The sequence below is a fragment of the Crinia signifera genome, chromosome 3 (assembly GCF_055691185.1).
Source record: "Crinia signifera chromosome 3, ASM5569118v1, whole genome shotgun sequence".
Lineage (NCBI taxonomy): Eukaryota > Metazoa > Chordata > Amphibia > Anura > Myobatrachidae > Crinia > Crinia signifera.
The window spans coordinates 250816275-250960453 of NC_139219.1; the positions used below are offsets into that span (position 1 = coordinate 250816275).

General features: G+C 43.3%; 2 protein-coding genes across 2 annotated transcripts; both read right to left on the reverse strand.

Annotated features, from left to right (window-relative positions):
- Positions 1 to 20746: 20746 nt before the first annotated feature.
- On the reverse strand, positions 20747 to 70408 carry OTOL1 (otolin 1). The gene is made up of 4 exons (XM_083177840.1): positions 69977 to 70408; positions 39842 to 39931; positions 36420 to 36491; positions 20747 to 21987 (listed from the first exon to the last, which is right to left on the reverse strand). Exons 1-4 carry the CDS (start codon positions 70365 to 70367, stop codon positions 21086 to 21088), a joined length of 1455 nt encoding a protein of 484 aa, XP_083033966.1. The 5' UTR covers positions 70368 to 70408; the 3' UTR covers positions 20747 to 21085.
- A 37930-nt stretch (positions 70409 to 108338) lies between these two features.
- On the reverse strand, positions 108339 to 113516 carry LOC146062698 (uncharacterized). The gene is made up of 3 exons (XM_083174754.1): positions 113424 to 113516; positions 111760 to 112347; positions 108339 to 110141 (listed from the first exon to the last, which is right to left on the reverse strand). Exons 1-3 carry the CDS (start codon positions 113479 to 113481, stop codon positions 109276 to 109278), a joined length of 1512 nt encoding a protein of 503 aa, XP_083030880.1. The 5' UTR covers positions 113482 to 113516; the 3' UTR covers positions 108339 to 109275.
- Positions 113517 to 144179: the final 30663 nt, after the last annotated feature.

The window sequence follows — 144179 nt, forward strand, 5'->3', positions numbered from 1 at the left end:
CTTTTAGCATCCTTTGTACTTTCTTTACTGCCACAATTCTCAGCTTTTGTACTTTTGTACAACTACAGTTTACTTGGTTCATTATGGTACCATTAAGCAACAAAATGAAACATCAATCTCAATCTTTGAGGTGCCTCTTGGGTGCTACAGCATATCCAAGGCCATTAATTATAGCTTGAGTGAGATCTAAAGCCATCAACATCCACAAATGGGATTGCTCTCATCTGCAAGAGCCAAAATAACTTAACCTGGTTAGGGGTCAATTTGTACTTAACATTTTACGATTGTTGTACTGTAAGTCATCCAAGAGTTTCCTCCTGGCACTGTTTATGACTCCCCACACTTCTTCTTTCTGTGTCATCTAGATTGGGTGTAAATATGACTGATGTTAATGTTCATATATTCTCTGTAAAGTGCCGCGGAATACCTGTTCATATAAATTATAAATAAATAAATCAAATATTTTGACCCCAGAGCAAAGGTCAATTTTTTATTTACATACTGTAGATTTTAGATCACGTTTATTGTCCTTGACACAGCAAACAAGACATAAACCTAAGGAAAGACAGATCTAGGGTTTATGTCCTAAGCCTTGGAGAGAGATAAAGTGGATGGAGATACAGTAAAGTATCGGTATACCCATGTGGAGACCAGTTTTACAAAGGATTATAACTGATGGGAAGTTCTGGCTGCGGAGCAGTGGCAGTCCAATATATGAGACAGAGAGCTGCCAGAACCCAATAGAGTACACACAATAAGATCACTCACATGAGATCTGTCTTGGTGAGCAAATATTGTGCCTATAAAGACAAAGGTGCATCAGATCGAATGTATTATATATATATATCCCATCAATTTTAAGTTTATTGTTCAATGTCTGTCCAATTATTCATGTGGTATATATTTCACTCTAATGGTTTTTAATCAATATAATTAAACATTATATTTTTTTATTGAAAATCCTCTTTCTTTAGTGCGCCAGAAAAAGACAATCTTTCCCTTCTTTTTTGTTCTTTAAATTGTGAGAAGAAGCTGAATGTGAGCTACTCAAATCCAATTTTAAATGCTTTATTCCATGAAAATACAAGCAATGTGCAGGTCTGCTCGAGGTAATATCAGATATTGCAGATCAACTGCTCCAATCAGACGTTTATTGTACATCCGTATAAAAGCAAACGCTACAATGGGCCTGATTCAGGCCTGTTCGCTAGGCTGCGTATGTTCCTAGCCTAGCAAACAGGTAATCGCCGTACAACCTTACACTTACACATCCCCCTGCATGCGGCGCACAGGTGAAAAATCATTCAATGGTCATGAATATCGAATGATTTTTTTTCCCAATTCACAGATGAAATTCAGTCTGTACTGATGCCGTCCCCTGCCCGCCCTTTACAATGCGTTCACACGGGTGGTTTGCACATGTCCCTATTCGCACATGCGCAGACCCCCACCATCAAAAACGGGGCCGAATTCGGGGCCGACCGACGGGTCTGAATCGGGCCCAATGTCTCTTATTTCACTTACTGCATGCATTTTTGATTGCACAAAACATTAATCTTTATGTAAGTAATACCTCTCATATTAGAGGAAGCTGATATTTAGGTGTAGCTGATAATTGCAGACACCCATATGCTCTTTAACTTGCCCACACAGACTATAAAATAGTATTTCAAGTAAATATATACCATAATTATATTATTTACTAGAGTGCACTTTAATTCCTGCACTTTAACCCCATCCTGCAAGGTAACATGGCAGCCATTACCAAGCACTGCACTTTTAACACGGTTCCCCTTCATGTATGCACTACACTACACTACACTACACTTACAGTATGTTATGTGGAATTAACCCATTTTTCCAGACATCTGCAACTCAGATTTTCATACAGTAACTTGGTTAAACTTACATTTCTAAAACTGTAGCACTTTTATTAGCAGTAAATAAATCTTATTTATTGGCAGTAAATTATTTCGGTATTTCCTCATCTTTGCAGTCACATTAGCCGCTTTCAGAATAGCACCATTGTCCACTCGTAGGCTTGGTTCACTCACCACGTTTTGGGCTCGGTGTCTCACTTCGCTCACTACAACTTTACTAAAGGTAATAGATGGTGGCATGGACACGAGGGTGGCGTGGACCCAGGGTGGTGGGGGTTACGCTACGTAAGTTCTGTAGCTTAAGCTGTGGCCGCAAAGATGAGTAAGTACCATTATTTCTAAATATTGCTAACTATGTAATACATGAAAATGCACAGTTCCCGATGGGGTAACCGCAGCATTTTAATGAACTAATTGTGAGTTAGCATATATTGGGCGAGATCAGTGGCGGTTTTTACCTATGGGCTGCAGGGCTGCAGCCCCCTTCCAGGTAAAATCCACCACTGTAGTGAAGCCAGATGCAGTCTGTGAGACTGCACTGGCTTCACTGTGACTGGCAGTGACTTCCTATTGGAAGTCTGACCTGCCAGTCACAATAGCAGTCCCATTGGGAGGTGTTCCCTCCCTCCGGGAAGCCTTTCTGCAGGCTGCCGTGCGGATTCGTCGTTTGCGCATGTGCAGTACCTATATCGATACTGCGCACGCACTGGTCCCGGTGCCTGTCATATGTATAGTACAGGCGCCGGGACCATTATTACTTCTATGAGCTGCTGCCGAAGCATCCCCTAGAAGCTGGCCATATGCGCAGTACAGTAATGGGGAGTGTTCTTATCACTTAAAATTTATTACATCTACAGTATTTATTAACCCTATCCATGACAGTGAGCGAGATACCTATTTAAAAATCAGGCAGACATGCTGTTTTTCCATTTTAAAAATAAACATCAGTGATGAGGATCTACAGTTTGCACAAAATGGTACATTTAAAGGATACTTGATATTTTTGAACGTTTAATCACCCACCACAAACTGAATGGTTAAAAAAGTTAATATTTACATTTACCAATTAAGGCACGTATACAGTGGCGCCTCCCTGCCAAAAAAGTTTCTGGCGCCCAAATACATTAATTAAATTTTTTACCTATATGCTCATTGCCGGGGTTTCCATGCTCATTACCATGGGTTGCAGGCACTGTACGCACTGAGCTCCCCTGACAGAGAGAGGGGGGGAAATATGGTCAAAGTGGGGGGAGAGATGAAGGGCAAGGAGAGGGGAACAGATGATGGTCAGGGGGAGAGGGGGATAGATGCTATGCAGGGAGAGGATGATAGATGCTGGGCAGGGAGAGGGTGGTACATATGTGTGGAGAGAGAGTGGTGCAGATATGGGCAGAGGGTGGAGAGGAGACAGATGCTGGGAAGGTGGGGACAGGTGCTGGACAGAGAAGGATTGGGGGACAGATAATGGGCAGGAAGAGGGGGAAAGATCCTGGGCAGAGAGGGATGGGGGGCAGATAATGGGCAGTGAGAGGGGGACAGATGCTGGGCAGGGAGAGAGGAGGAGCATAAAAGTGCTGGCTGCCTATGGGTCTGCTAATAGTTTTATGCAAGATCCCCACCGCAATAAATAAACTGTGCAAGTGTCACACGGATTCACCAGGCTAATCCTCCTTGCTCTTAATTGAATTCCCCGGGAAGTGTTCAGAATCCTGGCATTCAACATACCAATGCTGGCATCCCGGCACCAGAATCTTAACATTAATTAGGATGCCGACTACCGGGATACCGAACGTAGGTATACTGGGGCGGGTTAGAGTCAGGTTGAGGAAGAGGGTGTTATGTTTAGGCACTAGGGGTGCACTAAGGGTTAGCCTGTGGGTGGGGAAGGTTAGGGGTGGCTGAAGGGGCGGAAAATTTAAGTTAGGGTGCAGGGAGGGAGGGTTAGGTTTAGGTGGTGAGGTACAGGGTTTAGAGTTAGGCAGTATTTGGGAGGGTTAGGACTAGACACATAGAAGGGGGCACTTAGGTTTAGGATGCAGGGCGGGGTGGGGGTATTAGGGTTAGGCAGCAGGTACAGGGGTTAGGGGAAGAATTAGGCTGTGGGGACAGGATTCCCTCCTTTGGGATACTGGTGTCGGTATTCTGACCACCGGCATCCCAACTCCCGGCCATCTGTATGTATCCTGAATTCCGCCCATAGTCTAAACATATTCTAAGCAAAATGACACCCCACACCTGCAAAGTTTTTATATGTAACACAGACACATATAATGTGTGATAGATTGATAGATAGATAGATAGATAGATAGATATATAGATAGATAGATAGATAGATAGATAGATAGATAGATAGATAGATGGATGGATGGATGGATAGATAGATAGATAGATAGATAGATAGATAGATAGATAGATAGATAGATAGATAGATAGATAGATAGATAGATAGATAGATAAGCCCTCCCCTCCCCCAATACACTTACCTGATTAATAAAAAGGTGGTGTTGGCATGCAGCAGGGTCTTCTGCTCTCTGGAGTATCTTCACCCCTGACCTCTGTGTCTCTCATCCCAGTCTCAGGCTCCTGGGGTTCATCAAAACTTCATCCTTCAGGCTGAGGCTTCAGCTAGATCCTCTGGCCAGCACAGAGCAATCCTCCTTTAGGCCCCGCCCCCTTTTCCTCTCTCTATCCGGCTCTAGTGTTTCTTTGAAACTTTGGCTGCTGATTGGAGGACGGTGGTCATCTTTTTGTAGCCCTATGGGGGCAGCCATTTTTTGTTAGCTCCGGCTACAGCAGCTACAGGAGCAGCAGGACCAGCCTCTGCCTAACAGGCAGCAGCCACGATCGTGAGTGGGGGGGGAGGTTTTTTTTTTGGACTGACATACACACTGTCACACTCACTTAGTGTGCCGGCACCCGGCGCCCACGCAGCCCCCGCTCCTCCAAGCGGCAGCGCATCTAGGCCACTGCACGTATATGATTTTAAGTGAGACTCTTTTGATACGGATAAGCTTTCTTGGTCTTTGGAAATAAATAGCTTCAAAAGTGTAAAGATTTTCAGTGACATTATTGTAAAATAACAGTCGAAAGCGAATACTATAACTCCTAGGTGATGCAGTCCACTCATTTGAATTTTTGTGACAAGATTGAATGGATGACAAAAAGTGAGTTGATAATTCTACCTGCAATTCAGAGGTAGTTCCAGTGATCCAAACACGCAGCTCCTGTAAGTGTTACTATTGAGACGAGAAATCAATCATGATAAAACTCTCCCAGAAACAATCATTCTGAAGTAACAATTATGCTAACGCTTGTAGCAGATGGTTCACAATTTCTATCACATATCATGCTGTAAAATAAAATAAACCAAGGGTAAGCACGATAAGGTTGGTGACAGCTAAAGCTTGAGAATATATACGGAATGGCATGCGGCTGGGTGAGGCAGGGGATGCAGAGCCTTTCCTGTCATACTAACATATATGCCGGAGTTATGAGTTTATAAAGTATGTCAAAAATACTGTACATAGAATATATTTTAAAAAATCTTATTTTTTATTATTCTTATAATTTTTATAGTCAAAAAAGTAAAAAGTCTATGGCAGGTGAGGCAGTGCCTCACCTGGCTACCTTTTCTGAACATCTCTTATCAACACTCACTGAATCTCCAGCAGTGTATACTGCTGCACAGGTGTATCATGCCGACATGTACCCCAGGGCTCATATATTGTGTGCAAATCTGGCTCTGGTACTTGCCAGGGACTCCTCAGCCAGGTATTGCAGTATAGGATGATTATAAGGGAAGTAACAATAGGATTTTGGGTTGTGTATGGTACTACAATACTTAATAACTAGAAGTCCAGGCATAAGTGCAGTGGACTAATGCTGGGGAGATCTAACAGCACCAGTGGCGTAGCTTGGTTTGGGGCGCCCCCCGCCGTTAATGGGGGGCCGCCTCCCACCCCCTCCCCGCCCCGCCGGCCTCCCCACCCCGGCCGCCGGTGGCTTACCTGTCTGCGTCCCGGCTCCCCTCATGGCTTCAATTAATAATTCTATGCAGACGGACCACGATAAAATGGCCACCCCCATACCGCAGACAGTTTCAGAGAACAGTCTGCTTTATGGGGCGGCCATTTTATCGTGGTCCGTCTCCATAGAATTGTTTGAAGCCAGGAGGGGAGCCGGGACGTGCAGACAGGTAAGCCTGCGGGGGATGGGGGGTGGGGGCATTACTATAGCACCGCAGCCCCCCGGCGACCCCACATGCACAGAGGGTATCCAGGCTTTAGATCTACAGTGCTAGGTAGACAATAAAATCAACAGTGAAGAGGTTGATATGGTAAAAAAGGTTGATATGGTCAAAAGGTCAGCATGGTCAGAAGATCGACAGGCAAAAGGTCGACACGAAAAAGGTTGTTATGAGTTTTTTAAGGTAAAAAAAAGCTTGACATGAGTTTTTCATGATTTTTCTTTGCAAAAAACTGAATTGTTCATACTTTACCATCAACGTGGGAATAGAATTAGATGAGCATGGCGAGCACAGTGAGCCATGTGAGGGGATGCAGTACACTTATAGGGTGTTCATGTTGAACTATGTGACAATAGACACCCAAAAAAATGAACAAATTGGGCGAAATGTAATAGGGTGTGATTTTTTTGAAATGTGCGATTTTTGGTAAAAAAAAAAGTCAGAAAACGCACGTTTTACAAAAATTGCACATGTAATAGGGTGCGATTTTCGGTAAGACAAAACGCACTTTTTGCCGCGAATTCGCACATTTTGAAATGGTGATTTTTTAGTCACACTTCAATTTGCATCCAGATGTTTTCCCATTATAAAGTACACAACTCGCAAATGTAATAGGGTGCGATTTTTGGTTATGCTCAGGATGGGGGACCCCACGCCGTTTTTCTTCTGTTACACAAAATCGCGTGCCTGAAAATGCGCACATTTTCAAGTCTAAAAATCGCCCGAAATTGCACCATATCGCACTTTTTTGCCGCAAATTTGCATCTCATTACATATGCAAATTCGCAGCAAAAAATTAGATTTCTAAAGGTGATTTTTGAACATGTCCAAAATTCGCACCCTATTTAATTTCCTTTTTAGTTACCTTTGTTAACCCCCAAAAAAAACATGAAAACTTATATTCGTCAACATTTTGATGTTGAACTTTGACCATGTTGATCTTTTGACTGCCAAACTTTTGTCCCTGTTGACCATTAGTTGTTGACATTTTGACCTAGCCACTGTAGAGCTAAAATAACTAACCAGCGACCCATGTGTATGGTGGTCCTGCATATAAAGAGTATACATATAATTTCCCCATTACATAAATTTAAATTGTACCTTTCATAAGGTAGATATGTTAATGATCAAATGTTACACAGCCAGAATGTCATCACAAAATTCCTTAATTAAGCCCTTTTCCTAATACTACTAATATTTTCTCCCAAACAATAAACAGATGTGCATGGGCGTGTTTTACCCCTCTGTAGTGGTGGCAAGCATTGGAGAGTGGGCCAAATGGGCCAAATGCAAAAGGGTGTGAGAATCAGAAAATGAGAGATGTTGGGAGAGTTTTCCCATTTTTTATAAAGTAACTGATTGCCGCTTTAAAAAAACATGAGAAAACTCTCCCAAAATCTCTTACTTTCTGATTAAAACTCCCTATTACGTTTGGCCCCATATACATCAAGTATTGAGTCCTACACTTTCATCACGTATTTCACCCAAGAAATAATTGTGTTGTGAATTGTACAGTATATCTGGGTTAGTTGTAAGAGGTCTAATAATAATAATCCCCAAAGTTTAACACCTAACACCAACACTGGCAGCTATGGAAATAAACATGGGGAAGACAATGCAAGATTTTGGTAATACAGTAACTGTTACATCATAATCTAATTATTGCTATTGCTACAGTATTTTACTGAATATATAGTTATAGTATTGTTTTGTTTTGTTTTTGTAGAATCTGCACCTAACGTAGTTCCAGTTCTGGCTTCCAGGGCTGTACACACTAGACAGAAAAGGTACGTGTCTGGTTGTCAGCCAGTATCTGTGAGAATTGGGGGCCTGATTCAATTGTGGGCTTTAATGGTGTAGCAGCTGAGATAGCTGTGTCTATTATATTATATTCTATAGCTACACTATAATAGCCAAATTGTGTACTGTAACAATGCCATTGCTCATAATATTATCTGCTATATTCACAATTGCCATAGTGGACATTATCTTATAAATCTAATATAGCACTACTGATGAATAATGTTCTATACCAGTCTGAATACTAAAATGAGGATACTGGTACACCCAGCATGATGAGGATGAAACAGAGCCCAATACAGGTTAAAGTTTAAGCTTCTCTGTTACGCTATTGGTTAATTGTGCAGAGAGCAGCGGAGCCAGGGAGGAGGTGAATGGATGCCTATGTGCAGCACCCATTCACCTCATGGATGGGGGGGGGGGGGGGCTAGTGGTGCACGGTTCTGGTGGCCCAGCAGCTTACCTTGGTGCTGGGCTTGCCCCCAGCACGGTGATCGGCAGTCCCGGTGGGGTGATCAGCAGTCCCGGCACTTGGAGATAAGGTCATCTCCAAGCGCCACCACAGTTTACACTGCAGTGTAAATGGTAAAAATCCCAGATACATCCTGGATTGGAACCGTGTTCCAAATACGGAGTCAGATCCAGTATTTTGGTGTAAAAGGGTATACCATACACATTTTTACATTTCTGTGCTATGAAATTGTATTGTAAGTTCTGTTGTCCCTTAATTTGAAAGGCCATACTCCCTTACAGATTACATTGTAGTGGGAATACTTCTGTCTTCAGTGCTTGCAGTAAAACATTTTCCCTTCTGCTCAGAATCCATTTTTGTGTGTAATCTGTACCCCGGAGATGAATGGTGTTTATTTTGTCAGGTTTAGGCAGAAATTAGTTACACTGCTTTAGAAATCAGTGGAATGATGAAGTGAAGTTCAGCTTACCAGAAGACAGGAATGTTGAGATGGAATGTTTTAGCATCAGTAGGTGTTTGCTACTATAGCAATGTGTTTTTGTTTTTTTTCTACTTTACAGTCCGCTGGCTGTCAGATAAGAATGTGTATAATAGAGTTTAGCTCAGAAATACAAGTCACTGAAATAAATACCCATGATGAGACTGGCTATCAAGCTGAAGCATTTCATAGATAAGACATTTGGAAACAACAATGACATATTCAATTTGTATTCTGGAGAGAGGCACAAAAGTGTTTTACAATTGTATAATATGTTCCAGTCGCTGAAGTGGTATGAAAACAAAATATTAGTTATTTCTAGACTGTCGCAGATACTGCTAACAAGGCAGCCTAGGACATTTACAAGTGACATTCACAAGTCAGACTCTGTAGTTAAGGGAGACTGAGATTCTGCCTGGGGCTATAAATTAAACAGTAACGATTTGAATTAATATAGTTCCTACTGTATGTAGCTCATTTTACTCAACCTCAAATCAAACATCTGAATACATAATGCCATAGGCCTCTCTCTACTGGGTGTAGATTGTGCGTTGCACATGGTCCACACTGCATACCTTGAACTTAAGTTTGATTACAGAGTTGGGGCAGTGTTCTCGAAAAGGTTGGTTTTCAACTGGCAGATCCAGATACTTGACTCAAAGGAGAAGCTGCCTCCATATTTGTCCCCTAATAACATAGACAAAACTATGCAGATCCAGTTATTCAGTGATTTTGCAATATAGAAAGTTGTCGTAAGGAAAATAGTGCAGATCTATGATGACCATAGTCAAATCATATTCTCAGGATACTGTTTTTTCATCAGTACTTATCTTAGTGAGCATAATAAGATTATGATGTCAGTAGTTATTCATTACCAACAGGCATAGGCAGATTCACTATACTGCGTTTTCACCAGTCCTTAACAACATCTAATTCAGTTCTTCACAGACATGCCTTAGTGCAGGGCTGGGCAACACCGGCCCTCCAGATGTTAATGAACTACACATTCCAGGATGCTTTGCATTAGTTTTGCTATGTGGCCATGCTAAAACTGATGCAAGGCATGCTGGGATGTATAGTTCATCAACATCTGGAGGGACAGTGTTGCCCAGCCCTGCCTTAGTGTGTGTTTGTCCCCTTCCCCCAGTTGTGTATGTGAATTTTTATTTTATTTAACTTAAACAATATTTATTAAGCTTGCCAGCCCCCCACAGGCCAGGAGTGGTAGAGTGGTAGTAGTGGTGGAGCAGCAAGTGCATTGCAGTGGGCCATGACAAAGAGGATATATTCTTGCTGAAGGAGAAGGAAGTGAAGTAAAAGCAAGAAAGCATCCCCTCATCTCTTCCCCTTGGCATCACCCATTGACTCTGCCATCCATAGCTTCCCTAGTGTCACCCACTGCCTCTCCCTTTCTTAAGCAAAGCAGTGTGAGATTGTGGTGTGAGATTGTGGTGAGGAGCTGAGAAGTGATGTTTGCAGGAAGAAGGGACAGGAGGGTGAAGAGAGGACTGTCACTCTGAAGCCAGAAGCCTACTTGGTCTGCTGATGTGAGTGAGTGAGGACTGAGGGGGCAAAGGTTGTCATGAGCTGGGATTGGGTGAGAAGGTTGGCATAAGGGAAGTGGATGAGGAAGCGTGATGAAAATGAGGGCACAAAGTGTAGCTATGGCATTCCCTTTGAGGCCATGCCCCGTCTTGAAAGTCCACATTCTTGTTTCTAGGCTATACCTGCTTTCCAAAGTAAACTAATGCCCCTCTCTTACCTGTCATGGTGACCTCCCTGTCCCTTTTGTTTGAATCCACCTTTGCCAACAGATGCAGACATTTCCATTCAGTTTGTTGTAGACCATTTGGGTATTATGCAGCAGTTTTTCCTAAATGTTTAACATGACTACAGCATACAGCATATGAATATCCTTACAAAGAAGGGTTGAGATTACCTGAAGGATAAAAAAGGGGCAGACTAGATGGGCCAAATGGTTCTTATCTGCCGTCAATTTCTATGTTTCTATGTTTCTCCCTCACCAGGGCACTTATGTTTTTTTATAGCAGTGAAATCAATGACTGGAAAGGCACTGACTAGTATCTGAGTCAGATTTACACACACATATAAAATCTGTTGGTGAGTATTAACTATAAAAATTATTAGAAGAACACAAAGATGATATTTATAAGTTCTAAGCATCTTCTTTGTATTATTCTAATTATTTTTGTACTCAAAACTCTGAAATGTACTTGAGTTTGACAGGTAAGGCTCTGCTCCCCCATCTACCCTGACTGCATGTTACTGGTTTATAGATTACCCTATCTTAGCTTTGTAACAAAATTATTATTAATGGTCATTTTAAAAATTATCTCTGGTTTCACATAGGATCATTTCCTTGGATGTGGCCTCAGAGGTGACCCTTTCCAATGAGAAATATTGCAACAATGAATCATGTCCTTATTTACAACAGCTTTAGATTAGACAATGAATCATTTCAAGTCCATCCTAAAGCATCAACTGTTCTGTTGTCCCCATGAGATTTCAGCACTGCATCTTTTATCTGGAGTACTTGGAATTTGTCATATCCAATCCTCACTGGTCCTTCTGTCTTTAGTGTTTCACAAAACCCAACTTTACCCATAATCTTTCCATGTTAAAACCTATACACAAAAAGGAACTAAATGACTTATTTATGTATGGCATTTCTTAACACATCACTGGTTTAATTGACAAGCTTTACTGTGAGTGACTCATTTATCCTGTATTTGTAACACATCATTTTGAAAAACACAGACACTATATAAATCTCTGCCTCTGTGGAAGTTTTGTACAGTATTACGTTATAGCAAAATAATTCTCTTTTTGTATGTCATTATAACGTAAAGTGGTAAAGGTGTAACGGAATAGGACGGTGGCTCCCAAACTGCGCGCCGTGGCACCCTGGCGCCCTTGTAGGGTTGCCCTGCATTTGTGGTCCAGGCCCAATTCAAAGTATTTGTGCTCACTGTAATAGGTAAAATAAGTGCTGGTGGCTTCCAATCATAAAATCTTGTAACTCATCACATAACTGAACCTAAGGATGAAATATAAACCTAATTTACTTTAAAAAAAAAGTTCAGAATTTCTTAATAAGAAAGGGGTGCCATGAAAAAATGTTTAATATTTTAGGGTGTCTTGATTCAAAAAAGATTGGGAACCATCAAGTTCGCTGATGATACGACATTGGTAGGTCTCATCAGCGAGAATGATGAAACAGCTTACAGAGAAGAGATACAATCTCTTGCTGCTTGGTGCTGTGATAATAACTTGTTACTCAATATCAGCAAAACAAAAGAGATTATTGTTGATTTTAGAAGGAAGAAAAGTAAACAGGTTGTCCCTATTCAGATAGATGGGATGGAGGTTGAAAGGGTTCCGTGTTTTAAATTTCTAGGCACATTAATTTCGGAGGACCTTTCTTGGTCAACGAATGCAAAGAGTTTAGTGAAGAAGGCCCACAAACGCCTTTTCTTCTTAAGGGTGTTAAAAAGACATCAGTTGTCATCAAGTATTCTGGTGAATATTTATCGATGTGCCATAGAGAGTATTCTGACCAACTGTGTTACATTATGGTACGGAAATTGCACAGTCGCGGAGCGCAAGATGCTTCAGAGGGTTGTTAAAACGGCCCAGTGGATTGTAGGGACCTTACTTCCAACTGTGGAATCTATTCAGCGGAAACGCTGTAAGCGCCGGGCAAATAATATTATAAAGGATTTGACTCACCCAGCGCAGGGTCTATTCACACTTCTGCCTTCTGGTAGGCGTTTCAGGTTTTTTTAAAATAGGACAAGCAGACTGAGGAATAGTTTTTTTCCTACAGCAGTTATAGCTTTAAATTCTAGGTAGTGTTTGTGTTGATCGTATTATTATTTTTTTTTTTATGTACTGTGATTAAGTTTGTCGCCGCCATACATTGATTTACGGAAGATGTTAAAACTTAATTTTGTTGCCCTATCGTGGGGTAATGATTATAAAGTGAATCTCATCTCATCTCGAACCACTGGGCTAGGTTGAGATTAACCCTTTGAGGTCCGCACCAAAAAAAAAGGAAACATTTTTTTTTTCATTTTTTAGTCAATGAGGATAATATTAATAACAATCAACAGTTTTTTTTTAAATGAGACCCCACAGTTTTTGAGATATAGGCCTCTACCAAACGGTTGAGAAATCCGTTTATAGTAAACTTTTTTTTGGTGCGGACCTCAAAGGGTTAAATGAACCCCTTGATGAATGGAAGTACTTTTTACATGGTAAATAAATGAAAAATAGAAAGTGAGAGATTTTGTATGAGTTTTCATGTTTCTATAAAGCACCAATTATGTACACAGCAAAATGACCGTGGTTTTGCAATGTAAATGATTGTCACAAAAAAAAAATCAGAGAACTCTCACACCGTGCCAGAGCTGGGGAATGGCCAGCGTTTTATGGACGTCCCCATGAAAATGATTGGTGTTCCCCTGGGGACGCAGGCGGGCCAATCCCTGCTTGGGGTGGGACGTCTTCATCCAAGCCCTCGTAAATAAAATGAAGCATAGACTGACTTTTATTTGCAAACGGGGGAACAATCGTTTGATGGTTGCTGACCATAGAATGAATTTTTTCCCCGTACACTCACATGCAAATGGATGTATGATATGTTCTGTCGGGGATCTGGATCCGGAGCTGGAGCCCCGGCAGAAGAGGGAGTCCTCAGTCAGCCCTGCAATGTTGGGGGAAGCTGTTTTGTGCTGCTGACGCCAGGCACCTGGAGCTGAAGACACAGCACCAGTGAAAGGGATCCCTCAGCCAGCCGAGCTGTGATGCCGGGGAGCAATTAGCCAGCCGGACTGCGATCCCGGGGAGAGGGAGGTTTGAACTGCCGGTAACATTGGTGTAGACCCAGCACGAGATGGGAGCCCTGTGATGCCTGGGATAAACAGTTTTACGCTGCTGATGCCGGGGATCAGAAGCTGAAAACCCGACACCCAGAGATGGGAGCCCTGTGCTGCTAGATTTACATGTCCTGCTATTTGGACTGTGGACAGAGCCTTCCTGTCCTCTACCACCAGGGCTATTTTTCAGCAGGCTCCAGCAGGAACTGAGGCCCTTATTCTAGTTCACTCTTTCTGACAAAATATTTCTTAGATGGACAAAACCATGTGCACTGCAGGTGAGGCAGGTGTTACTTTTGCAGAGATAATTAGATTTGGGTGGGGTTTAACACCTGCCTCACCTGCAGTGCACATGGTTTTGTCCATCTAGGAAATATTTTGTCAGAAAGAGTGAACTAGAATAAGGGCCTCAGTTCCAGCTGGAGCCTGCTGAAAAATAGCCCTGTCTACCACCCCCTCTCATCATCTACCCCCCTCTCTCATCCTCTACTCCCCTCCTACCCTCTTCTCACACTCTCATCCTCTACCCCCCCCTTGTCCTTTACCCTCCCTCTTCCTTTACTCCCTTGCCCCCCCTCATCCTCTACCTGCCTCATCCTTAACCCTGTGCACCTTCCCCCTCTCATCTTCTACCCCCCTCCTGACACTCTCTGTCACTCCCTGACAACCTCTCTTCCCCCTTTCTCTCCTTGGCACCCTCTCTCACTCCCTGTCTCTTCCTGGCTCACTCTCTCTCCCCCTTTCTCTCCCTGGCGCCATCTCTCACTCCGTCTCTACCCCTTTCTCTCCCTGGCACCCTCTTTTACTCTCTATCTCTCCCCCTTTCTATCCCTTCACCCTATTTCTCCCCCTCTCTCCTCCTTTCTCTCCCTGACACCCTCTCTCACTCCCTCTCTCTTCCCTTTCTCTACCTGGCACCCTCTCTCACTCCTTGTCTCTCCCTGGGAACCTCTCTCAATCCATGTCTCTCCCTTTTTCTGTCTGACACTCACTCTTCCTCTTCTTTCTCTCTCTCTCTCTCCATCATTCTCTCTCACAGCACAGTGAGAGATATCCTTGTGGCTATTCATATCAAGGGGATGCTAAGTCCTAACTTGAGGATTTCTGTTTGCATGCCAGGAAAGATGTATGCAGAGATATGAAAAAAACTATCTCACTAATGCTGCTTTGTGCCCTAGTGCAGTGTAAACAGCATTGCACAGGGCACATTAGTCAGAGAATGTCAGTACTTGTGAATAAACATCCGTGAGTACCGTCATTCTCTGACACAGGGCCGTTTCTAGACAATTTAGCTCCCAGGGCGAAGAAAAAAAATGTGCCCCCCCCCCCCCCCCCCAACCAAATACATTACATGGCACTGGCGCTCGCCAAAATAGGGGGTGTGGCTTAATTTTAAAAAGGGTGTGGCTTCATATAAGGGCATGGTCTAGCAGGAAAACAATTACCTTGCATCACACATTTGCATCCTGCATGACCAGACATTGGTTACCGCAGGAATTGTCATTGTCCTCCCGCACTTAAGTTGGCCGGCTGAAGGCCACACAGTGACTTAGTACGTATCACAGATCAAGGCCGAACAATGACAGGCTACTTAAATCATTATACACTATTTATCCGTGATGACAATTACACATTACGCCGCACACCGTGATGACAATTACACATTATGTCACACACCGTGATGACAATTACACATTATGTCGCACACACCGTGATGACAATTACACATTATGTCGCACACCGTGATGCCCATTAGACCCCACACCGTAATGGCTATTACAAATTATGCCACGCGCGCCGCTGACGCACAACTGTTGCCGTTTACTAATATGCCCCCACAGTGCCAGATATGCCCCCACAGCGCCACACATATATGCCCCCACAGTGCCAAATATGCCCCCACAGTGCCAGAGGGAAAGGGGGGACATGATAGAAACTTTCAAATATATCAAGGGCTTTAACAAGGTACAGGTGGGAGACATTCTTCACAGGAAGAGGAGCAACAGAACACGAGGACATGCACTGAAACTAGAGGGAGGAAGATTCAGGGGAAATGCGAGGAAGAATTTTTTCACAGAAAGAGTAGTAGATAAGTGGAATAGCCTCCCAACAGAGGTGGTAGACGCAAATACAGTAGTACAATTTAAACATGCTTGGGATAAGCATATTGATATCCTTACAAAAAAATAAGGATCAAATATGGTTTGAGGTAACATGCTTAAAAAAAGGGGCAGACTAGATGGGCCAAGTGGTTCTTATCTGCCATCAAATTCTATGTTTCTATGTTTCTATGTTTCTATATGCCCCCACAGCGCCAAAAATATATACCCCCACAGTGCCACACATATACCCCCACAGTGCCACACATATGCCCCCACAGTGCCACAGATATATGCCCCCACAGTGCCAGATATGCCCCCACAGCGCCACATATGCCCCCACAGCGCCACATATGTCCCCACAGCGCCACATATGCCCCCACAGCACCACATATGCCCCCACAGTGCCACACTTATGCCCCCACAGTGCCAAACATACAGTATGCCCCCACAGTGCCAAATATGCCCCCACAGTGCCACAGATATATGCCCCCACAGTGCCAAATATGCCCCCACAGTGTCAAATATGCCCCCACAGTGCCATAGAAATATGCCCCCACAGTGCCAAACTCACTGTGTCTGTGTCTCCCCCTGTGCCATCGCCTCTGCCTCTGCTGCTGCTTCCTTGGGGAGGGGAGCGGAGTGCATCGCGCTTCTTTCTTTCCCCTTCACTGTGTAGCGTGTACCTGTTCTGAGCCGTCGCCCATCAGCCATTCATACCCCGTGGGCTGGCTCCTTATTGGCTGCCAGCCCGCGAGCTCTGATAGGCTGACAGCCCAGTGACACAGTGAGCGAGGGGGAAGGAGAGACGCGCGATGCGTTCCCCTCCCCTCCCTCTGCTTGTTGTGTGTGGACGCCGGAGAGGAGGCTGCGGCGGCCGCGGCGTTGGGGGAGTTGCAGGGCGCCCCGGCTGTTAAACAGAGGCGGACAAGCCGTGCGGTGCCCCGGGCTGCTGCACGGCTTGTCCGCCTCTAGAAACGGCCCTGCTCTGACATAACAGCATGTTGGTTTGACTAGCCATGGGAGCTCCCTCCTTGCGCTATTCATAGTGGGCTGAATTAAATTGACCCCCCCAAAAGGCATTGTAGTGGCAATGGTGAATAGCGAATGTATGCTGCTTCTAAATCCAACTTGAATCAGGCCCCAAGTTTCCCTGTTTTGTTCTGTCAATGTCAATACCTGAGTAAGTGGGCCCGCAATTAGTGTACCACTTTGCTTGCCATGCTCAGCACACTTTAGTTACCATCAAGACCATGGTATGCAAATGCACAGAAAGGCAGCTGCTTATACGCCAAACATCGGTCCCCATGCGAACAAACGGTTTATGCGAATGGACTAGAATAACCCCCATTGTCAGGTGTCAGGATCATTTTTGCTGCACAGCACTAGACCTTTCCACTGGGCACAGTATGTGCTTCTGACCAGGGCAACTACTATTGATGCAAAGTTGTTAGTATAAACTTAGTGTAGAAGATATGTTATTTCTCAAGCTGCATAATACATTAATGTAAACCATAAATACAGTTCCTTCAAATTTGTCAAGAAATGTGAATTTAATGAATACAGAGGAACAAATAATAATGCAATCTATGTGATATTAAGATCTGATAGTATTGGTCTCTGTTGTTCACTGTGATCTACTCAATAAAAGCGTTTTATAAAAATAAAGTAGTTCCAATTTTGCATATTCTGCACCCAGTGTTAACAGAAATCATGGTGCATAAGATACAGTGCATGAATAACTGTTTTTACATGATACAGCATGAACTAAAAAGTGTAATACAGTATCTGGCAAAGTGATAAAGTGGTGATCACTGGCATAACTAGGGCTCCGCAGCCCAAGTGGTGGAAGGGGGGAGCAGGCTCCATAGGGGCACAGGGTTCCCGGCACTGTAACCTGCTGGAACCGGGGGGACGGATACAGGGGGAGGCGAGGTGGTACCTTGTTAGCGTGAAGTGCTTGAGCCTACAGTAGTTCAGACCTGATCGTAGGCCAAATTTGTTCTCTAAATGGGCAAACCCCTGCGCACTGCAGGTAATATGTGCATAGAGAGTTAGATTTGGGTGAGTTATTTTGTTCGTGTGCAGGGTAAATACTGACTGATTTATTTTTACACTGCAATTTAGATTTCAGTTTGAACACACTCCACTCAAATCTAACTCTGTCTGCACATTTGGCCCACCTGCAGTGCAACATGCTTTTGCCCTTTTTGAGAACACATTTGTCCTGCGATCATGTCTGCAGGACTTGCAGGGGTGCCCTGGATTTGTGGTCCATGACCAATTCAAATTATTATTATTAAATTGTCCATAAACAGAATGAATCATGTCCATTACCACATAACTGACTCTAGGGAGGAGATTAAAAAACACAATCTACTTAATTTAAGATTTTTTCTGATTTTCTCAATGAGAAACTTTTGGCCTAGGGGTGCCGTGAAAAAAATTCTGATACTAAGGGGTACCGTGATTCAAAAAAGCTACACAGACAGACTTCCGACCCATCACTGATGCGATGTCACCTGCACCAGAAATTAGGTAAAAAAATTCTGTTTTTTATTATAATACCTTGGTCTTAATTTTTCCATGTCAGCTTATTAACTTGTAATTAAGAATCACAGATAGTAATATACATCTCTATGGGCCAGATTCTCTAAGCTTCAAAAGTGATAAAATGGAGAGTGATATTAGTCAACAGCCAGCCTACCAGATCCTTTCTGACATTTTTCAAACACAGGGGCAGATTTATTAAGCTTGGAGAAGAGATAAACTGGAGATAAAGCGGAGAAAAAGTAAAGGGGGAGATTCTCTAAGAATCGCGGCTCAGCTCCGCCCCCCTTCGCCGCCCATCGCAGACATAATTATCGCATATGTTCTAACATATGCGATAATTATGGCAAAGGACAGCTCTTGCGTTAAGAGCTGTCCTTTGCGATAGAGTCAGCAGGTCCCATGGGGACCTGGCGGCTCTCCCCTCCCTCTCTTACCCGGCGCTGCTGCTGCTGCGCCCGGCTCTCCTCCTCCCTGCACCCGGAAGAGGATCAGTGCAGGGAGGAGGTCACAGGTCCGGGCAGCACAGCTCTGTGCTGCCCGGACACAGGTGAGAGGGGAGGGGGACAATGCAGGGCGGCGGGGGTGCATGCGGGACGGCAGAGGGTTGCGGTAGAAGCCCATTGGCTTCTATGGGGCATCGCCAGATATTTCTGGTGATGCCCCCTGCCGCGGTAACCCGGCGGGGAATGCTTAAAGCATCCCAAAATGTGGTAAAAACCCCGATAATGGTCTTTTTACCGCATTTTTAGCTTAGAGAATCTCCCCCAAAAGGAGATAAAGCACCAGCCAATCAGCTGTGTTTGAAAAAGACAGTTGTAAGTTGATTGGCTGGTGCTTTATCTCCTTTTACCTTTTCCCCGCTTTATCTCCAGTTTATCTCTTCTCCAAGCTTAATAAATCTGCCCCACAGTCTGTGACATGGCAGGTAGGAGCTGATTGGCTGGCTGTTTATCACTCTCCATTTTATCACTTTTGAAGCTTAGAGAATCTGGCCCTATTTCTGGTTCTGTTCTTCTTTGAGGATTGACTACTAGATATGCTTCCACAGGCATATTGTCTACCCAGGGCTGCCATTATAATAATAATAATAATAATAATAATCATTTTTTTATTTATATAGTGCTCTTTCTCCAATAGGACTCAAGGCGCTTAACAGATAGAATAAATGTAATACAGTACAGAAACAATGAAGTACAGAAAAGCTTTTCATAAACAGTACTTAAGGGACTGAAGGAAATGCTTGAGTAAATAGGAAAGTCTTGAGTCTGTTTTTGAAGCATTCTAGAGTGGGAGTCTCTTGAACTGTGCAGGGAAGTGAGTTCCATAAAGTCGGAGCTGAATGGCTAAAAGCTCGACCCCCAGATAAATTACGGGAGATCCTAGGTACTGCTAAAAGTCCTTCATCTACAGATGGCAGTAATCGGGTGGGACAGTATGGAATCAGAAGCTGCTTCAGGTACCTTGGGCCTTGGTCATGTAGGGCTTTGAAACTCAGTAGATTGATCTTGAAAATGATTTGCCATTTTATTGGCAACCAGTGAAGGGAGTAGAGCATGTGAGTAATGTGGCTAGAATGGGGCTGTTAGTTAACAGCCTGGCAGCTGTGTTTTGTACCAGCTGTAATCGGTGCAGTTCTTTTGCTGGTAGACCAAGGTAAAGGGCATTGCAGTAATCCAAACGATATGATACAATTGCATGTATGACTTTTGGCAGATTTTCAGATGGGATTAAGTGTTTGATTCTGACTATGTTCCTCAGATGAAAGAATGAGGATTTGATTGTGGCTGACATCTGATGTTTAAGTGTCAATCTAGTACCACTCCAAGATTCCGCACATGATCAGAGTTTTGTAATTCTGTACCCCCAAGTGTCAGTCCACTTGGGTGGCTGTGCTGCAGTCTTGTCCTTTGATGCTGAGGTCTAATCATAAGAACCTCTGTTTTATCAGGATTCAGTCTCAGCCAACTGGCCCTCATCCATTCCTGGAGCTCAGCTAGACAGCCATTTAGGGTTGCTATTGGGTTTTCAGGGCCCGGAGCAAAGGACAAGTACAGCTTTGTGTCATCTGCGTAGTAGTGGTAGACAAGGCTATGGCGCCTAATTATTTCCCCCAGTGGGGAGGGGCTGATGGTATCTACCTGCTGCTGTATACTTAAATCTTTATATATTTCATAATTTTTTTTTTCATGTTTATAAGCGCCTGGAACTCAGGTGCTGTATTATGAAACATGGAAATGTTAATTTATTGTGTGGCATTGTAAAAGTTATTAGTATTGATTATTATCAGTAACAAAAGACAGTGTACTCACTATTCCTCCAAAATATTTATTGTTAAGATTGATTTTGTATATTAAATAGAACTGAGCAATCCTTGAGAATATATTAAAATCTATACATTTGTTAGATTCACCACTTAAATAGTTGTTATCAAATATTCAGCACATATACAGTAGTTGTGTCATATACGTGATTATTATGAGCTTAGTGATTAGTAGTTTTGGATGTTCATATCCTGAGTTTGATGGTGTGATATTTATTATGGTCTTATTAGAAGATACTGGATATTCATTAATCAGTGTCCACTTTAACAATAATCTAATGCCATATTTAATACAACTTAACTAAAATATAGTAACAAAACACTGTAGATTTTTCATGGTTATACTGATTGTGTTTCAACTGTTTCGTCTGGATATAATAGAAATCCTGTAAATATGCTATCATCTTCATTGCTAACATAAATACCATTCCAGTCCCTTGAAACCTCCATCCAAACCATGTCCCCAGCATTTAATTTCAAAACCAGCATTGCTGAAGTCTGGTCTATCTCTTGGCCGTACAGGGTTTCACGACTTTTAAATATCTTCTTATTTTGGGCAATAATACTTATGCGAGCTGGACGTCCTCTGACTGTCACATGAAATGCAAACACATAGGTTCCTGCAATTGTACAGTTAAACTTCCCTGTTGTCGGGTTGTAGTCTTCTTGTTCATTGTACACTAATCGGTCAAACTTTATGGGAGTATTAGGAGCAGGAAATGGTTTTGATAGACCCACTGAAAAGGCTGATTTTATGGGTTTGGGATTTTCCCCTTTAGATCCTTTAAGACCCCTAGAACCTTTTTTCCCAGGAATACCTCTTATTCCTTTTATGCCAAAATTGCCTTTTGGTCCAATTGGACCTATTAATCCAGGTAACCCAATCTCACCCTTATCTCCTTTAAGTCCTGTTTCTCCCTTCTCTCCACGATCTCCATCCAAACCATTTATACCATTCAGTCCTGCATCTCCCTTAATGCCCTTATCTCCCTTTAACCCTCTCTCTCCAGTTTCTCCTTGATCTCCTTTTTCTCCAATATCTCCATAATTTCCTTTGTCTCCTAAATCTCCCTTTTCTCCTTTGTCTCCTTTCTCCCCATCCATACCTATTAAACCTTGCTCCCCTCTTTCACCTCTGTCCCCCTTTGTGCCATTTTCACATATATCGCCTTTGTTTCCTTTCTGTCCTTTTATACCAGCAAGTCCAAGATTTCCTTTTTCACCTTTTGGTCCAATCTCACCTGTAAGAGTAAAAATCATGGGTTGTTTATTAACGGAACATGACATTTTGTGTTTAAAAATCAAGTTCTTTAGTTTTTATTGGATTTATGACATCACTTTTACCCTTTCGAGTTATCTGTAATCTTTTGGAATAAATCAATTTTTATAACTTAGAATATAATATTTTCTATACATTTTTTTCCATAATTAGTGTTGTGTTAAAAACTTAGGGCCTTATTCTGGTTCACTCTTAGAGGCAAATTCCTTATCCAATGGACAAAACCATGTGCACTGCAGGTGGGGAAGATATAACATGTGCAGAGAGAATTAGATTTGGGTGGGGTTTTACTTCAAAGTGAGATCTATATTGCAGTGTAGAAATAAAGCAATCAGTATTTTCCCTGCACAGAAACAAAAGAACTCACCCAAATCTATTTCTCTATGCACATTTTACATCTGCCCCACCTGCAGTGCACATGGTTTTGTCCATTGGAGAGGGAATTTGCCTTTAAGAGTGAACCAGAATAAGGCCAAAAAGCCTAAAGTATCCCACATTACATTCTAAATAATAAAAAATAAAATCCCAAACTGCCTTCAAGGTTTTGCACCTCATGAAACTATAATGGTGATTATCACAGAAGCATATCTTCTTTATATGCCTAACTTCATATGCACCAGTCCCGAAAATTAAATGGCCATTCTTGGTACAACAGAGAAATCTTATTGTGATAGTTGTCAAAATCTCAGAGATTTCAGGGACATTTTGCTGCTAAGCAGGTGAGTCGAAGCACATCATGAGCAGCACTGTCTAGATCAGCTCTTCTCAAAATGTGTGTCGCAAATGCTTAATGAAGAGGTTCTCAAACACAGCCACCCCAGTAATCCAGAACGTCCATGTCTGGCCACAAGTAACTTAATAGTAACTAATTTAGTTTAATTTAATGATCTATGTTGAGCAATGGAAATGCTTAAAACCTCATTTAAGAACTTCTGGCTTAAGTTGAACGTCCATGTCTTTTGACCACACATGACAGTGGGGTCAAAAGAAAAAAAACAGGTACTGTAGAGCCCTGCAGAGTGGGCTCTGGTCATTTAGCTCAACAAGTGAAGAAGAGTGTGCTTGTAACTGTGCTCTAGGCCAGTGGTTCTCAACCTCAGTCCTCAAGTACCCCCAACAGTGCAGGTTTTCCACATCACCTGACAGGTGCACAGGTGCATGCATTATTCACTGACACATTTTAAAGATCATAGGTGGAGCTAATTATATCACCTGTGATTCTGTGTGGAGACCTGCAAAACCTGAACTGGGGTACTTGAGGACCGAGGTTGAGAACCACTGCTCTAGGCCAGTGGTTCTCAACCTCGGTCCTTAGGGACCCCCAACAGTGCACATTTTCCAGGTCACCTCACAGATACACAGGTGCACTAATTACTCACTGGCACATTTTAAAAGATCACAAGTGGAGCTAATTATTTCACCTGGAAAATGTGCACTGTTGGGGTTCGCTGAGGACCAAGGTTGAGAAACACTGCTCTAGGCCACACTCTGCCATTCAGCAGAGCAAGATGAGAAGAGTAAACCTGCCCCTCTGTTCTTGGACATGATCTGGCCAATCAGCAGAGCTAGGGGAGGAGAGTGTTCTTTCCAGCTCTTCCCTGCTCCAATGGTTACTGTGCAGGTTTATAATAACAAAGGGGCAGTTTTATTAAGAGTGGTGAAATGATAATGATAGGCCAAAGATAATGCTCAAGCCAATCAAACTTGGTGTTTTGAGCGGCTTTCAGCTCAAAGTCGACCAGTGTGTAGAGGCCTTTACACTCTCCTGCAATTCCATATGCCACACTAGTCGTGTTGTGCAACGCGCCGACATGCTGATCCCACTGACATAGGTTGGATAGATAATCATGGCTACATATGTATTGTGGAAAACGTATTTGCACCTCAAACGCCATTGGCGTATTACGGTCGGCCTTTACGCAATACTCAGGCGCAGTCGCGTCTTATTAGCATAAATTCACGGACAAGGACGGACGTAATGCATTAATGGCTAAATCATAGTGATATTCCTTTTTGTATGTACATTTGTGTATTCCCCAAAGTATTGGAATATGATCGTCCATACTTTATATGTAGAAATGTTGTAATTGCCGCCACAGACGCAAGGTCAGTATGGTGATTGTAAAGTGATCACAATACATGACCTTAGATATATTTTGACTGTGTAATGTAGTGAATCATTATGTGGGACACCAAGGACAAATCAATTCAAAACAGGTTCTTGCCTCATGGCCAGAAACAAAGGAAGATATCCCTGTGGACAGGAGGGCCAATAAAGAGAGGCCCAGTCTCTTTGTTTTGGCCAATGCCAACCAAGATTGACTTCCCCGCCCCCTTACCTGCCCCCAAAACTATACTAGATGTTTCTCAGTCTTTCTCTGATCTCCCACTCTCACCAAGAAGATGTGATCCAAGGAGGACGCTTTTCCCCTGTCTCTGTGGCGGTAATTGTATCCATGTGTGTATGCTGGTGTTAGGATGGTGTTGGGCCTACGTTCATTTGCATGTATAGTTATTATAGTTTATAACCTGTGTATAGTCTAAACAGTATTGTGTAAGTACCATGTAAATATCTGTTACCCTTTTTGGACCATTTTCCCATATAATATACTATCTGTGATCTTAAATATAACCGTGTGTCTATGTGCATCATTTCTTTATACTTATTATGGCATCTCAGATGCGAAAGACAGGTTTATTATTATAAGTGTGGATAGCGATTATCGCTGAAAGATAACCGTCAGTAACCAGAAAGTTTATATTGTGTGGTATTTTTCAATATATATATTCTTAGGAGATTAGTCGTATTAGCGAGTGATTCACACGTATAGTCACATGTGGGGCCGCATAGCCATGCAGTATAGATTTATTTCTGGAGAAGCATATAGTAATGTATATGGGTTTATTACCTTATCAAGTCAGTGAACAGGTTCAACATGTGGGATACATTGTACAATGGATAGGAGAGCATCTATTCATATGCTAATGTTGTTTACAGCCCTCCAAAGTGTCTGTAAATAGGAGAGCATTTGCCTAACTCTGAGTTAGGTAAATGCTTATATCACTATGGTAACCTTGTTGCTAAGGGTAACGGTTTATATGTATTATAAAGGTAACAAATATAGTGTAACAATTAAGTTAGTCACCGGTTTGTTATTGTATCGGTTTTCACAATTGGCGCCCAACGTGGGGCCTACAATCTTTAAAACTGGCACAGCGATACGGAGTGCATCTCATAATGCCGGAGTCACTTTTAACGCGTGAGAGTGTACCCTGAGTATTAATTGAGAGGCGTCCGAGCTGTATCGGTTTGAAAGTTGCTAGGAGTTAGGCCCAAAGACGGTGAAATTGTTATACTGTATTTAAATAATTTTTTTTTTTCTCTCAAATCATTGTGTATTGTGCATAAAGACTGTTTTGGAGTGCTGAAATTCTGTTTGCCACAAATGAGGGATTTTTGGTGTTTGATTGTCTAGATTGAGATTGAGAAACTCTGTGTTGATAACAGAGCAATTTAGCTGTGTGCTGTAAACTGACCCACAGGTTTCCTTCCCCCGCGCTGCTGCATTCCATAAGATAAAGCATTATAGCAGCAGCAGCAAGGAGGGGGAGAAGGAGGAGGGGCAGAAGCAGGAGGGGGTTTGAATGGGTTTGTTAAACTGTATTAGCCAGAAATGTACAAAGTTTTTTTTTTTTGTATACACGAGGTGATAAAGGTATGGAGTTATAAAGTGTGATTGTATTGTTATAAAATTGTAAGCTGTGATGCAATTGCATTACTGATGTATGCATGTGAGTCCAGTGAAATCACACTCAAACTGTATGCTAGCACGTTTATTTTTGACTGAGTATACAGTGTGAGAGTGGACAATCAGGACACATGCTAGATGCCATTTCACATGCGATCGTGTTTATGTAATCTACATTGGGACACAGACGCATGTGCGAATGAGTATGCAGCGTAATTGCGTGCGTGACGCAAGAACGTCTAAGTGCGCAATAGCGTCTGTATAGAGCATGGTACAATTAAACAAAGGTGCGCGTATCTTATGCGTGGCACCACCGAGTGCACCCAGGCGCATTTGCTTCCGAGTGAACGCGCTTGCCACAGACGCACTTGCGCTTACTTGAACACGTGCGTCCGGGCCTGCGCCCATTATGTGGAAGCATTAGCGATCCGTTTCCTTTACAAAATATATTACCAATGATACAAATACTTATTGATAATGTATTTTAGATTAATACAATCACAATTTATTCGATTTTACATTGTTATTGCATTTGATAAAACAATTCAAACACCTTTTAAGATAATATTTTGAATTTTAAGGGAATATGTCCTGGAGCAGTATTCGGGGACAGAACTACCATGATGGGAATATTTTCTGTACAGAAAAATAAGTCTGCTTGTGTGAACCAGTGAGTGTATTGAGTGAATGCCGGTCGTAGAACGCCGATCAGAGGCAGCGACTGAAGCATAATCATAGAACGCCGATCAGAGGCAATGGTTATGAAAGTCTATTAAATCAAAGCAGCAAACAAGTCTGTTTTATTTAACAAAGGCGGTGGAGGTTACTGTGGAATCAGTGCTGATCAGCGTAACCTGCTGTACTACTGTAGGGAATTGCTGAACACCTCAGCTATTAGGTAGTTAAAGACCGCCGACCAGAGGCATTAACTAGGTTGAGGTTGTTTGGTGGTTACCACAGGCAGTGCGGAGAGCGAATTGCTCGCTGTAAGGGGCAATAGTTTTGTGGGGGACCTCAGAACCCCACCGATCCTCTTGGCAGGAGAGGTAGCGTTCTCTTGGAGAAGGATCGTCTGTGTGAAAGTGAAAGGTTAGGTCCAACCGGCAGTGCGGTAAAGAAACCGGTTGGAATTGACCATAGGACATAAGGTATCCAGGGATAAGTGACAGAAAGGTTAGGTCCAACCGGCAGTGCGGTAAAGAAACCGGTTGGAATAGACCAAAGTGTTAAGAGGGGCGTGAGTTACATGCCCAAAGAATCTCCTGGATACATTATTAAACAGAAATATGGCATATGATGTGTCATACCTGAATGAATGGGTCAAGCTGACCAAAGAGTGTGAGGTAAAGTTCCCTGATACTGGTAGTTTTGGTCCTGAAGTTCTGCTCACAGTGAAAGATAAAATTTGTCAAATTTCATTCAAAAAGGAAAAGTTGAAGCAAAATGATTATGTAAATTTGTGGCAAACAGAAGTTCAAATACAAAGTCATAAGAATTGTTTAATGAACGTGGGCCCAACTAGCTTGGGAAGTACAGCTGCACACACACCCCATGTTATATTACCAAGGGGGCAATTACCGCCACAGGAGAACCTAAAATAAATGTACCATCTGAAAATGTTATTAACTTGTACCTTGTTTTAAATCCCACTTAAGGATCCTGAAAGTGAAGCCAATATAATGCTGACCTCAGCCGCCTCCTACCCGATAAATGTGTGCCAGAGACAATCCCAGTAAAGGAGGAATTATAAGAACTTCCAGTTAGAGGAGACGGCTGACGCCAGTAATCTACAAGGAGGGGCAGGTAAGTATGACACACCAGACACCACAGAGACAACCATGTTAGAAAACCAAGAAATTACTTGTGTACGCCCACCTTGCACCCATCATGCCCCTTATGGAAAGCCAGACACGGATGGGGTGATTCCAGTAAGGCAGGTGGGTATACATTGCCCTCTGACAAGGACAGACTTAATGTTTTGATCCGAGAGTTCCCTGACCCAAGACAAAAACGGCCTGTCAAAAGTTTATCAGAGATTTAGGAAAATTCACATAGACTCACAAATAAGGATTGGAGTATCATATTGGGAGCCTGTCTTTCCCCATACATTGGCCAGGTGGGGGAAAATAGGATTTTAAATGGTGTTGACAATCAGGAAAATATACGATTAATTAATCTTCAATTGAGCAAGTATTTTCCTTGTACTACTGAGTACAACAAAATCTTTAGCATTCAGCAAAAGAATACTGAATTTCCTGGTGAATATTTTGACAGGTCATTGACAGACAGTTCGAGATGCATAGTTACCCCTGACCGAAACAATTGAATCCCATAGGGAGATGGTTGTTTCTGTGGTTATAGAAGGACTAAAAGAACCACTTAGGACTAGAGTGCAATCCTCTTTTCCCGAGTGGAGAGACATGACAATAGACGTCCTTAGGGAGGCTGCCACTGACCAATAGACTAATGACCCTTACCATCCGTGCTCATAGTAACGGACCAACCAGACCCCAGCATACTGAACAACAAAATAAGACAACCCCAGAATGCTTCAAATACAAACAGTAAGGACATTACCATAGAAATTGTAATATGGAAGGAAGGTCTTATACCAGTCACAAAATAGTCGCAAACCCAGCAACAAACCCATGTCTCATTAGACAGTTGGTGATATTACCAAGAATGAATCCCATGTTTCTCTGGTTTTGCATTTTCAATGCAGGAATTAAGTGAGTCAGACAGACCAAGACAGGTTCCACATGAAAAGGAACCTGGTGTTGTATTTTTAAGAATTCGAAGCAAGTCAGAACTCCTGCTTTGGGTATGCCTGACCACAGGGACCATGTGATTTGCACTGCAAATAACTTGCTGGGTGTGCGACCAAAGTAGTGATGTAGAAACCTGGTGATGCCAGCTGACCCAATGTCGTACTGCAGTGAACAATTCAACCCAATTTCTCAAGCACTTCCTACTTGTCTACCCAGTGTAGTTGCCATAGCACTACCGGTAAACAAGACTGAGGATGTGTTGTTGAGGTGTGTTTTGGCTCTTTTTGCTCCCCATACAGTCTGGACACTCCCAAAATTCTGCCTAAACATCAGCCAAGTTCACTGAATGGAACTTGCATTGAAAATTATAAATATTACCAGTAATATTGTAAACCCAGCAACACTCTTATCAGGTGTGCCCTCTAAGGCACAGAGGGGGGAGTTGATGCTGAGGTTGCTGGAATGGTAGAATTTAGTGAGAGCCTAGACGAACATGATGGCGTGAAGTGTTTGAATCGGACCTTTGCAGCATATCCCCAAAGGGTGGTAACAACCCATTGGAAGAGGTAGAGATGAGTAATTTTTTTTTTCTTCCCACTGATGGCAGCTGCCACAGAGACACCGAAATGGGGGAATTGTGCACTGGCTATACCGTAATAGATGGAGAAGGTATAGTAGAGACTGGGTCCCCTTGGACCATCTCACTCAGCAACAGTGGCTTAATTAGTGCCACTGATCAAGATGCGTGAGCTGGCTGAGGGAAAAGCAGTCAATACCTATGCCAACTCTAAGTACGTTTGTTGGGGTAACACAAGAGATTTGGAGCCCTATGGCGCCTCAGAGATCTTGTGACAGTAGCTGACACTCCAGTGGCGCAAGCATTGTATATATGAGGACTACTGACAGCCGCACAGCTGCCGGACGGAGTGGCTGTTATCAAGTGTAAAGCAAACACCTTTGATAAGGATTCAGTGTCACTTGATGATAGCCATGCTGGCGGGACAGCTGGGTGAGCCACGCGCTCTGCGTATAATGTTTTTGTTCCCCCTGTAAATGTCTGTGTCTTTATATAGAGGTGCAAGATTTGTGTTCCCTGCAGGAGAAAGCAGTCTGGAAGCCAAAGGGATGTGGACAGGAATGGAAAGATGGACAAGGAAAACCAGTGACTCCCAGAGCATGCCACACTGTCATGGCAGAGATAGCCTATGGCTTGACTTGTCTTGGTAGGGAAGGTATGTGATAACTGGTCAAAACTTACTGGTGGGCCCCAGAGTTCGGTCCACAGGCAGGTAAGACGGCAATGTCATGCCTTACTTGTCTGAGGAAAGACACTGGAGAGGCTGTTCCCACAGAGCCATCTCCACATTCCTCCTCCAGAGGATTCTTTGCAGGTAATACAAATTGACTTTGTACAGTCCACTCTAGAACTGTTTAGGAATTTATTTTTGTTCTCTTAGTATGTGTTGATGTATTTGTTTAGAGATATGGTATCCTAAAATTACACACTGTATATGAAAAGTCTTCCAAGTCATGTGTAAGCTCCTAGGGATTGATGGTAAACTCTATACTCCTTGCGGATCCCATTGAGCAAAGTTATGGTTGAAAAAAGGGTTTGCTATGGCCTAAGGCATTGCCGATTGTGCTGTATAGTATCAGAACCACTCTCATAACTCCACTTAACTTGTCTTCCCCCTCCTCCCTTCGAAATATTGCTCAGAAGACATCCACATTATGGCTAAAGTGTGATAATAAAGTGACTGTTTATATCTTATGAAGGAGAACCAACAAGTTACAATGCAGCAGAGAAAGTTATCAGTGTTGACATCCTAATTGCCTGTAAAGGACTGTGATTGTCTGGAGCCAGGGGACTTTTGTTGTGATCTGAAATTTGTTTGCCCAAGTTGTTTGATAGATCGGTGATAAGGACCAAGCCAAGTATTATTATTCAGCACCACAGCAGTAAAGGTTGCAGAAAAGGAAGCTTGGATCCATCCGTCCCGTTGTAAAAAGGTCAATGTCCCGGAAGTGGTTGATGCTAGAAGCGACGAGAAAGAAGTATCGCTAGAAGCTCTTGCTCCGGGGAGACTGAGAGACGACTAAAACCGACATATCCAAAAAGGCAAAGGAAAGACTACCCTGATTATCCCCTGGCCAGACGAAGAAAGAAGCAACAGGCAGAAGATGAAAACTTTACTTTGTTCTTGTGTTTTTCCCATCTCTTTTCTCCCCAAGGTGTTGCCGCTACCAAAGGGTGGATAAGGAGAGGCGGAGTTCTGACAATGACGTTTATTTTTATCTGTGACAAGCAAGCATTTAAAGGTGTTTTTGTGAATCCAAACGAATGGTGTTATTTAGGTGGAGCGATGACCCTTACACATGACTCATTGGTAAAATTCTCAAAGAAATGACTGTCCCCCGCTCTCTCAAGAAATTCTCTACATCATCCTGGAAAATTGTTTTTTTTATGATACCCATCAATGTTTCTTCCATCATCTTCTATAGGTCATATGAAGTTATATGTTGTTCACCCTATTACACCCTGCGGCAAGGTTATACAAACACACGATCAATGCAGGAACACCACACTTACACACACACGTCCCCAAATGTATCATTCCAGTCAGGCGTGTCTGGGCTGTGACCCTCTAACTGTTGCAGGGCCATGGTTTGGACATGCCGACAGTAAGTAAATGTACTCCCCCCATTTATTATTAATCTTGGATTAGCCATAGCGCAAAAATGATACATCCCCTCTTACTGCACATACACACACGATCCACGCTTCACAAACCTTTCATCAATGAAAATTTGTATGAAAAATGTACATTTTTATGAAATATGGAAATTAATGCGAAATTATGAATTATTAATTGTGTAGTGTGATAGTTTTATTTGACTATCAAAGGGTGGACTGTGGAAAACGTATTTGCACCTCAAACGCCATTGGCGTATTACGGTCGGCCTTTACGCAATACTCAGGCGCAGTCGCGTCTTATTAGCATAAATTCACGGACAAGGACGGACGTAATGCATTAATGGCTAAATCATAGTGATATTCCTTTTTGTATGTACATTTGTGTATTCCCCAAAGTATTGGAATATGATCGTCCATACTTTATATGTAGAAATGTTGTAATTGCCGCCACAGACGCAAGGTCAGTATGGTGATTGTAAAGTGATCACAATACATGACCTTAGATATATTTTGACTGTGTAATGTAGTGAATCATTATGTGGGACACCAAGGACAAATCAATTCAAAACAGGTTCTTGCCTCATGGCCAGAAACAAAGGAAGATATCCCTGTGGACAGGAGGGCCAATAAAGAGAGGCCCAGTCTCTTTGTTTTGGCCAATGCCAACCAAGATTGACTTCCCCGCCCCCTTACCTGCCCCCAAAACTATACTTGATGTTTCTCAGTCTTTCTCTGATCTCCCACTCTCACCAAGAAGATGTGATCCAAGGAGGACGCTTTTCCCCTGTCTCTGTGGCGGTAATTGTATCCATGTGTGTATGCTGGTGTTAGGATGGTGTTGGGCCTACGTTCATTTGCATGTATAGTTATTATAGTTTATAACCTGAGTATAGTCTAAACAGTATTGTGTAAGTACCATGTAAATATCTGTTACCCTTTTTGGACCATTTTCCCATATAATATACTATCTGTGATCTTAAATATAACCGTGTGTCTATGTGCATCATTTCTTTATACTTATAATGGCATCTCAGATGCGAAAGAAAGGTTTATTATTATAAGTGTGGATAGCGATTATCGCTGAAAGATAACCGTCAGTAACCAGAAAGTTTATATTGTGTGGTATTTTTCAATATATATATTCTTAGGAGATTAGTCGTATTAGCGAGTGATTCACACGTATAGTCACATGTGGGGCCGCATAGACATGCAGTATAGATTTATTTCTGGAGAAGCATATAGTAATGTATATGGGTTTATTTCTTATCAAGCCAGTGAACAGGTTCAACATGTGGGATACATTGTACAATGGATAGGAGAGCATCTATTCATATGCTAATGTGGTTTACAGCCCTCCAAAGTGTCTGTAAATAGGAGAGCATTTGCCTAACTCTGAGTTAGGTAAATGCTTATATCACTATGGTAACCTTGTTGCTAAGGGTAACGGTTTATATGTATTATAAAGGTAACAAATATAGTGTAACAATTAAGTTAGTCACCGGTTTGTTATTGTATCGGTTTTCACAGTATATGGATGTCATTCTTCAAGAATAACATGAACTTTTCCTTTGCTTATTGATAAATGCCACACACAGGCACTCTTCTAGTAGTCAGTTGGGAGAAAAATACTTTATGAGGGATAAGTAAGGGGTTGACACATGGAGAATGATTAATAGATAGGAATCTTTCTTTTAATGTAATTCAACATTCAAAGCTGTATACAAATCACAATGGATCTTGCCATTTAAAAAATCTGTGGCCACTGCATCGTAGCACTTATGCACACCCATTCCATATATGCAAGTGTTGCATATTATAGTAACCAGTGTAGTCGCAATAAGAAGTTTTGTTGCATTACATTTTAAATAAGAAGTATATTCAGGCAATGCTTGGTGCAAACAAAATCACAGGACACTTGGTGTGCCAAGTACAGTTTTTGTCTCTACTGCAGCAACAATATATGAGGATATATATGTCAAATTAATTATTGCATTGCACTGGTACAGATGGAGCACCTCTCAGCCAGCGCCGGGGCTCGCCAGATTGCCCCTGCTGGCGAGATGGTGCACCATCGGACTGGGACCCGCGAGCATCCCACACGCACGTGCATCCAAGTTACCGGGCAGTGGGGGACATGAACCCATCTCCCTGAAGCAGAAGTTACGGGGGAGCGGGGAGGTGGGGACAAGCGTCTGGGACTGGCAGCAAGGTGGTGGGGACCAGTGGGGAGCTCCATTTGAAGGGAATGCGTGCACATCCCCTTCCAGCGGCTGGTGGTGGCTGGCGGTTGGCTCTCTGATCGTCAGCCCCCGGCTGGATGAAGAGCGCTCCATCTGTACCTGTCAATAAAAAGGATATACAGATGTAGCCACACTCATCCATTGCGTCAGTACGCCTAGGCAAGGGGTTTGGCACACCACTATTGTAGTGCGCTCAGACGACTGAGGTGCGTTGACTCACGCCATACAATATGCATGCAATAAACATCGCCACCGCTGGGTGGATAATGCTCCACTAATCCATCAGTGGATTGATTTACAGTACAGTACAGATGGAGCCACGCCATTCACTGGGAATTGGAAGCTCTTGCATGTTGCTATCAGCAGGTGTCGTATGCTAGTTGATAAGTGTTCTGGAGACCCGTGTTCGATTCTTAGAGTGAGATTTTTTTTTGTTGGCTTTTTTTCGGAAACATTTACAAAAGTTATATTTAATATTACTATGCACACACAAATAAACCTGTTTCTTTTAAAACCTTTCCATGCATCTCAATGCATCTCAATGCACATGATCAACAGCATAATGTTTAATGTGCTGTGTAGTACTGCCAGGCCGACTGAATGCTGTATCAGCCCTTCCATTACATTCATGCCAACCTCCATCTCTGTGAAAAGAGCAGTCCCCCAGGGAAGGGGTCCGTGTTAACTAGCTGTATGTCAAATATACTGTCTTGGCTTACTGGACTCTACTGTACACTGTGTGCATCCAAGTGTACACTGTGACAACTGTAGTTTTACTGCGCAGAATACTGTGCACACAAATCTAGAATGGGATCACTCTTTACATAGACTCATGAGCACAGTTCGCTATAACCATTTTGTTCGTTGCTCGAGTATGACCTACTCATACTGTTTGACATACCTGCTGCTGCGTAAATCTGTGTTCAACCAGTGTAGCGTAATGAGATGCAAATTACCCACATCTCAATCTGATCAAGCATCGGTGAAATGTGCTGGAACATCTGATCCAAGCCAATGAGGACAAACGTCACAATTTACAGAACTTAAAGGAACTTCAGAGATCTTGTGGAGACCATGCCTCGATAAGCCAGAGTTATTATGGTAACACAAGGAGGACCTTTACAATATTATAATGGTGGTTTTATGGCTGGTTGGTGTATGTTATGTATGAACTGTACTCACCAGCAATAGAATGGAAAAAGAGTACATTTGTAAGAACCATAGCTCCTGTAAAGAGTATTTGTACACACTATACAGAATTTAGAAAATAGACAATTTGATGATACCAAACAATCATAAAATTGTGATGTCAACAAAGCACCATAACCGTATGTTGTATGTAGTTAAGGCAGCTCTGATTACAAATACACAGAGCAGGTCACAGTGCCATATGTAAAATAAGTGATGTTGCATAGTATTAACATGTGTTATATGGTCATTAGGTCGACACCATTAGGTCGACATGCTGAAAGGTCAACATGGGTCTAGGCCGACAGGTCATTAGGTCGACACAAGCATTAGGTCGACATGGTCAAGGTCGACAGTCAAAACGTCGACATGGGGGTTTTCACCTTTTTTTATGAGCCGACGTGCCAACAGGCGGTATTTCATGCCCTCCCATTCACTACAGAGTGGTGGGAGAATAAAACAGTGTGCAAAGTGTAGTGAGGTAACGTGTCTGAACCATGGCGAGCGCAGTGAGCCATGCGTGGGAACACAGTGCTACGTTTCAGTGCCCATGTCGACTGTGTTGACATTCGGGTTAAAAAACAGTGAAAATCCCAATGTCAACATTTTGACTGTCGACCTTGCACATGTCGACCTGATGCTTGTGTCTATCTAATGACCTGTCGGCCTATACACATGTCGACCTATACACATGTCGACCTTTCAGCGTGTCAACCTAATGGTGTCAACCCAATGCTTGTTTACCTTCTTGTCGTAGACCTAATTATCCATACCCAGTGATGTCATGACCTATAATCACTTAGCAGTAAAGCTGTGTACACACAGGGCGATAGGGGCTGAAATCGCTTGAAATATGGTCGCAGGCGACCATATTGCCAGTGATGGGAGTGTGCCCCGGCGATAAATTATCGCCGGGTGCGCGCTCCCTTTTTCAGCCCCGTTCTAATTGCTGGTCGCAGGAGCTTGCTCCTGCGACCAGCTGATTACCTCTGCGGCACCGCCGGCAGAGGTTCCCTTTCATCAGCGACCATCTCTGGTCGCTGATGAAAAGGAGAAACTGAACAATATATTGCTCAGCAATGTATTGCTAGCAATATATTGCTGAGCAATATACAGTATATCCCCCGTGTGTACCGGGCTTTAGGTGATGCCTTCAGTAGTTATCAGGAACATATATGTACTACATGACACAAGCCACACTATCCGGTAGGTTACAGTATGTGGATTTTCTTGCAGAACTCTCTCCAAGCAACATCATATAATAATAAATTATTCAATGTTCCCAAATTATTATACTACATCTACCAGTGAAGCATATGCATTAAGTGTGCCAGGTTCCTCCAGCGAAGGAATCTACAAATTTTGCAATGCTACAGTAATTAAAATGTATTTAAATACCACTGTAGTAACATCTATGTTTCCATAATTGCTATACAGTTATCAAGAACACATCTCACATTCAGAGGGAACTAGAGTAACAAATTGTTAAAGGCTTTCCCTTGGCACAAAATGGGTTAAATCAATTATTTAAACAGCATTCTTTAAGCAGAAGCACATGTTTGCTCTCCAGTCACACAGGCAGGTTTCAATGTATGCCTGTCTGCTACCTGCAGTATGTATCTGACAGATCTCTCAGGGCATTGTTTCTCCTTCAACAGAATCAATTTGAACAGAGGTCACTGGAGCAGTTTCATTACAAGGGAGGTAGAATGAGAAAGAGACAAGCATAACTGTGCATCATTCATTATCATTACCTGCTTCTCCTGGCCTTCCCGGGATTCCGGCAATCCCACTGGCTCCATGTTCACCGTGCTCCCCTTTCTCACCTACATATAAACATCTACATTAACATTAGCACTCATTATGGAAGGATAGTCCCCAAACACAAAACAATGGGAAATCAATGTGCTTATGTCATTTTTTTTTTTAAATCAGTTATTTTGAAGAAAACAATAGGAACGCAAGACCGGAAAAGTGAGATGAGTTTATTGGGTTCTTCATGCTGCTATTGTATGTATCAGAGGCGTACCTAGATATTTGTGGGACCGTAGGAAAAGTTTGTAAGGGCAACTGATGGTGATAAATGTATGTAAAACATATTACTTAGACAGCAAAGATGGGCCCCCTTCAGCTCTGGGCCCCATAGCAGCTGCACCCCTTGCACCTATGGTAGTTACGCCCTTGGCATGTATCAAAGTGTTTCTTCTACTATTTTAGTTCTACCCTGTTAAAGAAAATAACATGTTTTGTTTCTACACTGGCATAACCCAATGGGAACCTACTGGCCTCCCACATTTCCCATTTTTCTCTTCAAGTTGTTTATCCTAATTGGTAGGTGGTTGAAGGGGGGGGGGGGGGTATTCCCCTGCGGCACATAAGACAGGAACTGCAAATAGAATGAAACTTCTATTTAATGTTTTGTGCCACAAATATTCTAATCTAATCCTTACTAAGGCAGGACCTTCCTGTTTGTTTGCATGTCCATCATTGATGGACAATGATTTTCCACCAATGGTAGCTTGTTGGAGACCAAAAGTGGTAGACACGACGATGGACAACCCTTGACTTTAGGATGTGCTTCAATAAATTGCCATTTAAAGGTAAGAATGAGTTGATGCTTTGTCCATCACAGGTGTGATCATGCCCACTTACTGTATGAAGTGGTTAGATTCTATTGTGCCTGTCACCCCAGTTGGAAGCTCTCATATATTAGGAGGTCTGCATGATGTGTTACAGTTGCTGCCTGGACCCATGTGAAGACTATTCTACAACAGACTACAAGAGTGCTTGCATTTGCCGTCTTGTAGTCTGTAAATACAACTACTGGTAAAATGTATATTCGTAGAAGAGATTTGGGCAGAGACTGCATTGTTGCTTATAGAATTTGTCTACATTTAGCTCATAATCAGTAATTATTCTTATCGTAAAGCAAATCTATCTCTGCCTCTTTTTTAGATCTAGAGAATAGTTTATACTTGTAATCCTTGGATGAAAAATAAATGTAAAACAATTCAAGAAAAATGTAAGTCACTAACAAGATTTATAATGCTTCACCTACACACTTTTTCCTCAAGGCACACGATACAGGCAAAGGTGGAGTTTTATTTAATACAGCGCTTTTTCTATGAAAAAGGTGTTGGTAGTAGCACAGAGTAGTAGCACGTTAATTACCAGGAGAGTAATGAGAATTTAAATAAAAGCAACATTTTTATATTTATATGTAAACATATCATGCACTCATTACACGTAAAATGGCACCACATGATTTAAAAGTAGAGTTATGTTGACTCGGTGTTTAGATAACACCTTTAATAGGTTCATAAACAAATATTGTCACTGTGTCCATTCCTATATTGCTTCCATATAAGACCATCCAGTCAAAGATACTGTAGACGTTATCTGTATAGCAGGTCAACATACCTCTACTTTTAACTCATTAAGGGATGGCACCGACCACTGGGTGTTTGGCTGGGGAGAGAGGCTACTGCAGCAGGAGTTCATCCACTCTCTTCACAACCGCTCTGTGCAATACGAAGGGGGAGCCCCTTCCTATCAGCACCACTGCTCAGGTGCATGTGCTCCAAATGAAATAATTAGGTCCACCTGCGGTTCTTTTAAAATGAGTCAGGGTGCAATGAGTAACAAATGTGTTGACTGACCAGCGCTCAATCACTAAAACTGTTACCCCAGAAGAGCGCCACTATCACTTCAACTGTCAGGGTACAATGAGTGTATCATAAAGAGTAGCCAGTCAGCTGATTGCGGTACTCATTCTGTAACCCCAGTCATCTGATCTTCTGCGAACTGAGATGCTGTGACGTTCTACTCAGCATCTAAGTATACAGCGATGATCAGATGCTGTGTTCACAGCACAGGAGCCCAGCAATCAGAGGAGCACAGGGGTAATCAGTAGCACGGCCATAGTCTCAGGGGGAGAGATTCACAGGGACAGAGCTTTCTCACCAGCTCTGTCCTGACTTGTGATATTTGGTATGCTCTTGCACTGTATTCAAATATCGCTTTGTGTATTTATCACATCATATAGATATGCCGCAAAATCTTAAGCATGCAACACTTGTGTCAGGGCTCGGGTCTCTGGTGTTCCCGGCTGTGGCAGCAGTGGGCCAGTGGTGGATGCTGGGTACTGGGACACGGAAGGCTTTAGGCTAGGACAGTTCAGAGAAGTAACACTGACACTGCAGGCACAGCTAGGTGGGGGGAGTTGATGAGACTCTGGTCAGAGGTCTAACACCACCGACGGTTTTCACCAGGGACACCCGCAAGGAGGTTTGGACTCCGCTGCGTTCGGTGGCGAGGTCACAGCCCTCTGGCCTGAGTTCCCCACAGCTAACTGGCCAGTCACAGGAGATGGAAAGTGACTAATGACAGTGAGCTTGGAACTTGGAGTGTGGAACCTTGGTCTGCACTGGCCTGGTAGACCAATGAGTAGCCTGGAAGCCGACACGGAGCGTTGACGGCCTGGGAGCTGGCACGAAGTGTTGACGGCCTGGGAGCCGGAGGAAGTGTTGACAACCTGGGAGTTGACATGGTACTGTAGACGGCCTGGGAGCCAGAGGGAAGTCGATGGCCTGGGAGCCGGAGAAGTCTTGATGACCTGGGAGTCGACAGGAGCTTGTTGATGACCTGGGAGTTGACACGGGAGTTGACAGCCTGGGAGCCAACACGGCTGTTGACAACCTTGGAGTCGACACGGGAGTTGGCGGCTTGGGAGCCAACACTGGGAATACAGGAACTGCAGAGTTTACACCTGAGTCGACTTGGGAGTCACAGATGGTATGGCCCTTTAAGGCAAGACACACCAGCGAGTGGATAAGGAACGCGGGTGCATGCGTAGATGTGAACGCACACTGCGGTTTCTGACAACCTGGGGGGGGGGGGTTCATCATTTTAAGCACATTCAATGAAAAAAAACTTTTGTGCCGCAAAGCTGATATTTTTTGTTGTTGTTGTTGTTGTTGGGCCATATACTTTAGCAAAAGTAAAAGATTTGACATTAATGACTTTGAATTTGCATGACAGAAACACTGGAACTCTGTACATGTAAGTGGAATGGCTCGCTGTAAAGCTGCTTTGTCATGTATCATTTTTCCTATTTTTTATTTCTTACTGCTATAAACACTAGAACTGAAATCAATACACAGTCAATCATACACACCTTTGTCCCCTTTGTATCCTTTTGGACCTGGGAGACCAGTTGTTCCATGTGGGCCTGGCAAACCAATGTCCCCAGTATCTCCTTTGGGACCTGTAAAATGAATGTGTTAAATACTGTATATTTTTCAAAGTGCAATTTATTTTCTTGACACCATCAATGCAATCAAGTACCAGTCTGGGTTAACATTAACATAGTGGTTTTCAATGATAGAAAATCCTTTGACATCTCACCACCTCTATTAATGTTATTTGGTATTTAAGAATGGAATCGATATGTATAGTAAAAATCACGTACATGAAACAAATGCTAATCACCTTCAAGGTTAGCTTGAAAGCAAGTTCACTTTTTATTCAAGCCAGTGCTTTTATAGGAAAAATAACTACTAATTTACTAGATGGGTCACCTTTATGTCAGAGCAAACTATTGTTCCTTATCCTTGTGACTTATCTGTATTTTGTCATTTCAACCAATTAGTGTTGTTAATTATAACCCAAACAATAGACCCCAGTTGTAAAAACGTTAATCTTATACTCTGTAATGTAAAATACATTTTTTTAAATGTATTTCCCTTATGCTGTTGATCACAGGTGTTGTCAGAACCTTGTGGGCCCCGTAGCAGAATTTTCAAGGGGCTCCTGTTTCAGTGCTTCTAGAGAGACACATTTCCGCAGCAGTTGTTGATTGTATGCCCCGTAGTACAGGTGGAGTCGCACTCATCTATGCTGCCTATGGCGTTTGTCCCAACAACTCTCCACAGTGCGCCTAGTCACATGGCGGCACAAAAAGTCTCACAGACAAGGCGTATGGCTTTACAGGTGAGTGCAATTCCAGCGATCATCCACTGCGCATGCGTCAGATGTCTAATTCAATACTATAATGAAAGAATCTGTATTGCTTGAAGTTTCTATTGAAATGCACTATAGCAGCGGAAATACTTTACTGTATTGTACAGAATGTTAAACAGACATTTTTCTCATAAAATACTATTGCATAGACGTGCATCTCATTGCACTATCTCTATTTACAGTTCCCTAGTTCATTTTATGAACGATAGTAGTGCCTAGTTAATATTATGCCCTATAATGGAAACCTAGTTCATGTTATGTCACATTGGCCCTTATTCTGATCGGTGCGGCCGGATCCGAATATGCGGCCAGGACCGTGCGTGCGAAACCCCGCCTTCCATACGGATCGCCAACTCCGTCCGTACGCGGTAAGAAGCTGGCCGAACGGACCGCACGTGTATTTTTCATGGAATACGCCTCCTCCATCTCAGGGAACCTCCCCCATCATTCGATGGTCGCAGACCATCGAATGCAGGACTGAGTGGTCCACCAGCTCCCGCAACCTCAGACCACACGGACATTTTTCCGTGCAAAAGCAGGGATCTGGGTGGGCAGCTGACATCCGGCAATGTCATATGTCCGCCCCCTACACGTGCGTCACGGCCGCATTACCATACGTACGCCCAGCGTTTGCATGGGAACGCCCATGAAACGCGGGGCGTATGCATATGGTAATGAGCCCAAATAGCCCTTCACGCCCCTCTCCACCCCCTGTTCGGAGTGTTCACATTTCATGCGGGATTTGACCGTACGCTCCGCTCGCACATGCGCAGAGACGCCTCTGCACATGCGCAGACACAAAACATCGGCGGCACAAACGCACGCGGATATTACCGCACCAACCAGAATAAGGGCCATTGTAGGGCTGGTAGTTAACATTATTTAAGGGCCCAATTCAGACCTGATCACTGGGCTGCGAGTGATCGCCCAGACAGGGGCGTAACTATAGCACTGCAGCCCCCGCCACCGCGGGGGGGGGGCGCTGTGCATGTGGGGGCGCCGGGGGCTGCGGTGCTATAGTTACCCCCCCCAATCCCCCGCAGACTTACGTATCTTGCTGGTCCCGGCGGCTCCGTTCTTCTGATGAGGACCACAACAAAATGGCCGCCCCCATATAGCAAACAGTTCTCTGAAACTGTCTGCTGTACGGGGGCGGCCATTTTGTGGTGGTCCTCAGCAGATGAACGGACGGAGCCGCCGGGACCAGCGCGATAGGTAAGACTGCGGGAGAGGGGGAGGGGGTTAGCATAGGCGGCGGGGCGGCGAGGCGGGGGGGGGGTGCTCGACGGGGCAGCGGCGGGGGGTGGGTATGGGCGCCCCCCCCCTAACGGCGGGGGGCGCCCAAAACTTAGCTACGCCACTGCGCCCAGATATCAGGTTGAGTGAAATTCCACCCATGCAAACAGGAGGAGTCCATTTGTAATCACACACCATCTAATGTATTCCCCCTGTATCTGCTCAGTTCACAATCTCACTAAGAGTAATGCTGCTTTCACATTGCCTAAATGTTTGAGACCCGGTATTTTTAAAACGGTATTTAAAACGGTATATTACAGTTTTAAACCCCTTTCACACTGCATATAAATACCAGGTCTCAAGCAGGTTTGCAGTGTGAAAGCCGGACAGACAGTAGCTATAAGACAGAGTAGAGCATATGAAATGAGCCGCTAATTACATAAGAACATATGTAATGAGCGGTGTGCATATGAATGATCTGCTCATTACATATGTGCATATGTAATGAGCGGCTCATTACATATGCTCTGCGCTCTCATAGCTACTGCCTGAGTCCTATATACCGGTTCAGAGCCGTTCGCACTGCATAAAAATGGCTCTGAACCGTGTAGGACTCTGCTTTTTACCCGTTTGCAAATACTGGTTATTTGTAACCGTAATTGCAGACTGGTGCTTTCACACTGCAGATCTAACCATTTTAAAAGGCTAAAAAATTGGCAATATACCGGTTAAGAGCTGCAGTGTGAAAGGGGTATAAGCTTAGTTTGAAACTCATCATCATCATCATCTTCCCAACTGCAAGTGTCCTATGCGTGGCCAGTGGTGTAGCTAGGTGCCACGGTGCATGCAGCAAGGGCATATCCCCCCCCCCCCGGTTTGCGCAGAGAAAAGGGGATGCGGCCTAACATTATAGCACACACCGTAATACCCATTGCACATTATAACGAACTTTGTAATACCCATTACCCATTTATGTGTAATAAAGCCACATGTCGTAATGCCAATTACACATAAGGCCACACATGATACCTATTACATACTATAAAACAAACCGTAATGCCCATTACATACTATTTAACAAACCGTAATGCCCATTACACATTTGACACATAAGTGCCACTTACCTATATGCTCATTGCTAGGAATTTCATGCTCGATGCTAGGGGCTTCATGCTCGATGCCAAGGGGCTTCATACTCGATGCCAAGGTGTTTTCATACTCGATGCCAAGGGGGACTGAAATTGCTTATTGCCAAGGGGGACTGAAATAGCTTGTTGCCGAGGGGTACTGAAATTTCTCATTGCCAAGGGAGACTGAAATTGCTCATTGCCAAGGGGGGCTGAAATAGCTTGTTGCCAAGGGGGACTGAAATTGCTCGTTGCCAAGGGGGATTGAAATAGCTCATTGCCGATGGGGGGCTGAAATAGCTCACTCACAAGGGGGAATGCAGCCCGCTCCCCCGCCCGCCCAGCTCTCCCGCTGTGCCCAGCTGAGCCATTGTCCACTGTTATTTTCAATTCTCAAGTCTCCCGCTGGACCGCTAGCCAATAGGCACTCGCAGTCCAGCATCCAATGCTGTTTCTGATTGGATGCTGGACCACAAGCGCCTATTGGCTAGAGGTCCAGCGGGAGACTTTAAATGAAAATAGTGGCAGACTCCAGCCGGGCACAGTGGGGAGTGGGCAAGCTGGGGACAGGGAGGAGCGGGGGATCAAGGGTGCGGACAAGCAGGGTGGGTGAGCCGGTGGCAGAGCTTGAGGTGCACGGCTCCGGCGCCCTGTAATATTTCGGGGCCTGGAGTTTGTGCTCAGCCGGCTCCACCCTCGCTACGCCCCTGTGCTTGGTACACATGATGTGCCTTGAAGCAGTATATTTCCACTTATGTCCATATTTGTAAATCCTGCTGTTCCGTAAAAAAAAAAGCTCACTGAACTTTGCCTATGCGAGCCTAAATACACCTTTAGGCAGGGCCGGATTTGTGCCTAGGCCCGTGAGGCACCGGCCTCAGGGCAGCACCAATTAAGGGCGGCAGGCAGGCTGACATTCTGTTAAATAGGAGCATGGCAGAGCGGGTGGGCAGCGGCGAGTGACAAACGCTGCCGCCCCAGACATGAATTATCATATGTCGGCGGCAGCGCCGCTCGTGACCCGCCGCTGCCCACCCACATTACATCACCGCTTAGTGGCTGGGTCCGATGGTCCCCCTCCGCGTCCAGAAATGGCTCAGGCTCACTGCTGCCGGCTCCCGCCCATTGGCTACTCTACACACACACAGTCTATTGGCTGCTGTGTATCCAGCAGCTGAGCGGCGCACAGATCCTCCCTGTGCTCAGTCAGTCACAGTGTGTGAGCCGGAGAGAGACTGATGGAGACACTGTGCCAATCACTGTACTAATAAGTGCCTCCCTCCGGGTCCTCCGTACAGTGAGCAGTCCAGAGTGCTTAAAAAAATATTAAGGTGGGCTACAGTTACATTTTTATGAAATATATAAATAACAATGTATATACATATATGATTACATTAAAATAGGGGGGGGGGCACAAAAATGTTGTGCCTAGGGGCGGCCTGACCCCTAAATTCGCCCATGCCTTTAGGTTGGCTTGATTTACAAGACAAGACAAAAACGTAAGTATAAAGAAAATCACAATAACCTGTTGGGTTTTCTTGAAAATATTTGATAGCTCTTACAGAGCTAAATTTGTCTATTTCCATATGTGCATTATAAAGACTAAACATAAATTTGGAATTAATTATTCCACAGAACTGTTACATTTCACTGACTCACTAGTTTTTAATTAAAAGGGACATTTTATCTTCCAATTTACAGAATATTATACAAAATTCCTCTTGTTGTCACTTAATTCAAAGACTAATCCTTAGATAAATACACTGATCTGATGCATTGTATCTCCTGTATCATTTCTTATGCAGTCATACCTGTATTAATATTTATGAAATGTATCAAATGGAACACTTCTAGATGAAAAAGTGAGTTAGCACCATTCAGAAGACAGATCTACAGTATTAAGGCAATGATGCAAGTGCAATTTTCAAAGGGATTTGCTCACAGTGGTTGATTCTGAGTCAGATGCAATACCTATATTGTGCAAGTGGTCAATGTGTTATAACTGTGTGTGCATCTAAGCCGCTCGTACATCACAAGTCGCAAGATTAATTGAAAGGCACAGTCTCAGAATGTATTAGAGATGTTTTGGGAATTTCTACGCGGTGACTAGGAGATGGATATTAAGATGTATTGGCATGTCATGGGAGTGTTGCAGTCGTAGTTGCGAACTCGGATGCTTAATCATTTATATTAGGTTCAAAAAAGACGTCCATCAAGGTCAACTTTTAATTACCAGTTATATATCCCTGAATGTTCTTATTCAATATATATTTGTCTAACCTTAATTTATATGTAGTTATCGTATCTGCCGACACCACCTCATCTGGAAGAGAGTTCCATAATTTAACTACTCTGACTGTAAAAAGCCCTTCCGTGTACTGAACCTTCTCTCCTCCAGTCTAAGTGCATGCCCAAGTGTCCTAGAATCTGATTTTGGAGTAAATGAGCAGGTCTCCTGATCTCAATATCATTGAGCCACTCTGGGAAGATCTCAAACGTGCAGTTCATGCAAGACAGCCCAAGAGTTTACAGGAACTGTAAAGAAGAATGGGCAGCTTTACCATCTGAGAAAATAAAGAGCCTCATCCACAACTACCACAAAAGACTTCCAGCTGTCATTGATGTTAAAGGGGGTAATGCACTGCATTAAGAACTGGGGTATGTAAACTTTTGATCAGGGTCATTTGGGTAGTGTCTGTTTTCATTATGATTTAAAAAGAGTAAACACAATTGACAATAAATGGCTTCACCCAACCACTAACCATGAGTGAAAGAAAAGTTTGTGAGTTTTATATATATATATATATATATATATATATATATATATATATATATATATATATATAGTGCACGATAGGCTGGCACACTCCCCTCCTGTTGCATCCGCCCGGGTGGCTGCAATTGTAGTAACATATATATTGACGAAAGAGCCGCACAGCACGGGACTTATTCTCTGCTTACAATAAATCAATAGGCAGAAGCCAGCTGTCTTGCAACGTTTCGGGAAATTTTATTATCTCGTCCTCAGGCTAGGTAACACATATGTGTTACCTAGCCTGAGGACGGGATAATAAAATTTCCCGAAACGTTGCAAGACAGCTGGCTTCTGCCTATTGATTTATTGTAAGCAGAGAATAAGTCCCGTGCTGTGCGGCTCTTTCGTCAATATATATATATATATATATATATATATATATATATATGCATTTTTCAATGATAAACATTTGGCCTAGGGAGTGCTGTGGAAACAATTCTGATACTGTAGACTGCCATGATTCAGAAAAATTAGGATCCACTGGTCTATGGGATCTATACATTAAGGCATGGAGATAGAGAGAGAGAGAGAGGAGGGAGAGAGAGAGAGAGAGAGAGAGAGAGAGAGAGAGATAAAGCGAACAGAGATAAACTATTGATGAGCTCCTTACTGTCATTTTTCTTTTTTAAAGACAATTTTTATTCAAGAGATGAAAAAGATATGAATATTCGTATTCAGAAAACAGATCAGAAATAAATTTCAGATATTAGCAGAAGACACAAATTGCAACCTTCTCATAACTGTCATTTTTCAAACACCACCTGTAACATGACAGTTAGGGGCTGGTATTTTGTGATATTTTGTCTCCATGCGCTTTATCTCTCTCCAAAGCTTAGTAAAGTCTATTTCAGATCTAAGCAACTAACACAAAGAAAGATATAAAGGTATAAAACTACCCTTTAACAAAACTACTCACGTGATATGAATACTTCCCTAACCTTTAACCCCTTCCCGACATTTGACGTACATTTACGTCATGGTCGGGAAGTACTTCCCGACACATGGCGTAAATGTACGTCATGGCTTGTAACTGTCACCGCGTCTATAGACGCGGTGACAGTTTCAACATGTCTGCTGTCCCTGACAGCAGACATGTCCCTGCATGCCCAGGGGGGCTGCGATGCCGCCCCCCCGTCGGCGATCGCTGTGATTGGCTGTTCAGTGTGAACAGCCATTCACAGCGTTTTCTATGTCACCGGCGAATAACGTTCGCCGGTGACACGCGATCGGAGGTGATTGGTGCTGTAAAGTACAGCACCAATCACCGCGGGGTGTAAGGGTGACACTGGTGTCACCCCACCTCACCCCGCCTGCCCCCAAAGGCCGTGATTGGTTCGTCGGACCGACGGACCAATCACAGCCAAGGAGGGGGATTTAAACTAACGGTGACTGCACTGCAGACGCCATTCCGGTCTGGAATTGCGTGCAGTGCGGTCACCGTGCCTAGCTGCCGCAGTATACTGACCTGAACCGAGCAAAATACTTACCTGATCACTGCTTCATCACTGCTTGTAGTGTGCTGGATGCTTCCTGGATCCTGTTACTACTTGTGACTTCCTGTGTTGTGAACTTGTGCTGCTGCAGTGTAATAGCGTTAGATAGAGAGAGATAGATAGAGAGAGATAGAGAGATAGAGAGAGATAGTGTCAGAGAGTGCTATATTTTGTGCTGCTGCAGTGTGATATAGTTATAGATAGAGAGATAGAGAGAGATAGAGATAGAGAGATAGTGACAGATTGTGCTATATATTTTTTATATAACTGACTGCTGCCCCCCCTTTTGTGCTGATCAGTATAAATTAACTGATCAGCAACTTTTTGGGGGCGCAGTTTTTTTTTTATATATATATATATACCTGTCAGTGCTGCTGCTGCAGTGTCATAGAGTGATAGATAGTGAGAGATAGAGAGATAGAGAGATAGAGAGAGATAGTGACAGAGAGTGATAGAGACTGCTATATTTTGTGTCTGCTGCCCCCCTTTTGTGCACCCCCAGCAACTTTTTGGGGGTGCAGGGGTTATTTTTCATATATATAACTGTCAGTGCTGCTGCTGCAGTGTCATAGAGTGATAGATAGTGAGAGATAGAGAGATAGTGACAGAGAGTGATAGAGAGTGCTAAATTTTGTGTCTGCTGCCCCCGCCTTTTGTGCTGATCACTATATCTGAGGTGATCAGCAACTTTTTGGGGGTGCAGAGGTTTTTTTTTTTATATATATATACCTGTCAGTTGCTGCCAGTTGCACTGTCAGTTGCACCAAAGGTTGTGCACCTGCTGCCCCTCACTGGTAATCAGTGTCGCATCACTGATCACCTTTTTTTTTTTTGTGGGTGCTGTGGGGTCTTTTTTTAATTTTTTTTTTACACACACTGTGATTTTGTGGGTGTCCTGTGGCCACTGTGCGCTGATCAGTGACGTACATCACTGATCAGCTTTTTCGGCACAGGGTTGATCTATTTTTTTTTTTTTTTTATCAAATTCCTGTTGCCTTTGAGCGCTGTTCAGTGACGGACGTTACTGACCAACATCTGTGCTCAATTTTTGGCGCAGGACCTTTTTTTTTTTTTTTAACCCCTTCAATTTTTTTTTTTTTTAACCCCTTCAATTTTTTTTTTTTTGTATAAAGTATATTTTTTTTTCTGCACTACACACTACATACCCCCCGGGTTGAAATAAAGTTTGTACCCCCCCCTACACTATACACGTGTTGAAACATTTCACTACCAGTAACACAAAAATAAAAATGGCATCCCAAATGTCATCCCAAATGTCATCCCAGTCATCCAGAAGAATGTATTCAGCGGAGGAGGCATATGCCATGCTTGCCTCTGACTCTGACACAGCCAGTGATGCAAGCGGGGAATTTGAAGGATTCGTCTTAAGCTCCTCTTCCTCCTCTGGTGATGAGGGACCCCCTCAAAGACGCCCCCGTAGAGCAGCTGAGACCCCACCCCCAATAATTGATCTCGTATGGACCCCACCACCAGACAATTTTGAGCCCCAGGTTCCTGAGTTTTTGGCCATGCCAGGAATCCAATTTGATTCCACAGGTCTCAGAGAAATTGACTTTTTCAAATTATTTTTCTCTGATGATTTTATAAATTTAATGGTGGACCAAACTAATTTATATGCCCAGCAGTTTATTGCTCAAAACCCCACGTCATCATTTGCTAGGTGGACCCCTGTAGATGCAGTAGAGATGATGACGTTTTGGGGTCTGGTGTTTCATATGGGCATAGTAAAAAAGCCAGAAATTAGGCAATATTGGAGTACAGATGTTCTGTACAGCACCCCATTTTACCGTATGGCCATGCCCCGGGCTCGATTTGAGACGATCCTTAAATTTTTGCATTACAACGATAATGCACAGTGCCCACCCAGAGATGATCCCACCTTTGACCGGCTATTCAAAGTCAGGCCGGTCATTGATCATTTCAGTGCCAAATTTGAAGAGATGTACATCCCAGATAAATTCATTTGCATAGACGAGTCCCTTATACATTTTAAAGGAAGGGTTAAATTCCGCCAGTACCTTCCCAGTAAGAGGGCAAGGTATGGCATAAAAATGTATAAGCTGTGTGAAAGCACCTCAGGGTACACTCACAGGTTTAGGGTATATGAAGGGAAGGATTCAAGAATTGAACCGCCATAATGCCCCCCCTCCCTCGTAGGTGTTAGTGGAAAAATTGTCTGGGATTTAGTGCACCCCTTCCTGGATAAAGGTTATCACCTCTATGTGGATAACTTTTACACTAGCATCCCCCTGTTTAAGGCCCTTGGTTCAAGAGGTACAGCAGCTTGCGGTACTGTGCGCAAGAACCAAAGAGGCCTCCCAAAAACGCACATTGCCCAAGTAATGAGAAGGGGTGAAAGCAGGGCACAATCCACCGAAAATATGTTGTTGGTCAAATATAAGGACAAGAGGGATGTCCTTATACTGACAACAATTCACGGAGACAGTACCACCTCCGTCCCTGTACGAGGTACCAGTACCCACACCTCAAAACCTAATTGTATCCTGGATTACAATAGGTACATGGGCGGAGTGGATCTTTCAGATCAGGTACTGAAGCCGTACAGTGCCCTGCGGAAAACAAAAATCTGGTACAAGAAGCTGGCCGTGTATATCATCCAGATGGCACTGTATAACGCTTACGTGCTATTCCGTTCTACCGGCCAGAGGGGGACATTTATGCACTTTCAAGAGGAAGTCATAAAGGGCCTAATATTTGGGAACCAGCAGGCAGAGGGCCCCAGTACTTCTAGTACTGGCCCCCGTATTGTACCAGGGCAGCATTTTCCTGATGAAATCCCCTCCACTGGAAAAAAGGGCAGGACACAAAAAAGGTGCAAAGTTTGCTATAAAAAGGGAATAAGAAAGCAAACTATTTTCCAGTGTGACACTTGCCCCGACAAACCCGGCCTATGTATAAAGGAGTGTTTTAAATTATACCACACATCTATGGATTATTAGGTTCATAATTTCACCGTGCTTCGGGGGTCTTGCTAATGCCACATAGCACCCACCATTCATTCCACCAGAATCTGAGCCGCAAAATCCAAAAATCACTCCTTCCCTTCTGAGTCCTGCCATGCACCCAACTGGTATTTTTTGGTCACATGTGAGGCATTTCCGTACTCGGGAGAAATTGGGGCACAGATTTTGGGGTGCTTTTTCTCCTTCATACCTTCTGAAAATAAAAAATTTTGAGCCAGAACTGCATTTTTGTGTAAAAAAATGTAATTTTTCATTTTCACTGCCCAGTTGTATCAAAATTGGTGAAACCCCTGGGGGTTTGAAATGTACACTATACCTCTAGATGAATTCCCTGAGGGGTGTAGTTTGCAAAATGGGGTCACTTGTGGCGTGGTTCCACTGTATTGGTGCTTTGGGGGTCTTGCTAATGCGACATAGCACCCACCAACATTCCACCAGAATTTGTGCTGCAAAATCCAAATATCACTCCTTCCCTTCTGAGTCCTGCCACTTTTTGGTCACACATGAGGCATTGCCGTACTCGGGAGAAATTGGGGCACAGATTTTGGGGTGCTTTTTCTCCTTCATACCTTCTGAAAATGACAAATTTTGAGCCAGAACTGCATTTTTGTGTAAAAAAATGTAATTTTTCATTTTCACAGCCCAGTTGTATCAAAATTGGTGAAACCCCTGGGGGTTTGAAATGTACACTATACCCCTAGATGAATTCCCTGAGGGGTGTAGTTTGCAAAATGGGGTCACTTGTGGGGGGGTTCCACTGTATTGGTGCTTGGGGGGTCTTGCTAATGCGACATAGCACCCACCAAAATTCCACCAGAATCTGAGCTGCAAAATCCAAAAATCACTCCTTCCCTTCTGAGTCCTGCCATGCACCCAAATGGTATTTTTTGGTCACATGTGAGGCATTGCCGTACTCGGGAGAAATTGGGGCACAGATTTTGGGGTGCTTTGTCTCCTTCATTCCTTGTGAAAATGAAAAATTTTGAGCCAGAACTGCATTTTTGTGTAAAAAATGTAATTTTGCATTTGCACAGCCCAGTTGTATCAAAATTGGTGAAACCCCTGGGGGTTTGAAATGTACACTATACCCCTAGATGAATTCCCTGAGGGGTTTAGTTTGCAAAATGGGGTCACTTGTGGGGGGGTTCCACTGTATTGGTGCTTGGGGGGTCTTGCTAATGCGACATAGCACCCACCAAAATTCCACCAGAATCTGAGCTGCAAAATCCAAAAATCACTCCTTCCCTTCTGAGTCCTGCCATGCACCCAAATGGTATTTTTTGGTCACATGTGAGGCATTGCCGTACTCGGGAGAAATTGGGGCACAGATTTTGGGGTGCTTTGTCTCCTTCATTCCTTGTGAAAATGAAAAATTTTGAGCCAGAACTGCATTTTTGTGTAAAAAATGTAATTTTGCATTTGCACAGCCCAGTTGTATCAAAATTGGTGAAACCCCTGGGGGTTTGAAATGTACACTATACCCCTAGATGAATTCCCTGAGGGGTGTAGTTTGCAAAATGGGGTCACTTGTGGGGGGGTTCCACTGTATTGGTGCTTGGGGGGTCTTGCTAATGCGACATAGCACCCACCAAAATTCCACCAGAATCTGAGCTGCAAAATCCAAAAATCACTCCTTCCCTTCTGAGTCCTGCCATGCACCCAAATGGTATTTTTTGGTCACATGTGAGGCATTGCCGTACTCGGGAGAAATTGGGGCACAGATTTTGGGGCGCTTTTTCTCCTTCATACCTTCTGAAAATGAAAAATTTTGAGCCAGAACTGCATTTTTGTGTAAAAAAATGTAATTTTTCATTTTCACTGCCCAGTTGTATCAAAATTGGTGAAACCCCTGGGGGTTTGAAATGTACACTATACCCCTAGATGAATTCCCTGAGGGGTGTAGTTTGCAAAATGGGGTCACTTGTGGGGGGGTTCCACTGTATTGGTGCTTGGGGGGTCTTGCTAATGCGACATAGCACCCACCAAAATTCCACCAGAATCTGAGCTGCAAAATCCAAAAATCACTCCTTCCCTTCTGAGTCCTGCCATGCACCCAAATGGTATTTTTTGGTCACATGTGAGGCATTGCCGTACTCGGGAGAAATTGGGGCACAGATTTTGGGGTGCTTTTTCTCCTTCATACCTTCTGAAAATGAAAAATTTTGAGCCAGAACTGCATTTTTGTGTAAAAAAATGTAATTTTTAATTTTCAATGCCCAGTTGTATCAAAATTGGTGAAACCCCTGGGGGTTTGAAATGTACACTATACCCCTAGATGAATTCCCTGAGGGGTGTAGTTTGCAAAATGTGGTCACTTGTGGGGGGGTTCCACTGTATTGGTGCTTGGGGGGTCTTGCTAATGCGACATAGCACCCACCAAAATTCCACCAGAATCTGAGCTGCAAAATCCAAAAATCACTCCTTCCCTTCTGAGTCCTGCCATGCACCCAAATGGTATTTTTTGGTCACATGTGAGGCATTGCCGTACTCGGGAGAAATTGGGGCACAGATTTTGGGGTGCTTTGTCTCCTTCATTCCTTGTGAAAATGAAAAATTTTGAGCCAGAACTGCATTTTTGTGTAAAAAATGTAATTTTGCATTTGCACAGCCCAGTTGTATCAAAATTGGTGAAACCCCTGGGGGTTTGAAATGTACACTATACCCCTAGATGAATTCCCTGAGGGGTGTAGTTTGCAAAATGGGGTCACTTGTGGGGGGGTTCCACTGTATTGGTGCTTGGGGGGTCTTGCTAATGCGACATAGCACCCACCAAAATTCCACCAGAATCTGAGCTGCAAAATCCAAAAATCACTCCTTCCCTTCTGAGTCCTGCCATGCACCCAAATGGTATTTTTTGGTCACATGTGAGGCATTGCCGTACTCGGGAGAAATTGGGGCACAGATTTTGGGGTGCTTTTTCTCCTTCATACCTTCTGAAAATGAAAAATTTTGAGCCAGAACTGCATTTTTGTGTAAAAAAATGTAATTTTTCATTTTCACTGCCCAGTTGTATCAAAATTGGTGAAACCCCTGGGGGTTTGAAATGTACACTATACCCCTAGATGAATTCCCTGAGGGGTGTAGTTTGCAAAATGGGGTCACTTGTGGGGGGGTTCCACTGTATTGGTGCTTTGGGGGTCTTGCTAATGCGACATAGCACCCACCAACATTCCACCACCAAAAATCACTCCTTCCCTTCTGAGTCCTGCCATGCACCCAACTGGTATTTTTTGGTCACATATGAGGCATTGCCATACTCGGGAGAAATTGGGGCACAGATTTTGGGGTGCTTTTTCTCCTTCATACCTTATGAAAATGAAAAATTTTGAGCCAGAACTGCATTTTTGTGTAAAAAAATGTAATTTTTCATTTTCACTGCCCAGTTGTATCAAAATTGGTGAAACCCCTGGGGGTTTGAAATGTACACTATACCCCTAGATGAATTCCCTGAGGGGTGTAGTTTGCAAAATGGGGTCACTTGTGGGGGGGTTCCACTGTATTGGTGCTTGGGGGGTCTTGCTAATGCGACATAGCACCCACCAAAATTCCACCAGAATCTGAGCTGCAAAATCCAAAAATCACTCCTTCCCTTCTGAGTCCTGCCATGCACCCAAATGGTATTTTTTGGTCACATGTGAGGCATTGCCGTACTCCGGAGAAATTGGGGCACAGATTTTGGGGTGCTTTGTCTCCTTCATTCCTTGTGAAAATGAAAAATTTTGAGCCAGAACTGCATTTTTGTGTAAAAAATGTAATTTTTCATTTGCACAGCCCAGTTGTATCAAAATTGGTGAAACCCCTGGGGGTTTGAAATGTACACTATACCCCTAGATGAATTCCCTGAGTGGTGTAGTTTGCAAAATGGGGTCACTTGTGGGGGGGTTCCACTGTATTGGTGCTTGGGGGGTCTTGCTAATGCGACATAGCACCCACCAAAATTCCACCAGAATCTGAGCTGCAAAATCCAAAAATCACTCCTTCCCTTCTGAGTCCTGCCATGCACCCAAATGGTATTTTTTGGTCACATGTGAGGCATTGCCGTACTCGGGAGAAATTGGGGCACAGATTTTGGGGTGCTTTTTCTCCTTCATACCTTCTGAAAATGAAAAATTTTGAGCCAGAACTGCATTTTTGTGTAAAAAAATGTAATTTTTCATTTTCACTGCCCAGTTGTATCAAAATTGGTGAAACCCCTGGGGGTTTGAAATGTACACTATACCCCTAGATGAATTCCCTGAGGGGTGTAGTTTGCAAAATGGGGTCACTTGTGGGGGGGTTCCACTGTATTGGTGCTTTGGGGGTCTTGCTAATGCGACATACCACCCACCAACATTCCACCACCAAAAATCACTCCTTCCCTTCTGAGTCCTGCCATGCACCCAACTGGTATTTTTTGGTCACATATGAGGCATTGCCATACTCGGGAGAAATTGGGGCACAGATTTTGGGGTGCTTTTTCTCCTTCATACCTTATGAAAATGAAAAATTTTGAGCCAGAACTGCATTTTTGTGTAAAAAAATGTAATTTTTCATTTTCACTGCCCAGTTGTATCAAAATTGGTGAAACCCCTGGGGGTTTGAAATGTACACTATACCCCTAGATGAATTCCCTGAGGGGTGTAGTTTGCAAAATGGGGTCACTTGTGGGGGGGTTCCTAAATTTTAGCATCTTATGGTGCCTAGAAACCTACATGGTGCCTAAGAAATAATCTCATAAAAAGGAGGCTCCAAAATCAAGTAGGTGCTCCTTCTATTATGAAGCCTGTGGTTTGGTCAACGTGCACACTAGGGCCACATATAGGATATTTATGAAAACAAAAGAATTGGGGGAATCAATTTTTAGTCACATTTCTCTAGTAAAATGTACTGTGTTCCTTAGAAAAATGTATTAAAATTGCAAATCTGCAAAAAAAATGAAATTTTGAAATTTCACCTACACTTTGTTTTAATTCCTGTGAAACACCTAAAGGGTTAACAAACTTCCAAAATGCTGTTTTGAATACTGTGAGGGGTGCAGTTTTTGAAATGGTATCATTTATGGGGGTGTCTCACATACAAGTCCCTCAAAGTCACATCAGAACTGAACTGGTCCCTAAAAAAATCAGTGTTTGAAATTTTCTTGAAAATTTGAGAATTTGCTATTCATATTGTAAGCCTCCTAGTGTCCAAAAAAATTAAAAGGAAGTTGAAATAATGATGGAAACATAAAGTAGACATATGGTCTATGTTAGTTATTAACTATTTTGAGTGGTATGATTATTTGTCTCACAAGCAGAAAATTTAACATTTTGCAAATTGCTAAATTTTCCATTTTTTTACGACATTTTGGTATTTTTCACAAAAAAACACAGACTGTATCGACCCAAATTTACCACTAATTTGAAGTACAATGTGTCACGAAAAAAACAATCTCAAAATCACTGGGATAAGTAAAAGCAAAAAAAAGTTATCCCCACTTAAGTGATACATGTCAGATTTGAAAAAAAGGGCTCTGTCAGGAACGCAAAAACTGGCTCTGTCAGGAAGGGGTTAATATAGCATAAGAACATCCTGAAAGGCTTGTATATAAGCTCATAAATAGTTTACAACCTAATATGTAATAAACTATAAAACTGTTGACAAAACAAATTAGCAACTGGTAATTTTATATAAACTGAAACAAAAGAGTCATTCTTTTTAATAAACTGTCATATAGTTTACTGTGCACAAGATTTCCTCTCTTGCTGTATTTAAGAACTGTGTGTTTCAGATGTTGGTTTCTGCAAGTGATTTGTAGAGACAATAAAAATCTGAGGGTGAAATGTAATAGGATGAGAGATTCAGAAAGTGAGAGATTTGACAAGTAATCTCCAGTTTTTTAAAGGGGCAATCATTTACACTGCAAAATCACACTGGTCTTGCAGTGTAAATGATTGCCGCTTTAAAAAAACTGGAGATTTCTTACCAAATCTCTCACTTTTCGAATCTCTCATCCTATTACATTTCACCCTGAGTCTCTTCCTTCACTAGTTTCAGAACTGATGCAGTAATGTAGAGCAATACAGAAGCTGAATTATTAGTAATAACACCATAGAAGAATGTGCAAAGTGATTATTTACAATGGCAGGTATTCAATGCTTGTATTGGGGGGAGGCAGCGAATCCTGTGTAGGATTCGCTGCACTTTCGCCCCAATTCTCCCTGCAGGGCGATTCGCCGGGCAGCCGCCCATTCGCCCTATTCAACGCGTCAGGGCGGCTAATTTTAACCCCCCCGGCGAATGCCGCCGGGGAGGTGGGGGGCGGCTGCAGGCAGGGAGATGGAAGCCTGCGCCGGACACTGTGGGGGTGAAGGAGGGCTGTGGGGGTGAAGGAGGGCTGTGGGGGGGACAGGGATAGACCCCCAGAGCTGGCAGGGGGCTGTGTTTGGGAGCCGCTACACACTGGTCCCGATCGTGCATGTGTAATGATCGGGATCAGTGTGCAGTGAATATATGAATATTAATGAGCAGCTCCCGGCTCGGCCCCCTGCTGGTGAATGTGTAAAAAATATATATATATATATTGTTTTAAAAAAAATATATATATTAGAGAAACCCTCTAAATACTTCTAACAGTGTCCTGATTTATAATTATAAAAACAATAGGACAAAACACACAATTTTTTAAAAAAAAAATTAAAAATAAAAATTTATTATTTAGGTGTCCGCCGAAAAATTTGGACAGTGCAACTCATATAAAGGATCCGACAGAAAATTGTTGGACAGGTTTATCAGCATTAAAAGGGTACGTACTCTTCAGCAAATTCAATACGGTGTATCCCATCCTTGTCCGGTGGATAACCGGTTTAGAAACTGTAAATAAACACCTAGAATATGTGTTTATCTAAAATGTAAAATTTATCATTCAGGTGCTCTTCAAAACCCTTGAACAGTGCTATACGTATAAATACTGGACAGATCTCTGTATGACAGACCTTTAAACACCATAGGGTATGTACTCAACAGGAAGTTTAACAGGGTACCTCCTGCTTACCGTAACCTATCCTATATACACATGTCCCCCCTCCACCAGACTTTTTATGTTTGTATATGTTTTAAATTTTTTAGACGTCATCCAAGCGTCATAAGAAGTTTTAAATTAATTCAACCTGAGATCTTTCATAAAGCTCAGATTCCCGGTATGTAAACAAAACTCAGCATACCACTAAATATTGTACCCTAAAATTAAAAATATTTAAAGGGCTTTCTATATTCTTATAGAGTCTACTACCCCTGAGGAAGCCGTTCGTCGGCGAAACGCGTTGGGTCTCGACTCATTTGGAAACATATGAATTATAATTTTACTATTTTTATGTGAAAACTGTCCGATATTGACTTTATTGTACCTTTTAAATAAAATTTGTTTAAAAATCGCAAATTGGTATCCACTATTGAATGTCACAAAAAGGTGGAGGTTCTTATATAGCGCTCTCTATATTCAACACACCTACACATCTCCATCCCTTGACCTTCACTAACAGGGAGGTCCTATAGAGTAGCTGCTACAGGTAGCGCATAACGACGGTCTTTTTTTCCCACTCACACCTAACCAACTGTTAGCGACCTAGTTTGCTGCTGCCACTTTAAAAATGCCCGTGTTTAATGATCGGTCTAAAAGATCACTCAGAGCCAAGAACATCTTCGTGGAGGAGGAAGAACATGTGTATATTTCTGACGATGAGGATTATTACAGCCATTTGAACAGCGTAGAAAAACTGGCAATGAAGGAATTGAAGTGTTGGTACGACACCACCACTCTAGAAAAGTACTTGGAAGTCAAAAGGATACCAAGGGGCCTAAGAATAACAAAAAATCCCACTCTGGGTAATGTCACAGAAGCGTTCATGACCAATTGGAATAACATACTAGAGGAATGTTCCAACAAACTAATAACCCTCATAGTGAACGAAAGAAAGAGAGAACTATCAAAAATCGAGATAGAGTTGAACAAACTAGATAAGATCGTAGAGAAATTCTCCGAAAGTGAGGAATTTAAAAAAGATGTACAAGACCTCAAACACAAATTAGAAAGAACGGAAAATGAAATCATCCAACGCAAACAAAAAAAATTTGCCCGAGATAGAAACGATTATATTAATGGCCAAGTTCAAAATTGGACCCAAAAGGAACAACGCACGACGGAGAATCACTATAACGATAACCGTCACAATTATATGAACGGAAACAGACGGCAACAGGATAACACTAGAAGATATAACACGCAACGGTGGCAACAGCCAGTCTTCGAAAACCATACCAACAATGATCGCCAAGAAAGATCTTTCAGGTCTCCTGTAAGACATCATAACGCTCCATATAACAGACTCCAAGGACGGTATCATAACGACCAACAAAGAAGACCCTACCGAGGACGAATCCCATCATTTAATGATGAATACAGACGTAACAGAAGTCGGATTCGATCATATCGGGATGTAAAGGAGGACACCCACCATGACCATACGTATGGCCACCCCCACAACAATCAACCGTTAGAAAGAAGACAGAGATACAGATCACCTACCCCATTAAGATCCAGGAGATCTTTCTCACATGAAAGACCAACTAAAAGTCATTTTTTAGGGGAAGGCAAGAGACCAATCAGACTTCAAAAAGAAGAAGTCCTATTCGACAGAATAGCATCCCCCAAAGGAACAAAAAGGATACTGAACTGCACAGAAGAAGAGGATGCAGAGGAGGACGAAAGAAGCCCAAAAAAGAGGAAAGGAGCATCACAACTAGCCAACCAAAAACAGGGCTTATTAACATCGCTGAGAGGGAATTATCCACCACCCAGATCTCTCTATTAAACAAAGGCCTCAAATTTGCTCCCGACTGCCATTTAGACAAATTCAACCTGTTCATAGACTTAAACAAATTTGTGAGGAATCTCACACTACAACGTCACTTTCTAAAAAACCCCATACCCGAACAACTGGAAGAAACCAAACCAAGAGTCTGCAACCCCTCCAAATTCTACCCAGTAGAATCAAGAGGGAGCCACCTTGATATTTTTTTCAATCTTGTCAATGAGGACTTTAAGAAAATTAAAACCACCAACACCAAATTCAATAGCAACCTGAACGGACAAGAGAAGAAAGCCTTACAACAACTGAAGAAAGACAAAGACATCGTCATCCGTAACGCGGATAAAGGAGGGGCGGTGGTGGTTCAATCTAAAGAAGAGTACCTAAAAGAAGCAGAAAACATATTACGAGACGGAATCACCTACAGGGAGCTTACAAACGACCCCACTGCCGAATTCCAAGAGGAACTGCACAAACTACTATTAGATGCGAAAAGCAAAAACCTCATCAGTGCCGAAGAATTCAATTATCTTTATGTGAAATACCCACTCATACCCAAGTTCTACCACATCCCGAAGGTACACAAGAACAAAGAAAGACCACCAGGGAGGCCCATTGTAGCAGGAATTCAGTCGCTCAGCAGCAATCTTTCCCATTTCATAGATATGTTACTCCAACCATATGTATCTGAAAATCCGTCACACTTAAAGGATTCAGGAAGCTTGCTCAACAAATTGACAACGGTATGTTGGGAACCAGACTACACTTGGATAACGGTGGACGTCCAAGCATTATATTCGTCCATACCACACGAAAAAGGAATTCAAGCCGTCAAAACCATCCTTTCAAAAGACAACAGAAAAACAAAAGAGGAAATTGACTTCATACTGTCAAGCATCAAATATATTCTCACACGGAACTTCTTCGAGTTTAATGGAAAGTTCCACCTCCAAACAACGGGGACGGCGATGGGGACGAAATTCGCCCCATCATACGCCAACCTTCTAATGTGGACATGGGAAGATCAACATCTACACAGTTCCCCATACCAACAACACATCAAGTTCTATATGAGGTATATTGATGATCTCATTTTCATATGGAGTGGTGACAACACAAAAATTAATGAATTCGTAACATCCTTGGACCATAATGAGTTCAACCTGAGATTCACCCACAAAACAAGCCAAACCAGCATAGACTATCTGGACCTCTGCCTCATGGGCACACCAGGGAAATTCATCTCGTCTAAAACACATTTCAAGGAAGTTGATGCAAACAGCTTCATCCCTTACAATAGCTGTCACCTTGCGAGATGGAAAGATGATGTCCCCTATGCCCAGTTCACAAGGCTAAGAAGGAACTGTACGAACATGGAAGACTTCTTAACACAAGCAGAAATGCTGGCAGGCCGTTTCCTTGAGAGAGGATACGATCCGGGGAAAATTGAAGAGGCTAAACAAAAAGCGAAACACAGATCGAGAGAAGAACTTTTGTCAACGAAACCCGAAACCACTACAGAGACCCGAAAATACCATCAAAGACCGTTCATTACACAATTCAACAAAGAGAACCACCTCATTAGAAGAGTACTCAATAAGCACTGGGACATTTTAAAGAAGGACAACATCCTGGGTCCAACCCTTCCATCTAAACCGAATCTGGTATTCAGAAGAGCAAAAAACCTCAAAAGCATGATAGCCCCAAGTACCATAAAAACCAAACAAGAACACCCTCCCAAACAAACGACCTTTCTTGGAAGCAACATCAGATGCACACCGTGCGGACACTGCATCTGTTGCAAACATATGGAAAAGGAAACATTCAAAACTAAAATACAACAAAAATCATATTCACTAAATGTGGCGTGTACATGCAAATCCACCTACGTAATCTACAGAATCACATGCAGCTGTGGAATGATATACATCGGAAAAACAAAGAGACAAATCAAACTAAGGATACAAGAGCACATCAGAAACATCAAACACAAGTTAACCTCGCATAGCCTCCCACGGCACTTCAATGAAAAACATGAATCCACAATCAACAAAAACAATTTCACATTTACCATATTAGAACATATAATCATTAACCCAAGAGGAGGAAACAGAGATGAGGATTTATCCAAAAAAGAAACCTTCTGGATCTATACCCTGAATGCTCTACAACCAATAGGACTTAACGAAAATTTAGATATCGTCTCCTTTCTAGGGACGAAATGAGTCATCCATAAGGCACCACACGACGATCCATCAGCAAAGAATGTAAATCCTACCAAAAAATGGTATATTAAAACCGGAATTCCCCAAACCAAGCCTGATCTACCCCAAGAAATCACAACCTAATGAAACATCTGACTAAGACAAACCGAAGAAAACAAATCTGAACAAATTACATTAAAAAAGAACTAACCCCTGACTCATTATATACATAAACACAAAGGACGAACTTCAGGGAAACATTAAGCAACACAAGTAACGACTGCACATTGAAAAATAACCTAGACACAGACAATATCACTTCAAAATTCACATTTTTTTATAAAAGTCACAAAACCACCTCTAGTAAAATATACTTAAAGATGTCTTTCACCTCAAAGACAATGAGCACCTAAATACGGCACGAAGCGTTATGCTCAAAGCCACCAAGTCAGTCACTAAAATTGAAGCCTTTATGCTAAAGTCACCAAATCACTCACTGGAGGAAGTCACCAAAATTGTAAAAATATGCTTATGCATACTCTGTGCATACAAGCATATCCACTTATCTAAAAATCTAATCACTCACGACGTATCAATACATCACCGTATGAAGCATAGAACTAAGGCACATGATAAAGGAAGTCACGATTTGGCACAAAGTATGAAGACACATCCCCCAACTATTAAAGGAACTCAGATTGCTCACGGTGTACCTCATTATGTAGTGAGCACCACTTTGATACACAAAAATAATCAAAAATGTATGTTAATAACTATTGTATTCAGAAAAACGCTACCTAACAACTACGGATCCATTCAAACAGCATGAAGGGACCATTGTAACAGATCTCTCTATGATGGTTTTATCTGTATTTTGCAAACTGTATTGTATCTCCACACCAATAAGGAGAAACAATAATGTCACCCAAACACTGCAGATTCAAGAAACTTACTTAATGAATATGAAAACACTGTACCTTGCAAACTGTATTGTATCTCCGCATTAATAAGGAGAAATAACAATGTCATCCAAACACTGCAGATGTAAGAAACTGATGTAACAAATATGAAATTACTGTATAGTGGTTATGAAATATGAAATTACTGTAAAACAGTGTACAATAGGCAAATGTTAATGGCAAACTATTCAGAGGAGTAATAAAAGAACACAAAACACTGTAAACATATATCTATCACTCACCGTTTTTAGTGTAAAATATCTCACGCCAAACACAAACTTCCAGTGTAAAAGAAACTGTTAGTCCTAAGGAGGCATATACAAATCAAGTAAAAAGAACAGCCCCGCAAGAATAAGGAACCTCATAGTATTAATAATGGAGCGCATTTGGAACGCAAACATTCACTAAGGGAAGTCAGCTGAATCAGGAAGTAAATGTCACCAATAAATGAAACGCACTTGGAACGCAAACAGGCGTCCAATACAGCACACACCGTTAGAAATCACGTCACCGCTAACAGGAAGGAAACCCCGACAGGCTAAAGATGAAGTGGAACGCACGTGGAACGCAAACGGCGTTCAGACGGCACCGCTTCTCTAAAAATGAATTTTTCCACAGGGGACACCGAATCCCCAGTTTAGCAAAGCCCCATACAGATAGAGATCCCTCCCAAAACTAGTAGTCATCACCACAAAGGGGTTAAACCGAGGGAAACACCCGAAATTAAAACCGGAAGTGATGTCAGGCACCTCTAGCTTTATATGGTGCTCAGACCAACAGAAGTCTGAAAGCAGACACTGGGAGGTAGCGATTCACACACCACTGGTAAGTCCTTGCATACATTTGGCACTTTTTGAAATGATAGAGGATCACTGTAAGCTCCATCTGAATAGTTTTCCATACTCTTAGACAACTGTAAAATGTCAAAGTATAACCCTTGTCTAACTGTAACTAGTTTGGATTGTATCACTGTAATTACAACAGATGAAAGTTCTGTATTAGAGCATAACTTATGTCAAAGTATAACTCATTTAAATGTATCATTATGATAGTGTTATAGCAAGAACAAATGAACATAATGCAAAATCAGTAAATATGTCACGCTACAGAGTGTATGTATTTAGCCCTTTGATATAGGTGCCATATGACTGCCCCACCACTAGGGGAATGGAAATAATCCTTTGCACATAATTCAAATAATCCTCAGGACAGATAAAATTAGAGAAACCCTCTAAATACTTCTAACAGTGTCCTGATTTATAATTATAAAAACAATAGGACAAAACACACAATTTTTTAAAAAAAAAATTAAAAATAAAAATTTATTATTTAGGTGTCCGCCGAAAAATTTGGACAGTGCAACTCATATAAAGGATCCGACAGAAAATTGTTGGACAGGTTTATCAGCATTAAAAGGGTACGTACTCTTCAGCAAATTCAATACGGTGTATCCCATCCTTGTCCGGTGGATAACCGGTTTAGAAACTGTAAATAAACACCTAGAATATGTGTTTATCTAAAATGTAAAATTTATCATTCAGGTGCTCTTCAAAACCCTTGAACAGTGCTATACGTATAAATACTGGACAGATCTCTGTATGACAGACCTTTAAACACCATAGGGTATGTACTCAACAGGAAGTTTAACAGGGTACCTCCTGCTTACCGTAACCTATCCTATATACACATGTCCCCCCTCCACCAGACTTTTTATGTTTGTATATGTTTTAAATTTTTTAGACGTCATCCAAGCGTCATAAGAAGTTTTAAATTAATTCAACCTGAGATCTTTCATAAAGCTCAGATTCCCGGTATGTAAACAAAACTCAGCATACCACTAAATATTGTACCCTAAAATTAAAAATATTTAAAGGGCTTTCTATATTCTTATAGAGTCTACTACCCCTGAGGAAGCCGTTCGTCGGCGAAACGCGTTGGGTCTCGACTCATTTGGAAACATATGAATTATAATTTTACTATTTTTATGTGAAAACTGTCCGATATTGACTTTATTGTACCTTTTAAATAAAATTTGTTTAAAAATCGCAAATTGGTATCCACTATTGAATGTCACAAAAAGGTGGAGGTTCTTATATAGCGCTCTCTATATTCAACACACCTACATATATATATATATATTCATGTGCTGCAAGCACATGAATAAAAATAGCATGCCCCTTCATAGAAAAAAAAAATCAGATTCAGCATTGAATACACTCTTGGCGAATTCCACTAAAAACCCCATTGAAAACCACTGGCGAATCGCGGAGAATCACAAACAGAGAATCGCCAGACATTCGCTCTTCATTTGCAGAGAATTGTGTCCATTGAATAGGGCGAATTGTTTTTTCTGTGAGAAAATTCCCTGTAAACCCGGCGAATTGCCTGATTCCACAGAAAACATGGCGAATCAGAGGCATTGAATACTGGCCAATGTGTCATCACAAATAAAAACTTGTACTACACATGCACCAGGTCTGAAACAGATTTTCTTTTTACTTAATTTTTTTTCTGTAATGGGGCATACACACAGGGAGATTTGGTCAAGAGATATGTTCTGAGTAATTTAATGCCTGATTCAGACCTGTTTGCTAGGCTGCATATACACTAACATGCGAGGGGATATGTTCGTGAACACAATCCCTCACATGTGGCCGCCCGGCCAAAAAATCATTCAATAGACGCAAACTGGACTTACGTTTATCCTGCACGGTGACGGACGAAAAGGGGATAGACGCTGACATGTGATGTCAGCCTCCCGCCCTGAGAAGGCATGGACATGCTTGCATACCCAGGGGACGCTGCCACCCTCTGCCCTCCTCCATTAAGCTTCAAAACTCCCCCCCCCCCCCCCCCGAGCGAATGACATCGGGGGAAGGGGACAAGTTCGTACCCTAAGGAATGGGTCTGAATTGGCCCCTTAGTGTGGGAGATTTTCCAAAGGCTAGATCTCCCATACACACTGAGAGACTTGTAGAAGAGATTTGTGCTGGGCGATGTAGTATGGTAGATTTATTAATTTACATAATGGGTGGGTATTACAGGACTAAGGTTGACACAGATCACTCAGATCGCTCAGATTGCTTCATAAAACACAGGCAATTTGCAGTTTCTTGCTAAGTGATCTGACCGGATATACTGTATACAGGTACTGCATGCTTGATTGATGTAAACCAGCGATAGAAACTAGTGGGGCCGCACATCACCATCGCTATGGGACATACACACTGAGCAATTTGTGTTTCATTTCTAAGCAATTTAGCCAAATTGCTTAGAAATGTCCTCGTGTGTATGCCCTATAAGATTAATTTATAGGATTTTAGATAACAGAAAAGATTATGTCACTTTATTACCATGTTAATTTATTACTGTGAATGAAGTATGAACATCTACAGTATATGGGCCCTGGTATGTATGCCTTGTTAGGCATGGTATACTAATTAATTACATTTCTGGCAGTGGAAAAACTTGCGGGTGGTGAGACTAGGTGCATAAATATAATTTGTGCCCCCTCCTCCACCCCAAGCTCATAAAATGCAACATGGCATTTGTTGACAGGGTGAGGCTTAGGGTGACAGGGAGAGGCAGGGGGAAGCAGAGTCCATAACTTGCTGGGTTAGCAACCCAAACAGCTCTAAATAATCAAGTCTTATATACACACACACACGTTATGTTCCTACATGCTTATGAGTTGTAGTGGGCATGTAGGAATTGCGAGAGGATAGGCTGCCACTGCCTCTCTCTCCCCAGCTCTGCACTGAGCAGAGTGTGCTGGGCAGGGAAGAGAGGCTGTGCTGCGGCAGAAGCCTGTCATCTCTCTACCCACTGCTTGCAATGGGGGAGGGGGGAGCGATACCTGGGCCACTCCACCTGATCTGGGTCCGGGTAAAAGTGAACACACCACCCCCTTCCAGTGCCACGGAGGCTGATGCATACTCACCTTTCAAAGCGGTGTATTTTTCCTCCAGCGTGTTGGGATTCAGTTATCTGCAGCAGCAGTGTGTTTAAGGACATATAAAAGTGTGTGGAACCCCTGCCAGTAGGGATGGCCTTTGACCATCGATAATTCAAAATCATTGATGGATTATGGCCGATGTTGAATACATTTGCCTTCGATTGGGGAGAACCAGATGGTTTCCCTACATCGATGGCATAGTAGAAACAATGTTTCTTTGGTACTTGTTTCCTAGCACGGCGCACATCGTGGTTAATCGCATACCTTAAGTTAAGGTAATTTAAGGTATGCGATGGACGGGATGGACGCGATTTTCTGTCAATTAAGAGCCTTTATTGCCGGCAAGGATGAAATCGCATTGATCGCATCCATCGCATGCCATTATAATGTCATGCGATGCGATCGACGCGATCAACGCGATTTTACATAGGGAACAATGTTAAATGCCCCAATGGACCCGATTTTTTTATTGTATACCCATCCTTATGGGTAATTTGTATGGGAAATGGCCCCCCATTGTTAACGCCACCCCACTATTGACGCCAACCCAAAGCGCGGCGAGCGCAGCGAGCCCACGAGGGGTGGCGGTACGCGTCCTCCGACCTTTTCATACCCCCACTATCCACGTTGGCGTGGAGTTGATTTTATAAAGTGTGGCAAGCGCAGCGAGCCACCGAGCCCGAAGCGTGGCGAGCACAGCGACCCCCGCAATGGGACGCGTAATACCTGTGAAGTAATGCTCGCTGCGCTCCCCACACTTTATAGAATAAACTCCACGCTGACGTGGATAGTGGGGGTATGAAAAGGTCGGAGGACGCGTAACACCGCCGCTCGCCGCGCTTCGGGTTGGCATCAATACTGGGGTGGCGTTAACAATGGGGGGGCATTTAACCCATACGGGGGGTATGCAATAAAAATTGGTGTGTACGGTGTATTTTACATTGGTCCCAATGTAAAAATGGGTCTCAGGGACCATTTTACATTGAGTCCAATGTAAAAATCGTGTCGATCGCGTTGATTGCATAGCATGCGATTTGGTTGCATGCGATGTGATCAACGTGATTTTTTAGGTCCCGATCAATGCAATTAAAATCGCTGGCGCCGTGCTAGGAAGCAAGTACCGTTTCTTTTTTTTTTTTTTTAAGGAGCGGGGACACATAGCATAGCTCCGCCCCCAACACCCAGAAGCCCCGCCCCTGCATTTTGATTGGTCCTCTGGCCATTCAGTCAAAGGTGATGGATAACCATCGATAGCTAAAACTATTGATGGTTATCCATAACATAGTTTCTGCCTATCGATGGCTGGGTGCAGAATCGCCATCAATGGCAACCATCAATGGTGACTGCACCGATGGCGACTTTCTCGGCTCCTGATTGGCCGCTAGGCGGACAATAGAATCATTCAGTGGAGAGGCGTGGAAGATGAAAGATCTCTGCGCCGCTCCACAGTCCGATGCGGGGAGCTGCCGGAATCGCCTGCATGTGACAGAAGACCAGGTTTACAGCGGATCAAGAGGACAGATCTTTGCAGGAGGACCTGGGTGAGTTGGATTTCCTTCCACAGGTCCCCCATGGATTTCTTCGGACCCTGACCAGACGCCGACAAAGACGCCGCCGACATGGACCTGGACATCAACATGGAGCCGAACTCTGACATGGACCAGGAGCAGGACACCGGACCAAGACCCAGGGACCTACCGACGGACTCAAGTTAGGTAAGTATCAGTATGTATGGGCTTTGGATGTATTTTTATTGTGTGTCAGTGTGTTTATTTGACAATTTTTATTACTGTGGAACTACAAGTGCCAGCGGGCCCTTTAATGCCCCGCATTCTGGGACTTGTGGTTCTCCAAGTCCCAGCATGCGGGGAGGCTTGCAGGGACTCATAGTTCCACAGTAAAAGACAATAGTTTTTATTCTATTTTTTTTACACTGAATGAGCCCGGTGACCACCGCACAGGGTCACCGGGGACAGTACCAGGCTTCAGCCTGGTCAGAAAAGTCCTGGAGGGGGGGACCTCTTAATTGGGGGGGTCCCCACTTCGCAGGGCCCCTGGCCAGGCTGACTGGTCAGTAGTTTTGGCTGTGGGACCTTATCTAATAAGTGTCTCCCGGCTGTGACATTACCCTGCTGGCTGGTTTGGCCTGGGGCTGGTTCTTAAAATACGGGGGACCCCTAGTCATTTTGTCCCCTTATTTTGGTAACCAGCCCCGATCCTGGAACCTGGGGATGGTTTTAAAAAATCGGGGAACCCCTATTTGTCGGGTTTTTTGTTTTTTTATTACGGACCCGGGCTCTTTCAGCCTGATGCTAGTTACAGCTGTGGGGGGGGGACCCCACGCTGTTTTTTTAAATGCATTTATTTATTTTTCCCAAACATTTTTTACACCTTGCAGCCTGCACGGATCTGACTGATCCATGCAGACTGCCTGTAGGAATTCGTATTAGCGGCCGTTAATACGAAGTAATACGACATCAGAAGGGTTACAAAGCAGTCGTATTTGACTGCTTTGTAAATTCCCCTCCGGAACACGACTTTGCATATGACGTATGCCGTCGTAGTCATTCGTATCAAGAATACGAATACAATTTTTTGTATTCGTATTCTTAGTAAATTTCCCCCAAAACCTCTGTGGTGGCTGGCCACGCCTCTAAGCATGGGCACTACCACTGCAATCCTCCAGTATGCCCTTGATGCTCCAGTCCAACAGTTAGGGGGAGATTCTCTAATGTAAAAATGCTGTAAAAACCCCGTTATCTGGGTCTGGGTTTTTACCGCATTTCGGGATGCTCTAAGCAAGTACAGAGCTGTGCTGCCCGGACCTGTGACCTCCTCCCTGCACTGATCCTCTTCCGGGTGCAGGGAGGAGGAGAGCCCGGCACAGCAGCAGCAGCATCGGGTGTGGGAGGGAGGGGGAGCCGCTGGGACCTACTGGGACCCGGCGACTCTCACCGCAAAGGACAGCTCTTAACGCAAGAGCTGTCCTTTGCTATAATTATCGCATATGTTACTGCATATGCGATAATTATGTATGCGAAGAGAGGTAAAGGGGGGAGGAGCTGAACGGCGAATATTAGAGAATCTCGCCCTTAGTAAGAGTGTGTTGAACAGACCCAACATACAACATATGTATAATTTGTTACCTTTTTAGATTTGCACCTTAAATTGTCAAGGATAGTGTCATAAAAGATAATTCATTTTTCATGTGGAAAAGTTTTGTTCTGCAATGTGGCACTTCCCATATTTGTCCTGTTTGTCACTAGCTTACTGTACTGCAACATAATCTTAGGCATCGGTCCTCAGGACGCCATAGCAACAGTCCCTAGCACCCTGCACAGTACAAGTCTCCTCACAGAGGGGCAGATTTATTAAGCCCAGTGAAATGATAAAGCAGCTGGTACTTTATGACCAGCTAATTAGCTCCTAACTGCCCTGATACAGGATGGGTTTAAAAAATGACCGCTAGGAGCTTATTGGACAGTGATAAAGCATCAGCTGCTTCATCACTACACTGGGTTTAATAAATTTGCCCCACAATCACAAGTGAAATAATTAGCTCCACCTGTGGATTTTTTCAAATGTGTTAGTGAGAAATAAATACACCTGTGCACCTGCCAGGAGACCTGAAAAATGTGAACAGTTCCTTACTATTAGCAGACTCAATTTACCTGATGGTCCCATTGGTCCTTGATCACCTTTTGGCCCTGGCAGAGGGGTACAGCAATCACAGCAGTTAAAGAAAAAATCAGCTGTTTCAAGAGTGAAATTGTCAAAAGGGTAAAGGGTAGTGGCAGTTCTGAAATCAGGGTTAGAAGTGGCAGGTTCAGTGGTGGTGTCACTGGTTTCAGCTAGATCAGTGATAAGAGTCTCCTCTGTTGGTGGAGCAACTGAAGTCTCGAAAGCATTCCCGATCTCCATGTTATACACTTTCTTAGTGTACTTTATCGGCTGAGTCGTTTTTGCTTCCAAGTAAATGGTTGCAACTACAGTTATAAAAGTAGCTGTGGGCCAAGATAAAGTTCCCATTCTTGTATCTGCGAAAAAGGGAAATGAATGCATTATTCATGCCAAGCTTCTATATTTCAGTGGGTTTCCTGTGAACAATATGGTATTATGGAAACTAGATTTAAAATGTGTATACAATATGCAAGGTCTTTGTGCCAATCCTGTCTGTGATCTCCTGCCTGACACTTCCATCTAGGCCGCTCATTGTGCGACTGGATTTATAGTGCTGAGAAGCGAGGCCAATGTAGACAAATGTGTCAATGTAGAATTACAGTAATGCTGAAAATGTACCCAACTCTACCATTAAACCTCTGACTGAAAGACTGCTTTTACATCTAAACACTACATATACACTGAAAATGACATCACAGAAAATAAAATGGTCCACAGCTTGCAAACACCTTAAGTAAGCAGTAATATTTTAACTCTTCGTGCGGCTTTAATGTATAAACCGTCAGGATAGATTAGGCTAATCAGCAAAAGGTATATTTAAATGAAAAGTGTAGTATTCAGCTACTTGTCAAGCCTAAGGGGCCAATTCAGACATACGAATTCTGGCCTGTCTCTGATGGTGTGGGTCTGCGCATGTGCATATTTGTGCATGTGCAAACCCCCTGAGGGAATGCCTTTGCTGTGTTTTGTACTCACCAGGATGTTTACAAAATGATTTGCAGCCAGGAGAGTGATAAACAGCCAGCCAATCAGCTACTGCCTGACATGTCACAGGCTTTGTTTGAAAAATGTAAGACAGGAGCTGATTGGCTGGTTGTTTATCACTCTCCATTTTATAGCTTTTGAAGCTTAGTGCATCTGGCCCATGGGGCGGTGGCTCGGGTCATCCCAGTGTGGGGTCTTCCCTTATGCGTGTGCCCATGAAAATGTTGGGCGTTCCCATGGAAACGCTGTGCATGCCACTTCATACGCAGGCATACCCATGCCTGTTTGGGTCAGGTGAGCAACATCACATGACGTCAGCGCCTGCCCAGAATTCGTCAGAAAGCAGCCATATGAAGAGTAAGCCCTGCGTTACTTTTCATACTGAACAGAGAAAAAAATCATTCGATGGTGAGTAACCATCAAATGATTTTTCCTTTGTGTTGTCTCATGCTAGTGCATGTGTAAGCGTATGCATTAGCTTGCAGCATAGCGCAGGGCTTTGGGCAGCAGGGTGGGCGTGCATTCGGCGGGGTGGTATTTATCTACAGGCTAGGCAATGAATATACACAGCCAAGCGAGCAGGTTTGAATTACCCCCTAAGTTGAATTCTACCTCCCAAAACTGAACAGTCAATTAGGTCTGTGCAATTTCTTGGAGGACCACAAAACATCTACAGCACTGTGCTAACTAACTAACTAAATAACTAACTAAATAACTAAATAAATGAATACATGAATAAATAAGCATTGTTATTTATTATTTATATTGGTACTTGTTTCCTAGCATGGCCACAATCTTGGGCATCGTGTACCTTTAAGTTAAGGTACACGATGCCCGCGATGGACCCGATTTCCTTTGAAATCAGGTCCATTTTGCCGGCAAAGGAAAAATCGGGGGCATCGCGTCGGTCGGGACCATTAACATTGGCCCCGACGCGACCAACGCGATGCCCCCGATTTTACCATAGGCTTCAATGTTAAAATAATTTTTAACATTGAAATCGGGAGCATCGCGTCGGTCTTGTGCCATTATAATGGCACAAGATGAGATGGACTTGATTAAGACCATCTCACATAGTAAAAAATTTGAAATGGGCCAATATGACCCATTTCACATTATATATGGCCCCGTCGTCACCCCACAATTGATGTGAACCCGAAGCGTGGCGAGCGAAGTGAGCCCGCGAGGGGCGGCGGTGCACATCCTCCGACCTTTTCATTCCCCTACTATCCACGTCGGCGTGGAGTTGAGAATATAAAGTGTGGCGAGCGCAGCGAGCCACCGAGCCCGAAGCGTGGCGAGCGGACGCGTATACATGTGAAGTTATACGCGTCCCCTCACGGGGCTCGCTGCGCTCACCACGCTTCGGACTCGGTGGCTCGCTGCGCTCGCCACACTTTATATTCTCAACTCCACGCCGATGTGGATAGTAGGGGAATGAAAAGGTCGGAGGACGCGCACCGCCGCCCCTCGCGGGCTCGCTGCGCTCGCCACGCTTTGGGTTGGAGTGGGGTTATGGTATTAAATTTGGGGGTCTAGGGAATATTTTACATTGAATCCAATGTAAAATCTGGTCCCAGGGACCCTATTCACATTTGATTCAATTAAAAAATCGGGTCGGTCGCATCGCATGCGACCAAATCGCATGCGATGCGACCGACGCAATTTTTCCGACACGACCACCCCGATGAAAATCGGGGTGGCCGTGCTAGGAAACAAGTACCTTTTAATTATTACTGTAAATTATTATTAATAAGAATAATACTGTAAATGCAGTTTTATAGTATTATTCTAAGCAAGCTTGCAATAAGGAAGCAAGTCTCTGGCTCCTTTCTATGTTATGTATGCTTTCTCTGTCAACCTGGGGATGAAAGTAACTCCCATGAGGGATCTGCAGAGAAAGACGGACAGGAATATTTTACCTCTGATGAAATTTTCCAAGAACTAGTGTAACAAGAATCTATAGAGCAAATCTGTATACCCTATTAGATAATAAAAGGGTTGCCAAGTATATGATGAGTTGGATTTATTGGGTGTTCATTTTATCAGGCAACTTTTACTAAATACTTTGTTTTAGATTTCTGGCTTCTCATTTGCCTTTAGTTATAGTATGTATATAAATCATTGGGCAGAAGTTTTTATGATTGTTGACGATTATGATTGCTGCGATTTATGCATTGTATTCAGTTCAACCCACTGTCTCTCTCCAGGCAATGGAAATAAACGGAAGTATATTTGCCTGGTGATATAAATGAAAAGTACATTAGGAAACTAAAAATACAATATGTATACAATAACAACAATAAATGTAAATCATCTTAAAAAACATTTTTTTTATATTTTGTCTAAGTGCTGGAAGAAAACTAATTCTAAAATTGTTGTACCGTTTATGGAACTAGTATTTTGTATTAGTTACTAGACTAATAATATACTACAGATAACAAAATGTCTATTACCGACACTTCCCAATCTCATAGTCTATGGAACAATTGCAGGTATGGTATAGCTCACAGACAATATCTAGTAAGACAGTGAATAGATCGACACCAAAAGTTAGACATGATTTAGTTAAACATTGCCAAAAGCTCCACATGATATTGACTAAAGTTAGACATGTATTAGACATTGACAAAAGCTACACATGCATTATTTAGACATTGACAAAAGTTAGACATGTATTAGTTAAATATTGACAAAAGTTAGACATACATTAGTTAGATGTTGACAAAAGCTACACATGCATGTTAGACATTTATAAAAGATAGACATGCTTTAGTTAGACATTGACAAAAGCTACACATGCATAAGTTAGACACTGACAAAAGATGGACATGCATTAGTCTGACAGTGACAAAAGTAAAGACATAAGTAAAATGTCCACATGGAAAATCAATATGTGTACATGGGCACAGTATAAGTGTACTGTGTCCTCTTGCATGGTTCGCTGCACTCACCAGGCACAATTCTATTCTCCCTTTATGCCCCCTTGGATAGAAAAGTATGAACAAATCGGATTAAAAAAAGGTTGGTTGTCGTGATATTGAGTGCGTTGGCATGTCTAACTAATGCATGTCTAACATTTGTCAGTGTCTAACTAATGCATGTCTAACTTTTGGTGTAGACCTTTTGATTGACTGATTACAGATTCCCCATAAGCTTGCTTTTCAGATGGACCTTTTTTAAATGCTATTAGCAGTTTTAAAAAAATCAACCACACTGGAGAGTGGATTTCAAACATAGTAATATAAAAACATAGAATGAGATGGCAGATAAAAACCACTTGGTCCATCTAGTCTGCCCCTTTTATTGCTCACTTCTACCCAGAGGAGTTTTAAGAGCGGAGAAGGCCATGTGCAGCCTCCTCCAGCCAAGCCCCCACCTTTGTTCTGAGAGCAGGGCAGTGTAGTGGCATTTGAGAACTAGAGCACTCAGTCCCTACTGCACATGTGCAAATTGCCGGAACAATGGCCCAGTGGCCATTTTCCCAGCGATATTTGTATTGCTGATGCTGCCGGCAGCAGTGCAGCATTGTGGAGTTTGAGCAAAGAGTGTTCAGACTCCACTGCGAATGCACAGATCACTGAAAAAAATGTCCGCCACTCCATTTTTTACTTAGATTTCAGCTAGGGATGTGCACCGGCCACTTTTAGTTTTTCGTAAACTGTGTATTGGATATGTATCTCCGGCAGTGTTTTGGATCTAGATCTGTTCCAAAACACCACCCTTAAACATAAAAATGGCTAAAATCGCTCCTACGCTATTATTAACCTCCATAACATCCATTTCTACTCATTTCCAATCTATCCTGAACACTTCTCAATGTTGTTTTTAAGCCAAAAGGTTGCACCGAGGTAGATGGTTATACACAGAGACACAAATGGCGGCACAAACACTGGACTGAAATGGTACACTTAATAGCACCCCTGGACGGATATGCCACACTTGGCAGCACCCCATGAATTATACGGCAGACTTGGCTAACCCCAGGAATTACATGGCACAGATGGTGGCACCCAGAAATTATTTGGCACAGATGGTGGCACCCCTGACCTGATACAGCACACATTGTGGCACACATGGAATTATATAACACAGAAGGCGGCACACCTGGACTGACACAGCACACATGGCGGAACACATGGAATTATACAGCACACATGGCGGCACCGCAGTATAAAAAAAAAAAAAGAGAAAACCTTTTTTATTCTTTTATTTAAAAAAAAAGAACATCTCCCCTGGACTGATATGGCAGTATTAGCAGCACCCCATAAATGATACGATACACATGACAGCACCCTTAGAATTATACATGACATGTGGCAGAACCCATGGAGTTATATGGCACACATGGGCACCCCTGGACTTATATACAACACATGGGGCACCCCTGGAATTATTCATGACACATGGCAGCACCCCTGGAATTATACAGTGCACATGGCTGCACCTCTGGACTGATATGATACATATGGGGCAACCCTGGAATTATACTACACACATGCAAAACTCCTGCAGTAAAAAAAGAACAAAAACCTTTTTTATTTGTATAATAAAAAAAGGATAGCTCTTCTGGACTGATACGTTAGATTTAGCAGCATCCCATGAATTATACGGTACACTTGGCTCACCCTTGGAATTATACACGACACATGGCAACACCCCTGGAATTATACATGACATGTGGCAGCAACCCTGGAGTTATATGGCACACATGGGCACCCCTGGACTTATATACAACACATGGGGCACCTCTGGACTAGTATGGCACACTGGGCAGCACAGGAGATTTTTTTTTTTCAAATACACAGCAATCCCCATGTATTAGCCCCCAGCCTCCTTAATAGTGTCCAATATTGGTACCCTTTTAATGTTTTCCCCCATAGTAGCTGTCCCCCATAGTAGTTTGCCCCTTAGTAGTTGTCCCCCATTATAGTTTCCCCAGCAAAATGTGGAGAACATGATGTTTATAAAAATTAATTATGAATTAATTATGTGATTGTGGAGTCCAGCGGGGATGAATTGATAATCTGTGAGGTTGAGGAAGTACACACTGAAGTGGGCGAGGAATCAGAGGAGGCGGGTGACGACTGACGATGACATCTTGGGGGAAATTTAGTGACAAAAATTTGTGGGAAAAATCGTATTTTCATACGTACTGTATACGGCATTTACTATGACAAAAATACAAATTTTCGTATTCATATTGATGGGACATTCGTATTTGTATTTACAAATACGAATGAATACACCATCGATAGAATACAACAGAAATCACCATTCAAAAGAATGGTGGTTCCTGAATTACTAAGCGGCCGTATTGAAAATTGAAAATACAGCCGCTAATTGGCATGAAATGCCCTACATCTTTCTTGAAGTAGCCCAGGTCTTCGCAGAAGAAGAACAAGCGGGTGTCCCGGCGATCAGGTGTCACAGACTGAGGAGAGGTGCAGAGATCTTTCATCTTCCGCGCCTCTTATCCAAATGATTCTATTGGCCGCCTAGTGGCCAATCAGGAGCCGACTTTCTCGGCTCCTGATTGGCCACTAGGCGGCCAATAGAATCATTCGGAGTAGAGTCGCGCCTCTCCTCAGTCCGTGACAGCTGATCACCGGGACACTTGCGTGTTCTTATTTTGCGAAGACCTGGACTACTTCTAGAAAGATGTAGGGCGTTTCATGCCAATTAGCGGCCGTATTTTCAATTTTCAATACGGCCGCTTAGTAAATCAGGAACCACCATTCTTTTGAATGGTGATTTCTGTCGTATTCTATCGATGGTGTATTCATTCATATTTGTAAATACAAATACGAATGTCCCATCAATATGAATACAAGAAATTTGTATTTTTGGCATAGTAAATGCCAAAAATCCGTATACGTATGAAAATAAAAAAAAATTCCACAAATTTTTGTTAGTAAATTTCCCCCAAGATGTCATCGTCAATCATCATCCGCCTCCTCTGATTCCTTGCCCACTTCAGTGTGTACTTCCTCATCCTCACAGATTATCAATTCGTCCCCGCTGGACTCCACAATCACAGGTCCTGTTATAATCTCTGGAGGCAATTCCTGGTCTTCATTGAATAATTGATAATTAATTTTTATAAACATCATGTTCTCCACATTTTGCGGAAGCAACCTCCTTGCGCTCACTGACCAGGTTCCCCGTTGCACTAAAAACTCTTTCGGAGTACACAATGGAGGGGGGACAGCGCAGGTAAAATAGAGCCAGTTTGTACAGGGGCTTCCAAACTGCCAGTACAGGTAAGGACTGTCTGACATGTCTACTTGGATGCCGTCACCAAAGTAATCCTCCACCATATTTTCAATGGTGACAGCATCTAATGCACAGACAGTAGACATGTCAGCTATCGTTGCCAGGTCCTTTAGTCCAAAATGAAGGAGGAGCTTGGGCCATGTCACAGTCCCCTTCAGATGACAATCTCCTGACCAGCAGGTCTTTGCACCTTTGTAGACTTGTGTCCGCCGGAAACAGAGACACAACATACGCTTTAAACCCAGGATCGAGCACGGTGGCCAGAATGTATGACTTTAACAGACTGATCACCCTCGTATCCTGGCAAAGCGTATGAAGGGCTTCATCCACAAGAGCGACATGCTTTGCGGAATTGCAATGCTTTAGCTCCTCCTTCACTTTCTCCAGCTGCTTCTGCAACAGCCTGGCAGTGTTGGAACTGACTTCACGTGTGGCTAGTTCAAATCGTTGGAGGACCTTTCACAACACGGAAATCAGCCTCCACTGCGCTTGAGTCAGGTGCAGCCCCGCTCCTCTGCCTATGTCGTATGTGGCCGTGTAGGCCTTTTGCTGCTCCTCCATCCTTTGCAGCATATAGAGGGTGGAGTTCCAGCACATCACCACCTCTTGTTTAAGCTGATGGCAGAGCAAGTTGAGGAGTTTTGCTGCCCTTCGGCAGGCAGTGGCAGAATGCCAAAAGTGTCCACAAATTGCGGGCCTCCGCAATCATCTCCTACACGCTCCTGTCACTTCTGAAGAAATGCTGCACCACCAAATTTATTGTGTGGGCAAAACATGGCATGTGCTGGAAATTGCCCATTTGTAATGCCCACACAATGTTACTGGCCTTGTCCGACACCACAAATCCCCAGGAGAGTCTAAGGAGGTTAGCCACTGGGAGATGATTTTCCTCAGTTTCTCTAAAAGGTTGTCGGCATTGTGCCTCTTCCTGAAACCAGAGATACAAAGTAGCCTGCCTTGGAAGGAGCTGGTGTGCAGGAAATTCTGCTGCTGCTGCTGCGGAAGGCGATGCATCTACCCAGTGGGCTGTCACAGTCATATAGTCCTTAGTTTGCCCTGATCCACTTGTCCACATGTCTGTAGTTAAGTGGACAGTGGATACAGCCGCATTTTTCAGGGCATTGAGGACATTTTTTCTGACGTCCCTGTACATCCCGGATATAGCCTGCCCTGTGAAGTGTAATCTATACAGGATTTGGTACCGGGGACACAATACCTCCATCAACTGTCTAAATCCCACTCCACTGATGGTGGACACCGGACGCACGTCTAACACCTACATAGTTGTCAAGGCCGCAGTTATCCGCTTTGCCAAAGGATGACTGCTGTCGTATTTAGTCCTCATGGCAATTGACTGTTGGTCGGTGAATTGCTTAGTGAAAGACATAGCGGTCTTGAGACTTCCCCTCTGGGATGATGACCAACTCCCAGCAGCAGCGGCAGTAGTAGGCGTAGCGCTGCAGATTCCTCTGGAGGAATCTCAGATAGAAGAGGAGTCAGTCATGCTGATGACATGGCCTGCAGGACTCCCTCCGATCCGGATCGAGCAGGAAATTAATGAGGAGGGAGTTGGTGTTGTGCTTTTCAGGCGCTTTGCTCCAACAGGGAAAAAAGGGGGAATAGCATCGTTATATGGGAATGTTCCCAGAAGAATATATGGTAAATTGGATGATCTGTACATTTATTTATTAGTGTCACATAAAGAATGGTACAATTTAAAACACAACAGTATAAAACAGTTAATAACAACTAGGAGGACCAAGGGATTTAGGTGTCAATGGACTGCTAGCCACAGTTCCTGAACTAAACACTGATTAATGAAGGGTCTTCAGGTGACGTATAAGGGAGGATGTCCCTAGGTGGGCAAGATCCTTACCCCTGGTTATTGGAGCTTTACATAAGCTACATATGGCAATACATTTGTTGTCCGGATTCGGATTTTAAAAATTCCAGACCGTAGAGGTGGATTAATTGGTCCTCTGCCCAGGCATGACGATGTTCTTTTTCATCCCATGGACAACAACTGTTTCCCCCCTGGTGCCTCATTTAAAACCACCTCAGCATCCTCCTCATCAACTTTCTCCTCAGGGCCAGCTACATCAATATCCTCCTCTCGGTCTACAACATTGACAACTTCATTATCTAAATCAGGAACTGCACTGTGGGTGATCCTTCCAGCATATGCAGAGGGAGTGCTGAAAATGGTGGAAGGAGCACCCTCTTCCCATACAGCGATGGGATTGTCAGGCATCGCAACCACCAACACCCTTGGACTCTCCTTTAGGGTTTTTGATAACATGTCTATTTTAGTAGGTAGAGATGTTTGCTGTGTTTTTGATGACAGCTGAAATCTCTTAAAATTTCTAAAGGGGGGAGTAGGAGGGTTTGCATGGTCATGTGTAGTTAAACCACCAGTCATGAATACAGACCAGGGCCTTAACCGTTCCTTGCCACTCTGTGTCGTAAATGGCACATTGCCAATTTTACGTTTCTCCTCCAATAATTTGAATTTTTTTTTTTTTTTTGGTCCTCCTTTTACTCAACTTTGGCTTTTTGGATTTTGGCAGACGACGTTGATGGCATATCATCGTCTATGTCATCATTACTACCTGCATTTGCAGCAGATTCAGAAGTAAGAGGAAGCGGCCCTTCACCTTTCCCTAATTGATTCTCCATATTTTTAATCTCCATTATTTTTGTGGAGTTATGCAATATATTACACCACAGGACAGCACCACTGGAGTGCAAGTATATACGGCAGTAGATGCACCAATAGAGAGGTATTATATATACAGCAGTAAATGAATTATGCCCCACCAGAAAGATATTATATATACGGTAGTAAATGAATTAGGCACCACCAGAAAGATATTATATATACGGTAGTAAATTAATTATGCACCATCAGAAAGATATTATATATACGGTAGTAAATTAATTAGGCACCACCACAAAGATATTATATATACAATAGTAAATTAATTAGGCACCACCAGAAAGATATACAGTGGTAAATTAATTAGGCACCACCAGAAAGATATACGGTAGTAAATTAATTAGGCCCCACCAGAAAGATGTACGGTACTAAATTAATTATGTACCACCAGAAAGATAAACAGTAGTAAATTAATTAAGCACCACCAGAAAGATGTACGGTAGTAAATTAATTTTGCACCACCAGAAAGATATACGATAGTAAATTAATTTTGCACCACCAGATAGATATACGGTAGTAAATTAATTCGGCACCACCAGAAAGATATACGGTAGTAAATTAATTAGGCACCACCAGAAAGATATTATATATACGGTAGTAAATTAATTATGCCTCAGAAGATAGATATTGTGTATATGGCAGTAAATGAATTAGACATTACCAAAGAGATATTATATATATATATATATATATATATATATATATATATATATATATATATATATATATATATATATATATATATATATATATATATATATATATAGGTTGAGTATCCCGTATCCAAAATGCTCGGGACCAGGAGAATTTTGGATAACGGATTAGTCCGTATTTCGGAATATTTTAATTTTTCAATGATGTATTTTGAAGTATCTTGCATTTATGCTGTATAAACACATAAAATAAACACAAATATATTTTATTATCACATAAAATACACAGAAATATATTTTATTTGTTCAAAAAACAAGGTTTCAAAACATGAAACAAAATTTGTGTACTATTTAAGATATTGAATTTGAATGCCAAGCAATCATTGCCTTGCACATATATAGTGCCAGTGACATAGCATTCCCTCAGTAGTGCTGTTACAAATGTCCCCAGTGAGTTTTTAGCAAAAAAAAATAATTTTTCTCACTTTCTGAAAAGTATGGTTTTCGGAATAATTCGGATAACGGATATTCGGATACGGGATACTCAACCTGTATATATATATATATATTTTCACAGGTGGTGCACCATGCGCCAATTATGGGTATATGTAAAGTCCAGTATAATGAAACCACCAAACAGTTCACTTGGGGTATATGATAAAGACAGGAAAGGACCAATCCGTCCCAGCAGCAACCTTTTCCACAACGGAGCCTCTGGGATCCACAGAGGAAATTTTTCTAGGCAACAAAAGATAAGAAAAAGGTGCGCTCCATAGTGCATTAAAAGAGACAAATTTATTATGGAAAATAAAATTCCCGGGTACAGCAATATAAAAGCCTCGTACCAAGTATTAAAGCTCTGTGGACTGGCTACCACATGACATGTACATACTATCCAAGGCAAAGCAGCTCACACGATCAGCCCCTCTGGAACTCCCTTTCAGAACGCCGCCAGGCTGGGTTGCCGTGCAGAGGACGTGGGAAAGCCTCCAGAGTACAGCGTCACAGGAGGTAAGGTGGATGAGCGACGTAAGCCACGCCCTGACGCGTTTCGTCACTAAGACTTCGTCAGAGGGCGTGGCTATTACGTCCGCTCGTTCAGGTTTTATGGTGTGGTCACCAGAAACCTGGAGCCCGTGATTGGACAACGGGAGATGAAGCAGGCGCGCGCTGACGCGCGTCTGTATAGTACACATATGTGACAAGGAACATGGTTCCCAATAGGCTAAATGGGAAGGCACGCCCATAGGGCGACCAATCGAGAAGCTCAACCAGAACTAAGCTTAGTTCTGGTTGAGCTTCTCGATTGGTCGCCCTATGGGCGTGCCTTCCCATTTAGCCTATTGGGAACCATGTTCCTTGTCACATATGTGTACTATACAGACGCGCGTCAGCGCGCGCCTGCTTCATCTCCCGTTGTCCAATCACGGGCTCCAGGTTTCTGGTGACCACACCATAAAACCTGAACGAGCGGACGTAATAGCCACGCCCTCTGACGAAGTCTTAGTGACGAAACGCGTCAGGGCGTGGCTTACGTCGCTCATCCACCTTACCTCCTGTGACGCTGTACTCTGGAGGCTTTCCCACGTCCTCTGCACGGCAACCCAGCCTGGCGGCGTTCTGAAAGGGAGTTCCAGAGGGGCTGATCGTGTGAGCTGCTTTGCCTTGGATAGTATGTACATGTCATGTGGTAGCCAGTCCACAGAGCTTTAATACTTGGTACGAGGCTTTTATATTGCTGTACCCGGGAATTTTATTTTCCATAATAAATTTGTCTCTTTTAATGCACTATGGAGCGCACCTTTTTCTTATCTTTTGTTGCCTAGAAAAATTTCCTCTGTGGATCCCAGAGGCTCCGTTGTGGAAAAGGTTGCTGCTGGGACGGATTGGTCCTTTCCTGTCTTTATCATATACCCCAAGTGAACTGTTTGGTGGTTTCATTATACTGGACTTTACATATACCCATAATTGGCGCATGGTGCACCACCTGTGAAAATTCGTTGTTCGTTTGGATCTTGGTAAAACTGTCGCTGCCTACATTGGTGTATTTGTTCTTATATATATATATCTGTTTGCACTTTTATCTCTTTGTAAATCTGCAATTGGTATCATGTTTAGAAATAGTGATCTCAGCCTAAAAAGATCACAGGAATGTCTGCGGATATTTGATGAACAGGCCACAGTGGCCAGTCATGCTAGCACAGCTGACACTAGTAACGGTGATTTGATAGATCTTGAACGGCTTCTTATAAAAGAGTCAAAAACTTGGTGGGACATTAAAAGTCTCGACAACTATGTCAGCTGTGGTCGCATTCCTAGAGGTTTAAGGTTGGTAAAAATTCCCTCGTTTGGGAAAGATGATGAAAATTTCATCAGAGAATGGAACCGCACTTTGGATGCGTGCTCCATTGAGCTAATGCGGCTCATTATTTCTGAAAAGAAAAAAACATTTAATGAAATAGAGTCTAATTTAGCAAATTTAATCCCCAACCTTGAAGCCAATTATAGTAAAGAAGCTTTATTATCAGCAAAAGCAGAGATTGATAAAAAGGTGTCGGCTGTTGAGACTAAAATAGTCGACACTAAACAGAAAAAATTTATTAGAGATAAGACTGACTATGAGAATAACCAAGTCAGAACATGGCAAACAGTTAAAAAAATCGAGAAAAAAGTATATCCCACTAACAGAAAAAATAGGGATCCTCGACCTGTGGCCAATAGAAGAGTTTCCATCAATAATGATGTGTACTCAACACCTAAAAGATACAGGCCTCCACATTTTAGAGAACACAAACCATATAGATGGAAAAAAGTACCTATTAAAAGTAGGGATCCTAAACAACACTGGAATGAGCCAGTTTTTGATAATGGTCAGTCCAGAAATTGGACACATAAAAACAGATTTGAAGTACTTCAGTCGACACAGGAAAGTCGGCCTTTTTTAGATCGGGGCCAGGCCGAACACCCCCCTCTAACAGCTCCAAACCGTACCCCTATAAGAGTAAAAAGACGATTAGGGGATCTAGAGGAAAGGGACGGCATACGAAGAGAACCAAAACAACGTCTCATTCAATAGGCTCTGCTAGTACATCTGCTAATGATAACCTAGTCAGTAGTCCTGCTTACAGTTTAGATAAACTGTCCTTGGAAAAAATTGGTATTTTCAATCTTTCTAAAAAAAACCTTAATAATATAGAAGTCTCAGTACTACAGAAGGGTTTATCTTTTGCCCCGGCACATGGACCGGATAAGGCTGATCTTCAAATTGATCTAAATTTGTTTACACGTAAATTAACATTAAAAAGACATTTTTTAAAAAAACCTACCATTGAAAAAATACCAGAGATTGAAAATGGGTCAGGTTTAAAATTGAAGTCGACGTACTACCCCCTTGAGTCAAGGGGCCCCTACATCGACCTCTTTTCAGAATTGGTTAAAAAAGATCTAGCCAAGATCGATCCCAATATCAGGGGCCGTCATAATTTAAATTTTAAGGAAACATCAGCCTTAAAGGGACTTAAAACAGATAGTTCCATAGTTATAAAGAGCGCGGACAAAGGTGGCGGTGGCGTCATCATGGACCGCAGCCACTATGTTGATGAAGCATATAAGTTGCTATATGATGTTAATTCTTATGTTAAACTACCCTGTGATCCCACTAAGGAATACCTTGTGGTCCTTGAACAGATTTTAAAAACTGGTTTAAGTGAAAAAGTTATTAACATCGATGAATATCGATATCTGTATAACACCTGTCCTTCATTGGCCACGTTTTACCATTTGCCAAAAGTGCATAAGAGCACTACGGCCCCACCTGGAAGGCCCATTGTGGCCGGGATTGGGTCCTTAACATCACGTATCTCTGAATATGTTGATTGTTTTATTAAGAAGTATGTGCCCACAATAGAAACCTATATAAGGGATTCTACCCACCTTCTACAAATACTGGACACCATTGTCTGGGAACATGATTATTGTTTTGCTTCTATTGATGTACAAGCACTGTATACGTGTATCCCCCATGATAAGGGTATACGATCTGTACAACAAGCTTTGTCAAGAGACTCCTCTATCTCCCCTGCAAAGAACAACTTTATATGTGAATGCTTAAAATTTGTTCTTGAGTATAACTATTTTGAGTTTTTGGAACAGTGGTTCCTGCAGATATGCGGGACTGCTATGGGGACGATTTGCGCTCCAAGTCTAGCTAACGTTTACATGGACGAGTGGGAAACCACAATTCTTGATAACGATATGAGACGGAATATCGTCCTGTTTAAACGTTACATAGACGATATAATCATTATATGGAGAGGTGATGTTGATTCATTCAATGAGTTTGTGAGTCTATTGAATGTTAATTCTTTTAATCTGAGATTCACGTCTAATTTTCAAAAAAACAAAATTGAATTTCTGGACGTCATGCTCAGCACTGAAAATTTCCCAGACAATCCAAAGATTGAAACATCTACTTTCTTCAAACCGGTGGATGCCAATAGTTATTTGGATTATACTAGCTGCCACCTCAATGCTTGGAAGGATAACATCCCCTTCTCTCAATTCCTCCGCCTGCGGAGGAATTGTTCAGATACCACCAGGTTTGAGGAACAATCAGAAGTTTATGTTAACAGGTTCAAAGACCGAGGTTATCCTACTAGTATCATTCACAATTCCCTTGAGAGAGCTAGAGGACTTGAAAGAAATAATTTACTTCAAACTAAGTCAAAAAATATTTCACCTCTTGTACAAAATGAAAGATCTTCTGATGTATTGTTTGTTACTAAATACAACACCCATGAAAGTGAAATCAAGCGTATACTCAGGAAACATTGGAATGTCCTTAAAATGGACCCTATACTAAAAGATGCTATTTCCGAGTATCCTAAAATAGTATATAAGAAGGCAGACACCCTCAAATCTCTTATATCTAAAAGTCAGCTTGTAAATGTTGTTGAGAGACCCATTAGCAACACCTTTCTATCTTTAAAGGGAAGCTTTCCTTGTAATGGATGTAAGGTGTGCGCCCACATGAAGAAGGGCCCTGACATCATGGGCACCGATCTGAAAATCCAAAAATTTATTAACTGCAATTCCATGTATGTAGTTTATTTGTTATCATGTGGATGTGGGTTATACTACATCGGTAAAACTAAACGCTGCTTGAAAGTGCGAATCCTCGAACATCTGAGGAACATTAAACACGGGGTACTTAATCATAGTGTTCCCCGACACTTTAAAGAGAAACATAATTGCGACCCGAGTAGTCTATCCTTTCAGGGGATCGAACTTGTATTAAAAGGGAAGAGAGGGGGAGACCACGATAGACTCCTAATTAAAAGAGAGACTATGTGGATCCTCAAACTTAATACTCTCGCCCCTACAGGCTTAAACGAAGGTTATGAAGTAACACCTTTTATTAATTAATTTTCTGTATTCTGTGTGTTCTCTTTTATTAATTGTTGCTCCTTCTTAATTTAGAGTCCATGATTTATTGAAATATTGGGCTATATATATGAGCCAAATTTATTGGTTGTTTTTAATGATTATATACATATTTTTTTAGATAAATGATAAATTTTCTGTATATGTATATTTATGTGTTACAGATTTGGTTCAATTGATCTGATAAACACGTCATTTGACACACGATGTTGTGCTACGATGTTTCTACGATATTGTGTTGTTTAACGATGTTCGATTGTTGCTAAATTTTTATATAAAACATAATGCACTTTATATATATATACTTGTATTGTATTTATAATGTCAATGTCACGTTTGTATTTTATATATTTTTGTCTGATTTTTATTGTAAATTCATGGCAAAATAGCTCCGTGCACAGCTTAGTTCTGGTTGAGCTTCTCGATTGGTCGCCCTATGGGCGTGCCTTCCCATTTAGCCTATTGGGAACCATGTTCCTTGTCACATATGTGTACTATACAGACGCGCGTCAGCGCGCGCCTGCTTCATCTCCCGTTGTCCAATCACGGGCTCCAGGTTTCTGGTGACCACACCATAAAACCTGAACGAGCGGACGTAATAGCCACGCCCTCTGACGAAGTCTTAGTGACGAAACGCGTCAGGGCGTGGCTTACGTCGCTCATCCACCTTACCTCCTGTGACGCTGTACTCTGGAGGCTTTCCCACGTCCTCTGCACGGCAACCCAGCCTGGCGGCGTTCTGAAAGGGAGTTCCAGAGGGGCTGATCGTGTGAGCTGCTTTGCCTTGGATAGTATGTACATGTCATGTGGTAGCCAGTCCACAGAGCTTTAATACTTGGTACGAGGCTTTTATATTGCTGTACCCGGGAATTTTATTTTCCATAATAAATTTGTCTCTTTTAATGCACTATGGAGCGCACCTTTTTCTTATCTTTTGTTGCCTATATATATATATATATATATATATATATATATATATATATATATAGCAGTATAATTAATATGCACTAACAGAGATATTATATTATTTAGTAGATGCACCAGTACACTGTTAATTTATTAATATTTATTTATGTCAGACCCAGTAGTACAGTAGATGCACCAGAAGAGAATATGTTTACTAGTTATGTAAGGCTATAAAAAATACACCAGCAGGGGAGTATTATTAATTATACAGCTGATGCACAAGCAGACTGGTATACAAGTGGTTAATAAGTTTTATAATAGTGCACACTGCAGTCATATACACATGTATGATTGAAGTGGCCAGGTAGAGGTACTACTGCTGACTGGGCTGGCAGCCAGCCACTGGCAGTGCAGAGCACACACCACCAGAGAGCAGAGCAGACAGAGGCACTAGTTGGCACTGGCAGTCGCCCCAGCATAAAAAAAACACAGCTCCCTAACCTAACAAAGCTCTGCACACCGACTATCCTACTCTCTCTAACCAGCTCAAATCACGAGTGAAAAATGGCGCCGTACGCTCGCTCTTTATATAGTGGTTCAGATATCGTGAGATTCCGGTGCCGGGCAATGACGTTTTGCCCGAGCGCACGGATCCGAGTCAGGCAGGAAGCTCCGAGCGCCGCTCGGATCCGGGTTCGGATTGATGATGTTCGTGCGGGCTCGGATCTTGGAGATCTGATCCGCACATCTCTAATACTAAGAGTATGGTTGAACATTTCCTTTAACACCTGCAGCATATCTTTTTGGCCATAAACTGCAATTTATAAAATCTATTATATGAATATATTTACAGTATGTGAAACAAATGTTACATTTCTATATTTAATGTACGGAGTCTTAAAAAGACTATTGTAGAGTTTTGAGGATCACATCCCATGTATTATTGTTCTACTATTCATTCACGTCATCTCTTTTTATTTTCATTATAAACCAAAACAAATCAGTTTTCTATGTTTATGTTAGATTAGCTTTCGGTTCTATATCATCTGCTTTCCTTGCAGGTTCTTACACAAAATGTGCTATACAATTGAATTTATACTTGGCGCACTTGGATCATGCATCATGCATGATTCATTCTGTTTTATTAAGAATGTTTAATATAGAACAAACCACGTAAGATGCATAATCCAAATGCAGCAAATATATACAAAATGGAATGATGCTTACTGTAAGAAAATACAAATGTTGACCCTTCAGAGCACTTTGAGATGTCATACTCATTCCAGTGAGAGCACAGATAATCATTCTATTTCACATATCAAAATTGAAAAACATTAGCTTCATATCAGAAACATTGGTGAAATGCTGCATGTTTCAATATCAGTTTATTATGTCCCAGTAATTCCTGCCTTCAGCAAATGTCGCCTCTCATTGTATGAAAGAGTCTCAATCATTTTACTTCTTACTCTGTAATAGATTACTTTCACTTTGATTTTCTGTCTTATCAGATATTGAAAAAGTAATCAGGATCTCCTGACATCAGCTGTATTCTTTACATTAATAAAATCTCAATTAAAGGAGTATTATACTGAAAGATTGACCTGCAGGGAAAGATGGTTTGTGAAGGTCTGAATCTGATTTTATGTGGCATTCAAAGAGTTTGCACTTCAAAATCTTGATGTCAGTTCCCTGATTGCTAGAAGCCTTTTTTTGGCACCTGATGAAAGATTTGTGGATTGTGGAACTCTGGCTCTGAGTCAGTAACACTTGGAACACTGTGAATTCTGCCCCGTTCTAAAGTTTGGGGGTCTGCGCAACCGGCAACAAACGACTTTGGCGAGTTCCATACTCGCCTGGCCATTCAATGTGGGGAAGGAGGGCCAGGGGCTGACAAGGGCGGGGGCAGCGCTGAACCATGGGAACGCTGAGCATTTTATGGGCATCCCTATGAAAACGGATGGGTACGCGGGCAGACCAATGCCTGCTGGGGGTTGGTGGCTGATGTCACAGGATGTCAGCTGCCCATGCCCTCCGGCGGCAGGGGAGTGGGTATTTGCTGGGGCAGTGTCTCAGGCAGGGGTGGTCAAGGGGGACAAGTGTGATGATCCCCAGTGATCTGAAGGGCCCCAGACCTTCCATGCCCTGGCATGGCCACCACCTGTACTAGATGGCCTGTCAGTGACCCTCACGGCCCAGCCATCTACTGTGCAACATCTGTGTGTTGCTGAGTCTGACTGACTCATTGTGGGCCACTGCCGTCTACTGTGTGTGCGCACGGCCTGGGGCCACAGGATCACAGCTGTACTCGTCGCTGGCGCTGTGGCCTCAGTCTCTGTCTCCTGTACTTTTACTGTGCATGTGCAGGCCGTCTGTTCCGCAATCTGCAAATGACCTGCCCTGCCTGCTCCTAGTGCTCTGCATTCTTTTGTGAAAGTGACACGGCAACAGCAGCCGGGAGCCAGCAGGAAGCAGGAACCAGGCTAGCAGGACTGGGAGCGAGAGAAGTCTGCACCTGAAAACAGGATCTGAAGCAGTCAAAAGTAAACTGAGGCTCATGCAGAAGAAGCTCATGTGGATTAGGTGGGGGGGACCCAGAAATATCATTGTACACGGGCCCCAAGATTTCTTTTGCCAGCCCTGGTCTCAGGCACTTGGTAAGCTGCGATGTTCGCAACTTACCAAGCCAACTTGAATGGGACCCATTTTGGAAAAGTGGTAGGTTCATTTTGAACAATGTCAAACAAACACTGTGTTACTGTATACTGTGTTACTGTGTTACTGTATATTGACACATTAAATAAAATCAGGCCCATTGTCCTCATTATTTATTTAGGGCAGTGGTCCTCAAACTGGATACTGCAGGGCATATGGAGCTGTAGTCCAGAACCAAATCAATTTTTTATGGTAAATGTGATAGGCAGGGCCATGTCTAGGGTCAAGCAAGCCGTGTATTCGCATGTGGCCAGTGCTACAAACAGTATTCTGTATAAAATACTATGCCCTTTTATACAGAAAATGGCACTGCCTTAGAGGAGACAGTTTTTAAGAAGGCTAAAGGAGGTGGAGGCCATTTTAGGATGGCCATTTAATAGCAGCTCAGAGAAGGATGTAGACAGGCATTAGAAGACCTAGGACCAAAGATCTGCAATGGCAGCAGTAGCTAGCAGGTACTGTGACAGGAAAACCATCTTACAATGTGGGGCATAATATGGTGCAAGGGGCAGTACTGTGTGGGGTATAATATGGGACACTAGTGTGTGAGTATAAGGTAGTCTTTTCCATTGCAACAAGATCCCACCCATTGCAGCAAAATAAATCACGGATTGTCTATAGGGGTGCATTTTTCCACACTGGGAGCCAAATTTTCTAGAAACAGCCCAGTGATAGGCAAAGCCAGTGCTGTTGGCTGCCAATTATACAATATAAGGACAACCACAGATGGTGTAATGAAAAAAGAGAGTGATCTTGTGTATCCCTGCGCACCCCTTGCTGCCTGGGTTATACTTCCCGGTGTCTTCCCGTAAGGCACCAAAAGAGCTGATTTGTAGAGAAAAAGGTGGAAGTAAACCTTTGGCGCACTGGCTGTTTTTATCCAATAATGAACCAATATATATGGAATAAAGGTTTAATTCATAGGCATGGTATAACAAAGGAAAAAGCAATACTGAGAAAGGTATTAAGTTCTCTCACCCTTCAGGGGGGGTGGAGCCAGGATGGTATAACAGAGTGTTCCAAAGATGAGGTGCACCCTGTAGGCTCCACACACTTAATATAAGATCCACATGGGATCAAAATATATCAAAAAACACATCAAAAAACACATCAATAAAAGGATAAAAAAATGGAATGGTAGGAATCCTTCTCACCCAGATGGAGAGGTGGAGCCTGGGATGGTAAGTAACAGGGTGTCCAAGGAAAAGCTCACCCTGTTGGCTCCACAAGCTGACAACTGGGCAGAGGTCCTGTAAGGTAATCTGCAATCCTCCTGGGGCCAACGTGTTTCGAGTCTTAGGAGACTCTTTTTCAAGGCTTGAAAAAGAGTCTCCTAAGACTCGAAACACGTTGGCCCCAGGAGGATTGCAGATTACCTTACAGGACCTCTGCCCAGTTGTCAGCTTGTGGAGCCAACAGGGTGAGCTTTTCCTTGGACACCCTGTTACTTACCATCCCAGGCTCCACCTCTCCATCTGGGTGAGAAGGATTCCTACCATTCCATTTTTTTATCCTTTTATTGATGTGTTTTTTGATGTGTTTTTTGATATATTTTGATCCCATGTGGATCTTATATTAAGTGTGTGGAGCCTACAGGGTGCACCTCATCTTTGGAACACTCTGTTATACCATCCTGGCTCCACCCCCCCTGAAGGGTGAGAGAACTTAATACCTTTCTCAGTATTGCTTTTTCCTTTGTTATACCATGCCTATGAATTAAACCTTTATTCCACATATATTGGTTCATTATTGGATAAAAACAGCCAGTGCGCCAAAGGTTTACAGATGGTGTAATGGTTAGCATTACTGCTTCACAGCAATGATGTCATGGATTCAAGTCCCACCATGGCCCTAACTGTGTGGAGTTTGTGCTTGCGTGGATTTACTCCGGGTACTCCAGTTTCCTCCCACATTCCCAAAAATATACTGGTAGGTTAACTGGCTCCCAACAAATTTACCCTAGAATGCCTCTGTGTGTGTGTACATGTGGTAGGGAATATATATTATAAGATCCACTGGGGCAGGGACTGATGTGAATGTTCAAATATATTCTCTGTAAAATGCTGCAGAATATGTATGCACTATATAAATAACTGTTAATAATAAATAAATAAATAAATACATATGTATTCAGTAAAGATGTCCCCTGGAATGGCATGGGCACATTGGGCCTTATTCTAGTTCACTCTTTCTGGCAAAATCCTTCTTAGATGGACAAAACCATGTGCACTGCAGGTGGGGCAGATGTTACTTGTGCAGAGATAATTCGATTTCTAATTCTAAATTCTAATTTCTAAATTCGAACCACCAAGCAACCACATTGCTTGGTGGTTGGTTTGAGCATATGAACACATTGCTTGGTGGTTGGTGTGAGCATATCTACACATTGCTCGGTGATTGGTGTGAGCATATCTACACATTGCTTGGTGGTTGGTTTGAGCATATGAACACATTGCTTGGTGGTTGGTGTGAGCATATCTACACATTGCTCGGTGATTGGTGTGAGCAGAGACCGCTATGGTCCTGATTACAATGTATATCTATTTTAACTGTGATGCACATCAATATTCTACTGTTTACAAAATGTCAATTTATTATTCCATTACTTCAAAGCATTTAGCGATGCAAGAACCTATGCTTAACACAAAGGAAAATAACTTTCTTTGGTAGTGGTAAAGTGCTCATATTATCCTGCTTTGCCTAGACAGTGACTGTACAGTATTCCTTGTAGCGCATTAGGCATTCCATGAATACGACACTCTTGAACTTCAGCCTTTTCAGCGGCACACAGTGTTCCTTCATTTACATGAGCAAATGAAGGTGGTTTACACGATCAATATTACAGTGGTGAACTTGCTGTGATAAGGCTGTGCCAATAAGTCCCCCAGAGATCACAGGGCCTCAGAAGTCAGTGTGGAACAAAGTCAGAGAACCTGATGGAGCACAAAATGAAACCTGCCCATTGACTTTTCTGTACTGAAGTCATTTACTTTGTCTCTAAAACCCTGAATGCCCCAGAACAATCCCTGTCATTGTAAATGATGTTCTACTCAGACAATTACCAGGGTTATGAACTCTGCAGTGCAATAGGGCTGAGTATCAGTTGGAAAGACTAGAGAACAGCTAGGCACAGTGGCTCTATTACCACAAGAATAGACACATGCCAAAAGAAAATGCAATATACTGTAGGCACTTGATGAAACCACTGATGCACTATAATAGTGTGTAGGTCACATGTGCCATATTACATGCTTGTTAACTTGTACACAACTATACTATGCAACTTGGCCAAATGTTAGTATAGCGATCCTGAAAGTCCAATAAGTCTGTAAATCTGTGAAATATTGACTTTATGCATGATAAAGATTCAGCTATACACAATGCATAGGGTGATATGGATATATGTATTGATCCATATATGGATGTACACTCCAATACTTCATTGCAAAGCCAAATTATGCATGTGCGGACATTTTGCATGCGAATGGTCCAAAAGTCCATTGTTAACTTTGATTTTTAAACAAATCATACAATGTGCAATTCTAAATTAACAATTTGACAGAAGCAGAGAACTTAGGCCCTTATTCTAATTCACTCACAAAGGTAAATTCCTTCTCAAATGGACAAAACCATGTGCACTGCAGGGGGGCAGATGTAACATGTGCAGAGAGAGTTAGATTTGGGTGGGGTTTTACTTCAAAGTGAGATCTATATTGCAGTGTAAAAATAAAGCAGTCAGTATTTTTCCTGCACAGAAACAAAATAACTCAACCAAATCTAACTCTCTCTGCACATGATACATCTGCCCCACCTGCAGTGCATATGGTTTTGTCCATTTGAGAAGGAGTTTGCCTTTGCGAGTGAACCAGAATAATGACCTCAATCTTTAAAATAGTTCCTCATTTATCAACTTTGGTTAAGTATTAAGGGAGAAAAAGAAATTGTCACCAAAAAATCACCTTCTAGAAACAATTATGCAATATTCCATCTCTCCACAATTTCTGGTAACCTATTTATGCTTTAAATATACCGGACTAGTTTAACCAGTGTTAATCAGCTCTCCTATAGATATATCCAATCCATCTTAGAACTTCCTCCCAGAACAAAGGCTAAAATAGTACTAAAATAAAACAATGATATAGCAACCTACAGTATTAAAAGAAAAATAGCAATATACACTATAAAACAATTGTTTCTTTTTTGTATTTTCTGTCTGTAATCTTTCTGAATTCTTTTTCTTTTTCAGTTCCTTAATGTCTATTTAATGTCTACTTTAAAAATGGGATATTACTTTTCCATTTGTTACAAGCATGCTCCTATTTGCTCATTAACTTTGTTAATGTTTATTTAAACAGACGTACATTTTTTTCATTCGATTGTAGCAATTTTAGATTAGTTTTAACATTTTATGTAACTAGCATAACTTGAGTGTACTAAGTTGTATTAAATAGTAATTAGATGATAATGTATGTGAATTAGTAAACTGCATTCTAAAAGCCCTATGTAACACTCCGCATGGTTCATGTACAAGAAAGAGAATCTGATCCATTTTGCAGTAAGCTGGGGCCTGGGAGAATAGGAAGAAGTTACTGTACTCTCTCGCTGCTTGTTAGTGACCTAGAGGCTGGTGGTTCTGAGGAAAAGATGTTGCAGTTACACAGGTAAGGTAGGAACTGTATAGATAAGTAGGAATTATTCAGAAAGTGAAAGACAGGAGCTCTGTGTCTGATTATTGTGGTTACAGCAAGAATTATTTAAGAAAACCCTTAAAGAACTTGGTGCATGAACCTTTAAAAAAACAAATAAAAACTAAATAGACATATATGGTTCATTGCAGTCAGATCATATTTGGTTTGTTTGTTACTAAATAGGGCTGTTTGTAGTCTTCTGTAACAAAGACTATATTGTTTTATTTTAATATGGAAGACAATATCAAAAGGGTGACTGTCATCCGAGTATTTGCGAGTCTGTGAGATGTACCGAGTCCTTTAGTTAAGGTTTGAATGTCATTATAGAACAGTGTGTTCAGACCTGCTGTCACAGATTGTGTTTTGTTGGGAAATAAAGATATTTCAATTGCAGCAACAGTGGTGGCAAATCTGCAGTCTTCAAAGCAACTGCTCGCAAAATACTGACCAGTCTCCCAAATACATAAGCCAAATGCCTTTTTCTCTCATTGCAAAAGATAACTAATGACAACATAGGCAGCACATTATTATATCTTACCTTATGGTCTTACCTCTGCTTTTTTAGCATGAATACAGTTCATTGAAACATCCATTATGAAAACAATCTATTTAATTGCATTCGTCATTCCTGTCTTAGCCAATAGAACTGTCAAGAGCAGCCATCACCCCCAAGTCTGTAACAGTAATACACATTAAGGTGAAATCTGAGTCAACGCAAATGTACTGCCCCCTGCTCTGTTGCACTCTCTGCTGCCTCAATGCCACAGTGCCAGAGAGAAATAGTGTAACTCATTTTAAGGCTTTCACTGTGGATGGGAATTAGTATGAATAGTGTGGTGACAATGCAGTAAATGTTCCTCTACCTTAAGTTCTAAAGAGTGAAAAAAAAATCGAATTTATTACTTTTAATAACATAACAAGTACAATACATGCTGTACCTCTATGGAAGAGGCTTATGAAAGATTTGCAATTATCTGATATATATATATAAACCTTTAAAAGAATGTACAAAAAAGGTCATATAGTCAATGAGATGTCTGTAGTATTCTCGCCCAGGTTTCCGTTTAATAATCACACGTAGCTTTGTAAAGTTAATATTCACTGGCCCAAAAATGTTCGAGGCTATGGAAAAATTACAAAAAGAATTCCCACATTCCCCAGTACAATAATACTTTTTTATTGGGTAAATATTGTTGATGTTTAGAGGGGGAAAAGAGAGAGAGGTTGAAAATAACAAATGTGTAAGGCAGCAAGATGTCTTCTCCCTCTTTCCCAGGGGAGTGAAATTGATGAAACACCAAAGTTTTAACTAGGACTGCGCCTATTCTAGCCACTGACTAAAGTAACTGCCATCCAATCACAGCTAAGCAAGCAGAGTGGGGGTAAGTTGGAGCTGTACTGAGATTGGTTACTCTGAATACTGCCAGGAAGGAGTATCTTGTATAGATGCACAGCTAGTGATATCCATTAAGGAGTCTACCCATCCCACTTGATATTGATATAACCAAACTCTCTGGCAACCTAACCCTCCCCAAGTGCCTAACCCTAACCTTATCCTAACCCTAAAAATTATGAAACCTTTTTTGTCTTGGCCTATTGAACCTGTTAACCCACAGGTTCTCAAACTCGGTCCTCATGGCTCCACACAATGCATGTTTTGCAGGTCTCCTCACAGAATCGCAAATAAATTAATTAGCTCCACCTGTGGATCTTTTAAAATGTGTCATTGAGTAATAAATGCACATGTGCACCTGCTGGGTGACCCGGAAAATGTGAAACGTGTGGGGTCCTGAGGACCGACTTTGGGAAACTCTGTGTTAACCTGTTTGACCTAAGTCTATATTGTTCATTTAACTGGTGCATGTTGATCAAGTTGACATTTTGAGTTTTGACCATCCTTTGTGGACCTACAGACTGCCTGTCTATTTACTGTATTTCTTCCTTCTGGACTTTGGTTAGTGCTATCTTTCCCTTAGATGGCACTCACATTTTTTTCCCCAAAAGTGGAGCTTCAGGAACTGCATGTTGATGTTATTTATCATAAGGCTCATCTGTTTCGGTGTAATGGGTCCTGGATTATCTTGCTGGTCAAAAGTGTTATCAAGCTGAATTTGTTTGACAGATGTGACCTAGTTGGCCAATATGAAGCTCTCCTACATGGGGCCACATAGGCGAAAGTCAATTGGACACACTTGCAGTGCAGACAAAACAGAAAGACTTTTATTATCAATGCTAACAATAATATACCACACGTTCAGGGCTTAAAGTGGTCCTGGAGAGGTGGTGGAACTACTTTCCCCTAAACCCCCCCCCCCCCCCCCCCACATTACAACACAGTATTACAATCATATACACATTACACCACATGAAGTGCCCTTGATTCATATTACATCACACAGTAGTGCCCCTTATACACATAGGCCCTTATTCAGATCTGATCGCAGTACAAATTTGTTCTCAAAATGGGAAAAACCATGTGCACTGCAGGTGGGGCAGATGTAACATGTATAGAGAGAGTTAGATTTGTGTGAGTTATTTTGTTTCTGTGCATTATTTTTACACTGTAATTTCAGTTTCAACACACCCCCACCCAGATTTAACTCTGTCTGCACATGTCACATCTGCCCCACCTGCAGTGCACATGGTTTTGCCCATTTTGAGAACAAATTTCTATTTCGATCAGATCTGAATAAGGGCCATAATATCCACAGTTGTGCTTCTTATACACATCTGTCTATGTCATACCAGCAGCTCACTGTCCGTGCCCTTCAGCAGCTCATTGCCCAGTGTCCCTCCAGCTGCTTCGCCACCTCTGTGTCCCTCCAGCCCCCTCTCACCAGTCTTCAGCAAGCACAGAGCCTGCAAAATATGAACAATATCCCCAGTGTATTAATGTTAGGGACAATAATAATAGCCTTTCAAAATTGTATACATACATGGTGTTTAGCCATGCAGCTGGTACCATGTGTAATATGGATAAAACTCAGTGCATATTGCTTTTGATATGTACTTTGAGGAGTCTTATTCCCACGATTCTTGCTCTTTTATAAACTTGTTCCAAATTATGTGCAAATACTCAGAACTACACTGAAAATATTATGACTGTAACGGAATACATTTTTAAAGAAAGAGATTACTTTAAGTTTCTTTTTGTATTTCAAATGTTTTCCCTGTGTGAATACTGCTGGGAGCTTAGCCCGATGCTGTGTACATGAAGAGGAACAATCCTGCCTTCTGCCTATTCTGTGATACTGTGTTTGTAAGTACAGTATGCTGCTGGGAATGGATACAGACACTGCTAAATCCAAGTCATCACTTTCCTTCTATTTTTTTTCTTTTTTTTTTCTATTATTACTGTTAGTTCTTAACCCAATCACATGCAATTATATGAAGAACTTTTATGTCTTCATTAATTAATTCACAAGAAACCAACCAGAAATACTATTGAAAAAGAAATAACTGGTATTTTGGACCTTCTATTTGCCACATCGCTAGATATTGTTCCCGGTGTCGCATTTTTTCTATCTTCTCAGTCTGCAAATCCTCTTTTAATTTACTGTCGTTTTTTTTTCTCAGCTTTCTGTATCCCCCTCTCTCTTCCATATCTCTCCCTCTTTCCGCCACATTTCTCTCCCTTCTCCTCCGATCTCTCTCTAGCAGTTCCTTCTCTCTCATTCTTATGTGAGAAGCGAATTCTGATGTAGTGTTGGCCACTTGAGCATTGTGATGACTGTGTCTCCTCTTTACCCTCCACTGCCTCCTCTGCCAATTCCTTACCTAATTCCTTTTCCTCCGCTTCATACTCTCACTGCCAACACTCCCAGACTTTCTCTACTATCAACCATTAATACAAATGCACAAAAAGAATAACTACAGATGGGGCCGCGCTCATTCAACCTGCCGGCAAGCCAGAGCATTCTGACTCATACGCTTGCACAACCTATTGCCGTGAATGGGGTGCCGAGCACCTCACACGTACGTGTGTCTCATTTTCGGCGAGCCTCGGCACTGAGATTGGCCTCTTTTGGAATGGATAAGTGTGGCTCCATCTGTATGGGTCCATGCTATTTCTGTTGTTTTCATGCATTGTGTCTTTGGAAAGCTTATGAGTTTCTGAATACAACTAGGGTTTCTGAAAAAACCCGGTAAAAAAAGGGGCATGGTCAACATGAGGGGAATATCCAAAAGGAGGGGGCATGGCCACACCCCTGTAAACAAAATTAGCAGGGGACACAGGCTGCTGCAATTGCCTCTCTCCCCGCTCAGCACATGGCACTGAGCAGCATGTGTTGAGCGGGGGAGAGAGGCTGTGCTTCTGCGGTAGTCTCTGCTCTCTACTCCCACTGTCGGGCCTCTGCAGCGGGGGATGGAGCATGGGACCCTGCCCCTCCGACATATCCCCCCGCTCTCAATGGCACTGAATACAACACAATAAACAGACTCTCTTAAGTGGACCCTTAACCCCTTGAGTGGAGGGTTTTCCTGGGGCAGGACAAACCTACCAATGCAGGTTTGTCCTGCCCCAGAAATGTGCTCACCACAGAAGTGGCAGTCAGTGCCTTCTGCAGTAGCCCCTGATGGCTGTTTGTGATGGTTTGGAAAAGTTTGGGGCTGCTTAGGGGGGCTCAGGAGCACTCGGGTGTTCAGGCACTCAGCCATTCGGCTATATGAGCATTCCTGTGTTTGGACGCCCAAACATTGGAATGGCCTAGCACGGCCAAAACCCCCCCCCCTTCCTGTTCCTCCCCGAGCAATGACAGGGAGGTGCGGCGACAGGGGGGTCAATGACGGGAGGATGGTGGTGCGCCAGCCACTGGTGCCATTTCTTTACAGTGGCATGCCCCGAAATTTCTTAGCCTGCTCCTGCAGCACAGCTCAGCTCGAGAAATTTTCAGGCATACCTATAAGAGTCCATTAAAAGAAAAACATTTATCTTCTATTCACTTATATTTCAGGTCTGTGTCATAGATAGAAATTTGTTTTGTTGTTATTGTCCTTATGTCACAATTCTATATCTTTGGTAGCAGTCTACCACATCACAGTCTCTTTATTTGAAACATAATAAATATAACATGCATACATACATACATACATACACACACACACATACTTGCATACCTTTATATTTATATGAGGTGCTATATGTGTGTGAGAGGCAGTAGCGCATGCAAAGGGGGTTTCAGAGTACCCAGAAACCCCCCCTGATGGATCACTGCACTGCAGAGCCCATCAGAAGGGAGAAGGGGGGAAACCACCAGCTCTGTAATGTCGCGCCGGGAGGGAGAGTGGGGGAAGTTGCCAGCAAGGGAAAGTGTGGAAGCTGCCAACTCTGCAGCAGTGCCCTGGTGGAAGGGTGAAAAGAGGCGAGGGGGGGAGTTGTTAGCACTGACGTTCCCCGGTGGAAGAGAGAAGGGGGAAGCCACACTGTCCAGTGCTGTAATGTCCCGGTGGGTGGGAGAGGGGGAAAACCGGTACTGCTGCAATGACCTGGTGGGGGGAGGGGCAGTGCCGCAGATGGACAATGCACCACAATAGGAACTCTCAAAGCCAGCTACCATCACCCCCATGGTCAAGGGGGATGCCTGCACTGCAAGCCATGTGAGGAGGAGGACACCGGGGGTAAGGTGAGCTGCTACTGAGGGATGGGAGGGCTACTGGCTGTAGAATGCTGGGGAGGAGGGGGTTACTGTCGCTGAGAGCTGGAGAGGGGGTACTGTCACTGAGGGCTGGTGGGGAGAGGGGTACTGCCAATCAGGGCTGGGGTGGGGGGGGTACTGCCACCAAGGGCTGGGGAGGGGTGGGTGTTGCCACTGAGGGCTAGGGAGCGGTGGGTGCTGCCACTGAGGGCTGAGGAGGGGGTGGGTGATGCCACTGAGGGCTTGGGAGGGGGTTACTGCTACTGAGGGCTGGGGGGGGGGGGGTGCTGCCACTGAGGTCTAGGAAGAGGGTGGGTGCTGCCACTGAGGGTTGGGGAGGGGTTAGGCTACAAGGTGGGGGTTAGATTTAGCCAGTGGATTATAGGGGTTAGGTACTAGCGGGGAGAGTTAGGGTTATACTGCAGGAGGGAGGGTAAGGCTGTGAAGGATTAGAGGGGCAGGGGGAAAAGTAAGTATAATTATTTGACCCCTGTCAGGATTCCCTGCTTCAGGATGTCGGCATAAAGATTCAGAACACCGGCATCCCCACTGACGGACTGCCATATATATATTTATGTATATTCCCACAATATGCTGGCACTCTGGAGCAATCAAATCAGCTTGGTGGGTGCACATTTAAATACATACAGTCCATACAGAAGGAAGGCACTCCACGCAAATTTAGAAGACGGTGCCCTGAGGAAGGAGCGGAGGCTCAGAAAGTACTTGGCCTAATGTCCTTTTGAAATATAGATTTTTTTTCTTCTAAATTTGCGTGGAGTGCCTTCCTTCTGGATGGACTATATTTATGTATACACATACATTCAGAAACCCCTCCATAATATTCCTGCCTTTGCCCCTGAGAGGGGGGCACCAATATTTATCTTGCCTCTGGGCAACTGGGACGAACTTACTCCACTGTTTGGTAGCAAACTGAAATCCCCACATTACAGGACAGGTTTAAAATACCAATTTCTGGCCTGGGAAATACTTGATGCAGCTTTAGATTTGATCTGCCCAATATATAGTAAATAGGTCAGTTAGGGTGGGAAACTTCACATAATATGTGACTGCTGCTTAGTAAATCCCTTCTTTAGAGCGGGCTGTAAACTGTCACGCCTCACCACACTGGGGAGTTGCATACAGCAAGATGAGATGTATCAAACCTTCTAGAGAGATAAAGTTAAGAAGTTGCTCATAGCAACCACTCAGCTTCAATTTATAATCTAGGACAGTCTATAACATGGCAGTTAGAAGCTGATTTGTTTCTATGGCAGGGTTGTTTTAAGGGGGTAATTCAGATCTGATCCCTGGGCTGCTACTTTTTGTAGAAGTTAGCCTCCTCCCCACCAGAGTGAAAGCCCACTCTGTGAAAGGATTTTTGCCCAGAGGGAAATCCATTTGCAATCACTCATCCATCTAATTTCCCTCCATGTGCAGTGGGCGAGTAGCCATAAACAGCCCTTACTAAGCATGGGATGGCCTCACACATGGCTGGGAATTTGCTGCCCAGCGATACTGACTTAATCAGGCCCTAAGAGAGGAGAATGCCTGTGTGCAGCCTCCTCCATCCAGGCCCGCTCCTCTCTGAATACTCAGATTCCAATGAGCATGTGCAGATCTATGGGAAAAATTTACCCAGCGATTTTACTACTGCGTGTATGCAAAACACTGGGAAAATGGCAGCCATGCCATTTACTCAGTGATTTCTAGTGTGCTGCTGCCACCGATGAAGGACTCCAGAAGGGTAAGTATTCAAGAAATGGGTGCAGTGGGCAGGCCCGCCGCTAGAAATGTTGGGGCCAGGGACTGACCTTCAGTTTGGGCCCCCAGCGGCACAGCCCCCCCCCCAACCCCCCCACCCCCCCACCCCCCCGCACGCATGCCCGCCCCCCACCCCCATTACTTACCAGCATCCAGCAGTGGCATCGGCATCTCCCTCCTTCACGGTCCAGAGTGCACACTGCTCAGTGCAGCATGCAGAGTGCCGAGCCCCTCTGTGTCCTAGGCTTGGCGCTCTGCAGGCTGCACTGTGCATTGTGCATGCCTGGATGGGGTCTGCCGGGTTGGGGAGGCCCGGTGGCGGGGTGCGGGTGCGGGGGGAGGGTGATCCGGGCCGCTGGGGGCAGCTGCCCGGGCCCCTCCAGAGGCGGGGCCCGGGACAGCTGTAAACACAGCATCCCCGGCGGTGTGGGCCCACCCTGCCTGCATTCATTATAAATATACAACTGTGTTATGGGCAGCGTATACACTTTGAAGCTCTGAAAGGTTTGATACATATCACCCTAACAATAATAATAATAGTTTAGTGTCACTTGAATCACTATTGGGTGCAGTGTGTGTTGTGCACACAGGCCCCAGAGTCAGTGCACCTATGGAACATACTTATCTTGTGGCCACCATTGCAGAAATCACTAGGAAATGGCAGCAGCATAATTTTCCTATAGATATACTGTACAGTAAGCATGCAAAGTAGATTCTAGCACTACACTAAGCTTACGGAGGCGCAAGAGGGAGCCCACACAGAGGGGGAAACTTACTAAGATGGGAGTTCTATTGAAGAAAGGATGTTTCCCATAGCAACCAATCCATCGTCAGTAGAACTTTCAATCTAGTAAACTTACGTCATATATTGCACATGGGCGTCCTTCTCTGATAAAACATCCCCATGCAACATACGGTACTTGTTTCCTAGCACGGCCACAATCTTATGGATCGTGTACCTTTAAGTTAAGGTACACGATCCACACGATGGACCCGATTTCCTTTGAAATCAGGTCCATTTTGCCGGCTAAGGCACAATATCGGGGGCATCGCGTCGGTCGGGACCATTAACATTGCGACCGACGCGATGCCCCCGATTTCCCCATAGGCTTCAATGTTAAAATATTTTTTAACATTGAAATCGTGAGGATCGCGTCGGTCTTGTGCCATTATAATGGCACAAGATGAGATGGACTTGATTAAGTCCATCTCACCTTTAAAAAAATGTGAAATATGCCAATATGACCCATTTCACATTATAGATGTCCCCGTCGTCACCCCACGATAGACGCCAACCCGAAGCGTGGCGAGCGCAGCGAGCCCGCAAGGGGCGGCGGTGCGCGTCCTCCGACCTTTTCATTCCCCTACTATCCACAAGGGCGTGGAGTGAGAATAGAATAGTGTGGCGAGCGCAGCGAGCCACCGAGCCCGAAGCGTGGCGAGCGCAGCGAGCCCCGCGAGGGGACGCGGATACCTTCACAGGTAAACGCGTCCCTTCGCGGGCTTCACAGGTATCCGCGTCCCCTCGCGGGGCTCGCTGCGCTCGCCACGCTTCGGGCTCGGTGGCTCGCTGCGCTCGCCACACTATTCTATTCTCACTCCACGCCCTAGTGGATAGTAGGGGAATGAAAAGGTCGGAGGACGCGCACCGCCGCCCCTCGCGGGCTCGCTGCGCTCGCCACGCTTCGGGTTGGCGTCTATCGTGGGGTGGGGTTTACGTCATTAAATTTGGGGGTCTAGGGAATATTTTACATTGAATCCAATGTAAAATCGGGTCCCAGGGACCCGATTTACATTTCATTCAATCAAAAAATCGGGTCGGTCGCGTCGATCGCATCGCATGCGACCAAATCGCATGCGATGCGATCGACCCGATTTTTCCGACACGACCACCCCGATGTAAATCGGTGTGGCCGTGCTAGGAAACAAGTACCCAACATACTATATTTCTGCTATAAAAAAAGATTCCTTTTAATTCTAAATTCTGAGCATGTCACTTTTCCAGCTGTGTGTTTCACTAAAATAATCAGCTCCAATACTTTAGACTCATTTTAACTGTGTTAGTGATTCATTTTAATAATGTTTTGGACATGACCCACATGTTTTGTCCAAATTTCTCTTTGTTAAATTTGGGTGACCATCAGAATGAGCGCTCATTTCCACACAGCATCAGATTCAGCAATAAAGAAGATTGAAATGCATCACAGATACAAGTAAGAGAATCATGTTACCAGCATGGAAAATCATTACACTACAGGACAGCTTTGATGCATATCCCAGACAGAGCATCTGAATTCAGCTTCCTGATCCTGTTTTTGAGGTTGTGCACCAGCTACGGTATACTTCCTGACTAATTAGCTGTCCCCCATATTTTAGCAACCAGCATCAGGCTATACCAGCTATCAGGGTATTGCCACACCCGGGGGACACATATTAGTGATTAAAATTATAAATAGAGGCTGTTTTCTTCAATCAGCTACCCGTGGTTCTTTTAGAGTCCTGCCCTTCCGCCCAAAACCTTTTGTTGTTTATTCTGCTATTCAGTGGAGGTCATACCTCCCAACTTTGAAGGAGCCGGAGCCGGGACACAGTTGATGCGCGCCGTAGGCGCGTTGACATTTACGGGGCGTGACCTAATTCTGGGGGTGTGGCCTATACTCGCCGCTCTTCCGCGAGGCCACGCCCCCATTTGTCGCTATGGGGGCATGACCCAGAGGCTCTGTGAGCCTCTAGCAATGCCCCCAGCCCCCTAGCTGCGGGAATAGACGCTATGCGCATGCGCACAGCGTTTATTCCCCGCTGCTTAGCAGCCGACAGGGGGGACTCCCAACAGCCCCCCCTCACCGCGGGACACTACCAGCCGCGGGTGGGACAGCGGGACAGGCCCTGATAATCAGGACTGTCCCGCTAAAATCCGGACTGTTGGGAGGTATGGTGGAGGTGCAGCATGGCAGGAGAATGCAGAATTTTCATGGCTTTTTGGGATGTATTAGATCGGTGTGGGGCACCTACCCTCTAAGTGACAAGTTTGTCCTGGTCTGTGCAAGGGGACCTGGGCGCTTCTGTGCGAGAACATTCAGATTGGTCGAGAGATGTTAGGTGGGTCCCCGCAATATTAGATAAGTCGTTGGGTGGGACGTTTCAGTAATAGCCTAGGTCTTGGTTCAAGAGACAAAGCTGGAATGCAGATGTAGCGTCACCTGGCCACCATTTTCCTTGTAGGATAATTTTAATTAAAATAAAAAGCTCCGACCTTTAAGCCAAGCCGTTATTGTGGCCTTGTCATAATTTCAATTATATATATTTATAGTTTTGCTCCCCTCAAAATCCCCCCACTACCTTAAACTTCTCTACACCCTGAACTACCTTCTTTGATCATCCCTCTTGCAAATCGTGCCCACCCTCCTAAACACCCCTCCATGATCCCCTCCTACAATTGGAGGCTCCCCTCCAAATCCCCTCCAATGATTCATGCCCACCTGTACCCTCATGCCGATGACAAATGGCAGCTGCCCATGAGCCGCAAAGAGGAAAATGCCTTGCCACCCCCAGCAGACACCGACCCTAGGCACATGCTCAAAGTGCCTAGTGTAAAATTAAGCCCTGCTCACTACACATGTATGTATGTATGTATGTACAAATGGTCAGCTCCAACTTAGTCAGTGATCTGCTTAATCCCCTACCTGAACCCTTTGGCACATTTTCTTCTTTTAATGCCACAAATGAAGATGAAGTATACAAACTTTTCACTTGCTCCTTCTCTACTTCCTCTCCTCTTGATCTTATACCCTCACAAATAAGTAAAGCTCTGTGTCCTGGAGACAGGGAAAATGGCAACGAGATTGCATCTTCATGGTCTTTCCCCCACTACACTATGATGAGATTACCGGCACAGTGGTGTAGGAGGTGGGACCACAATGACACAATCCATCAGTACCCTCTGAAGCAGTTGATATACCTGCTGCTCCTTGAGGGGTGCGGGTGCTTGGCTGCTAGATGGGAGAAGTGTCACCTTCTCTTGGTGGCCAGGATCTGCCTATTGGTAGTGCTGGTCTTGGCTATGGCCGCTGTCATGAATAGGTACTGTTATGAATATACAGCAGATACAGCGATTGTAACAAGTTACAGTGGGGTAGATTTATTAATCTCGGTGAAGTGACAAAGTGTCTGGTTTTTATCACCGGCCAATCAGCTCCTACCTGTCATTTTTCTAACCAAGCCTGTAACTTCACAGTTAAGGATTTGATTGGCCGCTGATAAAAACCAGCCACTTCACCGAGCTCAATAAATCTGCCCCTGTATTTGAGGACAAAAAAACATCAAACTGAAATATCAAAAAAATATTTATGGAGAACAACTTAGACGGATGTTTTCTACGTTTTCTTTTACTAATGACAAGCGACAGAATTGAGCATCTAAAATAAATTGTGGTGTAGGAAACAAGCTATTGCTGCTCTGTTGTTTCTCGTTCCACTTTTTATTATGTGTATTAAACATGTCAACATAATTGCCGTTTTACCTTGTCTTGAGGCAACATACAACCAATTAACTGTACATTTCCATAAGTCAGGAACTGACATAGCTCAGTTCATGGTTCTGTTTGAAGTGGTTGAACTGATGGGATGAGCGGAACGCTCCTGACTTGCTCAGCCATCTCTTGCATAAATGAAGAACGATAGAGCATGATTGTTGTGCCAAGGCAAATATCATCACAATTTATGCACATGAGCTCTGTAATCTGTGTAAAGTGGTGATCCCGGGAGAAAGGGTTATCTTGTTTTGGTTCGCAGAGAGAGATTCTCTGAAATGCACTGTACTGTGGTCTCTCTGTTGCACACATTCATATGCATGTAGCCCTCCCTATTCTTATGTAATGAATATCTGACATCTTAAAACCACAGATGTTAAAGAAGGTATTTTAGCTTTGTAGAAGCAAGACTGAATAAAAAAAAAATCTAAACTGTGCAACTGCTGGAAGGTAGGGCTCCATTCCCCTATTGTGAAGCGATAAGCACAGTGTATTTCATTGGCAAAGGCATTTAGAAAACAGCATGTTTTACAGCTATTCAGGGGATTGTTGATTATGATGAAGAAATGAGCCATAATTTCAGAGCAGCCTATTTTATAATGGTGACTCATACACAGTAGGAAGACATTAAAGTTCATTGGCGTGAACTGAATAAGTTACCAATATGTTACTGCCAAATGCTTTTATGATTCAGTAGGTTTTGAGGAGAAAATATGAAATATCTGCTCATGTGACCTTTTACGTTCTTTCGTGCCACAAAATATACCAGTAAAAATCAGGTTCTTAGCAGAAATGATTATTCGTGGTACTACAACCGTGTAACTGTATAATAGCCAAAGGGGAGTAGCCAATCAATGATCACAGGGGCTATCCTATTAGCCCCAAAAGCCGGCATAAGCTGTATATTATTGGGGATTTTGTGTCACCTGTCTCAGGCAGGCGAAACAAAATCCCCGATAAGCTCCAGTTTTACAGGGCTGTGACAGCAAAAAGCACATACATTTCACAGAACCTATATATTTTTACCCGGAAAAAATATATATATTTGTGGACTTTCTAATTGGATACACTGTTAAAAAAATACTACATAAAAAAAAAATATTGGTGACACAGTGAGAAAAATCATGAAAAAACTCTAATTTCATTGTATGTAATTGGATACCTCCAAAGCCTTAGCTGTAACCCATTCTACTATACACAACAGAAATATTGTACAGTTCCAGTGGTTCACAAACTTTTTTGAATCAGGGCACCCTAAAGCATCAAAATATTTTCAAGGCACCCCTAGGCCAAATGCTTCTTATGAAGAAATTCAAGAAAAAAATATAAAATTAAGTCTTTAAGTCTATTGTGTTTATATGTCACAGTTATCTGCTGAGAGACAGGATTTGCTTCTGTTTGTCTGCATATATTATGATTGGCAGCCACAAGCACTGGTTTTGCCTGTTACATTGACCATTAGTAATATGAATTGATCTTGGTCCACCAACCCAAGGCACCCATGCAAGTGTCCTGAGGCACCCCAGTTTGGGAACCACTGCTTTATTCTATAAAGCTTAAGTTGGAGAGTAGCCCTGGTGTTTGGGGGCATGGCCTCATGGGTAGGGGCACGGCCTTATGGGCTGCACCCCTGGCTAGTGCTATGGACTTTTTGTGCTATGCATATGCTGATTTTACTAATTGGTATAAAGTGTAAATACCTGATAATCCTATTTGTGTTTTCTTTCTACAAACAATGAACTAATACAATTATAGCATATGAGTAGAAGAATTGTTGGAATTCACCATAAAAAGCTTGAGCATACAGTAATTTAAGTGGCCTGATAAATATTGCATCTTATGTACTAATAGTATAATATTTTGCCTAAATATGATTATATTTGTATATTGTATATTTGTATGCACGACATATATACAGTATATACACACATGAGCACACATATAAGTACTATAGAGAAAGAGATAATTAAATTCATAAACTAAGCAATTCTTACAATATTAAAATGTCCTTTTTGTTTAAGATGTCATTTATCACATTTACAAATAGTGTATTATTGGTATTTTTAATAGCATGTAAGTAAGTTTAATTTATATAGAGCACTTTCTCCAACAGGATGCTGACATAGTAGACATTTGGTTCAGTACAGTCACACATTATCTGTTGGATATGCATTTATATACATGTAATTGTATAACCATCCATTACAATTGGCAAACACATTAAACATATACATTTATATACCTTAATGACATCAGCCAGGTTGTATATAGCTTTAAATATCAATCTGGAACATACAGTACTTATCACCAGGGCCGCCGAGAGGTATGCTGGGCCCCAGTAAAATTTCTGGTGCGTGGCCTAATCATGGGAGGCGTGGCCACCTCCCATGATTAGGCCACACCCCAAAATTGTTTAGGGGGGTGATAAAACACTTTAAGTCGAGGGGGGAGTGTTATTGCCCCCCCCCCCCGCCCCCTAAGTAGCAGCAGCAGCCCACCTACAGCATGTGCTGTGCTAACATGAGCTCTCACGCTGTCAGTGAGATGCTCATGCTGAGCCTGCTGTCAGCACAGCAAATGCAGTACGTGTGTGCTGCTGCTGCCCAGGAGGGATGGAAGGGGAAGGGGGGGAGAGGGGTGGACCAGGAACTCCGCCAGGCTCCTCCAGCAAGCCAGGGCCTGGGTAATTAGTAACTCCCCCCCCCCCCCCCTCTCGGCGGCACTGCTTTTTACATTACTAAAGGCACAAAATGGAAAGCATTTGATGCGTTTGAAAGGCCTGCTCTAATTTTTTTTAAAATTCTGAGATTAGTGCCATAAAAAGGGGCTTAAACTTACCCCTATGCTGCTCATTAAGATTCATATAAATAAGTCTGATGTTTCCTCTCTTTACATTTCAAAAGTGGCACAATATATGTCTATTACTAAATAATTCAGATGTAAAACAAGTTCAAGCACAGCTTTCACTATCTTACATTATACTGCTAGTCTTCCACTGAATACAGTATAAAACCTGAGAAGAGAGAGGTGGACTCATCAGAAATCAATTCATTTTGGGCAACTTTTAAAACTTGAAGCCAAATCTCATCATCTTCAAGAAGATGAAGCAAAACAGATCCAGATGCTTGACAAACATTTTGCTCAGATTGCCAGGCGTGTGTCTGGACAACAACTTTACCATTGTGAGCTAAGCCAACAACTAGAGATGGTTGGGATGAACTTATGTGATATGTGAAAAAGTAGACACCTTCAATACTGGCAACAAATATGCCTGAGTTTACATTGTATGATTTATTATCATTAACAAAAACCTTATCAAACCTCATGGGCTGTCCTGGCAATATAATGTTCCTGTTGTTTCTGAGAGCCACAGAAAATGCGATGTTTTCAATGTGTTCTGCACAGATTCCTTTCGGTCCTCTTTCCCCTTTTCTTCCTTGTACTCCAGGTGGACCACGGTTGCCTGGTAGCCCAATCCCTCCAGGTTTTCCTTGATCGCCTTTCAGTCCAACAGGACCACTTTGTCCCACAGATCCTTTTGGTCCAAGTTCTCCAGGAATTCCTGGTATACCATCAATGCCCTTCAAACCTTTCTCCCCAGGGTCACCCTTGGGTCCCACGTCTCCTTCTGTACCCTTATGTCCTGGTTCACCTTTGTTACCTTGCAGTCCTATGGTGCTGTCATTAACAAAGAGTAAATGTTCCACTGATCTGCAGAGAGCACAGCTGACCCCTGGGTCACCTTTTGGACCAATGGGACCTATCTCTCCCTTATCACCTCGCAGACCACTTTCTCCCTTAGTGCCTTCCAACCCTTGAGGGCCTCTTTTACCATTTTTTCCGGGTTGTCCTATAAAATAAGAAAAATCTATTCATTAGCCTTCACAAGATCATAAACAACTTTTTAGGATTGACTCAATTGTTTATCACACCCAACCTCCCATAGGAAGTGACTAGGGATCGGGGGGGGGGGTGATATTTAGTTGTTTTTAATTGTAATGATTATGTCTCAACTTTTTCTTAATCACTCTGATTGTGCCCAAACTTTTCGAGTCACTTCTAGCACTCTGGTCAAGTGTAGCAGCGTAAAACAGTTAAACCTGTCAGAATTGCTGGATGTGTCCAAAAAAGTGCAGTTTGGGCACCCAATTATTCAAACATTTCAGCTCGCCAGCATAAGGGGTTGAGAAGTGACATGTGTCTCCCCAGAGTTCAGCACCCCAAACAGAACAACAATTGAATTGCTCTGTTGGGTGCCATCTAGTGGCGGCTGCAAAGAGGAAATTCCCCAGTGAACAAAAAAATTTGGTGGTATGTCTAATACAATAGAAATAGATAATATAGGTTTCTGATTTTATATGCTAATAGAACTAGTGAAGTATTAATAGTAGGGGGTAAGTGTTCATTACATTCTTTCAGTTTGTGTCGAAGGGAAGAATAATTGGAGTCCATATATGTAATACAATTGTAATTGATATGTAATAAAATTGTAATTGAAGGAGTTTTTTTCCTTATATCTCCTCCAGTAAATTAAATAAACTTGGTAATTAAACAAAAATAGACAGAAATTTAAATGTAAAATTAAATAGAAATCCTCCTCCAATACTGTACATTAGACATTTATATTTTTATAATAAAATACAAACTTTTTGAATCACAGCACCGTAGAGTATCAGAATTATTTTTATGGCCCCCAAAGGCCAAAAATATCTTCCTGATGTTGATGTTTTATGATTGGAAGCCACTAGCTTTGCCATATTGCCATTTATTTATTACCAGTTATTTATATAGCACACACATATTCCACATTGGAGAATGCAGATACTTATGTGACATTTGCTATACGTTTTGTACCCTTATATTTATAGGTATTTGCTTATGTGCAATTAGAATACAATATAACATTTATCGATATATACGACATGCTGGGTGTTCCCATATGCTAATTGGGCCAGCCCAGTACCCCACACCCCCTGCCCTTCACCCATTAAGGTGGGTGCACGCACTCAGCGCATGCAAATATCAGCCCTATGTGAACGCACATGGGCCAACGCAATGCACACGGTCCAACGGATGGACCTGAATAAGGTCTATACTGTAGTGTGCATACTATAGTGTGTGTGCATTAGTAACATCATATATGTGCACTAGTAAGTACAGTATAATGTTGTGCCCATATACATCTTAGGTACAATAGAGTAAGTTGTATTCATCCAAACCAAAAAAAAAGCATACCATGGCTTCTTCTTATAATAGATGGTGCATCACACAGATCAGTGTAAATAAAATAAAATAAAATATATATTAAAAGATAGATAGATAGATAGATAGATAGATAGATAGATAGATAGATAGATAGACAGATAAAACAACCACATAAACTTAAATTCCCATGTGACATGCAGTCTGTCTTATCTCCCACAAACTAATGAGACATGATACAAAATGCCATTAACAGGTAAAATTACCTGGATCCCCTTTGTCACCTTTGTCTCCCTTTTGTCCTTCGGCTCCGGGAATATTACAGAAGCAATGTTTTTCTGCTGTACTGTTTTCCATTGGTATTTCCAAGAAGGATCCTAAGTGTTCTTCAATCGGATCGGCTTTGTTAATGTCTAGTAATGGGATTAAGGTGCTATTGTTCCCAGTCTCTTTGGAAATCGTATCTACCACAGAGACAACGCTCTCAGTGATAGTCATGTTGAATACATCCAAACTAATTGGTCGTATAGGATCAATACTTGTCGTAGATAGTTCCTGTTGTTTAATATTATTTTCCACTTCATCTGTCACATTGCTTAAAACAGGGGTCACTGTCAATGTTATAGCAGTCTGGGAACTTACCTGAGTCCCACCATCTGTGACTGGATCAGTTTCAGTTGCCTCAAGGTCTACATCAAGAGGAACAGTAAATGCTTGTTTGGGCTCATCAGTTATAGTATTATTCAGTGACTCCATTGTGAAGCGAGGGCTGGACGTGAAGCTGACTATTGCAGAGCTTTTGGTACCCCATAAACTGCATAGTAATATTTCTATTACTAAAGTTGACAGCATGCCTGTAATTTAAAATCAGTAACAGTGCTTATTTTTATCATTCATAATATTAGTCTAGCTGGAAGTATATGTACACATTTATGAGTTTATTTTATTCTGATGTATACATTTTTTTTCAATTATCGTAATACCTGACTGAACTACAAGGCCACTGGGAGATCTTTATAAAAGTAGGAGGTCAAGTTGTTTACATGCTGGATCTAAAGATATGGCGCCTTGGGTACATAGCCCGAATACAATGGGCTTCCAGACAAAGCCTGTATCAAGGCTGTATCGTTATCTCCCAATGTATCGTCATCTCCCAATCTTGGTTACTGTAAATGATTCAGCTCTATGTGCATTTCATCCCCATATACTTTATATGACTTTACATGATTTAACACAATGAGAATCATTTATGAAAATAGGGAAATATCAACAAATCAGACTTACTGTAGGTGTTATTTTTTAGACTACAAATATGTTTTTGTTGTTTTTGGTAGGAAATACCACCTTTTTCCTGTATGCCATGCTTTGTAACTGTACCCTATTGTGTAGTGTGATAACAACAATACAGTAGCACGCCTAAGAATTTGCTAAGAAACCTTTCTAAGTAAAGAAAATGCAAAAATGCTATTTCAAAGCATAGTAGTGAAGATTCCAAGGATAGATCGAAGCCCAAACAATGTATTAAGCAGTGATTAGTAACACTTATGAATATAACAACCTTAAAAGTATAACACTGGACTAAACTGTAATTTTTTAAATATATGAAGCAAATTGTGAGGTAAAATAAATTGTAAACTATATAATTTTGTATTTATGCTAAGTTGAATACCCTTACAAAGCTAACAAATGGTATATGTACATAATGTTTAAATGCACTAAAGTGTTACATCTTCTAATCTGCGTCCCATATCCAGAGTCGGGCATAGATTCATCATTACAGATCAATTAGAATGTTTAAGATAATTGTGCTATCATATATTAAGTAATTAATCATTTGTATTGCTTTGGCACTTTTTCCATTCTGTGTTATTTCTAGCTTATTTTATTCAGTCTTCGAACAATATCTAGCACCTACACAAATATCATTTACCTGTAGACAAGAAAATAGGTGACCTTCCAATGTGACTTTCTCCTTTGAAGAGATGCATTTTGGGCTGAGTGGTATTAAATAAAGGATGATGAACAAAAGCCGTTTGTACTGAGCAGTGAAATTGTTGCCCTTTAACTGTTTCGTATATATAAGTATAATCATAATACTTAACAGGGTCTATGCAGTCTCTAATGTAACCCCGCCAGTGTTCCTTGTTCTGTAATTACAATTGATATTACAGAACTATTAATATTCCTCCATTAGTACAGAAAATGCTCCCTGTTGTAGCAAAATGAAAGCCTATAATTTTCCAGGAAACTGTGCAAGTGATCTGCAAGCTATCAATTATAAAGCCGTATTAAATGCCTATATACTTTGCTGACATTTCACGTGCTGGACAGTGTATACTTATGGTAGCTTTCATGTACTAATTTAAATCAATTTCAATATGGTAGCTAAAAAGGAACCTATTGTCCACTCTTATACATTTGTGTTGTCAAAAAATTATTATTTTGGACTTGTGTGTATTACAATGAGGCAGTCGCCATAATAACTCAGAGCCAAAATTGTGTTTTAGCAGGGTTTGGGGATCCTTCCTATTTACCATTCCTTCCAGACCACCACGGCCATAGCTACTGTAGGTATTGCACATGGCGGCCATCTCAGAAAAGCTTTTTTGTTTACAATCTATCAAGGAAAAAATAAAATTTCACAGTGTATCTATTGCTGTATCAAATTTTGGGGTGGGAGTATTTGTCCATACAATTGCTTTCACTTTATTTCAGTATTTCACAAATATCTACTTGTTTTGGGCACCATCTTATTTATACATGAAGGTGAGTGAAGCACCCCAAAGAAACAGTGAAAGCCCCTTATGAGTAAAATGGTTGAGTTTAAAATCCCAGAAGCTACAGTTTACCCAACAGCAACTGCTAGATCCTGGTAGTTTAACCTTAAACCATCCCTCTTGCAGACTAACCCAAACCATCTTGTATTGCAGCCTAACTCTAACCATCCTCTCTCGCAGCCTAACCCTAAGCAACCCTGAAATCTTACCCCTAGTGCCTAATCCTAACCCTAACCCTCCCACTTCTGCATCCTAACTATAGCCCTCCCATTAGTGCCTAATCCTGAACCTAACACCTGTACTTTTCTTTCAGGATCCATTGGGATTCTGACCACCGAGAGCCCGCTGTTGGTATTCTGTCGGGATACTGAGTGTAAACCCATTCAAACCTGTGAGTACTACTGATTCCCAGCTCTCATTCTCCAATGATAATGAGATGTACATTTCTAAATGGGATTTTGAAACAGCAATATGATGACTTCCTACAGCTGCAGGGAAACTACAGTACCAGCCATTGGCGAAATACTATCTATTACCTGATTGTAACTGAGATTTGTGATAAAATGTGATACAGTATACAAAATGTTCTTTTTTGTTCTTTTTTGCATACCCTCAGAAATGTATTGATTGAAGTCAGCATACACCAGAATGGAACAGTGGCCTTAACTTCAGAGGAGAATTTTGGAATCCACTTATATTTTCCATAGGCTCTTTCCAAAAAGCTAGGTTTTTTGGCTCCTTCTTCTTGACTGCAACTCCTTCAGTATCTATTTACCATTGACCTGTCAGGCGCAAGTGTCCTACAGTGATATCACCATCTCAGGGAAGTCAGCATGGGGAGATTTTGTGTTCCTGGCTGTGACCATGGTGAACCAGTGGAGGGCGCTGGAAACAGGAACTTAGGAGATGTGATATATTTGGATAGCATGCAATGATGTGAGAGGTGGTGAAAAACAAGGGCAGAGTAGGACAGGGATATGACAATACCAGGTACAGGGGCACATTGTATTCACCAGTGAGCCCTGCAAAGGAGCTTTGGGCTTTACTGCACCTAATAAGCAGGTTGCGGCCCCCTGCCATGGTCTTCTGAACTCTGATGTACAGTATACGCTAGTTGAATTGTGCACGCAGGAGTAATATAGTGAAATCTCTGTCAGTCTGAGAACAATGGTGATACGATAATCAGGAACTGATGGAGAAGTTCTTTTGGTCTGGGGGCTGGTGGTAATGGTAACTGGTCCGGTGACTGATGGCTTAGTATTTTTGTCCTGGGAGCCAAGAAAGGCAGATATTGGTTTCGGAACCAACGGTGCACAATTGGTCTGTGAACTGATGATGAGATATCGAGGTCTTGGAGACAGTGGGTATCAGTCTGGGAACTTATGGTTCAGCCTAGGAGTCAATGGTATATACAGTCTGGGAACTGATGGTGCGGCCTAGGAGCTGATGGTATGATCAGTCTGGGAACCAATGGAGTGGCCTGGGAACAAATGGTATTATCGATCTGGGAACTAATGGTGTGGCAAGGGAGCCAATGATGTTCCTGGCTAGAATTTCCTGGAGGAGCACAGATATCCCAACAGGTCTACTGGATATGGTATAAAGCAGAAGGGAAACTGGCAGCAGGATATCCAGGGAAAGAGCAACAGGTCACTGGAAGCGCAAGTAGCAAGGAGCTAACTCTGGAGCCAAGATGCAGTCTCTGGAGATTAACTACAGGAAACAGACATTTGTTCAATACACTGGAGGAGTCTGAGAGCCTGGCTTATATCCCCCAAGGTGGCAAATGATTGGTGACTAACCGCAGCAGCAATCAGGACAGAACCAGGAAGTGAAACTACCTGGATTTACCAGAATCATGTTACCCATGCTGGAGTTAGTGGACAGGTATCCATAAATCAGCTGACCCTGGGTGTCATGGCGGCACCTATGTCCCTTGGATTGGACATTGCTGGGAGCTCCAGGTGATCCTGAAGTGACAACGGGTGTAACTCAGGAACATCATGCCAATGATTGTGGATAATGAAAAGCACACAAGGCATATAAAGGGAGCATACTGCATTATCAGAATCCTACGAAATAATGACTCTGGAGCAACCTATATTCCTGAGACATACCTGTAAGTTAATACAGAGATTCTAAAACAGGTAATGTCCGTTGATAGTGTAACTTTGAGCCAAGAATGACTTGGTTTTTTCAGCAAACACACAAATAGATTTTGTTGAAATAATAATTTTAACCTAATGAGGGCTTTTTTTTTCTAAAGGCGTTTCCTAAAGAATTCAATTATAATCCAATTGTTATGATCAGTTTTTTCATAAATTTTCCAAGATATATTATACTTTATTTATGAATGTTACTCAATTGAATTGTAGGATCTATTACTGTTTTTGGATAAAGGATTGAAATATAATTTATTTATGTTTTCTATCTTGTGGATAATAATATCTTAATCATGTTCTGGTTTTATGTTATTTAATTGTAAATCATGACGTACTATTTATATTTCTAATATCTTTTGTAGCCACTTTATCTCTATAAGACTATGGGCTTTACATTTCTATGGTTGCTTAATTCTGAGAAATAGAGTTAATACTGGAGAAAGACATTCTTTTGGATTAGGGTCCTGAAGCCTATGGGGGTTATTCGCATGGACCAGAACATTTGCATGGGGACCAATGGTGGGCATATGCATAGGGTTATTTCTGTGTATGTGCATATGTCAGTTGCGTGCAAAAAATTCTGACAGGGACGCTATGCTAACTATGTAACTGCCGCTGTGAAACTACACAAGTACCGATAATTGTGCCCATGGGAACACCCAGCGTTTCATCGGCGTCCCATGTAAATGCTGGGCATTCCCATGGTAATCGGGCCGTGATTTCGGTGCCAGGGCGGGCAGCTGACATCACCAGATGACAGCTGCCCGCCCACTTCCTCCCAAGGGTGCATGCAAATCTAAGTGACTTGAGAGTTACTTAGATATGCGTGTATGTTCCACATCATTCGATGGCCCTGCGTGCGAACACACGCTGCGAGGGGGGTGGCCCGGCATATGCCGGGTGGGATTTGGTGAACTTGCAAGGCTGAAAATTTGCAGCCTTGCAAATCAACCAGAATAACCCCCTATGTCTCATCAAAAAAAACTGTAAGATGTTGAAGCAGAGCTATATTTGAAATACTCCATTTTCTGCCAAGCTTGCAATGAGTTTTCTCTGATAGAAGTAAGTTATGTTTAAGCGCCAAATAAATCAAATATGATGCATTCAACATTTTATAATAAAAAAATATATTATAAAACTTATATAAAAACAATGAACATTATTCACTACCTACTGTATCAGTTGTCCTACTTTTAGACTTAAATCACTCTATTACTTTTCATTCCCAATTAAACCTCTTTTGATGTCTGAATAATGTCCTCCTTTCACTCACAAGAGTATTTAGTTAGGAAATGTATTTTAGCTTCGACAATTAACATAATTACAGTATCTTATTATAATAATATGTGTTCATTTCTTTATATGGTACAACCTAAGTTGTATTATATGTGAATGTCTTTTTTCAAACAAATTGGTTATATGAGTAAAGCTGGGTACACACCTACAGACTTATCTGTCCAATCTATCTGGTAAAACTAAAAATCTGGAGCTTTTTAGAATTGAACATTTGCTCCCAAACACTAATTGATTAAAGCCAATTGATTTAATAAATGTTTCCGAACAATAATATTTATCTGTTTATCTGTATTGCCAGATTATTGTTCCCTCCTGACAGATTGGACAGATAAAGGAGCTTGATTTCATCAGTTTGCTTCAAGTTCTAAATTAAGAAGCTAGATATAAAATAACTAGGTGATTCATCGCGCCCTATGGGCACTCTTCACACCGTCGTAAGGGGCTGCGCCCCCTTAATTTGTGAATGTTTGTATTGTGATAAATATGGTTAGAATTGTATGAAAGATGCCCTGTATTGCAACTTGAGTTATAGGTGAAATGTGTTAAATAGAGAGCATATGATTTGGAAGGGGGTGTGCATTGTTTTGTTTAATTAAAAAGCGGTTGTTTAGGTGTGTGTGTGCAATAGTATCGTAGGGTGTTTTTGGGTCAGCGGCTCCCCACTGGCGGAGGTCACGACACAGGAAAACAGGAGGGTAGTGATAGTGGTGTGTGGGCATAAGGGGGACTAAAGAGGAGGGTGGGGGACACTGTGCAGCTTCTGCCAGTGGGTGAGGGTCCAGAGTGGCAGCACAGGAGAACAGGATGGTGACCCTGAGTCAGTGTCTCCTCCTACTGGGTGGGAGTTAGGGTGCATGAGAGCAGGAGGCTGGGCTATGAGGCATGATAGGGGTATGTGGGTGACACAGCGTCAGCGACTCCCCAGTGGTGGAAGTTACGGTTCAGAAGAGCAGGAAGCTGGGTAGTGATAGGGGTGTGTGGGCATATGGGGGACTAAAGAGGAGGGTGGGGGACACTGTGCAGCTTCTGCCAGTGGGTGAGGGTCCAGCGTGGCAGCAAAGGAGTACAGGATGGTGCCCCTGAGTCAGTGTCTCCTCCTACTGGGTGAGAGTTAGGGTGCATGAGAGCAGGAGGCTGGGTGGTAAAGCAAGATAGGGGAATGTGGGCAACACAGGGTGAGCGGGTCCCCACTGGCGGAATTTACGGGGCAGGAGAACAGGAGGCAGGGCAGTGATAGAGGTGTGTGGGCATGAGGGGTAGTAAAGGTTTTTGGCTGTTGCAGAGTAGTTATGGGCATTGGTGCAGACGCCATCAATAGTTGGTATTGATTGCGATTTTGCACCCTGCCATCGATAGTAGTAACATATTACTTGGATAACCATCGATTGTTGTAGCTATCGATAGTCATCCATTATATCTGACTGAATAGGCCATGGGTCAATCAGAACTCGGTGGCGGGACTTCCGGGTGTGAGGGGGAGGAGCTATGCTCCCTGTCCCGGCACCTTAAAAAAATTGAAACTTGATCGGTTCTCCTTTGCCATTGATGTAGGGAACCCATCTGGTCCTCCCACATCGATGGCAAAAGTATTCAACATTGGCCATAAACCATCAATGATTTGAAATCATTGATGGTCAATGGGCATCCCTAGAACTGGAAGAGGGTGGGGGACAGTATGCAGCTCCTGGCAGTGGGTGAACCTGCAGTGCGGCAGCCAGGGCCGGATTTCCCACCTAGGGGCGGCACCTGCTTGTGGCGGTACAGGACCCCCCATTCTCACGGGGGTATGTGAAATGCGGGAGCTAGGTCGCGGGGGTCCGCTGAGGGGGGGGGGGGGGGGATTGCCGGAAGGCGGTCAGGGGGGTCTGCAAATTGCGGGAGGGGGAGGGGGTCCGCAAATCGCGGGAGGGGGCTCGGGGGGGGCTTGAATAACGGTAAGGGGGTCCGCAAATTGCGGGATGGTCACTGAATTGCGGGAGGGGGGGTTTTGGGGGTCCGTGAATCGCGGGAGGGGCGCGGGGTGCCGTGAATCAAGGGAGGTGGGGTGGGCTTACCTACATGCTAGTTGTCAGAGGTAGATAGTTCAATGCTAGGGGATACATGCATATTGACAGGAGTTACATGCTTCTTGCCAGGGGTTTCATTCTCGTTGCCATGGGGATTACATGCTCATTATCAGCGGAGAAAATACATGCTCATTGCTAGGGGAAAATACATGCTCATTCCCATGGTAATTGCCGGGTGAAGGGGGGTGGGGTGTTACATGTTTGTTGCACAGGGGTCTCATTCAAACAGCGTGCCAGTGCTACCCGAATCCGCAGTTCTGGGTAGCTCTAGCCATGCTGTTATCCTTTGACAGAGACTAGAGGTACTATCTCCTTGAAGACGGTTTTTGGAGGGGCCACTTCATTCCACATGTGGGTGGGTGGATGGGAAGCCTGAAGAAGATGACGGCTGGAGGAGGCTGCGGCGGTGTGTGCCATCTATTAGGGAGTGCCAAGGCAAACCTGGCACCTCCCCATGCACATGCATTTTACTTTTATTAATTATTTAATGTAGCATATTTTTCATGCATATTTGCATGCATATTTCAAGCTTTTTATGTTGCATATAATCCGATCTCAAGTTATGGGTTTGTTAAAAATAGATCATGCCAGAAAAACTTAATTAGTTACTATGAAGATGTCAGCAGGAATGTGGACTTAGGGAAATTAGTGGATGTACTGTAATTCTTCTTGATTTTGCAAAGGCATTTGACACAATGCCATATAAAAGGTTGTTAATACAACTTGATAACCTAGGGGTAGGGGATAAAATCTGAACTTGGATAAAGGTGGATTGGTTTGGTTATATGGTCGTGGATTGGTTTGGTTATATGGTCATGAACAAAGAGTATTGGTAAATGGTAAACGTTCCAGCTGGGGAAAGGTCCAAAGTGGAGTCCCGCAAGGATCACTGTTGGGTCCAACCTTGTTTAATCTATTCATAAATGATCTATGTGAGGGCCTAGAAAGTAAAATTGCAATATTCAAAGATGACACAAAACTGAGTAAGGAAATTAACTCAGAAGGAGATGTGGAAGCACACAAAATGACTTCATTAAACTAGAAAAGAGGGCAGATAGGTAGAATATGCAATTTAATGTAGATAAATGCAGAAATGAACACGCTAGTTATAAGTAAAATTAAGTTATTATGGGGAGCTCTGCATTACAAAAAGGATTTTAACCAGTTGAGTAATAGTGCACACCGCTCAAGTGCTGCAGCAAAAGCAAACAGGACCCTGGCATGCATTAAAAGGGGAACGGACTTGAGAAATTCCAGTGTGATAGTGCCTCTTTAGAATTTGTTAGTGAGGCCACACTTAGAGCCTGATTGTGGTTCATCCGCAAAAGCAAATTCAGGTGGCGCAGGTGTAACATTCACAGAGAGAGTTAGATTTGGGTTGGGTTTGTACTTTAAACTGATATCTATATTGCAGTGAAAAATGAAAGAAGCTATTTACTCTGCACAAAATAACACTTAAATCTAACTCTCTCTGCACATGTTACATCTGCCCCACCTGCAGTGCACATGGTTTGCTTTTGTGAGTGAACTAGAATCAGGTACTTAGTGTACTGTGTTCAGTTCTGGGCACCTCACCTTAAAAAAGACATAAATGAACTGGAACTAGAGATGTGCAGACTCGGATTCCGGAGATCCGAGCCCCCATGAACGTCATCATTCCGAGCCCGATTCCGAGCAGCGCTCGGAGATTCCCGCCTGACTCGGGTCCGTCCGCGTGGTCAGAACGCCATCTCCCGGCGCCGGATTTCGCGAGGCTTTAAAAGCGGCTGCCGCGCCCGCCATCTTTACTCCATCAAGTAGTGGGTTGGGAGAGGGTGTGTTGGTGCTGCTGCTGGGGCTTAAACTTGAGCTTGACCTTGAGCGCAATATTTTTCAATCGCTGCGGCTGTCTCTCAGTGCTGCTGTGTAGTCTAACTGTGTACTTGTAGTACTACTGTCTCCTCTGTGCGGTCTACCTCTGGTGTGCTGTGCTGTAATTAATTATTTTATTCGCTGGGGCTGTCTCCCTCATTGCTGGTGTGTACTCTGTTCTCCTCTCTGCTTAGGCAGAGTCGGCCTTAGGCATAGGCAAACTAGGAAATTGCCCAGGGCATTTGGAATGCCTAGGGGAATCAGCAGCTTCTGCTGATTAAAATGATATGCAGCATGCCTATATTTTGCGTGTGAGTGAGGCTGTATCTGCATATGAAATAGTGTATTCATGGAAATCACTAACATATACAGGTACAGACACAGTCGCACACAGAATATAGGCATGTCACATATAATTTTAATCATTGGAAGCTCCTTGTGTGTGCTGGTCATAACAATGCAAATAAGACAAATTTTCAGCAAAAAGGGCACCCAAAGATAGCAGAACTGGCTAGGAGCTGCATGGCCTATTGAGGCAAGATGTATGAGGAAACATCTGTATCCAAGCAGAGGCAGAGGTCACAGTGTTAGCGGCTGTGCGAGTGCTGTCTATGGGTGGGTTGGTTGTGCAATAGTGTTCGGCATATGTGTAAGGGGTCATGTATAAATGCATTAATAATGTGCAACATATGTGTAACAGGTATTATGTGTGTCATGTGTATAAGGGCATTAATAATGTGTAATGTGCATTATGTGTGTCATGTGTATAAGGGCATTAATAATGTGCAACATATGTGTAAGGGTCATTATGTGTGTCATTATGTGTATGAAGGACATTAATAATGTGTGTCATGTGTAAGGGGCATTACTGTGTGGTATTATCAGGGGTGCCAAGAGAAAGGGGTAGGGGGTACAAATTACCCAGGCCAAAGTCTGATGGAAGGGCCCAGTGGGGGCCCCGGGCCCCCTCCCCTTAAGTGACAGCAGCAGCTGCAGCTCTTCTCCTCTGCCCAGCACACACTGCTTTGTGCTGGGTTGCAGTGTGGCCATGGACAGAGCCGGATTAACAATGGGCCTGATGGAGCTATAGCTCCAGGCCCACTCTCCAAATAGGCCCATTTTGTAGCTGAGGGTCAGGGCTTTCCAATGAGATGAGCCCTGCGTCGCTAGCCCCCCGGGAACCGGAGATACCGCCAGGCAAACCTGGAACGTTTTCCCCATAGGATAACATGGGACCCGCTAAATCCGAACTCCACCCGGTTCCAACGGCTGCCAGTTCCCCCTACAGCATCACAGAAACTCGAGGTTGATCTCAGTGGAACTCAAATCGCTGGGCCTTCAATCTGATACAGGGTCCATATGGGTTCATTGCTTCTAGAGATATTGCAGGTAAAACTATTATTTTTTTTTCATTTCTGAAATGTAATTTCATGGCTGCTCATGTTGTTTGAGGACAGATTTCTTTGGAACAAAATGGCCCAGTTTCACGGGACCAAAATCATTTGAAGGCTACATGTAAATGGGTCAGTTGGTTCCGAAGATATAGCTGGTTGTTTAAAGGGGGGCGGGGGTGGTTTTCTCTCCCCCTCACCCTAGAAAATGCAGGGACTAGGCTGGTGTAAAAGGGGCCAGTCCGAGAATGTCCCTGCATGATCCTGGGACCATATTCCCTGCATTTTCTGGTATAAAAGGGGTGTTATTTCAAATAGCCGGGACATACAGTGCTCTGAATACAGCCGGGCAGCCCCCTGCTCTCTGCCCGGCTGTTAATGGCTGTCATTTCTGCCCGGTGGCGACTGTCCCCCAGTTACCGCGAGCATTTATTCCCCCTTGGCAATGAGCATGTAATCCCACATGGCAATGAGCATGGAACCCCTGGCAATGAACATGTAGATATGCAACACTTATGTAGCATCATTTTTAATAGGCATTATGGTGTTTGGCATAATACGTAATGGAGATTATGGTGTGAGGCTTAACATGTAATGGGCATTATGGTGTATATTTTTAATGTGCGCCTTTGGCGCGCAATGCCCCTATTTATGAAGCATATTGTGCATTATTGCTCAATCTGTTTGGTATAGTGCAGGCATGTCCATACTATGGCCCTCCAGCTGTGAAACTACAAGTCCCATCATGCATTGCCACAGTTTTGCAATTAGGGAATGCAAAAACGATGTAAAGGCATGCTGGGACGTGTAGTTTCACAACAGCTAGAGGGCCACTGTTTGGACATGCCTGGTATAGTGTGTATTTTGGCTCAATCCATGTGGCACAATGTGAATTTTGCCTTAATCTGTGTGGCATAACCTGAATTTTGGCTCAATCTGTGTGCCATAGTGTGAATTTTTGCTCAATCGGTGTGAATTTGGCATGTGGCATAATGTGTAAGAAGCAAGTACAGTATAAGGGGGCTACTATTGTGTTGCATGATTTGTAGAAGGAGTATATGGTGTGGTAAACTTAGGTTACCACATAAAAGGTGCTGACATATTGCCTACCAAGTTTCGGTTTTCAGTATTTTTTTAGGACTGGAGTGGTGCCTTACCCCGCAAGTATCTTAGGACATCGGCGTCCTGCGGGTGCACCTTTGGAGTGCACCCACCAATATATCTCCCTGCATTTTTCTTATGCCAGCCCCCTGCCTTTTCCAGGCATATATAATTAGTTGAAAGTATTTACACAAATAGAGACACACCCATGAGCAGACCACCCAAACAGAACACTGGTCACGCCACCCACATTATTAGGTGCTGGTTGCAACCCCTATTATTGCGCATAATAGGCCCTTGATCATTTTCAGCTCCAGGCCCATTTAGACCTTAATCTGGCTCTGGCCATGGAGGTGCTTAAAATACAATATTTTCTCAGGATTTTTTTCTAAGGGTATAATGTGAATAATGTGAGGAGTATATAATGTACATAAGGTAAAGTGGTACTACTGTGTGATGTAATGTGAATAAGGGACACCATCACATGATATAATGCGAATAAAGTTGCACTACTGTGTGGAATCATTTGAATTGGGGGTAGTATTGTGTGGCCATGCCCCTTCCCAGCAAGAACACACCCCTGTTTGGGCTGCGCACCGAATGTGTGCACTGTTTCTATTGAAAATAATGCGGCTAGGAGCTTCAAAATGATGACTGCTATGATGAGGGTTGATAGTGCTGGGAAAGGGGAGCAGGGTCAGAGGTGAAAATAGTGGCGGTGCTAGGGGGCACCAGCCAAAATCTTGCCTAGGGTGTCATTTAGGCTAGGACCAGCTCTGTGCTCAGGAGAACAGTCTAACTGTGTACCTGTAGTACTACTGTCTCCTCTGTGCTGGGGCCTACCTCTGGTGCTGTGCTGTGCTGTGCAGGCTGTAATATTATATTACATATTAATAAATAATTAATTAATTATATTATATATGTAGTCCACTGGTGCTGCCTGCATTGAATCTGCCAGTATTATTTAGTTGCTCAGTCCACTGTTGCCACTGACAGTGCTACTGCCTACCTAGTGTACCTACATACTAGGCTGCTATATCTAATAATTTAATTTAAAAATAATACTTGTGCTGTGTGAGACTGTAAAAAATAATTCCATGCTGCTGGTGCACTGACGTGTGCCACTGAGTGCCACTGCCAAGCAGTACCGTCCTAATAATAAAATTAATTATTATATAAATTCTGCTGGTACACTGCATAAAGCTACTGGTGGTGTGTAATATTAATAACTACCTTTTCTGGTGACCACTGGCAGTGCTACTGCCTGCCTGCCTGCCTACCTACCTAGTACCTATTAGTTTATTTTCTCTACCTACTAGGCTGCTATATTATTAATAATTAATTGAATTATATATAGTCCACTGGTGCTGCCTGCCTGCACTAAATACTGTGAATAGAGGTTGCCAGTATTATTTACTCAGTCCACTGTTGCCACTGGCAGTGTTACTGCCTAAGTGTACCTACCTAGTAGTACAAGTACATACTAGGCTGCTATATCTAATTTAATAAAAAAAATAATAATACTTGTGTTGTGTGGGACTGTAAAAAATAATTCCATGCTGCTTGTGCACTGATGTGTGCCACTGAGTACCACTGCCAAGCAGTACCTAATAATAAAATGAATTATTATAAATTCTGCTGGTGCAAAATACTAGTATTGCTGACGTATCTACCTGTCTTGTGCCTAGTACTGTCTTATCTACCTGTCTGATGCCTAGTACTGCCATATCTACCGTCTGGACTGGGGCTCACTGCCTAATACTGGCGTATCTACCTGTCTGGTCTGGGGCTCACTGCCTAATACTGCCGTATCTACCTGTCTAGTCTGGCGCTCACTGCCTAATACTGCCATATCTACCGGTCTGGTGCCTAGTACTGCCGTATCAACTGCTGCAGTGCCACTCTTACATGAGCCACGTGTTTGTGCCGCACACTTGTGTGGCTTAGCATAGTTATCCAGCTACCTTGGTGCAACCTTTTGCCCTAAAAACAATATTGTGAGGTGTTCAGAATAGATTGGAAATGAGTGGAAATTAATATTATTGAGGTTAATATAGCGTAGGAGCACCCCCCCCCCCCCCCCCCCAAATTCTGCGATTTTAACAGTTTTTATGCTTTTTTAACACAAAAAAAACAGAACCCAAAACCCAAGAAATCCAAACACAAAACACTTAGGAGGTGTTTTGGCAAAACCCATTAGAACCCAAAACCTCAAGGTAATCAGAACCCAAAACCCGAAAAGTGGCCGGTGCACATCCCTAACTGGAACAGGTTCAGAGAGTGGCTACTAAACTAATAAGGGATCTTGAGTGACTAGAAAATAAAGATAGACTATCCATGCTGAATATGTATACACTGGAAAAACGGACTGACGTCTTTTTTCGGCCTAAATTACTATGTTACTATGTATGTTACATGCGCACAAAAGACCGTGCACATGCCCCATCCGAATGGACTAAAATGACCCCACACTTTATTTGGCAACTGCACATCCTAAGTGCACATAGTCAAAAATGGCTCCAACGGCTCCATTCCCTTCAAGGGGAAATCCCATAGTCAAAATCAGCCATAGCATATATCTTACCTTGTGTATGCCCCACAGTGCAACTTAAAACAGTACAACACATCTAAATTAATTTTATATTTTCTTATACTGATTTTGGTGAAAATGTTTTTGTGTACTATTCTCTCGGAAAATGATTCCCTTTCATTTATAGTCCAAGGGGTCAATGTTATCTTGCCCATAGTGTACAACAATGGTCGTGTAAAAGTCACATCACACACAATTGTCTGTGAAACCTAAGTGTGAAAGATACTGTACTGTGTTATATTTGTAAAGAGTGCCAAGCAGGGCTGGCAATTGAAATCTTGGGGCCCCATACACTGATATCTGTGGGGGCCCCCTTCCCCATTAAGCACAGTAATGGTAAAGAGCAGGATGGGAGTAGTGGTGCGGAGCATGGAAGGAGGGTGGGACTAGTGATGCGGAGCAAGGGAGGAGGATGTGAGTAGTGGTATGGAGCAGATATGGAGGGTGGGAGTAGTGGTGAAGAGTAGGGAGATAGGGTGAGAGTAGTGGTGCTGAGCAGGGAGGGAGAGAAGTGCCTCTTTATTGTACCCACCTACCCATCAGCTGAACAGCAGCACTCAGGGGTCACTTCTCCGGTGGCCGGACATCTTAGTGGCGGAGGGGCGGGTGCCTGAGCGGTTGGACTCCAGGCACCTGGATATACATACACACAAAAGAACACACATAAAATACATACACATATATATATATATATATATATATATATATGTATCACAGGTGTAGAGCCAGAAACAGATCCACAAGGAGCACTCACCAATAAGATCAATTGCAGTTTAATGGTACTTGTTTAGGATACAAAACGTCTTACTTTTGTATTGGAGTCGACGTTTCGGCCACTAGAGGGCCTTTGTCAAGACAGATCACCTGCCACATCCGTACAGCACAAGCACTACAAAAGTAAGATGTTTTGTATCCTAAACAAGTACCATTAAACTGCAATTGATCTTATTGGTGAGTGCTCCTTGTGGATCTGTTTCTGGCTCTACACCTGTGATATATTGGGAACATCATTGGATGTTTACTTAAGTGGAGCACCCCGAAAGTTGACAAGGGCTGGCCGTGAGTGCGGATTCTCCAAAATATATATATATATATGTAGGCATAGGCTCTGGCACTCACAATCCACTTTGGTCATCCGCTGGATATATACATACCCGTACAAAATCTCTGTTCCTCGACTTCCCTGTCAGTGGCAGTTACAGATGTGAGCCTGCAGCACAGTCCAATATTCAAAAAGGGGAGCCACACCTAATGCCACCCCAAACATCACTGTCCTGGACTTTCTGTCAGTTGATGTGCCGCCCCCCTCTTTGAATATTGGACTGTGCTGCAGCCCCACCTCTGTAACTGCCACTGGCAGGTAAGTCCAAGAACAGAGCATTTTGTACCTAATGGAATGGGTCATGTTGGAGGGTATGTATATATATATATATATATATATATATATACACACACACACACACAAACATGCATACATGCACACACACACACTTAGAACACAGACAGACACACATACATGTAGTGCACACACTTACTCTGATAGGAGGAGGGAGGAGAGCAGCTGTCATTGATGCCAGGTCTGGGCAGCAGCCTTCTTTAAGCCTCTGACCCATGGCTTAAAAATCTCGCAATTTGCAGGTCGATTGTGAGGGGGCAGGGCCAATATGACAAGATTGAATGACAAGTGTCACTTAGGCTCCACCCCCTCACCGCCGACCCGCGAATCACGGCAAACAGCCGTGAGGGGGCGGTGCTACAGAACCAGGACTGTCTGCAGAGTGCAGACTGTCAGTGTAAAAATAAAACAATTGTTTGCCTAGGCTAGCGGCTGGGCAGCACTGCAGTGCTGCGCTGGGGACTCGGAGATGAGTAGCCATGCGGGCAGCAGAGCTGGGGGACGGAGCGACCGGGCAGCAGAGACTGCGGGGATGCAGTGACTGGCCAGGCAGCAGATCTGGGGGGCTGAGCGGCTGGCTTGGGGGCCCCTGAGATCATCGGGCCCAGGATGACTGTCCCCCTTGACCCCCCCTGTCACCGGCCATGGTGCCAAGTTGCCAAGCCTGCCAGGCATGCTTGGAAAACCCTTTGCTGACAATCAATTATGTTATATTGAACATTGACGGAGATAATAAAAACTAGCCATGTTTCCAAACACTAGAGGGCAACATTGAGACATGCAGTATTTCGTCTTTTTCAACTCATAACCAGATATTCTGCATAACATTCAAGGTGCATTAATAGAGTGAAGCTCAATTTAGCAAGAAATGACTTACAAATTAAGATACAAAATTATGATATTAAATTTAGAAAATAATTTGATGATTGCACATAATTAAAACCATTATAATTACTGCAGCTATAATAAATACTATACCTGCAAAAAAAGATTAGAAGATGTAAAATTGATCACATTTTTCTAACAATATCCAAATCGCTTAATGATGTATTCAGAATACAAATGATGAATGATGCTAATTATAAAGCTCTGTTCCTTCCATATGATGCTGTTCCAGGTGCAATTATTGGACGTATGTTGAACAACAAAGGTAACAGTTTTCTGGACAAGACTTCAAAGACCAGAATTAACAAAGTGCTAGCATTATACCTCTTATTTTGTAATGGCTCATCTCACAGACTGTATTAATGACAGTGAAAAGGATAAAAAGAAACCTATGTTTACACATCACTAAGAGGCTTGAAACCTAACTTAATGACAGTGAAAATGGAAGAAATGTACAGTATTTTAACATTAAGTTATCAGGAATTGTGGAGCCCAGGACTGTGGATTCATGGGTGGAGCTACAGTGGGGGTAGGGCATCTGTTGGTACATAAACCAATAACACAGTACGTATGGTAAGAAAAGAAAAAGATGTGATGTGGTGCGCTATCAACAGCTGCTGGCGCAGGGTTGTCAAACTCTAATTAAAAAGACAGATAAAAAAATAGAAATGTGCCAGCGCTGGCTGTCCCAATGATTAGACAAGACAGTTCTCAATTAAAAAACAAATAATTTAATAGCTTAAATCATATGTAAATATTAACATAAAATAAAAATTTAAATGTAATGTTTAGCTGTATACGGCCCTGCAGCTGGTCTGTGTGGCCCTCCCGGCAGTTGTGCAGGGAGCCAAGTACAAGGGAAATCTCAAGAGAGCTACCAATCTCTCTCTCTCTCTCTCTCTCTCTCTCTCTCTAGCTTATGCATGCTTGTTTTTCTTTCTTGCTTGCTTTTTTTTCTGTTTTTCTTTTTTCAAGGTAAAATTGGAAATACTGTTCGAAGAAAGGGTAAAATCATGGAAATGCCAATCTATACCTCAATATTCAACTGAAAAAAAGTAAAAAAGACACAAGGCAATACCCAACTGATGAAGCTACGATTATATCTGGCACAGAGTGCTTCTCCTAGAGAAAAACACAACTTTGTTGTTAATAAAATGTTAGCTTGAAAGACCAAAAAATAACACATATTCTTATCTCAGTAGGCAATATAAAATAGGGGTTTGGCCGAATATTATTTCTGTTTCTGGCATTTAACATCTGTGAATTTCTATACAAAAAAAAAGATCGTTTGACTTCAGAACAACATTGCTTTTTCAAAGTGTCGTATTTATATAAAAAAAAAATTCGGTACTTGTGTATTTTGGCGGCGCCCATCGCATCGCATACCATAACACATACGATGGTATGCGATGCGACGCGATATCGTACGATAGAGCACGATGGCATACAATTTTGAAATTGTATGCCATTGTACATGGCATACGATGCCATACGATGCGATGCGATGCGATTAAACATTGTATAAGCACCCTAATGGGTGCTTATACTATGTTAAGCACCCAAATGGGTGCTTACAATGTTAAATGCACCCCCACGCCACCCCCCACTATAAACGTGAACCCGAAGCGTGGCGAGCGCAGCGAGCCCGCGAGGGGCGGCGGTACGCGTCCTACGACCTTTTCATACCCCCACTATCCACGTCGGCGTGGAGTTGAGAATAGAATAGTGTGGCGAGCGCAGCGAGCCACCGAGCCCGAAGCGTGGCGAGCGCAGCGAGCCCCGCGAGGGGACGCGGATACCTTCACAGGTAAACGCGTCCCCTCGCGGGCTTCACAGGTGTCCGCGTCGCCACGGACACCTGTGAAGCCCGCGAGGGGACGCGTATAACTGTGAAGGTATCCGCGTCCCCTCGCGGGGCTCGCTGCGCTCGCCACGCTTCGGGCTCGGTGGCTCGCTGCGCTCGCCACACTATTCTATTCTCAACTCCACGCCGACGTGGATAGTGGGGGTATAAAAAGGTCGTAGGACGCGTACCGCCGCCCCTCGCGGGCTCGCTGCGCTCGCCACGCTTCGGGTTCACGTTTATAGTGGGGGGTGGCGTGGGGGTGCATTTAACATTGTAAGCACCCATTTGGGTGCTCAAAAGCACCCTTTAGGGTGCTTATACGATTTTTGGTCGTATAGGGGGTCAAAATCGCGTCGCATCGCATGCCATCGGGTGCATGGCATGCGATGCGATGCGATCTGTTCGTCGTACGACGGACATCGGGGGCGCCGCCAAAATACACAAGTACCAAAAATTCTATAACACAAATGTTAGAGAATAACAAAATTAAACATATATACCTTATAAACAACTTCATACTGTATGCCTTTACATGGCTTTAAAACATTTTAGAAACAAGCATTGAAATATTCTGCTTTGGACGGGATACGGTCACTAGGTCTACAAGCATTAGGTCAACACCACTAGGTCAACATGCATTAAGGTCGACATGACTAAAGGTTGACATGCAAGAAGGTCGACGCGCATGAAGGTCAACATGAGTTAGGTCGTTAGGTCGACACAAGCATTAGGTCGACATGGGGTTTTTCACTTTTTTTCAAGCCAACAATTGCCGACTGGCGGTATTTCAAGCCCTACCATCCACTAGGGTGTGGTGGGAGAATAAAACAGTGTGCCCGAAGCATGATGAGCGCAGCGAGCCATGCGAGGGGGTGCGGTGCTACGTTTCAGTATCTATGTCGACTATGTGAAAATTAGGGACAAAAACTGGTGAAAACCCCATGTCGACCTTTTGACTGTCGACATTCCCCATGTCGACCTAATGATTGTGTCGACATAATGACCTATCGACCTTCCTGCATGTTGACCTTCAGTCATGTCGACCTTAATGCATGTCGACCTAATGCTTGTCGACCTAGTTGCTGTCTATCCAATGATCCATACCCTTCTGGACAAGGGCTCCTTACTTTTACACAACTACATATATTCTACATCATGGGTCCTCAAACTGCGGCCCTCCAGATGTTGTGAAACTACAAATCCCAGCATGCCTTGCCACAGTTTTGCTATAAGGGAGTGTTAAAACTGTGACAAGGCATGCTGGGATTTGCAGTTTCACAACATCTGGAGGGCCGCAGTTTGAGGACCCATGTTCTACATTGACAATGATGGAATAATTTAAAAGAAAAAAGGTACTTGTTTAGTTTTACGGCGGCCGATATATCGGATGCGATATCAGCCGATATATCGGCTGATCCGATGCGATTTTTTACCTGTTCATAACCCCACTATCCACTACACATGGAGATGATTTTATATAGTGTGGCGATCGCAGCGAGCCACCGAGCCCAAAGCGTGGCAAAGGGACGCGGATTACTGCGCTCGCCACACTATATAACATCAACTCCATGCGTAGTGGATAGTGGGGTAATGAACGTAAAAAATCGCATTGGATCAGCCAATATCGAATCCGATATATCGGCCGCCGTGAAACTAAACAAGTACCAGAAAAAACGATAAACAAATCTAACACATTGGAGGGGATTCAAGCTGGGTACATACTAGACGACTTTGCAAATAATGTGATTTCCCTTGAACTCCCAATGACATTTTGTGTATATGCGATTTTACAAATTATATCAGCAGTGGCCCCATCCAGTAGTATGCTATCACTGATGATATCCTCAGGTTGAGCTGCATGGACAGATGGAAGAGGAAATCGCTAATGACCCGCCGGAGCAAGACATTTAGGTACACACTGAACGATAAATAGGATAGTGTTGCTATGAATGGTCGCTATCAGAATCAGAATCAGCTTTATTGGCCAGTTATACTTGAGTATACTAGGAATTAGATTTGGATTGTTGTGCAACAGCCATGATATGACCAAGTAAACAGTGACAGTACAGATGTATATATGTGGCACCCCGCAGCGGGTGCCACTAGTCAGTGGCACTGACGCTGGACTCACCGCAGGCGCCGGGGAGAAGGAGGCGGGACTCCCCCGGTTGATTGACAGCGAGGATGGAGCCAGCGGGCAGGGGAGAGGAGGCTGCGAGGCGGAAGGAGGAAGTGAGGAGGGTGTGAGGTCACCGCTCGGCGTGAGGAGAGGGACGGCACGCGCAGACAGGCGGCAGGGTCCCACGCGGGGGAAGAGGAGATGGAGCCCAGCTACAGCACTGGAGGCAGCGCGTATCTCCTGCGCCCTCCTGGCCGGGTGGATGAACCCAGTGCCTCCTTGTGACAGCGGCAGCACACCGCCAGTACGCCCCGGCAGGGAGAAAAGATGCCCCTACTCCAGGAACCTGCGCAAAAACCGTGAGTTGGGTCCTAGTGACCAGAAGGGAGACAACTGCGTCAGCAGGGGGTTTGATACCCCAACAGAGAAAAAGCCACAGTTGGTGGCAAGAGAGCAAGGGGTTGGCTGGAAAGCTCCAGGGCACTTAAACAGTAGTCCCTGCATCTTAGAGGGGCTGTAGGAGCCACAGGAGCAGTGAGGCTCCATAGTCAGAAAAGTGACTGCAGCTGATAGAGAGGATATTCCTGGCGCAGGCCATACAACAGTGTAGCTGGGCATCAATACATTACTGTATCGATTGGATGTGTACCCCTGTGTCCTGCTGTGCCTTAAGTGCTCCCTATGTTTTGCAAATACAAAACCCATAATAAGGAGCAAATGCAACCAAGATCAGGCAACTACACCACCCTGGCTATTGATCCGTAGGAAGGCCAGGCCGTTACACCACTCTGGCTATTGATCCGTAGGAAGGCCAGGCAGTTACACCATTCTGGCTATTGATCCGTAGGAAGGCCAGGCCGTTACACCACTCTGGCTATTGATCCGTAGGAAGGCCAATGACCAGTGTTCATTAAGTCCCGTGCACGGGCCGGGTCCTAGACCCGTATCCGGGACAAGTTTTATGTAGCGGCACCATTTGGTCACATTGTGCTGTGTCTTATATGTGCGTTTAGTTGTCTCTGCAATATTGCAAAGGTAAATATGGTATCAGTCTACCAGTTGCCTGTTGGTGCAGAGTTATACCAGTAGTAGTGCAGAAGTGAATTGTGTGTCTTACTTAGTCGTAAAAGCATAGATTGAAATTTGTGGCGTTGTTTACAGTTATCAAATGTATGGAAATAAAACCTAACCCGTTTAAAACTACAACCGCCTTTTCAAGTTTGTCCCCATCAAGTACCATCCCAATTCCCTGGAACAAACGAACCAGACCGTGCGTACCACATTTGGCGTCATACGAACAGGATCCAGGGTAAAAAAAAAAAAAAAGAGGGATGGAAGAACCAGCGCCATCGAACGCAAATGCAATGCCAGGAGGGGAACCCCAACAAGAACAGCCCGCACCACCGGGGGTCACATCCATCACGCTCCCATACCACTTCGGGGCCCCGTGGATGCCGACCTACAGCGGGGATGCAAACAAATCGTCAGGGGCGACGTTCGCACAGTTTAAAGACAAAATAGGATCGACGTCCCGGCTCTACATTCTTCAAGAGCAACAGTCGATAGAAATATTGATAGGACAGCTGACAGGGTCCGCCCTACGTGAGGTGATGTCATGGCTCCCAGAACATAAACAGACAGTGGAACAGATCCTAAAGAGATTATCTACCATGTTTGAAACAAGAAATCTCCCGGAATTGAAAGTGAAACTATATGGGAGGAAACAGCAACCTGGAGAAACACTACGGGACTACGCCCTCAGCCTGCAGGAGGCTTTGAGGGCAATACAAGCCATCGACCCAGAAGAAGCTAAAAACGCAGACGAGACACTGACCATTCAACTTACGGAAGGGGTGGTGAAGAAAAGTATGCGTGCGCAACTGAGATTACTCCGTCGACAGATGCCTGGGAAATCGTTCAGGGAATTCAAAGAAGCCGCCATCGCAGTAGTTGGCACCAAAGTCAAGCGAGAAGATGAATATCCCGAGTTATTGGGTTCAAAAGAACAGCGGGACCGGCATGGGCTCACCAGCCAGGAAGGAGCCAGGACAAGCAGAGGCACGGCTGTACAAGGGGGACAGAACCTCCAAGAAGACAAACTCCAGACGCTGAGCAGACAGATAGAACAGCTGACAGCAGGAATAGCAGACATGAAAAGGGAGATGTATCAGAAGAACGGATCACCAACTGGCAATGATAGAGATTCGGGGTGGAGAACCGAATGGCATAGAGAAGTGGGAAGCCAATGGAACCACCCGAAGCAATCAGATAGGCGGCTGACAGATCAGACTGAGAAGCGAGCCCTGCAACACGCCATCTGTGTTCAGAGGAGCCAGGCGGGGAAAAAAGTGCTGGCTACACAGGTACAAGGAACCGTCAAGTGGTTTAATGTCCGAAGTGGGTACGGCTTCATCAACAGGAACGACACAAAAGTTGATGTCTTTGTCCATCAGACGGCCATAAAGAGAAACAACCCCCGGAAGTTCCTGCGCAGTGTTAAAGATGGCGAGACGGTGGAATTTGATGTGGTGGAAGGAGAAAAGGGGGCTGAGGCAGCAAACGTGGCTGGCCCTGGTGGTGTGCCAGTTAAAGGAAGCCGGTTTGCCCCCGACAGACGTCAGTTCTGCAGACGTTTCCACCGGCCAAAGAGGGAAAAGGCTACAGAGTCGGGTGTAAAAGGCGTATGTAGGGACCAGGAGTACTCAAGTACAACACTGGCACGTGAGGACACGGCCATGAAAAGTGGGGGTGAATGTGGCACCCCGCAGCGGGTGCCACTAGTCAGTGGCACTGACGCTGGACTCACCGCAGGCGCCGGGGAGAAGGAGGCGGGACTCCCCCGGTTGATTGACAGCGAGGATGGAGCCAGCGGGCAGGGGAGAGGAGGCTGCGAGGCGGAAGGAGGAAGTGAGGAGGGTGTGAGGTCACCGCTCGGCGTGAGGAGAGGGACGGCACGCGCAGACAGGCGGCAGGGTCCCACGCGGGGGAAGAGGAGATGGAGCCCAGCTACAGCACTGGAGGCAGCGCGTATCTCCGGCGCCCTCCTGGCCGGGTGGATGAACCCAGTGCCTCCTTGTGACAGCGGCAGCACACCGCCAGTACGCCCCGGCAGGGAGAAAAGATGCCCCTACTCCAGGAACCTGCGCAAAAACCGTGAGTTGGGTCCTAGTGACCAGAAGGGAGACAACTGCGTCAGCAGGGGGTTTGATACCCCAACAGAGAAAAAGCCACAGTTGGTGGCAAGAGAGCAAGGGGTTGGCTGGAAAGCTCCAGGGCACTTAAACAGTAGTCCCTGCATCTTAGAGGGGCTGTAGGAGCCACAGGAGCAGTGAGGCTCCATAGTCAGAAAAGTGACTGCAGCTGATAGAGAGGATATTCTTGGCGCAGGCCATACAACAGTGTAGCTGGGCATCAATACATTACTGTATCGATTGGATGTGTACCCCTGTGTCCTGCTGTGCCTTAAGTGCTCCCTATGTTTTGCAAATACAAAACCCATAATAAGGAGCAAATGCAACCAAGATCAGGCAACTACACCACCCTGGCTATTGATCCGTAGGAAGGCCAGGCCGTTACACCACTCTGGCTATTGATCCGTAGGAAGGCCAGGCAGTTACACCATTCTGGCTATTGATCCGTAGGAAGGCCAGGCCATTACACCACTCTGGCTATTGATCCGTAGGAAGGCCAATGACCAGTGTTCATTAAGTCCCGTGCACGGGCCGGGTCCTAGACCCGTATCCGGGACAAGTTTTATGTAGCGGCACCATTTGGTCACATTGTGCTGTGTCTTATATGTGCGTTTAGTTGTCTCTGCAATATTGCAAAGGTAAATATGGTATCAGTCTACCAGTTGCCTGTTGGTGCAGAGTTATACCAGTAGTAGTGCAGAAGTGAATTGTGTGTCTTACTTAGCCGTAAAAGCATAGATTGAAATTTGTGGCGTTGTTTACAGTTATCAAATGTATGGAAATAAAACCTAACCCGTTTAAAACTACAACCGCCTTTTCAAGTTTGTCCCCATCAAGTACCATCCCAATTCCCTGGAACAAACGAACCAGACCGTGCGTACCACATATAACACATACAGATATGCACTAAACATATCCTGATGAGGGACACGGACATGGGGAACATATATTTACTGAGCTGCGCAGCACCCAGGCAGCCATTCAGTGGCACACTTGGTTATTGCAACAGTGTCAGCCAGATACTGTAGGTAACAAGTAAAACACAGTACAGATATGGAACACTACAAGGGAGACAAGGGGTACATGTTTTGGATGGGTGGCACAGATCCTAGGCAGCCATCACCATCTTGACTTCGCTACTTCCAGCAGCAGGCAGCAGTGAGAGGGCTCAAACAGGCTATCTCCCCTTCAGCACACCACAGCCAGCATGGATGGATCCAGAGGCTGGCGTGCTGTGGGGCTGGGGGGTGGGCCAGCGTGGGGGTTGGGGGTCAGTGAGGCAATGGGGGGGGGGGGGGAGTCAATGAGGCAGTGGCGTGCGGTGGGGTGAGGCAGGTGAGGCACAGCCTTTCCTGTCATACTAGCATATATGCCGGAGTTTTAAATTTATAAAATATGTCAAAATTAAATAATATATATTTTTATAATTCTATTCATTTTTATAGTCAAAACTCTTGAGTAAAAAGTCTATGGCAGGTGAGGCATAATATAATGCCGGCATGTACCCCTGGGCTCATATATTGTGTGCAAATCTGGCTCTGGTACTTGCCAGGGACTCTTGAGCCATTTACCTCACCGCCTGTCCCTGCAGTGAGGCCAGGGGCGATAGTGATGCCAGGGGCGTTATGGTGCATATTGTTAGAAATGTTGTCTACTGCAGCCTATACGCACCATCAGATGTGGATGAAAATAGCGTAGACGCTGCATACTTGGAAGTAGCAATGCTAACATATGCTACTGCAGCAGGAGTCGTCTAATATAAGTAGATGCCCACTGCACGGATGATCCAGAGCTGCGTCCGAGGAAATCTCAATTGGAGGATAGAGACCCTGGCAACTATACCCCCCAAAATGGTGGTGACACATCACGCTTTAATGAAACAGAGGTCCCCCACCCAAATGGCTGCATTCTGTCAATTAACTGGAATCTGTATCTGTATTCACCTGACAATGCAGGACCCATACTACATATGCACAGTACAGCTCCGGTACCAAACATTAGTACATTGAATCCTACCACATTATTACTATTAACAATACTATTATTCTGGAAAAATAGGTTCAGGAACCCCAGGACTGGCGGTGGAGCTATTTAAAAAAAAAAACATACTGCCCATGTTATACATAAAACTAAGCTGATGTAATGGAGCCTGAGTACAACTCTGACACAAACAGCTCTATAAAACCACTTTTACCCCAAAACTGCCGGGTCGCACCCAGGTTTTTGGACCCGGATGCGACCCGGCAGTTGTTCCCTTTTACACCAGCATCCCCCGGCATTATGCAGAGTAGGGGACACCGGTGAATTTGGGCCCTGAGCCGGCGCTTGGAGATGACATCATCTCCAAGTGCCGGGAAACCCGCCGACCATCACCCCGGCAACGACGACCAACACACTGGGGACAAGCCCAGTACCCAGTTAAGCTGCTGGGCTGCCCCCAGCCTCTGTCCATGAGGTGAATGGATGCCGCACACAGGCATCCATTCACCTCTGCTGCTGTCTGCATAGTACCGCAGACAGGAGTGGAGGCTGTACACAGCCCCTGCCCAACCTCCGGACTGACCTCAGGGCGCTGCAGTCCGGAGGTTGGGGCTCCCTGATTGGAGGAAATGGGTCCCTGGGTCAAATGACCCGGGTTACCCATGTACACGGCCCCTGACTCCAGGGAAGCCCCGTGTCTGACCCTGAACATTTGCTGGGTCGGACACCGGGTAACAGGACCCGGGGGGGGTTACCCTTTTACACCAAGCCCCAGCCCGGACTTGAGCGGCAATAATCCAGGTCGCGGCTCTGGTGTAAAAGGGGTATAAGTCACACATAATTAGAGCTGGGGTTTTAAGGGGTGAGTTGTATTCAGCGATGTTGTAATTCAATTATTTCTTACCTTAAAATCACAAATATACTTTGATCTCTGTTTTGTGTCCAACTAACTTGGCTCCCATTACATCCTCGCCTGCAACTGTTATACTACATGACGCATTGCGGTTGGTCTAAATAGACAGACACTTCTCGGCCTTAAAAAAAAATTAGACATCTGATCCAATTTGTATGTAGAGCATTAAAGACACATGCCATTCAATTTGCAGAGTACCCGGAAAAAGTCGGAGAACTTTCTACATCCGACTTCGTGTGACTTTTTACTGCCCGCTTAATTCAACTCCCATTAAGCGCCTTGAGTTCTGTTGGAGAAACAGGACTCAGCAGTGGTAAGGTCAACGTTTCAAAGCAATTTAATGTGCTTCATCTTCAGGACTGGGACCAGAAATCGGCCCTGGTATTTTGAGTACACAGGGCCTCTTGCAGCAGGCGGGACACTTGCACGGCGAGGGGGCATTGCCTCATGGAAAGGAGGCGTGACATCACAAAAATGAGGCATTACACATTATGGAACACACTGTAATGCCCATTACACATTATGGAACACACCATTATGCCCAATACACATTATGACACACACACCGTAACACCCATTGCAGAATATGACACAATACTTCTTATACCCATTACATATTATTATGGGCCATGGCAATTATTCCTGCTGGCTGGAGGCTGGGTGCAAATTTACCTTGTCTCAGACAAGTTATCTGTGCAGTGAAGTCTCACCGAGTCTACACTGCAGACTGCAGTGCGGGTTGCAGCAGAGATAAGTCAGAGGTGTGCAGGGTAGGGGCAGGGGCAAGAATCAGGACTTGCCAAAAAAGAACAGGACACTTACACTGTGGAACAGCATGCAGACCAGGACGATCCCAGCCCTCCCAGCTCCCCCCCACCCACGCTGGCTGCTCAGGCTGGATGGTGGCACCCACGGAAGTGGCTCAGGTGCGGGCGCATCATGACGCTGCGTTGTCATGACATCATATACAAATGATGCACCGTGAACCGCAGCGGCGCTGAGCACAGTGATGCCCAGGAGCCAGTGGGCTCACCTCAGTCCTGCTGCTGTAAGTTACAGAGCTGTCTGCACAAAATTGGCCAGATGGCCAGTTCGCAGACACGGTTTCGGTCAACTTTTTGGATCTGACACTATCGTGTAAAAATCAGTTTCTGGAGTATACATTATTTAGAAAATCAACAGACCGCAACATGCTATTATGGTCCTCGAGTCATCATCCTCCTCATCTTAAATCTAGCCTCCCAATTTCTCAACTAGTACATGTCCTAAGGAACAATTCTGACATGATCCAGGCTGAAGTACAACTCAAGGAATGCCAAGAAAGGTTCTTTGAGAGAGGCTATAGTAGGACCACTTTGGAGAGGTGCCTCACCAGGGCAAGAGACATCGTTTCCAATGAACAAAAAAGGCCTAAAACCGTTGCCCCTGGAAGAGTCATCTTAAACACCAGATGTGATACTAACCTGAGCGTAACCAGAGGAGCTATCAGGAAACATTGGGACGTGATCAGGACTGACCCTGCATTCAGCAGTATCTCTACTACTCCACCATTGATGAGTATCAAGAGAGGTCGAAATCTCAAGGACCTCCTCCTTCGGGCCGACATGAGGCCCATGATAGAGGGCAAGACCAACTGGCTAAGCCAGAGCAAAGGCTGCTACCGCTGTCTTGGGTGTACGGCCTGCAGGGCCATGCAGATTGGAAAATTCTTCAGTCATCCACAAAGTGGAAAGAAGATATATTTAAAGCACAGATTGACCTGCCAACTTGACCACATTATATATTTTCTAACGTGCCCATGTGGGCTTTACTATGTTGGGAAGACGATTCGAACATACAGAGAAAGAGTCACCCAACATAGATCCTCTATTCGGCTGGCATTTAAGTCAGGGACAACTGATAAACCTGTGGCAGCCCACTTCCTCAAACAGCAACACCAGATCTCAACGCTGAGTGGGATGATTATTGATTGGGTACCGCCGCCACCGAGAGGTGGCGATAGGGGTTTACTCCTACTCAAGGCCGAAGCAAGATGGATACACAGGCTGGAAACTGTGACTCCAAAGGGCCTGAATGAGGTCAATCACCTATCGATTTTCCTGTGACCAAAACACGGATGTGGACATTGCCACTAACTAGTCCATTACTCTACTGTGCTATGTAAATGAAATATGTCCAAAAGACATTGCTGTCAGATATTATGTGAACCGTGGACATCGCCATTAAGTAGTCCACACTCTACCATGCTGCTCAAATGAAAGATGTCCAGAAAACATTGCTGTCAGATGTTCTGTGAACCGTTACACAGATCTGAATGAAATATGCTTGAATGAGCTAAAATTTTCTATAAATTCGTGAGCTACTGGTGGTAATTTGGCACTTGACTTTTTTAACATAGTGTTTTAGAAGTGTTTTTTGTTAGATGTGGTTTCGTAAATTTGTATTTCTTGTGCATGTGTAATGACGTAATTTTTTGACCCCTGACCTGCCATTATGGTGATCGCACATACCCTTTAGGTGAGCCACATGTCAATAGGATTTTTTTTCCATTCATAATCCCACTATGGTTAAATCAGATGGCTAGAATTATAAATATATGCTACTATATGGCCAGTCCGTAGTGTGCAATAGCGCCCATAACTGATTGATGGGGAGATCACCGCCCACGAATGAGGAAGTGCTGAAGTGAAGGCGAGTGGAACGCAGCGTGCGTCTCAGTGACGCTACGCGCGGGCACTGTGGTCTCTGACTAGGCTAAACGACACTTCCGGTCGCGTGCGGTTCAGCTGAATGGAACGCAAACGGCATCCACACAGGGCCGGCTCTACCATTAGGCAGCTTTAGGCAGCTGCCTAGGGCGCAAGGCTCTGGGGGGGCGCCACCAAGTCTGTCATCAAAAATTAAGGATGTCTATTGTACTTAATGCAGGTGGCATTGAGTACCTCCATATTTTCCCTTGAGGCATTGTTCCCTACTTTGCTGCCCCCTCCTCCTTGTACTATCTTGTGGATGGCAAAGGGGGCCTCCAGGGAAAGCAGGGAACTTACCTTCGTGAGGTGGGACTGGGAGGACCACCCAATTTTTTGGGAGCCTCCCTTCCAGTACCGAATTTTTGTCAAGTATGCCTTAAGGGGTTGGAAAGTTTGTATTGGTGGCAATATGAGGGAAAGGCGGGGGGGGGGTGAAGTAAGTTGAAGTTTTGCCTAGGGTGCTGTGAAGCCTTACACCGGCCCTGCATCCACAGCTATCGCCGCTTTTACTGAGGGTCTCCGGAGGATGGGAGACTGCTTTAGAGGTAATATACTTTGTGCGCTTTAGTTGTACTTAAGTTGATGTAGTTTATATGTGTGTATATACCAGATTGGTTCTGCTATAACAGTATTTTGAGCTGAGGTTGACTTCCGAGGGTGTGTGTCACTGGTGACAGGTTGGAGGGTATTTAAACCCTGTGTGAGCATTGTTTGATAAGCTGCTGCTTCTTTGGGTGGTCTTGAAGAAGGTCCCTCAGTGGACCCAAAATGTCGACCTGTACCTGATGTTTGAATAAATCTGCTGTTTTGAAAATTTACCAGCATGGTGAGTGCTCTCTGCCTTCTGCAAACTACAAATATTTATGAAAGTGGTCCTATGGAAAAGTTTCTATACTAATGTGAAGTGCCACTTAGCTATGGATTCTATCTATATATTGATATCTATATGGATTCTATCTATATATGGTGGAAGTCTCACTAGGGAGAAGTCTTCTCTAGGTATTTGTCACTTGTTTCCTGTGGACAATTGAAAAATCTCTCCATCAGATTGTGAAATTTTTCTTTTATGGCCTTTTTAAAGGTTGTGGAAAATCCTCACTACTAGTGGGAAAGGATCCTTCTACCCAATTGTTGGATAGATCTCCCCCCATATGTGATAGGCTATTTTGCCTCTCCTAAATTCCCTCAAAAAGGGTCACGAATAGTGAAAAGACCGATCCGGGCAGTTCCGCCTTCGGACCCCATATTACCACCATTGTGGGAAGTCCTATTAAAACCAACACTTCCGTCAGTGATTGATTTTACACTGTTCTTTCTCGTGCATGTGTGCATAAAAAAAACCTGATGAAGCCTTCCTGAAAGCCGAAACGCGTTGGGTTATTATTTTTGTTGACATCTAAAAGAACACAACAATGGAATTTAAAAAAAAGTTTTAATAAAAAATCCTGTTTATACAAAGTTGTATGGATTAATATATGAAGTGAAAAATTACACTCGTATCAGGTGGTGGAATACAACTTAGCACTCTCTATATCTTGATTTATATATATATATATATATATATATATATATATATATATATATATATATATATATGTGTGTATTGTAGGAGCGGCACTCGTTTCTTATATAACACTACAGTGTGAGGATTCAGGTAGAGGCCAAGCACCTCTGAAACACTGCCATCTGTTGCTAGTGAAACTACGTCTTTCTCTCTCACACATACACAAACACAGAGGCAATCACAAGGTAGCAGACTAACTTTTGAAGCATTTGCTTCGAGCCGGCTTATTAGTAGAAATATATTATTCTAGATTCAGTTTTTATTACATTCTATAAAGAAATTGTCTTGAAAATCTGAATGTTAATGACAATCAGCTGTTCTATAACTGTGTAACCTTTTACTCACTTTTGTCTGGATATTTTATACCAGGCATTGTTATGCTACATAGTGAATAATCAGGGCACTGGAATGACTTCACACATTACAGAGAATTGGCACAAGTCATTCTCAGTACTGCCAAACACCTCATTAGGATATAAACATTTGCATTAACATTAGGATGTTCCACTAAGGCAATTTGTGTATCTATTGTTGCAGCAAAACAGCATGGTTTCGGAATAATTAGAGCTTGCCATACTTACCAAATTTGTTTACTGTTTTGGACATGCTGCAAACAGTCTGATCTGAGATGTATTTAGGATTCCTCTGCATTATGTTCCTTTTGTTGTTTTCATCTAGTCTGGGAAGGGTTCAGCAGTAATTAAAAACATTCATCTGAAAATATTTCTGAGTTGGAATAGACATAACTGGCTTTTTGCAGCACAGAAATTCAGGTTCTAGAAATCTCTCACCCTGTAAAAGGGAAACA

Excerpts from the sequence above, each read along its gene's own strand:
- OTOL1 (XM_083177840.1), bottom strand. The coding sequence starts at position 70,367 with ATGCATTCATTTCCCTTTTTCGCAGATACAAGAATGGGAACTTTATCT. Across the intron at positions 39,932-69,976 it reads AGGACCAATGGGACCATCAG|GTCCCAAAGGAGATACTGGG; the intron begins GTAAATTGAGTC and ends TTCATTTTACAG. Across the intron at positions 36,492-39,841 it reads AGGATACAAAGGGGACAAAG|GTGAGAAAGGGGAGCACGGT; the intron begins GTGTGTATGATT and ends GTTTATATGTAG.
- LOC146062698 (XM_083174754.1), bottom strand. The coding sequence starts at position 113,481 with ATGCATCTCTTCAAAGGAGAAAGTCACATTGGAAGGTCACCTATTTTC. Across the intron at positions 112,348-113,423 it reads ACCTATTTTCTTGTCTACAG|GCATGCTGTCAACTTTAGTA; the intron begins GTAAATGATATT and ends TTTAAATTACAG. Across the intron at positions 110,142-111,759 it reads AGGTGACAAAGGGGATCCAG|GACAACCCGGAAAAAATGGT; the intron begins GTAATTTTACCT and ends CTTATTTTATAG.